This window comes from Columba livia, chromosome 5, assembly GCF_036013475.1.
Source record: "Columba livia isolate bColLiv1 breed racing homer chromosome 5, bColLiv1.pat.W.v2, whole genome shotgun sequence".
Lineage (NCBI taxonomy): Eukaryota > Metazoa > Chordata > Aves > Columbiformes > Columbidae > Columba > Columba livia.
In genome coordinates, this window is record NC_088606.1 from 65,602,633 (window position 1) to 65,746,811 (window position 144,179).

Consider the following 144,179-nt stretch of genomic DNA (forward strand, 5'->3'; position numbering starts at 1 on the left):
GGATTTAATTTTCAGTCATTCTGAAGAGCCTCTTTAGTATCCAGTTTCTCTTCCCTTTAAATGTATTTATACTCAATAAGCAAAGCATCTCTGATATTTTTTCTGTGACAGTACTATGCAGATTGAAGTCCTTAACCCCACTTTCACCAAAGGACTTTTTTCTAAAGCTTCCTGGAGTTTTGGGGACTTCCCACTGGTATCAGTGGTTTTTGAACAAGGCCTAGAAAATGGCACAAATGAGGCTATATGTGAATGAAGTCTGTAGAGTCAGGTCCCTGATAAAAGCAGCTGGCATCCTAAACGTTTGGTATGAGATCTAAGGGAGCTGTTTCATCAATATATGCTGAAGAGAACTGAAAAGATTCGGTCGTGCCTTTGAACATACTGAGGATTTTGAGGAGGCGAAGTGAGGGAAAAGTAGGGACAGCTGGAATTTGTTTTGTTGTGTTTTTTTTTTTTTAACACAATTTAAGGGTTTTGTTTATTTTTTTAATAGTGTGAATGTAACGCTCGTGAAAACGCTCGCTATACACTGAAATCTTCTATGAATCAACAAAACATGTACCAGCAGTACAAACTTCACCTTGCCTAAACAATGTACGTCTCAATTCCGACTTGAAAAGACCACCTGTAGGGGAAAAATGTTAGTTCGGTATCCAGGGGCCATTCATTCCTTTGCCACTTTGCTGAGACTGCCAATTAGTGCCAACTTGTGGTGGCAGATTTTGTGATGTAGACACATGTTCTCTGGAAAGTGGGCTGAGATATTCGACTCATTTCACATGGGGCACAAAGAATTATTTGCTCTGTGCTATACAAATGAGGATTGTCCAAAGCTTTCCTCTGTGTTAGCCTCTGTACGCTTACTGAGTGTAAATACAGAGGAAATTGGTGTTATTGCAAGGACAAATTAGCACCAGAGCTGAGCTGTATTTTTTTAAATGTGCTGCTAATTGTGCCCAATTTGTGCTGGAGTACTCACTCAAATGCAAAAGCACAAAACCAACTGAACACATTTCAGGGTGCCAAAGAGCTTGCACTTTTCTCTTAGCAAATTATCCTTCTAGCTTCACACTGCAGCAAGTGCCAATTGGTGCCACTAAGACCTTTATCTGCAGTAATCAAATTAGCACTGCATGTTAGCAAATTAGGTTTCATATACAGCGGTTTATATTTGCTGCTGGTTTGAGCATGTAAAGAAAGCATTTTCTAAGTTTTATTTTAAAATTTCTCATGTAAGTGACATTGATTCATTCTGTCTGTGACGTTTAAAAAGAGTCAGCGGCTGAAATGGAAGAAATGAGGTAAAATTGCTGTTTGTATTTCACTTCCAGGGAAATGCGGATTAGGAATTGCAGAAGTTTCTAAACTTCAATGTAGAACTGAGCAAGCTGGAAGAGGTTTATTCTTGTTTTCCCAGTAGGTTCATTCTTCCCTTTGGTTCATAATGAGCCAAATATGAGCCAGTGGCTATGCCCAGGAAACCACTGGGGCTACACAGCTCTTCTGGAGGGCAGGATTTGGCCCAATACAGCCATCAGACACACCGTGACATTTGCTTCTGCCAAACGGTATGGCACTGACGGAGTGGGAAATACAAACTGCTCCAAGCAGGATTGGAAAAAGGAGAGGTGGGGAACAAACCTCATAAGCTAAATTTCTCTCTGGCAAATATCCACAAAAGTCATCAGAGTTTTATCAGGCCTGAATTTCACCCGTTGAGATTAATTAATATTTGTACCATCTGAAGATTAATAATGTAAATGTTACGTGTTATTGAGATTTCTGCTTTCAAGATTGTCTGTTGTTTGAAGTTGGTGCAACCAGCCCAAAGCTGGATGATTCTTTGTTTTATGAGACTGAAGGTAAGAAGGCAGAGAAGTGTGAAACACAGATGTGTCTGACAGGAGGGGCACTATCACCTCCCTGCTTTTAGCTGGTGATGCTGCAGAAGCACAAGAGCAGATCAGAGGGGAGACTTTAGAAAATCCTGTTGTAAACGAAGGCAACCCCAACCAGTTACAAATGGAGCTGCGTCCAGCAGCACTGGCTGCACTTGGAGTACAAAAAGTAGATGGTGGCCCCACTCAATGACTTCAGGACAGCAGCCCGAGTCATTACATATAATAGCCATCAGGTACAAGAATTCATTGGGGCACAAAATTCTGTAGAATCTCTAAAGTGCAGGTGTAGAGATTGAAGAGCCTGGGTTTTGTTCCTAATCTTGAGGTCTTGGCCAAGACCTCTGTTTCCTGACTCAGTGCCTTAAGAAGTGTGTGCATATGTAATTTCTAGCCAGTGCTATAAAAGAATAAATCACTTGTAATGGGTTTCTGCAAATAACTTCATAATATTTGTGCTGTTGATCTGCTCTTCGAAGATCGGTATCTGAAGTATGCTCTTTTTTTTGTTGCATCAGATGCCAATACATGATTCAAGAAATGAGCTAGAGAGGTGGTGAGGAGGGCAGGACCAAAGAGGCTGCACAGAACAAGTAAGCAGCAATCATAGACTTGCTTATCAGCCACAAAGTGATGTAAAAGAGCTATTGAGCACAGTCATCTAGAGTAGCATCTGATTCTGGAAATCCCTGCATCATTAATCTCCAGAAACTGAGAGAGGACACAAGGAAAAAAAATAATCACTTTCCACATGCCTTGATTTTAATACTCTTTGGCTGAGCATCCTTCAGTGACAACTCTTGGGGAGGGGATATGGGGCTACTTATAGCTTTGGTCTGACCCACGGTGGTCATTATGTACTTAGAAGATACTATCGCTATCCTCCTCCGATTACATCCACAGGAACCAAATCATGCATATAAAAACATATTGTAAAATTAAATAAGACCACAAGCTTTGCGGAACAGAATAAACACTTTAAGTTTGCTGAGCTGGATTTGGAATGGAAAAAAACCCATTTTTTCAGAACAGTCTCTGAATTGAAGCCCCGTCCCTGAAGTTTATAGCATGAGCCAAGAGAGGGAGAGCCCATTCTTTCTAACAATGCCCTTTCAGCTACTTTGATGCTAAAAATAAAATATACTTGATAGCTATCCAAGCAAAGAAGGTGAAAACAGTGATTTCCAGCTTTTCTGAAGCTCTTTGGCTATATACGTTTGACAAAAACCCTGTCACCAGCAGATGAAGTCAGATTGTTTTCTCCTGCTTTGTGTGCCTATAAACTCCCTGTCACTTCTGAGCTTGGATAGTCAGAAATAGCAAGTCTACTGAAAAATTAACTGAAAATGTCCGCTCCTCAATAAACCTGCAGAGCAACACTGTGTTTTTTGTAGAGATAATGCCTGTTGCTTATAGTTACTGAAATTTATGGTTTCGCTAACTTTATTTTCTAGCTGTCGGAAGAGTTCCTGGCCTGAGGACAATAACAAGAATTCTTAGCGTTGCCACTCACACATTACCCTTTTAAGATAAGGCTGGGGTAAAAAAAAAAAGTCCCATGAAAGCATTCAGTCATTGATTTATAAAAGTATTTCTCCTTGCGATCAGATTTTGCAGCACCACTGACAAGGCTGAAATGGAAGCGACAGGGAGAGTTGCTGGTGCTTTTCAGTTCCGTGAGATGATGTGGGAAGTGTTAATTAAACCAAATAGAGTTTTTTTTTGGTTGTTGTTGGAAGTGTTTCTTTTGTCAGGCTTTGGAAAAAGGAATTCTTTCACATGGAAATGCATTTATAATTTTGTTGAAAAACACAATTCTAAAAATGGAAGTATTGGATGCCCTGCATTCAACCACTGTAGTGCTGCAAGAGTTAAAAGTTCTGCTGTGTCTTGTCTCATTACTCCCTTATGGGTGAGACTCCCCAGGAGGTGTCATTTCTAAAGACACACAGCCATCCTTGGATCCCTGCAGCATCTCCCCTGGTCAAGCATGGAGATGGTTGTGTGTGTGAAGGAGGATCAAGTCCTGTCCCAGAGCCCTGTCCAAAGGATTCTGCCAGCATAATGCACAGCAGGAGTAGCTCCACAGTGTCTGAAACTACAGCTTTTCCTTCTGAGGAAAAAGTGGTATAATCTTCTGTAGTGGGGCGAAAAAAAACACCCAATCAAACAACAACCCCCCCCAAAACAACCAACACACACACCAAAACAAACCCACCCACCACAACCTCTTATTTTCTAGGCAGCTCTATTTTGATAATTTCAAGTTTCAGCTGTTTCTTTCGTATACTTAGTTTTGCTAATATAATCAATGATATTGTTGCTTTGAAAAATAAACCACGCTAGTCTAAGAGACAGGCAGCGCTTTTGCTTCTTGTGCTGACAGGCAAGTCTCCAGTTACTCCAGACTTAGGCTTTTCCTGCCAGATGAGTGCTGGCTGCTGCACTAAATTTTTGATGGGTCGGTGATGATAAATAACTTGCGCTGAATAGGATGGAGGATATCACATTTATTTTTCCTTGTTATTGAGTAAGAATTTAAACCCGAGTCCCTGTGAGTAAAGTGCTGTGTATTTACTCAGCTACTAAGATTCCTTTTTCCAAATCTGGTGTCAGTGGCGGGAAGTGTCACCAATGTAGGGATTTGTAAACACGTCTGTCATCTCAAAAAGATTACATAGGGTCTCATCCTCTCTATAGAAAATATACAGTGCCTCAGAATGAGCATTGACAAGGAAAAGTATGACTGCATTCCAGAAATAACTAATTGCTGCTGATAAATGGTGTTTGCCTCTTGTATGCATTTTTATGACAGATTCCTCCTTAAATCTGAGCAAAGTCAAACTCTTTACACAGGCCAAGTGCAAAGCCTCAGTTGTTTTATTTCACACATTTGTTACTGGATGTTAAAGCTTTAAAGAGGAGGCTTGAGCATTAAAGAGGATAAGCAAAATGTAAATAAAAAGGGGTATTTTGTTCATGCATGAGGAAGGTTGGGATGATTCAGTGAGCATTTTTGAGAGGTTTAGGTTTTAAAATAAAGTAGTGCTTTTCAAAAATAAGGATGGGAAGTGGTCTTTCAGCTGCCTCATGATCTTGGGAAAAGGCTGCCTCTCTCCATTGACTGTAAAGGAAATATGGGAAGACCAGCATCAACATGAGGTAACATTAGGTACATGGTGTGCTCCCCTCTGCTGGCAACAGCAATTTGTTTCTCAGACTGAAAAGTTCCTTTTTCAGGCTGTTCACTTCAGTCACAGTCATTTGAAAATGAAATTTTAGTACCCAAGTTGCTTGCATGTCTAAGTTATTATTTCTTCTCTTTATTTTGACCCAGCCTCTTTTGTTCTGGGCATTCTTTGAAAGCTGGAGAACTAGCGGGATTAAAACAAGTCATTGCATTGGGAAATGAAATCTCATTAAGAAGGCAGTTGTGATTCTGTAATCCCTCCCTCTGAGCCAGAGCTTGGGCTGACTGGAGCAAAGAGAAGGCCAGATGTTGGACAGACACCCACAACCATGACTCTGTGGGTCTGGACACACCGTTGACTTGCTGCTGAGAAGCTGATGGGTCAATAAATTCACATCTCTTCTGGTTAGGAAAGTTACCCCCTGTTCATGGATGGACAGAACACAGCAGTGCCAAGAGAGTTTCATCTGAGGGGATGCTGTAATTCCCAAATTCAGATCAGGAATTTGAACCTCCCAAAGGTATTGTGGTTTACTCTGTCCTAAACATGTGAAAGCAGCTCACGCAAGTCAGGGTGTTCGGGTGGGAACGGTGGGTTCAAACCCTCACACAGAGGAGGGAGCTGAATCTGTGTCTCCCACCTGCTGAGCGAATAACAGCTCATCTGAGAATCTTCTTGATTGTGTCTCATCTCCAGAAGATCACCACTTCTTTTATTATCCACCGACACTTGAGGGAAGAGTAAAGAAGTGTTATTTTTGTTTTCAAAGAGTTTTAAGTTTGTATGTGGCTAGGGTGGGTAGATCCCTTTTCATTTCAATAGCAGGAACAGGAAGAAAATGTGATTTGGATCAAGCCAATTTTGGACTTTTTTTTTCTTCACATTTCACTGCCAAATCAAAAAAAATCTTATATAGAAAGGTTTTTATAGTCTTACATAGGAAAAGCTGGTAGAGTTCCCTTCGCTGCAGCAGGCTCAGGAGAGTCTCCTGCTATAGTGTTATCTCTGTGAGGTTAGTTTTAAAAATTGTACAGGAAAAAAAAAGAGCTATTCCGAGCCTGGTTTAAAGGCACATATTAAACTGTCCCTTGTAATGGGGAAATCATATAGATGAAAAAATGCTCCAGAGTTTGTGTGTGAACTCAAATGTGCCTGGGAGGCTTGTTCCTCATCAGCAGTCAGTGCGTGTTCTTGACTGGTGTTAATGAACAAGCTAAAAAGATCTGCACCACTATCTGATGATAAATGCAAAACCTTGTAGTTTTGGGGGTGTTCAGGCGTAGTGAGGTTTTTGAGAAAGTTCAGGAAAAATGTATCATACCATCATCCAGTTTACATCACATTGAAACAAAAAGCAAGAATTTGGCTGTTTCCGTGATCAGCTCCAAGTGCTGTCGCAGGTCATGACAAGACTGACCAGTTGATCTACATGACTATCATGACAGCATCCCCAGTTCTTATTAAATAACAGATTTCATCAATCTGTCTGTATTTTTCAATTGCTTTCTGAAATTCTGATAGCAAATCTGTTTTAAGTCTTTGCTTCTGTCCCCCTGACCTAGTTTACTCCCCTTATTCAGGAAACGATTTCTAAAGCTTGAATGCTATTTACATTATCAAGATTTACTTATCTTTTCTATTTTTCCATTGAAACGCTAAGCAGCTCTTACATCAATGTAGGTGTGTTTGAGAATTATGAGAGCCTTCACTTCTCATACCAAACAACACCCACACAAGTCAATTCCAGTTCCAATGACTAAAGGTCATGTGAATGGCAAAAAGTAACAGGTTAGAACCTAATTTTGCTATTAAGAGTAACTGAATTTGCAGTTATGGTTTATTAGTGAAAGAATTAATGCCACGAGCAGTAAATCCTTACATCTGTTGATGTTTTTTTTTTTCCCCACTATTCCTGTTATTAAAGACAATTCTAATGGAAAAATTAAAGCATGCTGTCTGAGAACAAACATTTGGTGGAAGAGTTTGCCCCAGTGATAATAAGAGACCATGGTGGATTTGCTCCTCACCACAGACAGACAGTGTTCACTATCCAACCACTTCCATAGGCTTTGCTAATAGGATATGTTTGAGTGGTGGGAATTGTCAGGTTCCCTAAGGGTGTTGGACTCCTGTTCACCCACTATATCTTTCCCAGAATGACATATTCATGGTTCTTAGACTTAACTGAATTCTCACATTAATTTAGTGGTTCCGGTTTTAGCACTACTCTTTGCCTTTTCCAACCCAGGATAGCCATCTCTTTATTCATTCCTCTCCCATAACATACCTGTTTTTATCAGCCTTTAAGTTGTGCTGCCCACCTGGGTGATTTGTTAATCTATAGACTCTGGAGACCAAGGTAATGAAGACTCTACAGAGAGTATGTGCTGCAAGGGTGGTCTCACGAAGACGTTAGAGATTTTCACTGAAGATACCACCTCTGAAACGATACGTGATTTCACTCCGGTGTGGGCTGTTACCCTTCAGTATTCCCCTCAATGTTACCTTTTGCCAGCACGCGAGAGGTTGCACTAGGTGGGAAGTCTGGTTATATTTGCTGGGGGCAACATGGAAAGATCTTCCAGGAATTTGGGAGCAAAGTCAGTGGTTGTGGGAGATAACTTTATTTTTCATTTGGGAAAATACTATGCATGGAGGGACTTGGCTGGTCTTGCAAATTACTTTTGGCAGAGTTGAGCTTGAAGAACAGGGAGAAAATTCTACGTGTGGGCATCCTTCTATAATAAAACACTCTCTTCTCCTTGGAATCACCTCTTGACAAGACAGGACATTAGATTCAGATAATGAAAATACTTATAAACACTTGAGAAATAATCTTCAGGATATTAACAGCCTTGTTATATATATATATATATTTATATATATATAAAATATACATATTGACAGCCTTTCTTTAGTCTCTCTTTCTTCTGTTTTTAGCTGTATACTGAAGGGAAGAGTCAGTGGTGTTCAGGATGGTGAGATTGATACAGTTTCCCTGTTTCTACCAAAGCGATGTCTGACTCTCCTAGTGAGCAGCGATCAGGTTTCCTTTGAATTACAGCTGCCGGACTTAAATTTTGCTTTCTAGAATAAGGTAGGACTTCTTGTGAAGAGGCTCCTATCTAATTATCTGGACAAAAAAAAGTCATTCTGTACCTCATCCTTATTTGTAACTTCTACGAAGCTCAAAGGTCAGGCTTTTGAGCTTTTATGTTTTTTAATTCCCTGACAGTTTAAGCTGTGTATTTAGGGTAATTGTGAGCAGGCTGGTGTCATTCTACCAGATAGTCTGAACTTGTTTGACAAGGCATGTGGCTTTCTTACTTGGTTGCGTGAGCTATCTGTCCGTCCTTTTCGACTTGTGCTGTTGAGGCTTGGAGTATATTTAATGTTGTTAAAAAAAATCAGTGGGAGTTTTGTTTAAATCCATTTTTGATTCTATTAAATACAAGAGGTTATCGTAATGCTCTATCCATAACAGGGGGGCTAATCATTCAGACTGGAAACATCAAGAAGAAACACAAAGGACATCAGGGTAAACACAGGGATGGCAGAGAGAAACTTGGAAAGAAGGATGGGAAATGGGAAAGAACGTGGCTAGAGCACGTTTTATAGTGTATGTTGAAAACAATGACCGTTTTAACAAAAGAGCTGAAAGTGAGATCTGAAGTTAGCATTATGGCTAAATTTGTACCAGGGTTTATTTGTTACGATCTATGGGATATCTCTTTGCATTTAATGAATTTTGGTATCTTCCAGTAGAAGGAAGCATTCAGATCCCGTCTGCAACCATTGCAATGCATTCAGATCCTATCTGCAACCATTTTAATGTCTATTTTCTGCGTATAATTCTGTCTTGTTATTCCTAAACAACATTTTATTTGGAATAGTTAGATGCAAAGCCCAGCCCTAGTTTCCAGCACAGTTCTCAGCCTCCAGCCATGTTTATCTCCATTTCCCTGGTGGTCTTGTCCATGCTGGGGGCAGGGAAACTGCCCAACGGCTCCCCAGTGGCTGCCAGTTCCACTGCCCTGATCTCAGTTGCTGTGATGTTACCAGTAATTACATATCTGTCCTAGGTCCCAGTACTCCAGTGACTGGAAGGTTAAGTTGTTGTTTTGAAAGAAAATTAAATTTACTGAATTTTTGGTTGGAGCAGACATACAAATCTGCCTTCAATTAGACAATCAGCAGCATTAATACATAATAATATTATTATTGTTATTATTAATATAAGGCCTGATAATATTTTTCCCAAATAGCAGGGAAAAACAATTCATTCCACGGCAAAAATTAGGGGGTTAAGCTCTATCACTTTCCTTACACAGGACATGAGGATGAAGGATCACAGTGGTCCCTTCTGATCTGTGAGCATCTTTCCGTACTTTACTCTAACTAGTCAGGCAGCTTACGTTTTCAGAATACAGGTGAGTCAGAATTTGCCTAGCAAAAGGAGCATAATAATGCCATAGTTTACACTTCTTTTTTTATTCCCAACACTCTGGCAAAACATTGGATGTGGTAGACATTTTCCTTCAATGTCTATTAAGTTTCAATTTTGAGATGCAAGCTGCTCTGGCAAAATTACCTGATGCTTTCCACTCTCACTCCAGAAAGTTCAGAAATGAGAAGGGAGCCTTTCTTGAGATTCTTCTGATATCTCAATGAATGCAGAAAATCTACTTAACAATTTATGGCTTACTTTTTTCTAATAGTCTTTCAGCAATAGGAAAAACCACAGCAGTATAATTAGGCTAGAAGGTGTGGTTTCCTTTTCAGGTGAAAGTAGCGTTCGCTTTGAGATACTTGGTGATGTTTTTGTTTGTCTTAGATGGACCTTTATCTGCTAGAAGCTGCTACCTTTGCAAATGTAGAGAGAAATTGCTGTGCAGAGCTGGAATCCACCATGGGAGAAAGAAGAGGGACCAAAGGAAAGTGATAAATCTAAAATAAAGCCACTGATGTAGACAGACTTCCATGTTGTCTAAGAAGATTTAAATGCTATTTGCTGGCATCAATTTTCCAGAGCCATTTTTGCTTGAATCTTCAGTTGAATGCAAAACAAATGACAGATATGTTAGAATTTTACTGTGTGGGCCATCCTGTTGTTTTCAATGAGAAGTGGTAAGAACCCCACTGTGGTTTAAATACGGTTTAAAATCCTGGTTTTGCTACTCGCAGTGATGAAAAAAAACAGCATATTTGATATACTTTTGAATTATGTGAATGCTTCTGTTTTAAATAAGGAAGGAGAAAACTGCTAACAATAGGTTAATTTTTTGTTTGTTGCTCAGATGTCATGTTTTAGTCCCTAAAACTGAATGTTAGTGTAAATCATTGGTTCCACAGCATTGATAAGTCTGCTTTCAGATGCATTTATGTTCAGGTTTGGTTTTCTCTTCCTTTAGCCTTATATTGATTTATAACAGAGTCCACACCAGTGTCTCCTAGCGAACAAAGCAAGGGTAGCTGTCTTCTAGCCCATGGTTCAGCAGCTGCAATGTGCTAGAAGACAGCAGAGGAGCTTTGTGTCTTAGGGTTTTGGATTTAATTCAATTGGTCTCACTTTGCATATTTATTCGTAGTAAAGCACCATTAGTTCAAGACCAATAAATTGAATGGTAAGAAGAAAACTATATAAAAAAATGCAGTCCACTGGGCTCTCCTTAGGCTTCTCTTGATGAAAATTTGGCCCATTCTTTGCTTCAGGAGCTCTGTGAAACCTCTCAATACTATAGATTATGGTTTGTGAATCCTCCCAGTTAACATAATGGATTAAAAAATATTCCAGTGAGATCAGTAGAGTGACTTTCGAATTATGGTCATGTAGCTGAACATCTAGCCCAAAAACTAGATAGGAACCTTGTTACCCTTAAAAAAAGAAATAGAAGAAACTCATATTTATAAATGCCAGTCAAGAGGAAATAGAATGTCTTTGTCAGTGTTCCAAAATCTAAACTGATAGTTTTATACCTGCAGTGTTTTTATTTGCAAATGGCAGTTGAATACACAGAAATCATGGCATGAATATCAGTTTCTGTTTGCAAATATCTCCACTCAACAACATTGGTGTTCATATGAACACTCATCTTAAGAAGTTCGATCCTAATTACCCACACGTAGGTGACTAATACTGAGCCTAATCTTAATGTGCCCCACAACGTTCTGCAGCGATGCTGGTTTGTGCTACTAGGAGTCTTCTTCACAGATGAATCTCTGCAAGAGCTGATCCTTCAGAATTCCTTATTGAAACCATCTTCTCTGTCTATCTCTCTGCCTGGCTCTTTGAGCTCTTTGGATGGAGACCACACTGCAACAGGAATCTTAGAGAGAAAGGAAAATATTATAATTCAGTTTTTGTTAGCGTTTCTAGCACCTTGCAAGTACTGAATTACCAGAACCTGATGAAATCTTTGGGTTAAGGGAGTCATGACTTAAATGTCTCAGCAAAGGCTAACACCATAATAATCTAAGCTAATTACCCTAGTCCTGGAGGAAGACTAAAATATAGATCCCTTTTTACCAATATTTGTGTCTAGTTATGCAACAAATATTTAGAACTTGCCTCATTGACGCTCTCCCTGAATGAACTATAGCAAAGAAGCCATCATAGGAGCCAACTTTATTCCAGGTGGCTTCAGTAAGGGTTACAAAGTAAGAATTTCTCTCTTACTGCTCTGCCTGTTGAAACTCCAAAGCCTGGTGGTTTTATTGTATGCTGTGGGCGCAGAGTCCCAGCTGTGGAACAACATTAAAGCCGCTGCAGGTCAGAAGATGAAGGAAATGTTATGAGAGTTACTGACCGATTAAGCAGCCTGTCATCAAAAATTGATCTTGAGGATATGGGACAGTAAATACGTGTGGGAGAAGGAAAAATTAAATCAAAACTGAACCTATACCTCAGACTGAGATACAGTTGTAAAGAAATACTGTGCTGGACTTCTGGTGTTTTAATTTCTGCATGTAGATAGGAAGAAGTTGCTTCTATTTCCCATTGGAAAATGGACACTGGGCTTGTAGTGCACTTTGAGTTGAAGTTAAACAAGTGTAGAGGGCCAAGGCAGTAATAGTATAAGCAAATAGACCTCTATTACGTCAATCAAGTTGTGGCTATTTATTTTAGAGCTGATTTTGGCTGGTGTATTGTCCTCAATATATATATTGCATTATGGAACAGTCTGACTGTGTTTCAGGTTACTCCTCTGAGTATGTGGTGAAAGTATTCATGCAAAATATAAACTCAAGTGTGGTTCAGCTGGATCAGGGGAAGGTTCTACACCAAAGTGTCCACAGAATGTGAAATGAGTGGAGCACAGCCAAAATTTGCCATCACATACTAAGCTCTTACAAAGAAAGTGCAGTTTATACTATCGAAAACCACTTTTAAATGGTACGATTTACATCAGGTCTGGCAGTGTAATCAGCTACTTCAGAAAAAAATTGTTCTGCATGAGAATAACTGCATTTAGGACCTTTGTCTGTATGGAAAAACTATTTTTTAAAAAAATGTCACCACTAAATAATTAGAACTATACCAGCAAAGGCTTCCACAGTTAACCTGGTCTCAAGCAATTCAACAGTGAGTTTACAGCCGTAGGGGAAGGAACCTGTGGGTACCTTCCAGCAGTTTGTTGGGTTGGGAGATGAGTGAAGCAGAGGTTTTCCCACCCAGCCTCTTTTAAAGCATGCGGGATATCAGTATCCATATGGGATGCTTCATGATTAATCATTGTGGAGATTTGTCTCTGTGGAAGATGTTTCATTTAGCCCAGGACTGAAAAACAAAGGAGACGTTGCTGCCACACTAATCAAAACCACAGACAATCTGCTGCTCATATGTGCCAATTGTTGCTGCACTGTAATGTAAATGCACTTAAAGATGAGAAAAATAATTATAGGCAACCATTCTGCAGAAAGCTTATAGGAATATGGGCTCTTTGGGGGGACACTTTCAAGTGCATTAAAAGCTTTTCACTAATTTAATTCTGATTACTTAGTTCTTTGTGCTTCGTGTTGGTAAGTTCATCAGACCATAACACCTGAACTGAAGAACTACCAAGTGCCAAGCAAAATTTTAGTCAAGGGGTGAGGACCGTCAGTGGACATTTCAAACTTTAGATGCTTTTTTCTGTTGTGATGGTAAGACTAGGCACAAACACAAAAACTGACTTGAATCCCAGACAACCGCATTCATTTATAAGGATGAGCATGATAGCTACATCTGTTTGTGCACATGTTGCCACTCTTTTTGGTTTCTGGAAGTTTCTAAGTAACAGAAGAGTGTGAGCACTCCCACTGCAAAATATTTGTAGAGAAATGGCCACTTCTGTAGGCTGAGTAATGTGTCAGCTGTGAGTATGTTATACCTTTGAATAGGTCAGCAATGACCAAGTTTTGACTGGCTTTGCTTACCAGAGTTTCAAAATGTATTTTGTAACATTATTGGTTAATATTCAGGCTGTTGTTCAACTAAGATTCAAATCATTAGAGTATGAATAGTTACTTCTATAACCGCTATTAGTTGTAGCCTTCCTTTTCTCCTAAACTTTTAATAGGTTCTTCTCACTTATTGTCCGGAATAGCATGGGCTGTTTTCCTGGAGTGTTGAATAGTTGTCCCTACGTTGTCCTGTAAACCCCAGTTTCACCCAGAGCTTGAATCCCATGTACAATGCAGGTCCCTCTACTGCAAAAGTAAGAAACAAAACCAAGACCCACAAAAGACACAGAAAAGGGCAACAAAAATGGTGGAAAGTCTGAGGAAGGAGCAACCAAACTGCTTGGGATTCTTCAGTTCAGGAAATAAGTGAGCAAGATGGGATCTGATAGAAGTCTACAAATCAAGAGTGGCATGGATGGGTGGATACTGCTGCCATCTCTTACAGTACCAGAGCGAGGGGCTGTCAAAGTTAACAGGAATTAAGTTCAAAACAAAGAAAAAGAACCTTCTGTGAGTAGGCTTCCTGCCAGCAGATGCTTTGGATGCAAAAACCATCTGAATGACTTTAAGTGGGGACAGGGCAAATACCTGGAAGGGACAGCTCTGTTGAAGGTTACTTAATGGCCACACCAAGCTCAGGAAACATTTGAGCTTAAAATAATGACAGACTGTGAAAGTACTCAAAGTAAGTATTGTATATGTTTGCTCATGTTCTTAACTTACACATGAGTGCTGCTTATGGCCATTGTTGAAGACAGGATGCTGAGCCAGATGGCCGTTCTGCAGATCTTCTATACCTATCTGCTATAGTTCAAGTTCTGCCAAGATATTTTAACCCTCATTATCTGAGACCTTGATGTTTTTGTCTTACATGTGTGATCTTCTTGGTCCCAAATTTAGTGCTGATATTTCCAGACCTCTTCTAGGTCACCTTGCTGGTGGTATCTGGTGCAGGGTTTGATGTGATAGGAACAGGACATTTGAAACAAAAATTCAGAGGCCATTGGTCTTTTTTTCCACTCCTCGAAGTATTATTGTGAAAATGTCTACTTCTTTGTTTCCATCTGTTCTTTCTATGTCTGTAAGTTCCCAAACATGCTGAAAAGAACCACAGACTTTCTGGTTGTTATTCATACATCGCTTTGCTATGTATCCCTAAACATCTCTCTTAAACTCCTTTTCTCTAGATGTATAAGCCTCAGTTTCCAAGCTAAATTAATTTAGTTAATTGTATCACCAATACTAACTGTTAGTTTTGGTTGTTTGTTCTTCTGGGTTTTTTTAGCCTTTCATAAAGTCCATAGAACAGCACGATTTGGGAATCACACCAGCAAATGTTTGATCCATGATATGTGTGATACAAGAACAGTGCAAGTCTCACATCTCTGTCTTTGGTAGAATGAAAGGCAAGTACATAAAATACTTCCTTATTATAATGCTTAGTAGTAAGTGTTACTATTAAGTCATCAGCTAATTTCTGATTCTGTGAAAGAAGCATGTTTTGGGCAGAAATTTTCCAGTCCTAGTTTTGTTACAAAGTAAATTGTTTGCTGAATAAAAAGCATTTAAGCAGATAGACAGCTGAAAGGCCTGAAATTCAACAGTTGCGGTTTGCATGGAAATTGTCTTTATTGTGAGGTTGTCTATAGGTTTTTTGTCTTGGCCTTCAGTTTCCGTTGTCTCGTTTGCACTGCCACAACCATCTTGTTTAGTCTTTGCCATTAGAAAACAACCAGAAAACCAGTGTTGCCAAGTACAAATGCATCTCATTTTTAAAGTTCAGCTGTTTTTTTTTTTCTCTTATATGATGAATTTTATAGAGAAGCTGCAGCATGATACCTTTCAAATATGGCCAGCTCTGCCAAACCTAATGAAAGGAACGTTTTGGCCAGACATTATTGCTGCCATTACAATTTCCACCATTGCCAGACCTTCTGGGCTAAAGAGGCACAATTTTCTGCCTTCATATTTAAGGCGTTAACTGGCATATAAAAAGAAACTTTGCATTTGTCTAGGTGCACAGCAGAAAGAAGCAGGTGCATATACAACAATGCAGAGACTCAACAGGAGACAGCCAGTATATCTAGGATTTCCAATATTGTCTAAAAAAAACTCCAAGTAGAGCTGCGAAATAAGGGCAAACTTGATTGCGTCAAAGGATAGAAGAAATTTAGCGTATTATGAGAGACCAAGAAACAGAAGCCAAGTCTATGAAAAACTGAGCACAGCGAGAAACTAAAGGAAGGCAGAGGTGGGTACGGAGGTGTCCAGACCTGACCAAGAAGGTATCACCGTAAGGTTGAAGGTGGAAATGAGTAACATTTTTAGGTCTTTTAACTCCCGATCAAGCCGTGATGCTGGGGCTTAGTTGAACATGCGTAGTTGAAATAAAACCTGTCCTAAGCCATCCTATAAAACAGGCTTCTGGAAGGGCTTCTGAAGTTGTTTAACTTTGTTCCCCCACCTAGTTTGCTTTTCATGCGTGTTCTGTTTTCACTCAGGGCTGGAAATGAGAGTTGTCAGGAAGGTTAGTTTTGTGGTGCACGAGCAAATGCAAGAGCATGGCAATGGAAACCTTTGTCTGGCTAGATTTTGTTAAAAGTGTACTCATATAAATTCAAGTTATGAGCCAAATTAATAAAATTCCTCATTCATTTGTGACGCACTGATGAAGCTTCACATGACATGACAGCCTGGGGATGACACAAAGTAAGGTTGCAGTCAAACTCAGTTGTCACAAGCTGGATGTAAGATGGGCATCACTTCCAGCATTTGTGTCCCTTGTCTCAGATAATATATTGTAGCTTTGAATTGGCAAGATAGACCAAAAGATGGCAGAGAATGTTTTTAACTGTGTGTGTTTATTTTGGGGAGCTTCGTTCTCTTTCTCTACCCTCTCTCTGCAGTTGGTTTCAGGGAGCCACTATTTTATGAGCTGGCAAGACATGCTTTTTCTTTGTTGCCAAAATGGTGAATTGGCTTCCAAGGGGAAAGAGATGGAGGGTTATTCTGGTTTTCAAAGCTTTCACTACTATTTATTTTCTTTTTCCTCTCTACACATCCTTTGCACTCAACAAACAAAATGATTGGATTCAAAAGAAAATGTGCTCAGAAGTCAGAATCTTTTTTGCAGCCTTTGTAAGTGAGAGTGCAATCCAGCTGTTGGCAAATCATAACCTCATTGTTTTGGCAACGCTGTTTAATTTACTTTTTTTTTCTTTTAAACTAACTTGTTTGCTCAGGTATTGGAATTCGGAGTTTTTCCTTCTTTTTAGAAATTCACACCCTTTCTGGCAAGGCTTGAACTGTTTTTATTGCTTACGATTATACCTACAGGTAAAATAAATACTTTCCCACGGATGCGCTGGAATCCGGTATGGTTATAAGCTGATGTAGCTGTAAGAGACGAGTTGTACAACTAGTATTTCTGCTGTTCTGTCTTTTCCTTCTGACACTTCTTAAAGACACAGGGCTTGAATCTGCTCTTGCTCTTCAGTAATCAAAGCAATTATTTTTGAAACTTGCAGGGTCTCCTCGATGCAAAGCTGGTGTGGGTGACAAAAAAACCAAACGATTTGTAGAGAAAAGACCTCTAAGAAAAACTAATGTGACTTTGCAACACAAGCATTGCCATGGCCTTCAGTGCGAAACTGAGCAGATCCCTACATGGCGCACGCAAAACTGACATTGAAAGAACATTTTGATGTCACAAAGAAAGGCATGGAAAAGTTAGGAAATGCCCTAATTAAGGTTGCCTGTGTAATTCATTATGATTCATTTTTTAATTATCTGATCACATACTATTTTTTCCCCAGAGCTCTCTACCTCTGCGTACAGGATGTTCAGAGCACTCTTAATGAGCAGCTATTCAGCAGTTTGCTTTATCTTCATTGTTCCATGTGTGGCCCAAGGCCTTATTTACTGCGTGCTATTAAATCTTGTTTTGAGGGCTAAATCCATAAAAAGACTTTGGCCTGGTGACCTTGTGTGCTGAAGTATCTAAGTTTTTGCCCCCCTGCTGTCTAGTGTTGAGAGGTAGAGTTTATGACCCAGGTGTGCTGTTGCAGCTGCATCGCCATCCGAGCTGGGGTTCCTTCTCTGCTCTGTTGTGTGGATGTGCCAGTCCCAACCACCCCCAGCTCAGGTAACTTTAATAAGTACATGCCATTCTGTGACATCAACCTGTTGTCATACAAAATTCAAATAAACATTTCCTTTTGTTACACAGTTAAACAGGAGCGCGGCTCACGCATCATGTTTTCAGCAATGCCACCTACATGTTGAAAAGCCTCGGAAAAGTATTTCACCAGTTGCGACCCAATTTTCCTCTGTGTAGAATGGGAATAATGACATGGGCCAAACCACGTCACAGAAGTGTTGTCTGGGTCCAGTGTTCAAAAGTCCTTTGGAATCTTGGATAGAAAATGTTAGGGAAAGACAAAGTATTGTTTCTGTATACAGAAGTGAAAGTTGAAGTTCTGGAAATATCCCCTTGTCTCACTGCCTGAACTAAAGTTACATTAGAACTCTTGGAGGTTCATTTTTTCCTCAAGAAAATGGGCTATTTCCAGTGCTCTTTAAACTGGGATCTGTCAAAGTCATCTCAGAAGTCCCACCAAGATATTAGAAGGAAGACATTTGCGAGTCAAGGAGACATAGCAAAGCATGCGATTTTCTTCTCGGTTCAGACTGTAGCCTAACACAATGAGCCATGGAGGATTCTTTAGCCTGGAGATCAAAGAACATGAGATGACTCATCCATATCTTTAAACTCACGCTTCTCCCCTCCCAAAAAGCTGAGAAAATTTGGCTGCTGTGCCTGGGGGAAACAATTGGTGACCTTGGCTATCTCTCAGATCAGGCTTAAGCAAATCCGGGAGAATAGTAGTTGGCAAGAGCCAAAACCGTGTTTGTGAGTAGGATAACAATGGTGTGGACAACCACAGACCAGGCTTAGGCCTGTGCTCTGGTCCTATTTAACTTATCAGTATAGACGTAGGCTGGGAGGTGTGTAGGGTGCTCAGCTTTCTGAAATGCATTTTTCACATTCTTCATGGTCTGAGATGTTTCATTGTTTTACCTCTGGGTAGTTTAAAAGGGTCTAGATTATATACATTGAAATTCCTTCTGATTAGAGCTGACTAGGAATCCTGTGATGTGATGATGCTAAGGCCTGTGCTCTTTGGTAGAGTCATAGGAATGTACCAATTCTGATGTTTTGTTCAGGAGATATTTTGAAACGTAAGAATATATACCTTCTAATTGGTGAATATATAACACAAGGTTTTCCTCTTTCCAGAATACCACTGAGTTTTGTATTTCAGAAGGGGAAGGGAAGGTCAAGAAGAAAATGGTAGAGTAGCTACTTGAGCCTTAATCTCTTACAGTTTATGATGACATCCAACCATGGAATCATTTGCTATATGTTTATTTTTCTCTTGTTCTGTTGTTTGGAAATAGAGGTGGCTGGGATGATAATTTTCTGGTTTTTAGTGTGTGTGTGGGGGGCATGTGAAGGAAAATAAAATGTTGAGATATTACTGGAGTTTTTCCTTAATGGGGTTTTGATTATGTTTTCAAGGGCATAAAAACAATTTGCTGCTTATTTCTACCCTGAGGCCCAGCCAGTGTGACCTCATGTTCATTTCCAGCCGAAAGCTGCATTGATTTTCTGCATTGATTTTCTTTCACTTATATTTAATCTGAATTCAAAAGCGTGTAAATGATACTTGAATTATTCCTCACGTGTCAACGTATTACAAATTTTTGTTCTGTTGACTGACAATGTGCTTCCAAGCACATGCATCCACACAACAAGCCAAATAGACCACAGTTAATATGTGTAATAAGAACAGATCCATGAGAAGCAGACTTGATTGTTCAAAGTGAGCGTACACTTCTGGAAACAAGACTTTCTGCCACCACTAAGGGCCTGATTGTTCTTTAATGTAATCCTTGTTGGGCCAACACCTGGGAAGAAAACTACATATTGGGAACAATCTATACAGCTCTCTAAGGCTCAGACCTTGGATTAATACAGATTGGCAGTCTTTCCCATTGTACAAATGATCTCTAGAGAAGGATGTATATGTTTTTTAATATCCAAAAACCTGTCCTAAATATATTTTCCAGAAAAAGGGACTCAGACCCGAATTAAGTTGTACTCCTGTGATTTCTCTGACTTTCCTGGTGCTTTGCCTCTGACCCAGTGTCACTGGTACTGACTTCATTCCTGCTTTGCATACAGCTTGGTGAATCTGATTTGGGGACTTCTGATCAGTGCACAGATACTTTCCTGATCCTTATTCAAACCATTCTGAAGCTCTTTGGTTTCTATAAATGCGATGATTCAGCCTGACGAGATCCTTGCTGCAGGCTATGACACAACTTGGGTTAACTTCAGAATCAGCCCTGCTGGCAGAACAGACCTTCTTGAGAGATTTATAGTGCTTCCTGCTTCTAGCTGGGCTGCAAATAGAACAAGAACAGCCTTTCTCATTGTATCTTGGCACTGCTCCTTCTAGAGGGAACCCAGAACAAACAGGATACAATGAGAAATACCAAACTTGCATGAACTTTTTTTTTTTTAAAAAGAAGCCTTTGCTTGTGGTTGGATTTGGTGGACTTTGCTTGGGTTGTTATACACTTCATTCATGCCAGTTCACTCACCATTAACTTTATGTGTTCGCTACATATACTTTCATAAAAGTTATAACTTTATGGACTAGAAATAATGCAAGCTGCCTTGAAAAAGTGATGTTTTGACACATCACACTCATTAATGTTAGCAATTCCTTTGCTTTTCTTAGTGTTTCATTTATACTGTCTTTTTTTTTTGTACTTAAATCCATCAATGTGTACCTTTTTACCAGTGACTAAAACTTTTAAAGCAGGCAGTCCCTGTCCATCTATCTGAGGCAGATTAATGGCACTGACCATTGAACTGACCTGCTGAAGACTGTGAAAGGAGCAGAAAAGCCAGAACTCCCAAAATCTTCCATCAGGTTTAAAAAACAGGAGGCACAATTCACTGAAAGAATAGAATTTTTTAACTTCATTAGCCCTCACATAAAACTCTGAATACGATACGTGACTTTTCTCCTGTGAAACGTAACTTTATGCTTTTGAAATAAGGATTTAAAATTCAGGCACAAAACTGGGATGATGTACATGATAAATAGTTGCAAAATAATAAGCATAAGACAACACAAATACAATTACCTTCGCTAGTCTGAATTAGTTTAAAAATTCTGTGTGCCACCCTCATTTGTGCATTAGCAAAAAGCAGTAACTAAACAGGTTAATCAAAACCCTCTAAGTCCCAAAGTATTCAAGTTTAAAACCGGGTAACACTAATAATACACTCTTCAGTTCTTTACCTGATACAGAAGCCCATGTAAACAAGCAGACTTTGTCTAAAAATAAATGCAGATGTTCAAAACTAGTGTTTATATTCAGAGTCATGAGCCCTGCATTTCTATTCACAAGCCAGGTGGTTTCTTTCCTGACACTTTGCTAAATATATAGATAATTTTTAAAAAGTCTTTCTAAGGCTTCTGTGACTCACGCTGATCACCAGCTCATTTTAATACAACCTCAGTCATATCCTGGTAAGATTATTAGAGCCATAGGTCCATAATTAACGAACTATAAGGCTCCTTCCTTTGATCCTGATAGACACTTATATGTTGGTATGTTTTTACTTAACATCAAGAAAAATGGTGATGAATGACTAGGTCTTTTTTGTCTGATGGATGAGAGTTCTTTTCCTCTCCTTTTCTTCTCACCTTTGCTTGTGATTCTTTAACATCAGTAAATAAAAGAAGTCAGAGGGTGATCAGGTAGGTGAAGCTGAAGACAGTGCTGGAAAGGCAGAATGAGGGATCCAAAGTTTGATTCCTTCATGCCTGGAGCTGCTTAGCAGGGACAGGGCATGTGAGCAAGATCTGAAAGATCAGGTCGACTGAGTGAAAATGCTCATCCATTTCCTAGATAGCAAAGCAAATATTGGTCAGGTTTTTTTGTAACAAACCCATCCTGCAAGTGTAAGTTTGTTTTTTATTATAAAACTTTGCATGCCTTTAGAAGCCTCAATGCCCTCCTTTGATCCATCCATTTTTTAACCCTCCTCTAACGTAAGTAGAAAGAGATGTGCAATAAACCCCATTAAAATCATATAATACGGGCAAATAAATTCTGTATCCCAAATGAGAGGAAATATTCTATAAAAATTGAATGGAAGAGTAAAGACTTGTTTTTATTATATTTTTCCTTCAAAATACCCGCTTGCAAATAAATATTTGTCAGATGGACCACTCAGGCCAAGTACTATGAAATCCATGATGACAGGTTCTGGGAGACTGAGGACACTTCTCCTTGAGCCCAGTGTCACACGATGGTGACAACAGCACGTCCGTACCCTGTTGTGCCCCACGGTTCACCTGACATACAGTTCCTGTGCAAATAAAATGTTTTGCGTAGCTCTGCCTTTCAGTTTAAATCCTGGCCCACGAGCACCTCTTACCCACCCTGGTTACTAGAAAGGTAATATCAAAAGATATTAACTTGCTATAAATTATAGGCTCAGCACTTGCTTTATGTAACATTTTTAAGTGGGCCACAAATGAACACGCTACGGAGAAACTGATATAACTGGACTGCTTTGTGATTGTCATGAAAAAAATGCATTTGTTTTATTAGTTTTACATTTTATGCAGTATAATTGTGGTAAGAAGGTAACAATTAAGGGACTCCCTAGTTGCAGGCTCATAAAAACCCCGGGTTCTTGTCTTGAAGTAATAGGAGTAGAATTAAAGGCTGTTATAGCTGTTTGGATGTAACAATAACATTCAGCTCTCCTTTGTAACTGCTGATGGATTTCTTCCCCAGGATGCCTCGGAGGAAATTATTTTCCTTGCTTTAGTGAGATGAGAAGAGACTCAGAAAGGCTGGGAATCTGTTTGTCTTTTCTCTTACTCAGATATAAATCAGCTAGATCAGCCTTCAAGCCAGTAGGGTTTAAGGCAGGTTTAAATGGTTATTCATGAGATATGAGGTTTTGCAGACGGTCGTACAGCTGCTCTGAAGGGTCTTCATCATCTCGTGGTACAAAGCCGGGTGAGGAGCCTTCCCAGCAGCTGTATGGCAGCCGGAGAAACCCTTCGTAAGACCCTTGGTATAAAGCAGGGGTTCCCAAACTGTGATATGCATACCACTGGTGGTACGCAAACCAGTTCCAGATGGGAGATGAAGGCGGCTTCTCCGTTCCGATGTGAAGTTGCTTATAAAGCTGGGGGGTAAGTATTTCCACACAGTTCCTGGAAGTCATTCCGTGCCTTTGTGCAGACACCCCGTGGCACAAATTGGTTCCTGCCTGTAGCATTTAACTCCAGACACTGGCAGCGTGACCCGAGCTGTGAGGAGCTGTCTCGGCATGAGCTGTGACCACCTGGTAGCTGGTGGGGATCGGCCAGGTGGGGTGGGCTGGAGACAAGGGTTCCTCACCCACATCCTTTTGTCATGTGGGAATGAAATGGAGTTGGGATGTCATTAGCTCTGGTGATACCCCTGACTACTCAAGCCAGTGGAAATCATTCAGAGTTAGAAAATCCTCAGGATTAATGCAACTAGAAAATAATGCACTAGAGCACTTGTGCATTAGGTTTGTAGGACACTGAGTATAGAATCTGACCTGAGTGTGCTCTCAAGTGGAGGTAAAGTGCATTTCTGAAGCTGCTATTAAACTGTTTCGGTCTCTCATAATGTTTTTGCTTGATGCTGCAGAACAAAGCAACAGAGACAGACAGTAAAAGAGACCTGTAATTGTGACCTAGACGCCTGCCTGTGCATTTCTGTGTCAGTAAGGACACCGGGGTGATTGGCCTGGAGTGCTGCTCAGTGATGCTGAGCTAGGACGGACAGACAGACACAGTGTGACCATGCCAGCACAGGGCAGACACTGAGCTGATGGACCTGCCAGAGCAGCCTTTGCCTGGGAGACCTTCACTTTGTAGTCTACAGGGTTAGGATGGGTTTTTTCACTTGTCATCAGTGCAACCTGCAGCTGGTTATCACTGCCAACCAGCTCAATCCCTTTCTGGGATTGGTGGCTGATACCTGCGCCTCCCCTCTGTTAATCCACATGGTTCTCCTCTTCTTCATCTGAGGAAAGCTTTCTTTTAGTTGTCAGCTCATTTATACTTTTCAATAGCAGCACAATGTACCTCATTTGAGAAAAATACTAAAGATAGCTTTCTAGATGTACCTTTGTAAATTTTTAAGTAGCGTTGCACAGACTATTTACTTTTCCCCCATTGTTTTCACTGTATCAGTTTTCTGATCTTGTACTAATTTAATGATAATAGATTATTGCAGCTGTGCTAACATAGTTTTAATCTTTGGGCAATGGAGATGTTCAGATATTTCAGATGTAAGATATTTCAGCACTAATCTGCCAAGTGTAGTGAAGTACTACTGAAGTGCATTGGTTGACGTGTGGTGTTTAAGGTATGCACAACAAAATCCAGCATGTAATTAGGTGAATTATATTTTGCTCTTCACAACTATTTCTTTACCAAAAATATCTCTGGACCTTTAGCGATCAGCAGGATCTTTGTTTTGTATCTGATTGGTACATTGCTCTTGAGTGACACAGACCCCCCCCACTCTGCTGGTTTTTGACCTGTGGAAAGCTGATTGCTGCTGACTATAATAAATAGTCTTTCTTCCTTTGAAAAACTCCCAATGTAATTTTTAGATTGAGCCAGCTTGCATATTTTCACATTGATTTGTTCTTCAGCTGGGAAATAATCAGCATCTCATTTTTTACAGAAGCCCGTCACTTTTTATTTATTCTTCTTCTTTTTTAGTCTACTCTCCCTTTAGTCTCCCATCAAAGCTTTGGGCCTAAATCGAGAACCTTTTTATTGTACTTCTTCCTAGTCCAGCTCACTTCTCATCCCCTCATTTCTGCTGTAGTATCCAAGCACTTCCCAGTAGTGAGTGAAGCAACATGACTAACATCTGTCACGTGTGGTTTGTTCTCTCTCTCATCCTCCCTCCAGGGAGTCTTTCCATTGACTTCAATGGGCTTTAGATCAGGCTCTAAATTAGCCTGAAGAATTTTGGATGAGTGTGGTTTTGGTTTTTGTTGTGTTGGGTTCTTTTTTTTTTGTTCATTTTTCTAAACGTCTACTAACTTTGCCAAAAAACCAGCAAGTGGTAAAGACAACTCAAAAAGGAGGAAAAAAAGGAAATTGTTGCTAGGATTGAGACTATTAGATGGAGAGATTATTTTATAAGTTCTTGCAGCCGCAGCAGTTATTGCTGATGCTCTAGTACTGCCCTTTCCCTGCTTTTCTGTCTGTCTCAGATGGTGGGGAAAGTAGACTTGTACTTTTGACTGCTGGAACCCCACAGGAATAACAGTGAACATATATTTTTCATAATGGTATAGAGCTTGTGATTATAAGTTTCTATTTGTTCATCTATGTCTTTCCATTAGCATGCTGGTTGGGCTCCTCTTCCTTAAATTACTACTTTACATATCCAATCTCTTTCTTTTACATACGTTTTTAGCTTCGTTTTATGGACATAACCTCTACACATGTTTTTTCGACACGTATGGTTTATAGGTCATCCTTCAAAATGTTCATCCGGGTAAATGCGGGGACATACTAATGTTTGTCTCTAACTTGTATATGTTGTAGCAGAACAACTTGACCTTTTTCAAACTGAAGAGCTACCTAAACTTTTTGGGTGGAGGGAGGAGAATTTATCTCCATATACAGCACTACCATAGTAGTTTTTTTCTTGCAACCAGATTTTTTAAAAGTGCAACATCTAGATAGCTTTTGGTACCTGAGCTGACTGCATTGAGAATTCCACTGTTTCATGCCAGCATGTTATTAGCAGAGTTCCTGGTGGGACACTTTGGTGTCTGGAAGCAATCTTTCCACCCTAGATCTCCCAAAGTTGTTTTGTGTATTCATTTAGAATAATTCTCTCTTGCTTTACCTTAGCACATTCACTGAATAAATAATATTGATAAATAAAATACGCATCACCATAACTTGTAGGCAAGGTCTAATTTCTGGAAGTAGTCTGGGTCAAAGGCTTGAGATTTTGGATAAGTGCCTTTGTAAAGAGTTGATACATCAAATTTATTCCAGTTTTAACTCTCAAGGAGACTTTCCTGGAGTCTTCTGGAAGGGTGTTTTTTTGTGCAGTTACTTGGTTTTGCATTAGTTTCTTTTTGGAGGGGTAGCCTAGTCCAGTGGTCAGAGCAAAGCCAGGAGACTCAGGCTTCTCCCTAATGCTGCTGAGTTGCTCTGCAACCGCAGAGTCTCATTGTCTCCTGTCTCTGTCTCTCTGCATTGCTATTTTTGAAGTGGATAGTCCTTATATTTAAGAATGACCATTCAGGTTGGTGTCAGTATTCAGCAGTTAATGTTTGTTGAGCCTTTGGCAGATACGAAATCCCATATTCTCAGATGCAGAGATTATAAAGCCAAGAGGGACCATTGTTCATCAAGGCTGACCTATTTATTGGAGGTGGGCCCAAATCTAGACATTGGATCAAACACATCCAAACTCTGGGGAAGCTCAAGTCTGAACTGAGATCTGGATGTGAGCCTCATGGCTCAGTCCCATCTCTGTAAACACCAGACAGAATACAAACAAACAATTTTGAATATAGGGAAAGCTTGGATCCAGAACTGAGCCTTGTTCCAAACTGTCCCAACCACTATAAATAGGTTTCCCATATCTTCAGTTATCAAACTCCAGAAGTTAAATTGCTTTAATGAAGCTTACACGTCTGCACAGAATATTGTCCTCAGCAAGGCTGTAGTAGGAAGTCAATGAGAATTTGATCCTCAGGATGCTGCTGAAAACTGGAAAAGCTCCATTACCTTTTGTGCTAGAGATTAGGATCTGGTTCGCTGTTTCTCTCTCCTGCTGCCTTTTTGTATCTCCTGATTTTAGTAAACAAGAAGGGAAGGAGAGAAAAGGAAGGAACTCATCATAGGCTTTGAATGATGCAAACAGTTTAATTAGGAAATAATGCTAGATACTGCTCCCCTTCCTTTGCTGTGTTTAAAGCAGGATGCGTCCTTAGGAAACAATAATAGAACCGAGGATTACAAAGCCTTTGTGTGCATTGCAGCCAAGCGGCCACACAGGAAAGTGATATTCGGACAGGCGCTTGTGTAACGTGAGCGGAAGTTATTCAACATTCCTTGAGGAAGCATAGGACTAACTCTTAGTATCAAGACAAATATTCCTGTCAAGCTGAAAGGGAAGATAATGCCGGACACCGTTCTACATTGTCTCTCTTTGTGGAGTCTGCTGATTTTGTTCGCTTGTGCCTGGCTTCAAAATAATAGCATGAGCTAAAAATAACGCCACATTTGGGCCTTAAAATGTCTCCGTGACACAAGGTCAAACAATAATGGGCATTTCCTACTCTTTAACCTTTGTAGCGGGCAGAAGGAAAAGTGTTCAAAAGGAGCACTGCTATAGAGGTCAACCTGAAATCTTTGACCCTGAATTGTTTTGGTTCTTAAATTCTATATCCAGGAGAAGGTCTGTAGAAGCCTGTGAGACACGTGTTTTCAACTTTTGTATCTTGAATTTCTCTCTGTCATGATGTTTCACTACTTAATAGCAGCATTTGCAAATGCTTCTGCAATTAAACTTTCCCTTGCTGGGCTCTGTGAGCCAGATCTTACAAACCAGAGCCCGTGGAGCAGAAAACCCCCATCAGTCTGAAGAGGTTTGCTCTAAAATTGCTGATAACTGGTGATCTCAGTGGGGAATCAGGACACCTGTGGACTGGTCCATCTCCCTGCAGTTTCCTGGGTGAAGGTCAAAAAGGTTCCCCGTGCTGCCCAACCTCATTTTACCTCTGTTACTACTAAGCTACTGAAATTGGGGGAAATTTCTTTTAAAATGCACAGTTAAAAGTCCTGATAGTTTTACCCTGTGTTTCTATAGAAATGAAGAGCCTTCAGGTATCATTCTGTTGTTCTGCTTTGGGGATACATACCACAATGTATTTTTTTTCATACATTGGTCTCTCGTCAGAAATTAATTGCAAAAGAATGTTCTGATGATGCTCTTATCAGTACATTCAATGTTCAATATCTCTTGCGTGATTCCTGTTCTTCCTTGATAAAATACCTCTGTTTTCCTGCTTTTGATTGTGCAAAAAGTGAATTTAAGGATGGTATTTAACAATACGCCTCAGATACTGCCTTCTTTTCTCTCTGTACAGAGCTCTCTTGAAAGGAAAGCTTTTATCTGTTTGTGTTCTGACTACTGCACCCTCTCTTTTTAGTCTTTGAGTACTGAATTCCTCAGTTCCCTCAATAGTATGCATAATTCTTCCTGTAATATCATATGTTTAACTCACCAGTCTGCCCACAGCTACTGACTTTGAGCCCTTCAGAGGCTCTACCTTCAACCTAGTCTTTTACTTTTGAGACCCTGCATGACTTAGAGGTACTCTTCCCTCTTGGCTTATCATAAAAGTGATTCTTCCCACTCATTATCTTCTGTATTTTCATACTGCTTCATCTGGAATGCAAATATCCACCAGGAGCCCAAGTCTTCCTTTGAATTTCCGAGTATCACACAAAGGGTGGTCAGAATTGATTTTGAACTGAGAATAGGGGTTTTGGCTGACATTTTTCATAGAAAATACTGCGAAATCTATACAGCTTCACCTTTCACTTGAAAACTTAGAGACCAAGGAATTTTTCTAGGCTAAAATGAAAAACAAACAGACCAACTAACAAACAAATCCTTGAGGCTGGGAGGGGGTTTGTTTCTTGTCCAGACGGGTATTTCTTCTCTTTACTTTCACACACATTTTTTTTCTTCTTAAATTTTTACCTCTTTGGGACATCTTTTGCAAATGCTTCCACATGTAGACAGTTGACATCAGAAGAAAATCCTCGACCACAGCCACATTTCTGCTGACCATTCTACTTACCTTCACTGCACATGCCAGGATATGAATCAACACGCGCTAAAGCACTTCGGCGTTCCTTAAGCATAAAAGGATCCATAGAAAACCAACCTCTTCTGTTGCCTGTGATCAACATTGAAAAATGCTTTTGCAACCGTCTGGTGGGATTTAAGAGATTAATTAAATAACCAAACGATGTATATGGAACAGATTCTCACAGTCTTGGGAGCATGAAGGGAGAATACGACTCTAGAGCTGTCAGCAATACAAGGCGACAGCAACCGAGTCGTTCCTCGCTTTACCTCCCAAAGAGAGATTTGACACCCCAGGGCCAGTGTTGTGGGGAGAAAACACAGAAACAAGCAGCCCCATCAAACAACAATGTGAAGAAGGGACTCTTGCAGGTGCAAGCTCTTCTGTTTCTAACTCTGTGCGGGGCAGTATGACCTTGTTTTCCTTGAGACTCCAAAGACTCAAAAGTTATCTTTGTACAGGGCTCCCAGAGATTAAATAAATTCAAAATGACATGCCCTGCATCCTTAGGGGTCATACCATTATGCATACCATTTTGTGCAGAACATTCGTTTATGATGAGATCTTTCATTGATGGCATCATTAGTATCTAAAGAGAGAGGGAAGATTGATTTGCTTTGACAGAGCATCCAATATTTTTGTTAAGGTGTAAACACAAGTTTTCACCCATGCAGAGAACTGTAGAAAAATTAAAAATTAAATTTTGTAAAAGCTATAAAATAAATTTTGTAAAAAATATAAAACAAATTTTTAAAAAATGAAAAAAAAAAAAATGCTCCAAACCAGGTCTACTCAAGTTTGAAGTAAGTTTGTAGTTTGAAACACAAATAATGAATGAAATCACTGTCTTGGTTTCTCACTCAACTGGAAATAAATAGTCCTGATACATTTCTAAAAATGAAATCTGAGTTTATTTCAAACTGCTGCCGTTTGCTCCTTGGGGTGGCTACTCATGGCACTTAAAGTACTTCTAAATTTGTCTCTGTATGGATGATGGGATGAGTTTTGTAATATTTACATTGTGATGGCAGTTTTTTTATCCTCCTGTCAGTACTTTGAATCATTTGGTTCTCATCCCAAGCTGTACATCAGAGAGTTTGTTTTCCTATTCCTGAATCTTGTTCTATCATTTCCAAGCAGTATAGGGGTTAGATGAGGTGGAGAGAGATGATAGTACTGGGCAAAAATGATGTACATTTCCTTTCCAAACCCAGAGTTTGTCAACAATGGTATTAGTTGTAAAAACTGGAGGAAAAGCGAGTCCACAACTCTGTTAAATACGAAATCTGAATTTCTGCATTTGAAACCAGGTTTCATCCAAAGATATAAAGCTTCAACCAGGCCTGTTAATTTTATTTCACAGATTAGCATTAGGCAATATGACTCAAAAAGCTGGACATAACTCAGGAGATCTTGGGCCTAAGACTTTTTCTGTTCTGACCTACCAGTCTGTAAATGCAGCACAAATTTCATGAGTCAAATTTTTCTTACTGGAGCAGAGCAACTCTACAGATCACTGTGATGAGTTTTCTGCCCGTGTTTTACAGGAATTAGCTGGGCTACTTCTGGTAATTCTCTGTCGCTCTGTAGGGTGCAAGATAGTTTACTTTTCAGTCAAACTTTATAGAGGTACCTGAGACATATTCAAGCCCCAGTGTTTCTCCTGTCTGTGAAATAAGAAGAGGTCCCACTCTTTTGTAGTTCTGGATTTTGGGGATTTATATGTGATAAATTCCATGTAAATAATAAGTGTGAATGAATGATTTAACTTACTGTGGAATATTATATTTTTCTTTGTTTAGAAAAAATGAAAGCACTACTGATTTAGACATGTTGAGGCAGTTGTTTGGGTTGTGAAAGAAAGCACTGTCTTCAAAGCTGGATTAATGACCCTTGAGGCTACGGAGAGAAGATGGTGGAGAGGTGACAGTGGGTATATGCCAAGACAGAGAAAAATACACATTAAAACCATGCTGAAAATGCCTGAATTGGTGTTTTCCTTTATTCTGCCAAGATTCTTTCCTGATTTAATGAGCCTATCTGACTCGTACTGACTTGAATTGTCCATGGGCAGAAGCCATCACATTATTTTCACCACATCTAAGTCACATATCTTTTGTACAAAGAGAACAAACGTTGCTTATTGTTTTGGGATGATGCTCCTTGGGAAAGTGAGCACATTGAGCAGGTTGTGCTCATGATGTTTTTTTGCGGTGGTTACTTTTCCTTCAGGAACAAGGGCAGGTCTTCTAGTCATGGGCAGATATTCCAACCAAGTCCACCTGTTGACTTCACTCTAGAATTACCTTTTTTGCCTGTAGATCAAATCCTATGAATTACTGATTTGCTCTACAATGGCCTTGACACCTTGTGGACTAGTGAGAGGTGAGGATCCACAGTACCAGTCAAAAGATGCTCAGCACGTTGCAGTATCAATGCCTCTGGGCATATTGGATCATAGATTTAATTTCTTTGTGAGCTGCCAGTTAAACCTCATCATGGCGATTTTTCCTCAAATTTTGTATTAAATGACATGTATCTTATCTCCCTGTGAAATGGTAACAGGGAAAAGTGCCCAGGACCAATCCTGTACTTAATGAAAATGATCTGGCAATATTCATTCTCATATATTTCAAAACAAAAGCAAACAAAAACTCCCACTGGTGAAACACATAGACTGTGTTTATCCCTGGGGAGATGATGAGAAACAAACAACATGTCACAGTTCTTAATCACATTGTGTAATTACTGGAAGGCTCTCAGACACTGCAGTGAAGGGCATAGTGTTCAGAATAGAAGAGAGTGACTTTGATCTATGGTTCATTTTGGGTTACACTGCAGAAGAAAACATCGACAACCCCCAAACAAACCTTGTTTTGTTATATAAAGATTAGAATGACTGAAACCTTCACAGTGAACTTTATGAACAGGTGCCTCAGTAGATGCCAGGAACATAAGTAGTGGAGGTTATAAGTACATCAGTAGTATGATTATGTATAAGAGTTAAGAGCAAACTAATAATTTGCAAATATTTATTATACTTTCATTCATTATTATTTATTGTTTAAAATAACCAGATTTATTATTAATTCATTAATTTTTCTTCACCATTTGCAATTAGAACAAAACTTCGTGTTCAGTCAGTCTACCAGTACCCAATGTAAGCCTTCAGCAACAGAATCTGAGAATGGCAGGGAGACGTCAGCAGGAAGGCACAGACCACTGATCTTTTACTGAATTTCATTTGGAGCCAAATCACCTGTTAATTAGTCCTTTCATTTAAGAGACACTGACTTTTCCGGTTTCTGCCCATATAACACAACTTTCTGCATTCTCTTATTTATACTACTTATTTTCTACTACAAAGCACTTTTGGTGAGGGAATTATGAAGCCTATAGAAAAAGTAGTCTTGAGAAATGAATGCTATATACTGTCTTCTAAAGCTATCTGCATGATATGCTGGAGCACATTGATTAGGATTCTACTCCTAAATCACTTTTATTTTAATTGTTCTACTATAAGTATAATTGTCATGTGAATGATACACCCCAATTATGTGAGGGATGCTTCATGAAGCAATGTTATTCTAACAAACTACTGATAGGGCTAACATTTTCCAAAAGAAGTATTGGTTTATGTGTTACATATCCTTAACATACCAGGCATTTTCTTTGGGAATTTTGTATGGATTGATTGTGACTATTAGTCTCCCCCCCGCCTCCATGATTGTAGCTACCAAAGCCCTCTTGAATTTGAAAAAATCTGATCACAAATGAATCTCAAAGATTAAGTCCAGCAATGCCTTTTGAAAATGCACTGCACGCTGAGGGAGGTAGGGCACAATCATGCCCTTGGCGGGGGGTATTCGCAAAATTGCATATGAACTTTCATCTTTCATTTCTTCAGTTTGTGGATGCTTAAAGGTGGGAAAATGTGCGGAGATATGAGTTGGTGGCAGACGAGCATCAGTTATAAGCCAGGAAGCCCTCGCCTCGCTCTTTGCTGGTGCTGCGGTGGGAGATAGATGGCAGTGCAAAGAGAACTGAAGAAACACCATTTCTCAGCTCTTTCATTTGATCTGCTTCCTTTCTCACATCTCTGTGTGTGGGTCGAGGGGGAGGGGAAGGAGGCTGAGGAGGGGAGGATGAGGGTGGGAGTTTCCTTCATGCTTCAGCAGTGGTGCTGAATGTGAAGGAAACAATAGCTGGTCTGATTCCAGGCATTCACTTGGGCCAGGGCTGTTTGAGGAGCGAGTACAGGACCGTGATTCTCACAGGTACCACTGCCAGTGGCTGAGTTACCTGTGTGATACACGGGACGTGATAGAAGAGTGCTATTCAGTTAGAGCTCTGCCCTAAATTCATCCTCTGAGATTTTAGGAAATGGATTTTTTTACCTCTAGACCAAGCACTTATTTTCAAAGTAAGGCTCAACACTCAGCTGTCAATATGACACTTTCTCTTCTTAAGGGATAGTCTTCATTTGATCTGGAGGTACTGAAAGTGCACGTTGCTTTTGTGTGCTCAATATGGAAAAAAACCCTAAACCTGAGCATTGTTACAGGAAGAGATACGCACCACTGAGAAGGAAACAAATGTGATCAGCTTGCTGGTAGTTGCACCACAAACCGACTAAGCACCATGCTGTTTTCTCTTTTGCTGGCTATGATTAAGAGGCCTGAATTAAAGAGAACTGCTTCAGAAAAATGTTAGGGCAAATATCCACTGAGCACTGTAGCCAAAAGCCAACCAGTGGTTCTTCACAAAACTAATTACAGCCTACCTCTGCCTGACAGAAGGCACATTTCTGATCAGCTGTTCTCTTCTGCTTTCCCATGATTTTTTTTTTTTTCTCAGAAAGATGGGCTTGATTCCTAAGCATGGGTTGAGATTTACGTGGGGCAAAATCATGGGAAACCATGTTATGTCTTACAACACCTCAAAATAGTTGGAAGTTATTGTAATTTACATTATGTCTTATCTACTGAGGGGAAACTTTTATGGTGAAAGGGGTTTTAAAAAGTGCTGTGTCTAGACTAAGTGATTTATTATGGCTTAGACATGAACACAACAGTCTAGATATCGTCACATCTTATTTGGGCTACTCAGGCAGCCTCTCAGTTGCAGAATGGGCTCAGGTAGCCAATAATGAGCTTCTTGTTGAGATTCCAAGAGTATCTTCCTTTTGATAATGGCAATATAAAACTAGTCTTCTCCTCCTGTATTTTGCTACCTTTGGCTCTAGCTGGCTTTGTGATTTACTGAAAATCAGAGCAAAATTCTACCTGAACTTTATTTGAACTCTAACAGGTTTCATTTGGGTCAAGTTCAAAGGCAAGGCAGACAAATGTTATTTAACACTTGATTGTTTGTTCTAGACACACACCAGAAATAAGGGATGGAAAAGAGCTGCACCATGTTAGCAGGTGGTCAGTGAGGAGAAACACTGGTGCTTGGAGACCCTGTATTTGCAGCGACTGCTTTTCACTGCTTCAATCCCATCACAGTCTCCTCATGTCTTGGTTCAACTCTGCTTGGCCCTTCTGAAGAAGCAGAATTTGGGAGGTTTGGTGGAACGGTTCCCTCATCATCTGAGCTGTAAAGACTTAAATTTTGTGCTAGTCTAATGCAGGAAACCCAAAGATGTCAGGGTAAAAGAGACTTCTCTTCTTCCCTCCCAGCTTCTTTTACCCATAGTGTGACTTTGAATGAAGATGAGTAATCTTGCCCTTCATTTTTAGTGTTTTTCTTAAAAGAAGATATTTCTCTTTCTTTCCCCCCTTCTCCCTACTTTTCATTACTAATAGAGTATGTGTATTTGAGGAGGAAAAGTAGGTGGGAGAAAGGATGTGGGCAGGAGTGTGTGTGATGCAAAGAGTCCATTCTATCTACCTCTTTGAGAGGCGCTTGTGAAGAAAAGAAAAAAAGAAAAGAACACACAAAATGATACCTTTGCTTTTTCTTGGGGATTTTTGTCTTACTCGAGATGAATGTTTTGGCTCTGTTTGGGCAAGATAGCTTGTGTCTGTACATAGGCAAAGATCAGGAGAGCACATTGCGTAGCAGCGCAGGGACCGTGCAGGAGGCAGCGGATTCTTCAGCTCCTGCATCCCTCCCACCATAGTCAGACATACCCTGCAGACAGCAATGCGTGTTGCTGCTGTTTTGATTTGAGGCTTTGGGACCTCGTTGTCAGCTGATTTTTACTACAACGAGGCAAGCACCAATCACAGCTAACTCACGGAGAATGCAGGAAATATATATACATATATATTTAAGGATGCAGATGATGGAGGAGGAATTGCTGATATGACTGTGAACTCTTGTGATATATTTAGAACCTTGGAGTAAAAATGCAGTTCCACTGATGTCGATTGAATTCCCTGGAAACATTTTTTTCTGTCCTCTGCCAGAGGAAAGTGAGAGTTGAAAATATATTTTGACAACACTTTCACATCTGTGTCTCCAGGGAAGAAATGACACTGTACTTCCACAATGCCTACACACAGGCATACATCTTTCTAAAGATGCTGTCGTGAACCCTGAAAACCCTGGTTTTTTTCTTATTTTCTCAGCTTCCAGGTCAAGTCTTGGATCAGGTCATAGGTGTTCCCACTAGGGAGAAGGAAGGAAATGTGTCCTACTCACTCCAATCCAAGCAAAGTTGTTTTTCGTTGTTGTAGGGTTTTGTGTTGGGGTTTTTTTCCTTTTGTTTGGTTTTGGTATGAGTTATGCTCTCCCTTCTATTTTAAAAATGAAACAAAGCACATGTAAGTCACATACACAGCCACCTTCAGGTTTACTTGTGCGAGTCTCCCCAGACATCTCTACAGCACAGGAAGCAGCATCACAAGTGAGCAGGAAGCATTTTTGTCCTTTCTAAAGTACCTGAGTTCTTTGGATCTGTCCAAAACAGGCACTAGGGACTGGTGTGTTTCATACCAATATCAAACTATTTTTACTATCAGTCACTGGGAGGATGTGGCACTCTACTCCAGCTTTGTCTCCTGTGGTGTCTTCTTGGGAAATAGTAACTGAACTGACTCTGTCATTTTTCCATGGCTGCTCTCTCTGCAGGATATGCCCTGTGCCAGATGGTTGACTTGAATGAATTCTCTTTACATAGTTAAGAATCACTTTCTTTTATTATTCATGACTTGTTTCTTCCATCTCTCATGTTTCTCAATTTTCTCTCTGCTTCACAGACGAATGGTCATGCCAGACTGAGATGAGACTGTTATTTCATCTTATATTAGCAAGCCATGTTGGGGCAAAAACTGTGTCAGGACATTGGACATTTTCTGAGATGCCAGATATTTTAACTTCCAATGCCTGTGTTGCAAGAAGGGCTGCTGTTCATAAAGTAACCGCATTGCCATTTTTGGGCTGTCTTTAAGTTTTATATCTGCAATAAGTGAATAAATAAATAGGAAATTGAAAATAAACTAGTTGGGAAGTTAAAGTACCTGCTGTTTTTCGGTTAAATAGCTGAGTTGCGTAGAGGTACTCTCATTGTATACGAAAATTATAATGACTCAGTATCCTTCAAGATACTGCACCTACATGGTTTAGAAAGATCAATAACTGCATGTAAAGCTGGCCTGATGAAACGATTATGTGCTCATTTGCACATGCAATGCAAATAGGTACTAAAAATCAGGCTCTCAAGTATTTGTTAAAAACAGATCTAACTCTGTTGATGTAAAGTGTGCTGATTTTCTTTGGATAGAGATCTATTGCTTTAAGTTTATAGTCAATATAAACATCATATGCAACAATAAATCTTAGAAGCACATGCTCAGACTGTTTATTTGATTTATTATTTCATTTAGTGTAATGCTATTCCATTTCATTCCATTCTTGGATTTCTAGTTCCTCTGTAACAACCTTGTAAAAGTGACAGGGAGGCTCAGATCTTTGCCCAGCAAACAATATATATTATTTGCTACATGAAAGTGGTGCACAACTCTCTTAAATGTTCCCTAGCAGACTCCTATTGCATTCCACAATGTGCCTGCACTTGAACCACCTCCATTCATATCAGAGTCTTTTTATCCCAGCACACATTGAGCAAGCTGCTCTGAAGCTTAATTCTCCTGACCCTTCAGTGCAGTCGGATATTGTCACCTAATCCCCTTTTTTTCCTTCTGTCCCATGTGTGGTTTTGACTTCTTTCTCTTCTCAATTCCTTTTTCCTCTTCCCTTTTTCTTTCTTTCTTATTCTATAAGCCTCTCTCCAGGCTCCACATTCCAGAATTCATCCTTGCATTAGGGCTGCAATACAATGCTCTCCCAGTGTTAAAGGATTAGACATTAAGGAGACTGTGGCAACTCCAGCCTTACTATATGCACAGGGGGAACATAAGGGGATGGAGGAGTGAGTGCTTGCTAAAGAGTAAGGAGACTGGGAAACAAGGGGGAGAAATGGCATCTTAGCAAAACCAGAGTGGACAACAAAGAGATTTATGTGACGAATAGTAGTTGTTTCTGCTCAGTTTAATACTCTGAGTTGTCTCCAGAAGACAGTAAACCAGTTGGAAAGCAAAGGCAGGGTTACGTATTGCACAGGGGTGGGCACATTAAATGTAATTTTTGTTTTAACACCTATGTCTGAGAAATGGCCGGATTGAAGCACTCATGTGGTGACGTGTCATTGCAATACATGCAATGCAAGCGTTATCTGAAATGCTGATGCTAATCAATATTACACAGATTATTTTCATAGATAATTGTAACTCTGTCTCCCAGATTCCCAAAGTCCATAGTACTCACAGAGAAGAAGTCTGGTGTCTTAGCTTCTAAATATTTCCTGCAGGTTGGTTTTCATTTGTTTTCATGTTCCTGAAGGGAGTGGTCTTTGTTAAATGTCTCCTTCACTTTCATTATTGGATTGGAAACAAGTATATTACTTTTCAGTATACACAGGTTCATAACAATGTAGAAAAATGAATTTTGAAGAAATCAAGGTTAATTCCTTTCTTCTTCACCACTTCAACCCTGCAAAAGTAATTCTGTAAAAGTAAATTTAGAGCTATAACCATGATCTATTTAAATTAATTTAAAATCTCCAGAGGTTATTTGAGAATTATATCCTTAAAACATGGGAGTTTTGAAGCATGATAAACAGATCCCGTAGTGGAGCAGTTGATTTTCTGTTAGAATCTGTGGCATGAGTCACAAAACCCTATAGAAGGGTTCTTGTTTTCCATCAAGGTTGTTTTGCTTACTTGTCGATAGGGTGGGAAAACTAAATGGAAGAAACAAGTTTTGCATTTTGCATTGGAGGCGGTGAAGTTCGTGGTCATCCTAATCTATTACGGAAGTGAGTTCTACAGTCATGGGCCAGCTGCCGAAAAAGTTTTGTCACCCAGACTCATGAGTCTCACCCTTGTGGCTGACAGTTTCATTGTTCCTGAGGAACGTAAGTGTCATGGAAGGTCATGGTTGCATTATTATTATTCAGCTACATTTGAATAAATGTACTTGGCTCTATAAAGAATGCTACAGGCCTACTTACCCTGCTGTACCCCACAGGCATGTGGTGAGGCTTAAAGATTGCAAAGTGCTTTGAGTTCCTTGGAAAAAAGGCACTATATGAATGCAACAGATTCCCATTTGTTCATATAGCATCTGGTCCCACATCACTGATGTTATGATATACAAGGATCAGACCCAGAGTGCTGTGCATGTGTTTGATTATTCGCAAACAAACGGAGATATGGCCCCAACGCCAAGGTCTTTACAGTGTAAAGAGCTGACCTGGCAGCCGACCAAACACACCTTCTGTAAGGCACTGAGCGGGGTTTTTTTACTCATCAGCTTGCAAGTTTTGAGTTAGAAATACACCAAGCTATTAAGGGTTAGCCCTGAGATTTGGACCAGACAGAACAAAGAGAAAAGACTGAGCACTGGGAAGATGAGCAAAATCAGTGCCACAGGAAGAAAGATTTGAATCTTGAAATTAAGGTTGTTCTGAGTGCAGAAGTGATGTTTTACACTTGGGTGCATTTACGTGCTTGCATGCTTTGTGTTTTCTTATGGAAATACATAATGAGATTTTGGTGCAAACAGAATGAACAAAAACTGGAGTAGTCACAGGAAGACAGGGCGCATCATTTTAATAACGAACAAGTAGCAGATCAAGTGAATGATTCTGTTGGCTTGATTCTCACCTGGTATCATTGACCTGTATCAAGGAAGATTAGTGGTTTCTCGTGTTTTATTCTAGCTGTAGATTTTTTATTATTTTTTTAAATTTATTTTTTATACAAAAAGGAAGACACGGATGTAATTTGAATGTGGAGATTCTGCTGCCAGCAGGGTGCAGTTTGCTGCCTACATGTATTAAGACCAGGCCATGACAGTTCATAGACTCTGTGGTGGCTTTCAGGCCTTCGTCTCCCAAGTTCCTCAGGACCAACAAAAATGGAAACTGGATAAAATGTGGAGTTAATACTAAAATAAAACCCTTCTCCATGCAATGAAACTCAAGGCTTCTGTTTTGCACATAAAGCTGACATTCTTCATGGTTAATAAAAGAAAGTATCTGTTGATAGTGTTCACAAAAGCTGTAAGAGCATAGCTGCTATGTAATAATTAGCCCAAAACAAAACCCTCAGAATGACACTGTAATTTTCCCCACCTGTTCCCCAAACTGTCAAAAGGAAACACGTGTCTTATTTCACTCTGAATAAGATATAGTATGTTTGTGGTTTGGGAGATGACGGCTTGATTCTCTGTCAGTTGAAACAGCTGGCTGCTGTGATGCAAACTGAAGCTGGGACTGAGAGATCCGTGTACCTGCCTTGTTTTCATGTGTTTGTTCTTGGAGGGAGAAATCTTTGCTTGCTGCAGTTGAATATTCAACAGTTGAACAGGCCAGGACATTAGTTTGAATCTGTTTTAACATAACTTTGAAATGGCAAATGGGAAAGAGAGGATGCAGCTAATGAAAACTTCAAAGAGATAAGGAACAGAGGAATGAACAGGTTGAAGGTTTTTAGGAAAACCTTATTGTGGTTATTCAGATATTCCTCACACTTGTTGTTGCAAACTATTACTGAAGAATGTAATAAACTTGTGGTGTATAGGGGGTTGTTGTTTTCTGGAGATTTTTGGTACAAAAATCCATTGTTCAGTCTCTTCTCCTATTTTTTTCTCATGGCTGGGAAACCTGTAACCTGGTATCAGCCACATAAAATTCTTCCACATCCTCCTGTCTGCCTTCCCTACCTCTCTCATCTCTTCATTCTCCTTTACCTATTTTCTGTCCTGATTCTGCTCCTGTTGAAACAATCCCCAGCTTCACAGACTGGCAACGTTGGGTTAAACTCTTGGTGCAGATTTTCTCAGGAAGAAATAACCAAAACTGTAGGGTCTTGTGCAAATAAAAGTGGAAGGTGGATGACTGGGCAATAAAGGGTAACTTCTGATTCAGTTTAAATCTTCTACATACAACTTTTGTATTTTCCCAGTTTTTTAAGATAGTGTCACTAGTCTTTGCTTTGAGTAAATCCTAACTATTCTCAAAAGATCTATTCCTACATCAATAAAATTCAACAATCACTAAGTCCCTATTCCAGATCATTCCTTATTCTTCTTAAGCTATCACCCCTCCTAAAAATATTAAAATAAAACAATGAGGGGGGAAAAAAAGAAGAGAAGAAGGAGAACCAGGCTAAGAAAGACTGAGAACTACCCCCAGATGACAATGAACTGACTCAAAAAAGTTGAGAACAAGCTGGATCAGCCCTCTAACAGATGGGAGTCTTTACTGCTTTATTCTTAAGAGGCACTGGTAAATAATTTGGCATTATTAAATATACCAACCACAAAAAGGATCTGTAAAAATATATATTTCCAACTTTTCATCATCTGGCATTCTGTAGTTGTTAGTGGTCCATGAGTCACTGCTAATATTTAAATGTAATATATTCATTTGGATAGGTACATAACAGAGTAACCTTCAAGAATCAAATAATTGCCACCCATAAGAAAAAAAAAAATAGTGGTTTCATATGCTGACATTTGTAATAAAAGCTTCTCTTTTACTTGAAGCAGATCTTTAAAGCTGTAATCATAGATACAAAGTACGATAGATATGTCAGGTCTGTCTCACCTCTATATTAGTCTGGCTTTACTCAAGTGCAACTCAGTTGAAAAAGCTGGAGTTACACCAGCATAAAATTGAGCATTTTGCCCACCAATACAATTTTATTGCCTCACTTCTTGCTTAGGCATTTGCACCACACAAGGAAGATGCACAGATTTATGTATCTCATTTTAATTGGGGGGGTTCAGTAGAGGTTTTTGACACATTAAAAGACTGCACAGTGTGGTAGGCAGCAGAGAAGCTGTCCAACCATCTTTGTAAAACGCTTTAGCTGATGGACTGTAATTCGTTTCCTAAGAACCGTATTTACCAATGGTGACGGACCAGGATTTCTTAGTGCAGTCAAGAGACTTTCCAGCATGTCACCCTTCTCAGTCAACATCTGGAATTCAGGACTGAGACAGGTTTATGACAGCTGTGGAAAAAAAAAACTTTACCAAGACATTAGAAAACACAATATTATCTCATTGTGATTTGCGATTTTTGGAAGTAGAAGTTAATAGGCAGGAGACATCATTTTATATAATAATTCCGGACCAAGGTCTGATGAGTAACATTTTACGTGCTTTCAGCAAGCAGAGGAATAGGTTCCCCTAAAACTTCGTATCTCCTAGTTTCTTTACATTTGCATTCCGTCTGTACCTTCCATCAACAGTGCTCCCAAGTGAATGGGCAGAATGGCATTTCAGTGTCTTTCTTCCTGCAAACGTTCAAAGCTACTAAGTAAATTATCAAACCTAAAAAAAAAGCAGCTGAAAAACAAATGAAATGTGTAGAAAGTCAGAAGTTGATTCAACATTTCCTATTTATGCACACAAAAATGACAGCTTAATACACTTTTTCCCAAAAGAGGAAAGAGTTCAGTGCACAGTATCCCCTTAACCACTCAGCACTCCCCAAGCATAAACTCAGTAAATCTTATATAAACTAACTGCAGAACCTCACAGCTGCTACAAAATTTTGTGGGCCAGACTCATTTGGTTGAAGTGGAACAAAAAACATGAAGGTCAAAATCGGGGCTCAGCGTGACCCCTTTTTTTTCAGATAATGTACGGGGCCTTTCTATTTGTCTGATGTACTTCAAGTCTACATAATGAAAGTGCGGCCCACATCCCTGCAAAGTTGAGTAGTATATAGACGGAGGAGCACACCGTTTTATCACTGAAGTGAAAATGTATGGGCAAATAACTGTTTTGAGTTACTTCTAAGCTGTGAGATTCCTGACTGTTTCTTTTAGTCTGAGCTGGAGTTGTCAGCAGGTTGTCTTATTGTTCCTTTTACTATTTAACTTAAGAGACTTCATCTAAAATGCAGTGCTGGTGTGTGTGCATAAGCTAGACAAATAAATATCAATCATCTCCCAGATGGTGATAATACGCCCCATGGGAATGGAGCGTAGATTCCCTTTGACACTTCTGCCTGCGCGTACGCACATACACGCATCACATTTTTGAGCTCTCCAACAATCCGGCATCCTTTGCTCATCCCAAATTGTGCGCTCGATTATGCTTGTGCTGGTGCTACTTCTCATGGATCTCTTGTGGACAATGTGCCCCTGAATATCACCCATTTTTTGGTCCTTTTGTGTCTGGGTGTCTTCCTCCTTCTAGCCAGGTCTTTCAGATTTTGACGCTTGCTGGTTTACTTTATTCTACTGCAGTTTTTATGCGTCTGGTTTCGAACGTGTAACCCTGAACCCTGAATTAGGTATCCCTGCTCCTCATAAAATGAACGAGGAAAGTGAACATCCTCAGACTGGGCCTCATGGTAGTGAGTGCTCTGAGCAGAGAGACTCCTTTGCTGGTCGGTAGGAAATGACTTCAATTCTACAGCCCCTTCTCCTGGGTTTAAGCGCCTGTGAGTTGCAGCGAGGTATTTCCCTGAAACCTTTCCTGGAATAAGGTACTTACGTCGTTTTCTTGGAAACTATCATGGAGATCATTCCTTTCTTTTAAAGTATAGCCAAGAAAGTCCTGCCAAACCCTTTAATGCAGTATTCACAACCCCAGAATATGAATAGCCCGTTCCCCGTTCTCTTGGCTGGGTTTCAGCCCCATATGGCCCAAGTGCCCTGAGGTTCCCCTAACCACTAAACCATGCTTGGAGCAGGGAGCATTTTTTATCCCTCTTCTTGAAACCCTTCTACTCTGTAGAAAAGCCTTATGAATTTGCTGGGCTAGAGAGGCTGAGAGAAGGTGAACTAATGATGAATTAGAGTCCTTGGTTGGCAACAGTGGAGAAGACCTGGGTTCTAGTTCTGCATTCTTGTACTGGTGACTTTTCCCACAGTTTATAACGAACAATTTTTGGATGAGAAGTCACTGAACACAGGCAGGTGATAAGTCTCTTTTCTCTTAGATAATGTCTTATTCCCAGACAGGAGACTCTGTCTCCGTTTTTTGGCCTCACAAAATAGTCTCAATAGGAAAGTCAAGAGTTTATCCCCTTCTTCCTGACACACTAAGGTTGGTAGGTAGCCCTCATGGTAAGAAAGGTTGTGAAAGAGCTCATCTTTTACCTGCTTTTGTGAGTTTTTGCCCTTGTGCTTGGTAAGTTTGAGCCTTGAGATCTGTCTCTATAGAAAGAGGCAACCTTGGATGAGGGGCAGAGAACATTCTCCTTTTGCATTCTGTATCACTATTCAGTGGGTTGCAAGGACAAAGCATACTTCTGGCAGCATTTCTGTAAAAGGATTATTTGTTTATAGTTCATAAATATGAACCAAAGATCAAACACAAAAGGTTGTGAAACCAGTGAGCACAGGTAAGCCATGATAATTTTTAATTTAATTTTATTTTCTGAGAATATAAGGCAGGGAGAAATATATGCCTCAGCAGGCAGGGCAGGGTATGTGTTGGTTGTTGTTTGTATGTGATACTCGAGTATCTAGGCAGGAACACACCTAGATAATTCACTGATGTATCCATTGCATGGATGTGTCTATTACTTAAAGACTAGTGTCTAAGATACCCCTTTGCCATAAGGAGGAAGGTAACGTACTTATTTTTCTCTGTTTTCAGTAGAATTCAGCCTTTCGCATTACGTAAAAAGAAATTTATTTTTCCTAGTTATTATGAATCATTGCGAAATGTATTTCCCATTATCTAGATCATTCAACCATCCTGCACTTATGTGGGAAAATAAAAGGGGAAGATTAGCAAGTGAGTGTAGAGATCAACAGAACTTGAGTTTATATATATGTTAGTAGGTCTGCAACTAGCTACCAAATTCCTTTTTCTACAGTACTTTCTCGATTAGAGGAAACAAAACAGTATATTTTGGTTTTAGTTTTAAGATTGTTTTAAGAGAAAAACAAAGCTAGTTGATTATTAACACTAAAACAAGCATCACTGCCTTTTAATTTCCGCTGATGGGTTCATTCTTCAATGCATATTATTGTCACAGCTCAATAGTGGAGCTGCCCCAATTTCCATCAGCTGAGGACCTGGTTTATCATATGTTATCATATAATATGTGACTTGCATTATAATTACAACTTAAAAAAAATAGAGGCAGCAGCAGTTTTTTCAGTTTGCCATGCAACTTGAGTACAAAATATGAACCAAGCGCTGCTACAGAGCACATGGTACTTGCAAAGAAAATAAAAGTGGTGGTGGGAAACCGTGCTCAGAAAGAGAGTGCAAGTTAGAAAACTGGTGTGGTAAAGGCCAAGTGCAAAATGAATTTGTTTTGAAGTTTCTACTCAGACTTCTTCTGGGGTAAGGAAAATCATATCTAGCTAACATAGAAAAGAACAGAAAATAAAAGTGCAAAATGAATTTGTTTTGAAGTTTCTACTCAGACTTCTTCTGGGGTAAGGAAAATCATATCTAGCTAACATAGAAAAGAACAGAAAATAAAAGAAAAAGTTGTTGGGATTTTTAATTGTTATTTTTGGGAGCATTGATGGTTTTTAGTTACTTTGGCTTTGCATTTCTTTTGCTCCAGTAGGTGAAAGGTAGAATAGATCCCTTAGGGTAGATTGGATTTACTCTGCTATTTTAGAGCAACCAAGTTATTCTGAACCTAGTGGAAACTGGCAAAACGAACATGGGAGGAAACTCCCGAAAGCATAAACCACTGGTAGATGAAGCTGGTAATTGAGTTTCATGTAAAACGATTGATGTTTTTGCTGGCACAATGTACTTCGATCCATCGTGCAAGGGCTGCTGAGTGAAGTAGCATGCAAGACCCGTCTAGATGTTCTATGAATGGCTCTGATTCTTAAGGAAGGTGGCTGGGAGAGGGACATGAATAGAAGTCCAGGTCCTCAACCACTTATTCTCTTTCCCTTCCTGGGGTTCTTAACCTGCTTTGGGAGGCAGTGGTTGAATAACAACAGGTAGCACCCCACTGTACGCTGAGGATACTCATTGCAGATGTAACTAATAAGGATTAGGGACCCTCTACGGACAGCTGAGGTGTTCCTTCATCAAGTTCATGATGCTTGGCAGTGTTTCTCATCAACTACCAAGGAGTACAGTCATTCAGCTTTTCCCCTTTAGCTTCTCCTGTCTATACAAGAGCACATTAATCCTTTTTATCTCAGCATTTTGGTCTTGTGTGTGGCATTACCTGCACCTTGGAGTTCTAACTCCTCAGCAGCACTGCTTTCCACATTATAGGTCACCATTTTTTACCTCAGTTATTTTTTCATATAGGTGTAACATTTTACTTGGTCAAGCAGGCCACACTTACCCTGCTCCACATTTTTCCATCCAAATGTTCTTTTCTTACCTTCACTTATTCTGCCAGGCTTTGTTGGAGATACAAGGTGACTGGGTTTGCTTTGTTTTTAACAAATGTTAAAAAATATTTCAAAACATTGATAAAAACACTGCAAAGGTTTGGCCATGGGAGAATCCCCCAAAATGCCATCAGGCCAGTTGTGATTCCCCATTGATGGATTAAAAAAAAGAGAACTACTCAGTCTATTCTTAATGCTTTTAACGTGTTCTTTATTGTCACTGTGTGTCACTGCTTTTAACCACGGTATTGTACTGTATGTTACATCTACAGAATTACTAGTAACCTGCATTGAGAATGAAATCAGGTTTGTCTGGTATTATCTGTTTCCTGTTGAGTACATTGAATGACATAAATTCTTTTTCCTCTCTTTATTTCCTTCTTAGTTGACTCGCGCATCAACTGACCTGGTGCTGTCTGTGTCATCCTGGCTGCCCTTTTTGAATGTAACACTCTTGTATTTCATGGGAATCTTCCTGGTCTTCCAAGTTACGTTAAAAATGTGCCAGAGATTTTCTTCAGGCAGATCTTTAGGACCATTTGGGGCCAAATCTATGGGCTGCCAGGTTTAGTTCTTTTCAGTAACTGATGCTCTTTACCATCCTGTACAGTTACTAACAGACTGGGGAGTACTTCGTCCTCAAGTGAAAAAAGTACTTTGTCCTTTTTTCTTCTAATATGGGACAGGGGTATTTACTGAATGTTTATCTCATCTGTGTCACTAACAGTGTTATCTCCTTCAAAAAACTTTAACCACTGGAAGCTTTCTAATATGCTTAAATACTTCAGAAATTATCTTCATAGTAGTTATGTAACTCTCAGGTATAGAAATGTCTCTGATGCTTTTACCTTCCCTTCTTCTCTGCTCTTCATTGCTTAATATATGTATTTGTGTGGATTCCTATCTAGTCTTTTTTTCTTTGTTTCATTCCCTCGGAAGCAACATGTACAGAAAGAAGCTGTATGTGTATACTTGAGTAAGGTAGCCTTGATCCATTCTAATGTTGCCTTGAAACATCCAAAGTCTTGACGTTTTGCTTGAAGCAATGCAAAAATGTGAAAGCTGCTGAATCTACAGCAGTTACTGCAGATCACTGAGGAGTGAAGAATAAGTCTGGTGCGCTGAATGTGAGTGGAAGGTGTGAAGGATGTGAGAAAGGATGATAACACTGGAGCTTGCCTGTGAGAGAACCAGGATTGCTCCAGCTTGGTGGTTTTGGAGTAAGTTGCTTAGATTTTGCTTGGAGAGTGAGACAGCTACTGTTTCATTGATCTGCTTCATTAAGTTTCAACTATATTTGCCTCTGTTTGCTTTTCTATTTGTGCTTGGAGTGTGTCTATCTGTGCTCTGTTTCACAGAGCCTGGAGTTTATTTGCCTGAGTTTGCTTTCCACTGCCTTTGGACTATGTTTGCACTAAGCTGTGTTTCATTCAGTCTGGACTTTATGGGACCAAACTTTGTTCCATAGCATTTGAACTATGTTTGTTTTGCTTTCCAGAGCAAGTATATGACTTGCCACTGCCCAGCAAGTGTCTCCATCTACATTGTGGTTAACCTCCTGTTAACCTTCTGTTACGGAATCCCCCGTGTACTTTTCCACTGCCATCACAAGCAGTTATCTGAAATCAAACTGGGAAGAGGTTAGAGCAGATCTGGATGGATCTGATATCTCTTCTTGCCAGCGCTAGTGACTGACACTTATCCAGGTGAAGAATGGGCAGGGAATCCCCTGTATGTAGCACGTTGGGAGGAAAATAGAGAGGACTAACCTCTTCTTCGGGCTTTGGACCTACTTCTTCTGTCCAAGACTCAGGACACAGGATGTAATTTAAGAATATTTTCTTGTGAACAGTCCAAGTGATTTTGTTGCTCCACTTACATGTGCAAATACCAGCATGTGCTTAGTTATCTTCAAGCTTCAATAAAAAGAGTCAGCCCTGCTCAAGAGAATGGTCAGAAACATCTAGTTTGGGAAACACTGATGCTGGTGCTTAGCAATGATTAGCAATGCTGTACCTCAAGTCTGGCTTTAACCACTATCAAACTGTGCTGCCACTATATTCAGAACCTTTCTGTATCATCATCTATCAAATCAGTTTTCAAATTTGTCCCAAAACCCGGCTTTATGTACAGTTTTATCATCATTTCTTACAAGGTGATAACATTTCTTCCGCTAATTTGGATTCTCAATCCTGATAGCACTGATTTTATTCAGCCAAGAGTAAGATTTGAAGTACTTATTGACGAGGTAAGCCCAGTTCTACCTTCATTGCTGAGGTAACTCTCACTGACATCAATTCGGCACATTTAAATTAGTGAAGGGCCACTGGAGTAGATTCAGTGGGCAGAAAACTCTTAGTTTATTGTTTGTAATATTTTATCAATAGCCAAACAACCTAGGAAAAGTGGTGATTACTATGGCTAAGCTCAGAGAAATAATCTATGATGTTTGAATCCAAAGGGGAATAGAAAACAGCCAGAAGTTGGCATTTCATGTATCCATCTCCTAAATAAAGCTACTGTGCAGCTGTGGTCATAAAATAAAGATACAGGCAATTTAGATGGGTTCTTAATAACACGTTAGGTGGAATACAGCCTATTGGTAGCGTCCCTGGGGTCAACATTATAGCTGGGTATTTATTTATTTATTTATTTCTGCAGCATCTTTTCTGTGGCTGAACTGGTGGCACATATACAGGTCTATGTCGTGCAACCCGTGTGGAGCTACTGCAGAAGGTTCCTTATTCAGTGGACACCACCAGTATAAATGCAATTGCTCACAGCAACCACCAGAGAGTTTAGCCCATCATCTGGTAGTTGGCAAAATATCATCAAACTATTAAAAATAAGGAACTGAGTGAGGTTGAAAGGGAGGCAAAGGGATGTTTGTGCGAATATGCAACACTTACGCTTTGCATTTTAGCAGTTTCTGAAAGTCTTTTTGTGCAAAGTGCTTTAAAAACACATATGAAGACATTCTCCCTCAGTGAATGATTAAAAGGGAGAGACAAGAACATTATTATATCCATTCTGCACAGAGGAACCATGGGGATTATCAGAGAGATTAAATGAACTACCCAAGAGCATGAAGAGGGTCTGAAAACATGGGCAGAACCTCCCATCCAATGCCTCAGCCACGATATTTCTTCCTTCGTAGCTATGCTTTCTAATCAGACTTGGGAGTCTTTCCCTAGCCTCAAAACCCCAGTAAACATTTCACTGTCGGTATTTGCTATTTGACTGAAAAATCATCTTATTTCTGGTTTTCAAACAAAGAGTGAGTTCTGTCTAATGGTTTATGTGTTAGGAGGGTGTTCTCATTTTCCACATGCTGTGTGGCTCTGGTTGCTGTTATGAGATGTTTAGGGAATGCTGCTTGGAATTAAAAACAAAAAAGCGGGTGGGGGGGTTGGAAAAAAAGGTAGAGGGGGCCAAACCTGATGATAAGTTAGACCCTATTGCTTTTGTGCAATGTTTTCAATGGCAAGGAGACAGCAAGTTATGTGAGACTCTGCCTTATGGTCCCTTGGCCAAAAGTCTGAGAGCTACAATTTGTTCTGTGGAAAGCTGAAGCTGGGAGATGTGTACAAGAGCAGCCCCTGTAGACCAACCAGAGGATCCATGTGTGACTTCCACTCTCTCCCAACAGCCTTGGTATTTGCAGTTTAATAATTATTAGTTGGGAATTGTGGCTTTGGTATGAAAAATCCCTTGGCCTAAGCAGAAAATGGTGGATGAACATCAAACAAATGAGCAGCTGGGTTAAGAGTGTACACACAGCACATACTTTAATGTCAGTAACACACCATAGGCTTGTAGCTGGGTACCAATTCGGTACCCATGGCAGTTTAATCTTACTTTGTCTTGGCAAGATCGAGTGGGTATCTTGGCTGAAGAGATAGAATGGGATAGCCTATACACTTTTTGGATTTCACAGGAGGAGTAAAACCTTCAACTTCTTTTTTCTATTCCTTTTGTTTAATAATTTATTTTTATTACCACCTTTCTTTGTACTCTTAGACTTGAATAGCTATTGGGTGGGTTAGGTGAACTAATGGTCTAACAGGTCAGAAGATCAGAGACCTTCTGAGGGCTAAGACCACCCACCCTTCTCCTTTCAGATCTCACAAACTTAAAAAAGATATATTTCTTCAGGTTTTGGAAGGCTGTTTTCACAACTCACAAAGCCAGGAAGATTCTCCTTCAATTGGCATAGATTATGCTGAAAATCCATTGAAAATCCTGAAACATTCAAATATTTTTACTGTTGTTAAATCTGATGTGTGCTGAATATATTACTTTGAGTGTGTTAGTGTAAATAGATAAGAGGAAGAGTGAAAGCTCCACTTGCTACACACACACACTGGTAGGGATTTTCAGTGCCATGCAAGCTAAACTCAAATCCTAGGCAGTGAAACTCCTCCTGCTTGGAGTGGAACAGATTCAGTCTAACACTGTAGTCCAGGCTAATCTCAAATAATATTAGGTACCTACCTGTGGAACCTAATATGAGTTTATTCCCTGGAGAAAGGCTAATCTAGAGAGCGAATTTGTCCTGTCACATGGTAGTATGTATTTGGCGCTACGCTGACTTCCCAAAAAATTCTTTAAGTGTCCATCATAAGATATGAATAATGCGTTTTTTAAAATTCCAGCCTTAGAGATTCAGACATGATACTTCACATTCAAAAGAAAACTTAAATATCCCAAATACAATTCTATGCTTTAGAAATGTCCTAGCTGCTGCAAGGATGCATCTTTCTGATGGAGGAGAAATTATTTGCTCAGCCATGAAGAAGAGAGTAAGAGAAGCAGTGGCATTGAGATAGCATGTGGGATACCTATGATAGAGTTTTCACATTTTTGTTCTAGAGGGTCAGATATGCCACATAAGAACCTCTGCTTGATTCCCTTGCTCTTAACGAATTAAATGTTAAGTCCCAGATTTTCAGCATTGAGAGGTTACAGGAGTCACAGCCACACGAGACATGTGGTTTATTTCACAGAGCGGTAGTGTAGCTGTATTTAGCCTTACCCATGTCCACTCATTTGATTTATAAAACCAAAAATGTTTCAATGTTCTTGAGACTTTACCTTTAATCTTTGCAATTGTTACTCATCAGTAAGCTAGGAGATATAGAACAAGTACAGATTTTCTGCTAGAACTAGGCATTTACAGGAGCAATTTTAGATGCATGAGAAACACATGCAAGTGTTAAGGTCACACATGGGGATAAGCTTTACTTCATCATATATTTAGGAATTTTTAATGGAAATGGACAAAGGTAACACTGAATTTTTCCTCTAAAGTCTCTCCTGAGGTACGAGGCTATCCATAACAACTTTGTTCCTGCTACATTCACAGCTCCTTTCCTGACTCCCACTGGAGAAGAGCAGATTTCTTCTTTGTCTTCAGTGGAGCATCAGATTCACCACTTGCTCCCCCAGTTATGCACCCAAAACAGCACCTAAATTAGATGGAAACCTGGGGAGACCTCCCACTGCTCTCCCTTCTCTATCCACTTTCAGCAAGTAGCTGCTACTCTCTTCCTACACCTTGTGTAGAGCTGAGCATAGCGGTAATGGAGGTCTTACTTTCCTTTCAGCAGAGGTACCAAGTTAGCTCTGAATGCAAAACCAAAATAGGTTGTTACCAAACTTAGAAATTATTGGAAATTCAGACTTGGGGAATTGATAGCTGAAAAAGCAAGAAGGGGAGGTTTCTTGTACTTTCACACTGGATGATAATCACCACTTGAAATAAATCACTTGATTATAGTATCATGTTGTATTTTCTACCCTTTTTAGTCAGACATTATTACTCATAAACTAAATAATATGATCATTTTTTAAGAGCTGAGATCATGCCTAGAAATAAGTCCAAACATGACTAGACATTGTAATTCATTTTTTTTTTCATGGTTTTTGCTAGCCAGGAGCCAACATCTGTGCTGAAGGGGAAAGGATTTTAGAGAAGATATGTTGTTTCTAAATAAACCAGTGTGTCATTTTCAGAATGCTGCTGAATTCAAGTATGAGGGTAGCGACAGCCTCATTTCTTCCAAAAGAGCCCATCAGTCCATGCTAGGCCTTTCCAGCATGAAATATTAGTAGGAGATTATGGGGGTTTTTAGCTATATTTTATAAAATAAAAAGAACGGAACTATCTGGTGATGTTAAAGTGAGGTGAATTCCTCACAGTTAACTTTTTGGACCTGGAGACCTTTTGCCACATGGGATTCACACTGCAGACAGGACCCCTCAGGCTTACTATCCCTAAGCAGAGTTGAGTTTTGGGTCATTTGTATGCCACTGAAATGCTTTTGTGGTGCACTATAGTGGTTTCCTTTAAAAAACAACACGTAGATGTGTGTTTTCCTATGACCAGTACCGCTGCGTTTGGACCCAAAGTGGACTTGTGTGCTCCTACCGAGGGCACTGGAGGAGATTCAGCACCAGGTCTAGGGTGATTCTAACTCAGGCTTGGCTTTTCCAATATGTTTTTATAATCACAATTATGTGCATGAGATATAACTAATTATCAAAGTGCATAGCTTTCCTCCCCCAAGAAAATGTACCATAATTATTTTGCTAATTAGATTTTTTAACTGCTGCAACTAGTGTTAACAGAAAAGGTACTACACATAGAAAATATTATTTCCTTCTACTGAGTGTTCAGTATAACAATATCAGCACTGACCGTTGTGTACTTTGGTATTATTTTCCTTTCCTGCTTATAGTTCCTTCTCATGTTTCTCCATCATTTTAGGCCCCTAATAGGGATAGGATGAACCCATTGATGTCGGCACATGGAGGCCTGCTAGGAGCATGCCTTTGGTTTTAGTCTCCTAGCAGCAGCCATTCATGTTATGTGGGCTTTCTTTTTTGGGCATTGCCCACCCCTAAAACTGACTTCAGGCATTTTTCACTGCCTGTTCTGCATGAATAGCCACAGGCCTCTTGCCAATTGTCCCCCGTTCTTGAAAGCCAGCCTCAGCCAAAGGCCTTTTCAAGTGTGATCCCAGAGTGCCACACAGGCTTTCAGGGCATTGTTGTCGAGATGAGGGCCCTGCACTGGAAAGTGGGGTCAGAAGAGAAAGCACAATAAGGGGTGATGGAGGCTTCATGCAGTCCTCAGATGCTGGCCTGTTTATTAATTTACACAACTAATGTCACTGTCTTTAGAGAAGAGATTGAGTGAAAAAGATGCCCTTTGAAGAGAAGAACTGCTTTTGATGCATTACCAAAACATTGCTCCCCTTATTAAATTGATTTTATGGACGCAAGTACAGCTAGTAAAAGTTCAGAAACACCAATAAAATATTGAAGGTCTGGATTCAGTGTTTTCTTTTTCTCCTCATCAGCTCAGGCACGATTCATGTTAATGGGTTTTTCAAGTTGTCCTTGGGAAAAAAAAAATCGTTAAATCTAATGGGTGTAAATATCTGGTCCTCCCTATGCATGTGACACAAACTATTAGTCAAAACCGTACAATAGTGCAAGTCCTTTAGCAGAGCTTTTCCTTATACATAACAAAATGACATATTCAGGCAGAATTTTTTATCTGTTGGTGATGAGGAGGAACTGAAAGGGTAGGGGTCCATAAATCTTGAATATAATATACACAAGTGGCTTGACTTGTGAGAGGATTCAAAGCTGGGCTTGGATGTTGCTCCTGCAGTCACTGTTGGTGCAGATTAGTGGATCCGGGCAAGCATTTCTCTGATTTGCTAGTTCCTGTGACATTACATGGAGTCCTGTTTAGTAGTATATAAGGTTTGTGTTGCTAAGAGCAACCTTGGGAATAAATGTGGGTCCTTGACTTCCTCCTCCTTCTTCTTCTTTCCCATACCTGGTCAAAAGAGAGGTCTAATGTATCTCTTCTAGTCCCATGCATGGTGGTTTTGCTGACCACCTGCCACTTCAAACTGCAAACTCCTTTCCCTCGCCCTCCTACCTTCTAACAAAAAGATAGAGATGCTGCTCTCTTCATTTCAGATCAGCTCAGGAAGCAGAATCATGGAGTCATTTGGAAGAGACCCTTAAGATCATTGATTCCAACCATAACCTAACTCTACCACTAAACCATGTTCCTAAGAACCTCATTTATACAGCTTTTAAACACCTCCAGGGTTGGTGACTCAACCACTTCCCTGGGCAGTCTGTTCCAGTGCTTCACAACCCTTTCGGTGAAGAAATTTTTCCTAATATCCAATCTGAACCCTCCCTGGTGCAACTTGAGGCCATTTCCTCTTGTCCACAGTGTCATAGCGAGTTGAATCATGTTCTCTTACTGCCCTAAGAAACCGAATCAGGACAAGTATCTTATGGCTTATCGTTTCCACAGGTGGTTTTTGTCATGAGCTGCCATAGATACGTGATGACTGTCATTGTGGATACTACTTAGGATTGAATTTAGGGACTTCTGACACCACAACTATGAAATTCTACAGCTGGAAGTAAAGATGACTGCCATTAGACTTGTATCCTTTGTGAGCTGGATGCAGAAGGAAGACATTCCAGCCTGACCAGTGGGTTACAGATGCAAGATTACGAGTCGATTTTAAACATGTGGCTGTAAATGTGTGATTGAATTTTAAGTGCTTTCAATTAATGTAGATCAAAAGAGACTTCTGTAGTTGGACAAACTTTCAAAAGTACCAGACTTCAAGCATAAATCTCTCCAGTCTTCCTTTGTTTTTCATAACTTGTCTTGCCATGTTTGTTAATTATGGAAGGCATTTAGGACTTGCTGTGTCTCATCCAGTTTCTTCTCTTCTTTAGTGCTCCAGCAGTGAAGTCAGCACTTTTACAATCCACTGCCCTGAACCTTGAAAGTCATTTATGGCCAGCGAGTGGGTGTAAATTGCTAATGGTAACATTTTAAGTCTACTCTGTACGCAAAGCAATGCAGGTTGACCTGTGGAACAAAAATAGTTATAACCTACTCACCTTCCGAATACCAGAAAAAATTTCGAAGGATTGTTATCCCTCCTTTAAACAATAATACAGGAGAAATTAGTTTAGGATGAGGAAAGCTCTTACCTGAAAGCAAATGCCAGAACGTCACTTGGTATGATAAACAACGGTAATTTTTAATTATATGTTTGTTTCAGTTTTCAACTATGCTGCAGACAGTACAACTCAGATTCATGCAGGTTCAATGTTGCTCTCCATGCTTCTCTCAGATACTTGTTCTCAGACTGATATGTTTGGTTATTCGTATATACATTTGAATCATAAAAGTGTGTTGTTATTTTTTCCTAAGTTGAACACTGTACTACCAATTTTAATATATATATATATATATATCCTGACAGCTGTTTCTCTATAATAAGAAAGACTTAGTATATTTTCAAACACAGAATTCAATGAAGAATAAGGAGACCAGTTAGTGAATTATTCTGTGTGGTTTTTTAAAATAATTTAATACAATTTTGTATTTGCAAATATCTGGTGTGAAGATACTGCACACCTCACTAAAAAGATGTGAAGGGCTTTGGATATGTCATCCTCTGATTAAAATTGGCTAATTTGATACAGATTTATTGAATTATGTTTAAGAAACCAGATTATCCAGCCTTTTACAGTCTCAAAGTCAAGGCAGGTAATCAGGCAAAACATCCTCCTATAACTTTTAGTCATGTCTTTCTCCTCCTGTTAATAAAGAATGCAAAAGTAAAATGTTGCTAAGCTGACACTGCTTCCATCAAAGATGAAAGCTACAGATTGTGTCCGAAGATTTTATACGAAACACAGCAGCTTTGTGAAAAACCCCCACGCTTCCAGTGCAGTAATAGGCAGAGAACGGCTCTGCAGCATGTGGTGAAATATCCATCACTCAATCAATTTGGGACTTGCTTGTACAAGAAAGACCTGTTAATTTTGGCTCAGGGTGGAGGAGAGGATTTGTCCTCCATACATAAACAACCACAGATAATAGGATGTCAATAGGCGTATTTCAGTATTTACCTCTTAAGAATTAATCAAATTAACCACAGTAAAAATACTGTGATAGAAAAATGGCAAGTCATAGTAGGCTTCTCATGCACTGTTTTCCTTATGAACAGCAATAAGTGGTTAGAATACCCAGGAAAACTATTCTGGCAAACTTGGCACTCTCGTGGCAGGAATAAGCACAGTTATGACTAGGTCAAGAAAATCTCCAGTGTGGGAAAAGGTTTTCTGATGGCCCAGAGGCAGGAATGGATAAAAACAGGTGTCTGGTAGAGATTGGGGTATGAATCATTCTGAAAAGAGGTTCAGCATTTTTGGTTCAGATAACAAGCTAAATAGGTTATATGAAGTTCTCTGAATCTCACTGAGGAGAAACTCAAGCAGCAACCTCAGGAGAACAAGGCTTCACATGATATTTCATACTTCTGCTTCTGGTCTATTTAAAAAATAAAACAGAAGTGCAAGAATGAAATACTGCCTTTAAAAAGGAAGTTAATGCAACACATTTTATAGTTAATTGAGTTTTAAACTGTTTAACTTTGGGTTTAGGTGTGATTTTGGGCTATCTTTTGCTTGTTTTAAACCATTATTTGTTCTCTAAATAGTGGGGTTTTTTGGGCTACCTGGGCAATATCTAGATCAGATTCCAAAGCAATTCAGAATGGGGTTCTCAATGAATGACATTAGCAATGCATATTTCCACATCCTTTTATTCTTATTTTGTTCTGTTTGGAGCTCTCTTACTTCCTTCACAGTTATTTATTATCTGATGGAAAAAGGAAAGGAGAGAGTGGGCAAGTCAAAATAAATTTTTAGGGAAAAAAAAAATAAACAAATCTATCTTCTCTAATCAGAAACTGTTTTCTTTAGCTCCACAAAATAGATAAACTGCCTGAATAAACTAGGTTAAATGAGGAGTAGCAACATTGTGCTAACTGTGAACAGAGACACAGAACTAAATATTCAAGGTATGAGGAAGAGACACCAATGGTATTTTGCAATGGGAAGAATATAGTCTGGCCAAGTCAGGTTTTGGAGACCTCATGAAATCCTTCTGCAACATTCTTCAAGGATACTGCTTTTGTTAATTTAAAGCTGTGCTGTTTTATCTTTGATGTAATGCATGTGAAATCTCTTGTGGACAGGGAATGCCCAGATGATTTCACAATACACACCTTTTTTGTAGATAGGAAGTAGTTGCTTCTCCCCTTGTAGATAATCTGGCAGAGCATTGTGATGTCTGAAACTTCTTGCAGCATTTTCCAGTTCTTTGGTCTTTTTGCAGCATTTTTAGAAGGGTTTTTCATTTTGGCACATGACTCTTGGAAAAGCTCAGCTTTCCATTAAAGCTAAAGAGGTAAATGGATTTTCAGAGGGAAATCTTGGTCTATATCTTGCAATGCGAATCCATGGATATAGACTGGTCTGAAAATCTGGCGCTCATTTAGTTGCCCAAATGATAGCTGTGCTCTTTTGAAATCTTCACCTCAACAGTGATGGCTGGGAGCTTGAAAATAAATAATTCTGCTTTTGAGTCCCTTTAATGTGCATCCCTGCTTGTACTTATGGGAGTCATCTACCAAGTCCTGCCTGCTCCTTCCACCTGTCTTCTCCACACTGCAGGAGTTCCTGAGGCATGGATCTGCTGATGGGCTTGGGCAGAGTTTTGTTGCCTCAGAATCCCTTATGCGTGAATTGATTTCTCCTTCCTTTGCTTGAAATTACGACAGCAAGATTCTTCATCTCAGAGAGACTTTGTTTTCTGCTGTTTCTTTTTCAGAGTAGCCTGAAATGACCAGAAGATCTGTGGGATGGAAGTGTTTTGAAGGAAGAAGGTATGGTTTCAATTAATATTTAGCTTTAGCGGAGTCAAAATGTCTTGCAAAAATACACTAATTCTGACAGGATTTGGACTTTAAAATTCAGGTTTGGTTCTGATCAAGATAAAACAGTCTCCTGACATGAAAACCTATGGTGTGGGGGTTTTGTTGTTGTTCTTGTTTGTTTTTTTTTTGTTGCTGTTTCTGTTTGTTTGTTTCAAGAGAATACAAATCAATTTTGAAAATGCTTGGAAGAAGTTCCTTTTATTTTATTGCAAAGCAAAAACAAATTCAGGGATTCAGAACTAGTGCAGAAGCAAATTTGTCGTTCACTGCCTATTTCTTTGAAAATTATAAACATGGAAAGCAAAGAATCTGCCTGATTACTTTGGTGTTATTGTTGTCTTCCTAGTTCTTCCACTTTGGAAGTGCGACCGATCTGTAAAGCTTTAAATGGTAATAAAGTGTTAGGAACAGGATTTCTGTGTGGTCCCTGTGCCAACATCAGAGAAAAGATCCAATACAGCTAATCTGTTCAAATTTAATGAATGTCCTGCTGACTTTTAAGGGAGCTGGCTGCCTGACTACCCTCCGAGACTTTAAAAATCTCCTCCTATTTTTGTAGAATTTTGTCAGGAAACCAGATTGAGTGAGCCCATATAGAAAATGCCATCGCCGTTCCTACAGGTTTCCACAAGACATTTGACCCCTCCCCTCCTTTTCTTTCTTCTTTTTATACCTCTCTGGAATGCAGATATTTTGGTTAATTTTCTCCAGCTGTCACAGAGTCTCACAGGAAAATGACCTCGCGGAGTGACCACTTCCCCTACTCCTTGACTTAAGTAGATTTGTTTTCCTTTCGGAGCTTTCACCACATCATCCCCATCACTGCCCGGTGTCTTTCATGAGCCAGGAAAAAACAGCAGAAAAAAGGAAACAAATCAGATGAGTTTGGCTTGGTTTTATCAATTTACGTTGCTATTTCATATCAGCATAACAGAAAGTTAACATTCCTCATTCCCACTACAGAGCAGGGAAACATCAGCATTTGGATACCTTCCTTATAAGAAGGTTTTTCAGCATGCACTTAGTTGATTCATTTAGTAATGACAGCAGTCTCAGCATATTTAGAAACAGACATCTTTATTCTTTTGTTCTTTTAAATATACTATCCAGAGGGGGGAATTCGATTGCAGAAAATGCATTTCAAGTTTAGTTTTCTGAAATAGCACTATTAAAAAATCAACACCACCATATGATAAATACACATGGCTTATGAAACATGGAAATAAGAGGCATATGCCTCAAAAGCTAGTGTTTTATTAAATAACATGATAAAAATAACGACATACTCAAGAAGAAAATCGCAATGCATTTTTTTTTTGTTGACTTCACTCACTCTTGAGATAAATTATGTATTATCCTATTTTATTCCTGCAAGGAGTTTGAAATCAATGGGCTATTGAAGGGTGTAGTGTTAAGCATGTGCATCTGTCTTTGCAGAAGCGGGGCCTCCCGGTTCTTCATGAAGGTACTTAGGGCAGCCCCTGCATTTCTGTTCTCAAAGTCAAGTTCTGCGGTTCTCAGAAACACCATCAAATTTTTAGTTTGGGAAGTTTCCTCCAGGGAATTTTGAGTGTGTTTGTGTTATGTGAGTGCTCTATGTAGACTTTTCAAGGTGAGCACGTTGTCGCTGTGGTTCATTTCTCTAGTCTTCCAAAGCCAGTATCACCAAAGGTTTTTGCAACACAGACTTTTGAATGGTTTCATTTTAGAATTTGGGGTTTGATTACTTGCTACAATCCCCAGCAATTTAGGTATTTTAGAAAGAAATTCAAGAAAGACTAATGGTTAGTGGTGTCAGGGTATCTGGTACAAATATATACCTAATAAAGTCAAGATCTAAAAGCAGATTACTCTTGTGCAGTGACAAAATTTTAGGTTTCTCTGTCCTGCATGCAGCACATAAACCTGGCAGAGTCATGAGGTCACATATTAATATTTGGAAGAGTGGGTCTGAGGTGCAAAGGGTTACATGTGGGTTCTGGAGGTCATCATAGCATGAGCCTCGTGGAGATGGGGCAAGTGGGGCTGGGACTGGAAAAGAGTGAGATTTGATCGTGTTTCAAAGGCTGTCACAAAGGGACTGAATTAAGGCTCACAGGTGAGTAAAATTGTGGTGTAACTGCTGAATACTTGGGTTTATAACCCTATTGATGGTACTATAGTTTGCATAGAAACTATAAATCATGACTCTATGGATGTGTGAGTAGACGTTGCAGGGATGACTCAACCTTAAATGGAATCAAGACTGTATATTCTACCTCCTCAGAGACCACATTAATGGATGGGAAAAGTGGCTTTTTTTGCTAATGCCCTCAGCTGGATCGCAGCCAGCTGGTTATCCAGGCTCACCAGCTGATGTGCGACATCTGAGGAACTGGAAGGGAAGAAGGATGGTGTCACAATCGCTGCAGGAAGGCAAAAGGGTCACAAATTCTTGGCTGGAATTAGCCATGGCCTGAGCAGTGTGTCCAGCTCCACTCCCAGAGGTGCTCAATCAGATGCTGATCGCACTTGCTAGAAATCCCATCCCAGCTGGAGTTCTAAAGGCATTTGCTTTTGGAGCAGCACTGCAAGTTATGTTCCTGCCACCGCTCAAAGTGGCCATATTGACTATATTGTAATTTGGGAATAAGTGAGTAGAAAAATGCTTCAGAATTGCGTGCAACATTCTTTCACTCGCATGTATACTGAGTAGACTTGACTTAATGAACAATCCCACTTAGTTCAGTGGAAATTCTTTCAGAATAAGCTTTGGCTGAGTTGAATAAAAATGATGGCGTCTTTTCCTAAATAGTTTCTTTTTGCATGAGCTAAATTTCTTACAGCTAAAACCTTTGGAATTCAAGAAATCTGATAAACAGGTTTCCTGATTCCTTTTTGTCTTAGTAACAGAAGGAGAATGGTCCTAATGGTATAATGGTCTCATACCCATGCTCTGGTCCAAATGCTCGCTTTACACACAATGGAAAACACTGCTATTGATATTAGTATTAATATCAATAGTAGATGTAATAATTATTTTCTGGGAATTAGTGTCTGTGAGATATTACGTTTCAATTAATTTGCTTCATCTCTCAGAGAGAGGCACACAATTTCCAACTTGCATTTTTTTTAAAGATCAGTCAATATAAAATCAAGTGATCTTAGTAAATAATTTAACTTAGGTGAATATTGCACCTCTTGTGCTTATGAAATGAAAATGGGTTCTTTGTAGCTGCCTTATACATATAATTACATAAACATCTCCCTATTAACTTAGATGGATTCTTTGCATTTCAAACTCTAGAAATTCTGGGGGCAAAAGAGGGGATGAACCAGAGAATGAATACCATATTCCAACTGATAAACGTTTCCTCACATGTATCTGTTTCAGGAAAAGACTTCAGCATATGTTTAACTTTAAGCATGTGCTCAGGTCTCACTGGATTTAAACATGCACTGGTCGAGGATGCTTTCTTAAATAGAAGCAATATGTTGTCCCAGTGAAGTCAACTTGATTTGCCAACTACTCCCCTCCTGTAGATATACTTGATTTCAACAAGCATCTGTAAAGAAAGGGGAAGCCGAGGTCTTTAGAGCAGCTCCCACCTCCAAAATGGATTTTGTTCTCTGTGGTACAAAGTGCGGTCTTTCCAGTGCCAAAGCTTTTTCCTATCAAAATAAACACAATGTAGCATAATGGGGCTGCAGTCCTCTTTTGTACTCTATGGGAAAATAATATATCTCTTTCTATGGTATTTTTTGTACTATCCCTTTCTTGTCATTACCATCTCACCACTCTCTCTAAAGACCAAGTTCTTCTGTCTGCACAAACACAAGAGGAATTGCTTTATCATGAAGGGGGAGAATAAAAGGTGTTGGGAGTGCCTAGGTCATATTCTTGTCAGTCTCCTGTATTTAGACTCCTTTCAGCTTAGTTTTCAGTGACAAACTGCACAGCTGTAATGCCTTACATTTACCAGCCTGCATATATGAAAGATGTGTAATGTTAACTAAGCCCTTTCCCGTCCCTCATGGAAGACCACCCTGCCTGCAAAACCTCCAGAGGAAAACATGGCCTGTCCTGATCAGAAACTGCCTTTGTTGGCAGAAATACAGTATGTTGCATTAACCAAAACAGCATTTTTTAAAACATTTTTGATGGTGGCTGCTTTTTATTTAAATATTCGTTTTGCTTGTGTAAACGGATCTCATTTGGTCTTTACATCCCGACATCACAGGACTATCTGAAAGCCTTGTTTACATTTAGCAGTGGAAATTGTTTCAAGCCTTGCACAAAACCTTCAAAACCTGATACGCCCAGGGCAGAAAAAGGGCTGGATTCTCCTTAGCAGACCCCTAGACACCAATTTTCTCTGGGATGACCTTTCTGGTGGTGAGTTACCTAATCTTTCCTCCCCACTGACAGTGCAGTTTTTCTACCGGGTAGGAGCTGTTATTAAGCAAAAGTCCCTTTCAAAACTTGTTCCGCTTATCTAATTAACTTCTCTGTGCCTTCACTGTTTGCTGATATTCCCCAGGTCCTCAACTGTGAGTTTATCAACAGACATTACCCGTTTTCTGAGTGATAAGTAATACAGTCCCCAAAAACTGCAATTACCATAGAAACAGCAATGATCATTTTGTGCTGAACACAGCCATCTACCTACTGGTTGTGAAAAGAACTGTGGCAATATAATTTTGGTGCTAATTATACAGGTAGAGGGAAAGTGGGGGATAATTGACACCAGGGGAATCACTTTAAATTCACAAGAGCACAACTATGCTTAGAACCTGACCCCGGGAAACCCATCTTGGTACCACCAGTCTGAGGATGTAGCAAACATATCTAAACACTGTCCTTCTTGTTCCTTCTTGAATCATGGCTATGAAGCGTTTTGCTTCAACTGTTACTCTATATACATCAGCACAGCATAAAATGCACTGTCCAGACCGTCTACTTGAGCTTGCAAGGTGCAAGATTCGTAGAACTAAACCCTTCTCTCTTTAACACCTTTCCAGCAGTATAATTTCACTCAAATAAGACAATTCCTGCTTTACCTAAGAGTAATCTCAGGGACACGTGGCTAATATCAGAGCACTAGACTGAAGTATACGTTAGGAAACTACAGCCTGAGTCGGTGTTTCCTGACGAGTGATTTAACAATCAGAAAGGTCTGAACTGTAGGGCCAGTGGTGACAATGAGCCACTTCTTTGCTGTGTCCCAGTTTTCCCAAGTATGAGATGGTTGTAATTATGTTAATTTACCTGTCTTGGGTACTTTGACGAGTAAATTGCAGGAGGGCTTGTAAAGGGGTATCAAATATGCGGTTCTAGATGTGAAATCTCTAGGTTTAGACAGGTACTTTTTGCAGGTCCCAGGAGAAGCGTCTGTCTTTTCCTGGCCACCAGTCAGTCCTTCATTCCAGAGTGCATGAAGCAGTGACCACCCTACATCAAAACCTTGACCTTGTTTTGTGCATCTGTCTGGTATTTTCCTCCTCACACCACGGTGAGAGGCAGCACTCTCATCTCTCTAATCCCCAAACTTTTTTTGCAAGAAAGGTAAATATTACTCTCTGCATTTTGCAGATGGAAAAACTGAGCAAAGAGGTTAAATGACATCGTCTAATAATAGATAGAGATAACAAGCATGAGAACAATATGTATGGGCAGAAATTTCAGGCCTTCGGAAGTGTTTGGGATCACCATGTTAATTCAACTAAAGGCTAGCACTGCATTCATGTGCAGCTACAAGCGTCCTCTTTCTTGTGCATCTCCTTATAATGTGATCTATGTGCTCACAGAGTCAGGTGCGGATATCATTGTGGTAATAATGTTATGGAGCTTTATTAAAGCATATGTTCCACTCTGGTATTAATCTACTCAAATGTCCATGGAATAATACCCTTTCTTAGTGTATGTTATCTCCCACCCTTCCTGTGAGATTTAGGAGTAGTTTCTGGACATATAGACGAGGCAGTTTGCCTCTCCACCTTACTCTTCCATCAACTTGTGTCTTCAGGGGAATGGAAGGACCAAATTATGTCCAGTTTGTTAATAAGTTTCTGGACTGTGAAGGTTTGGGTCTTTTTTTATAGTGGTGGTGGTGATTTTCAGAAAGGCTTATGGGTCATTTTCATGCCTTTCTGTGTGCAACATACAAGGGATTTTTTCCATTTTGAAAACAATCATATGGATGTATTTACTTCTTGTGGTAGTGTCATGTATCAATGAAGCTAAAGAGAGAAAGTCAGTGCTGGGACAACTTTCATTCATTCGCTCTATGTGGAAAATAAGAGGAATAAAACTTCATTAGCATAACACAGTCTGTTAAGTCACATACTTTTACCCCCCAAAGGTTTTCCTGTTTCCTTGTGTTTTGATAGAATGGCTGATACATGGCTAAATTGCTGGGAAAGTTAGGAATAACATTAATTTAACGAGAGAGTTAGATTAAAAATATGTTGTAGAGCTGGACGGCTGCTTTTGCTTCTTTTTTAACTGCTTGGCATTCCTGATGCTGGGTCTTGGTTTCTGTAGCCATGCAGCATATGAATCAGAGAGAACCCACCCTGTGCTTTGGCATAACTCTTAAAGCACTGACAGTTCCTCTTTCTTCAGTAGTAATTAAACAAGTAACAACTGGTTACTTTGGTTAGCAGATATAAATGTGGAAAATATTCACAAATACATATCACTGGGCGTGTGTGTCTAAGGAATCTGGATGAGCTGTGGTTGGACTCTCCTTTCCCACATATTTACAACAAAGGTGCTTTATCCAACAAAGCAATCTGGCCAAGGTCTTTTATTTCAGCTAATTCATGTTCTCTTTTTCTTTGTAAGGCTTGAAGGTTTGCTGATAGTGCAGTTCCGCGCCACCCTTAACAACAGGAGGCACTGTTGGGGATAGGAAAATCAGTTTAAACCAGGACGAGACAGTCTCATGGTACTGAGACCCAGCCTGCTCTTGATTTTTTGCATTGATTTGACTCTCACAATTAGCTCTGCAATTACACAGCGGGCTAGCATGGCAATTGTAACACTGAAAAGGTGTCTCTTATTAAAATAAGTTTGCCTGTAAATAACTGGTATACTGGTGTAAATGTGTTCATCATGGCACTGGCAGGGTTGTGTGCTCTGATTGCAGAGGTGGACATATTTAAAAACAGAGCTAAAATTAGTTCAGACAAACCCTAACTGACTGTTCAAATAACCACATCTTTTAGGAAGAAGTATGAGCTGATGATAAAGCATTAGCACTATTTCAAGAGCATTGTGCTTAATTATTACTTTCTTGAAGGCTGCATTTATGGCCACAGATGGAAGAAAATCCATCCCTTTGCCTCAGTGACCCCTTGGTAAAAAGGGAATAACCAAATCAGAGTTTATAAATCCAGAAATCCTCCATGTGATGATATTTCATGATCTCCTTTGTTACCCACTGTATAGTGTGGGCTACAGAACTTCCTTGGATTGACTCCTGTCAGAGATAATGCAGATATTTAGGAAAAATGTATTACTCTGATTTTAACATTTCTGCTAAAACACATGGTAAGTTGAACCTTATCTAAAACAGTAATAAGAGCATGACTGTGATCCAAAGCAGGCAGGCTGAGACCCCTTATAATACAATATTGCAGTAGTCAATGCTGAGGTGAGGAGGAGACAGAGCCTAATACTTAATAACTGAAGTGCAGGCTCAGCTCTTTAGTCTAGAGTTGTTTCACTTCAAATTCTAGATATCGCAATGACTGCTATAATACATTGAAGATCTGTCTGCTATATTTTGTGTTTCCCATACTCACTTTCTCCTAACCTTCCTTTTGTTAAGTTGATAATGCTGTTTCCTTACTTTGTATTTTTTTCAGTTCACCTGGTGGCTCTTTTCCTACCATCTCATTTTCAAAACTGTTGGTGCAACTGGCACCTTATCCACACACAGGTTGTGGGGATCCTGCCCACCGTGGGGCGGGGAAAGGCAATGGCAGAGGAGGATGAAGTTGTTCAGCACATTAGTGGGAAAAGCTCTTCAGGCTTCTTACCCCATGATGCAAAGTTCGTGGAAAGCAGTAGGAGTTTCTTTGGTGAATTCAGCAGACCTGATAGTCCTAGACCAAGTAAGGACAGTTTGGGTCTTATTTATTTTTAACAAAATACCGTCAGTTTATTCCTGTAGGCTATTTCATTTTTCTCAAATTGCCCAATTCATATTCATTTCCCGCAGGGTTCTCTTCTCTCACTGCTGTTTATCACACGCAGAAGAGTTGCCTCTCCTCTAATTTACCTCCTTGGTACAATTCCACTGACTAGAGAGGAGAAATTTCTGCTTTATACCAAAATAAGCGAAAGAAGAGGTGGTGCCAGATTTTAACTTTGGTGAGCAGCTTGCTTCTCCTTGCCTGGAATCATCCAGTGATACCACAACTGGAAGCTGTAGTCAGGCATCCAAATATAACAAATATTTCTGGGTTTGCATATTACACTTTCCTTCTCCTCAGATTCAGGCTGGGAGGAAGAAGAAGATTATGAAAGAAAGTGTCTGCATGAATATTTTCACAATCTGCTCTGTTAGGAAGGAAAAAAATGTAAAGAGCAGATGACTGATTCATGGTGTTTTGGTTGAAAATATTGCAGCTTTTAAACATTGCCTCAGTGTGGCCGAGGTGCTTACAGTAAATATATTTCACACCAGATGTGGTCTCAAATGTACATGACTTAGAATTTTCCTGTACACAGTAACTGTGAGTTCTGGGAGCCCGAGGATCCCCTGGTTTCAAAAAGACTGCTGCTGTTGTCGCTGTCCTGCCCAAGGGGTGCCAGCAAAATGAACACAAGGGCTGGGGAGGTTGCTGACCCCTAAAAATCTCGAGCTTCAAATAGTCTATAAAACATAGATGCCAGTGTTCTGCTTCCAGGCGCTGAATAATGCCTTTTGTTCCTAAACCGTGTGTCTTTGCATTAGGAGGAGCGGGCACGATTAGGAGAGATGATCTTCCATTGACCTCATAACATGCAAGCTCAGCAGATGCAGAAGGGCCCACAGGACGTTTTCTTAAATAGATAATACATACATTGGCTATGTTGTTACAGGGTGCAGAAATAGAATGAGGCTTCAGATTCCAGCTGAAATGCTACAATATTATAGCAACAGCCTACCACGGTTGCCTCTCAAATCCCTGCAAGTGGTTTGGGCCAGAGAGACACACACGTTACGATTTCTGTCATTCACCTGGTGCCATATATATGCATGATTTCTAGAAAGAATTAAAATAAGTAAAAAAAAAAAAAAAAAAGAAAAAAAGGTTGCAATTGATGAGTTAGATGTGGATATTAATTTATAGAAAGGCTCTGAGTATACAGAAAGGTTTTGAGTACATTAGTATCAACAGAGTGTTTAGCCAAGAGTATATTACTTTTGGAAATGAAGCTGGAATTGAACTTGAATGGGGAAGACATGAAGTCAAGCTCATGCACATGAATGGGAAGCTCCAAGGAGAGTTGTTAAGGAGCCTGTGTGGAGCTACCACTGCAAATATAGCACTCATTCTGTGCATCTATGCAGACCTTATTTAAATGTTTGTAATGCAGGAATTTGAGGAGTAAAGCAGCATTATTTCATAATGCTTAGAATATAAATACCACTTTTTCTCTCAGCAGGACTGAGGCAGTTCATGGCAATGCCTGAATTAGCACCTCCTTTCCTAGGCTGTACCTAAACTGCAGTCAGATGTGTCAGTAAGATGTGTGCTGCTCTAACTAACATGGCTTTTGGTAGCAGGAAAGCTGCAACGCCTTGGGCTTTGGGTATGCTACAAATGGTATTACGTCCCTGAAACCACGAGCAAATATTTACCTGTTTGACAGCTGAAGCCCGTGGTACACTGACCTCATCGCTTTCAGCACTCAAACCTGGTTTACAGCTCATCTGAGATACCTACACGTGGTAACAGTTGTGCTTTGCTGTCGCCAGGTGAGTAGAAAGTCCAAAGACTTTGCATTATTTTGTGACAAGAATCAAGTCCGAATCTAGATGTGAGTCTTCACTGCTGAGGTCTCAAAAAGGCAAATTTGTGTTGCTGGGTCTCTACAAGGTTATACAAATGGCAGGATTTCATCATGTCTGAATGTAATTTTGGGTAACAAAGTAATTGACGTAATACTGGTCACAATATGTTGGCTGGTGAAGACCACAATAAACTGTGCATGTCAGCTAATCATGATTAAACACTGATGAGGCCAGGCTAAAACTGCACTTAGCTGACATGTGCTGAATGCTATTTGTTCTTGTCTACACCGATTCACATTGCATTCAACGCGGCACAATATAGATAAGCCCTTTGGGGAGAGCACAGCTCTGGTCAGGCCTCAGTGTTCCCTGGCTGGCCAACAGCTGCTCAGAGCAGTTTTATAAAGGGACCACTTACCCATCCTTTGATGGAGAGATAAGCCACTGCAATGTAATTACAACCAAGGAGATGCGAGAGGGGAAAGAAAAAAATATGCCAATCATGATGGGGGTACACGGAGAGCCTCAGATTCCTTCTAACCTAAACATTGTGGCAAGGAAAGAAGTCTTAATTAGGAAACGTGTAGGCAGAGAACAGGATCCCATCCTAAATGAATTGGGGTGTGATGAGCATAAAGAAAATGCTTTTTAAAAAGATCTTTGACTCCCACTGAGTGCTTGTTTCTTAGACTTCCTTGCCTAATAATGTCAGCATTTAAATGGCCCCAACTCCCAAATAACAAGGCTTTGAAGTTAACACCTCATTGAGGTATAGAGTTCATACGTTTGCTATTCCTATTATTTGGCTAGAAACCGTTTTCTGCATGGCTAGCTTAATAGGGCAACAGAATATTAAGTTGTATAGGGATTGAGAAAGCTATTCACACAAAGGAAAGAGCTACAGACTTCATGTGTTTGAAAAAACCTGACAATTAAGAGAAAAGAGCAAAAGTCTGGGAAGTGCCCTGAATCGCATAATTGCATGAAATTTTTTCATACCTGTGATATTTCCAGTGGCCAGGCACAAACACAAGGGGTTTTAGACTTGAACAGCATTAGGGAGCTGTAGGTGTAATTAAGAGATGAGAGAAGGTGTTTTTTTTTCCACCCCACCAAAGTTTTAAAGCTTCAAAAAGTATTTTGTTCTTCAGCAGGACAAAATCGAGATGGTTTGGATTTTTTTCGTTGAAAAAGACAACAAAATGCTGAAAAATGAGCTGGTGCTGGTTGGACCAGTTACTTAGGGGGTGGCTGACCGAGGCTCAGGATTTCAGTGGTTTTCCAGCATTACAGATTAACGCCTCAGCCACCAGAATATCTGCTATTTCAGAGTCTCTTTCCTTTGGTTTTGGCCCCAGCACCCATCAGAGCTCTAAGAAAGACTTCTTCAAAAAATAACTTGTTGAATATAAACACCAAGAAAATAGCTTTTTGTTCATCCGCAATTTTTGACAGAGTAATTACCAGTTGTCTCTATTTCTCATAATATGCTGCGGCAGAATAAGTAGCACTGTCCCAAAACAATTACTCTAAGTCATAGTTTTCTGTATCATGAAACAGCCTAGAGCCTGCAGTTATAGACAGGGCTCTTTGGTGCTTTCTGCCATGTGGTGGATGTTTTCTTACCCTGAAAAATACATCAATAATCTAAACGGTGCCACAGAGTGAGTAAACAATGTTGTTAGTCTCATTTTCACAGGTAGGGGACTGAGTGATAACATGACTTGACCAAGGCCATACAGGAAACTTCGCAGAGCTGGGATTAAACAAACTTGGCAGGGTGTCCCAGACTTTGACCACAAGTAAAGCCACCTGTCTCCTCTAAGTATGTCTTACAGAGTATAAACTAGACATTAGAATCATTAGAGAAGCTGAAATGGTTTAGAAAAGATCTGCTTGTTTCAGGGCCCATCTGAATACCAGCTTATATTCTTCTATTTTTTATTATTATTTTCCTATGGTATCTGCAGTTTAGAAATTGCTGGCTGTAAAATTGTCTGTTGTTCAGAATTCAAGGGATTTCTTGTCGTTTATGTCACTCTTTCACTAACTTAGTTTGAGCTTATGCTCCAGTTTATTTCTCTGAATATAGGTATAAAAATACTTATCTCCTCCAGGCTTCAGTTAATGAAGGATTCCATTTTCATTCCTGCCCAGTGTATAATAATTACTTCACATCTGTACCACTCTAAATATCATCATGGCTCAGTCCAATGTTTATATCCCATAGCAAAAGGCACATTAGGTGTTCAGTTACAAGCAACTGGCATCCATGTTTAAATTAGACACTTATTATGGGTATGCGACCAGAAGAATCTTCTGCAAAAATAGCTTTTTTTTTCACTCTGTGAGCCCTCTTGGATCTTGGAAAACAGATTGAAGGCAATTTCATGTGTTTATATTAACTTGCTGCTAAGAATGAATCACAGTTGCTGCACAAATCCACTGAAGTGTTAATAGCATCTGTTCATTTTATAGTAAGTGATGGATTTGAAAATGGATGAATGGAGAAGAAAAACAGCCCCATCACCCTGGTGGTCCTGAGTCCAAATGACATGTTGTGCTGAACTGCAATAAATTTTTATGCAGCTTCTTTAAAGAAAAAAACACCTTTTGCATGCGTAAACCATCATTCTTTAAGCACCGTGGCCTTTTACATTGCAAAATCACAATGACAATAATTGCTTTGAGAGACAAAAGGAGTCAGATTTCTCTTAGGTTGTACAACAAAGTAGTAATTTGACAGGGCAGCCCAGGTGTCTAAATGCTCTGTTCCCTCTGTAAATTGAAAATGTGGATTCTCAAAATCCCTGTTCATCTGCAGCCTGACTTAAACTCCCTGTTTCTGTGCATAAACCCCTTCCTTCAACCCACAGCCCATTGAGCTGATTTTTACCCTGGGAAGTGGGAGATTTATTTCAAATTACTGTTGTATGTAGCCTTGTGGTGATGGCATTTATTTAGAGAAGACTGGAGTTTCAGTCCCTACATCAAGGACTGGAAAAGAAAGAGTTTTCGGATAAAATGCAGAAGTTATTTCTCTTTTCCAGAACATATGGAGAGAGATTCAAGGTGTGATTCTGAACATTAGCTTGGACATATCTGTGATGGGAATGATGAGCTGCTCAGCCTTTCCATCAGGTCCCATGGGAAATATATAGAATCACATTGTGTCATGAGACAGGAATGGGCTCAGATCTCACAACATCTCAACGATTGCTACCCCTGCCCCTGGTCCTCATTTTTTACTATCTACTCCAGCTATAATCACGAGTCTTCCCATGTGCAATGTGGCAACTTCTCCCTTGGGACAGAGGAGCTGGAGGGTGACAGGGATACGTCAGCACTAGAGACAGAGCAAAACGCAATAAAAACAGAAGCTTAGGGCCCTCGCACCAGTGTATCTATGCCTGGGTTTGAACAGAATTGAGTTAAAGGTGGGAATCAAATCTGCGTTGCAGGTCCTGTATCAGAGGCACAGGTTGGCTTCTCCAACAGCCAAGTGCTCGACCCCGATCTGAGCCCCTGTCTTGTGCAGGCTTTGCTTTCATCTGACCACACGCGGAGGCAATTTAACTCACTAATCTTGTGGAAAACTGTATTTTGATGGGTCATGTTTTCATGGGGTTAGTAATTGAGTCTGTCACTGTCCAGTCAGATGAGCTCTAGAGCTGACACAAGCAGCAGAGGGGAGGGAATGGAGCAAGAAGGAAGGAGAAAAGAGAGAAGAATTGTCCTGTTTGGCAGCAGGGATGCTTTAGATTAGCTCAGCCATATCATCTAACTGAACTGTGAGGGTAAACTCTGCTCTGTTTTCTGTTATTGCTTGCTTTATGCTTTGTTTGTTTTGATTTTTGATAGGAAGAAATGTAGCTGTATATATCTGAGAGAGGGTTTTGGGCAAACATCCTGATCTGACATCTGTTCAATGCAGCTTGGATTGGGGATTTCTAGACGCCTCCCTACCAAAAAGTCGGGTTTAAAATGTTTCCTTCTCCATCACATCATGTTAGCCTGTGGCCTCCCGGCTGTTTGAAGAACACTGAGATGCTTAATTCAGCTCAGGTGTTGTGCAGGTCACCCTGCTTGTGGCTTCTTCCCACGGTGCCAGCTACTGCTCCCGGTCCCTTTGAGGAGCAGCTCCAGGTCACACCGAAAACCAGGATAAAACTGGGAATTACATTCTCCTTTCCAATGTTGCAATCTGGTATCTTAATTATTATTTCAGTTCTTCCTGCTCAGTGTGAAGGACCCTCCGCCATCTCCCAGATTTGTGTGTATCTTTAAAGAGTCAACAAAATGTCTTGTTAGCATTCATTCATGTTTAAGAATGAATTTTCTTCAGCTGTGCTGTGACCTCAGTTGTATTGAACTGCTAGATGAATTTAAAATGACGCTACGGTGGCCTTCTTAAGTTCTCTTGCAAAGTCTTGGGGTGTTGTTTGGAAGATTACTTTGTTCAGGAAATAAAAATGGAAATGGGCTCAAATAGTTCAGCATCAGAGAACTTGTGGGCTTCTGGAAAAAGATATTCCAGGTAGTACTGTCTGTGTCAATATAGAATTTTTCTCATTTTAGCCCATTTTCCTAATTACTGCCTTGTTTTGGGGCACCTCATCTGAATTTTAAATAGACACATTCTGTATTATTTGTGCCAGAGGATCAGGCTCTGGAATACTTTGCTTCTGAACTGTTACGGTACAAACGTGGAAAGATACCACCTAAATGGGCAACCCAAATATACGCTTTTAGCAGAGGAGTCCTGGCAGTCTTCTTATCCGGGAACTTTGTTCTTTTGCCTTGAGTCGTAATATTTAGAAATAAAAGTCTAATCTGTTCTTGTTTCTTAAAAGCTTCTCTAATAGCAGTATGTGGCTTGCTCTCTACCTTACAAGCATCAGAAGAAGCAAACCGATCATCATATTTAATGTGCTTCAAGAATTTCTTGATCAGTGCTTCATCTGCTATAAGATAACAGCAACTACCACCACCAAATAATGAGAACCAAATAAGCCCAAGCACTGCAGGGACCTTACACGCTGTGGGTTTTGTGAAGAGAATTAACATGAAAGAGGGTTCAGTCTGGGGGTAGAGGTCAGGGCAGATAAACTCCTGTGTTCTGATACATTTCCTTAAAGCGGGAAGCGCTTTACAGAGCCAGGCTGTGGGAAGAGGCTGTCAGCAACGGGGTGGTCAGCGGTGTCAAGGGTGGTGGCCTATGTTTTTCTTCTGTTGCAGCCTTTCATCCTCCATCTGTCAAGCTCCATAATTTTCAAGGCAGACAGTACTTTTTTAATACAAACCTTTAACTTCCCAGGTCTGAAGTGGTCCCTTTTATCTCAGAACAATGCAAAAAGTGGCAATAACTGTTTGGGAGATTGTTTAAAGCTGGTGTCCCCACTCAGGTGTCCTTGGGCTGCCACCAGATCATCATCTGGGCAGAGGGATGTGCTGTAGCTCCTACAGACCCCACATGTCACTGTGACTTAGCGCTAGAAGAAAAGGTAGTTATTTGGTCAGAGAAGGGCTTATAGACATTCTGGTGCAGCTTCTTATTCAAGCACCTGCACACACCGCGATCAGCACAACCATACACGTCCCAACAACCCACAGCCCCATCGCTGACTCGTTTTCCCAAGCGCTGACCACAGGACACTGCCACGAGGACTGATGTCCCCAAGTGGGCGTGCGACTGAGCTTGGACTAAGGACTAGTACAAGTCTGGGCTTTCTTCACGCTACGTCGCATTCTGGTGCCAAGCTGGAGCTGACATCTTAGCGCAGCTTGTGTCAAATAATTTCGGCATGTACTAGACTTGGCCCACTCTCAAAATACACAGTGTTTAAGTGTTTAAATTAAGGCTTAACTGACTCAGACACTGAATCTGGTTTCAGCCACTGGGTTGGTGTCTTATTAAATACTACAAACTGAAGTTCTTCCATTCGTCTGCAAGGATTATCGCAGCAGAACTGGCACTGACTGAAGCATCCGGATGAGTGAACAAGGTGAAATCCCAGTTAAATCAGTGGGAATTTTTCAAGAGGCTGTTTTGAGGTCTAGATTTCATCCATCCTTCTCAGATGAAGTTCTCCCTAAGTGAAAGCTGTATATATTCCTTCATTCATTCCCCAACACAAATAGCTCCCTTAAACATCCAAGTACTGAAATACTTGCATAAATGGATTTATGTTAAGCGAACATGGTTTCTTAGCCTGGAAATCTCATCTGGGAAAAAACCCTCTCATATACAAGTAACTCTGAGTATAATGGGGATCATCTTATTTATTTATTCTCTTGACATTGCTGCTGGTTGGACTTGCAAGTTCTGCTTTTCTGTGGCTTAGCAGAAAAAATGACCTGTTATATTCTATACCCACTTGTGAATGAAGTAGTGAATAACAACTGAAAATCCGGGTTCCTTTTGTGCATGTGTTTGGATAATTCAGAGCAAGAAATGCCAAAGACTGAAATCAGGATTGGGCACGGTTATCAGGCTCAGGTCCAGATCTGAATGCAAGCGTGGAGCAGAGAGGGGGTTCTGATCCAGACATTCATCTTAGCTTACTCTTGAAATTATTCTGATCAGTTTCAACCTTTGGAGGTGGATCAGAATTCCCTTGATAGCAGGAAATATTTGGGTGTGTGGGTATTATTTCAGGCCATCGGTCTAGAAGGACATGGATGAGTAGACAGGCATTAACTTGCCCACACACAGCCGTGCTCACGCCTTCCTCCACCAGAGCAGGACCTGGAAGCTCCCTGCAAATAAATGACATTGCACTACTAATGGCTTTGGTTGTAAACATTATCACATGCAACCCACTGCTGTCTTCTGCATTGATGTTGGGGAGCAGAATCTTATTATAGAAACGTGGAAAAAAAAATCCTAACAGCGTACTTCAGTGCTGTATGCAAACTTTTAAGGTACTAAGCTTCCTAATCATTACCGCATGGCTCATAAAAGAAGCAACCTGATACCAAGTACCAAGAGAGGTTGTTATTCCTCAGCTCTATCCCATACCACTCCGAATGTTAGAACAATAAATACATTTACCTCTTGTTTAAGATCACTTAAAATAAGTTGTTTTAATTAAACCTCCCAGCAATCTATCTGCACTAAGTGATTAAGTGCCTCTTCTTTCAGTGAAAGGAGAAGGGATTATCACAAGACTGATTGAATTATGGGCAGAACTAGGACTGGGTAAAACTGCTGAATGTTTTCCGTCTAAATTCATGTGAAAATACTGAAGTTTGAGTCTGTGTGATGTTATTCCTCTCAAATATTCCCCCTCCTTTCAGTGCTTCCTTCCCTCCCCACTGCCCCAGAGTCAATGAAATAGTTATTTCCCTCAGGTTAAAGTTCAGCTTTGAATATCAACTTTAAAAGCTGCCCAGGAAGAGAGCTTGCTTTGCTCAATGGGCATCATTTTCAGAAAATAAACTTAAAAAATGGAAGTGTAGCAACTGTGTTGATGAGCTACAGCTATTTAAATTGTATCAAATTTGTAAAAAAATGTAATTATTTAGCAATTAGCTTTTTTGCAGTTATATCATAAAAAGTGTTTGTGGGGTTGTTATGCTGTTTTTACATTATAACTTGGAATATGTCGTGTGAATTAAAATTCAGTAATTATCCTTTCAAACCAAGCCTCTTAAATTGCTCTCAGCTTAGGAATCACACTGGTGGGTGTGTTATTTTATTGCCAGCTGTATCACTTTCAGGATGGAGAACAGTCACAATAAAAGGCTCTTTTTATGTCTTGTAGTACATCTTGTGATGGTAATGGCAGTATCTTCTAGCTCTTTTACACCCAGTTTCCTTTTCAAGTCCCCGTCTTTCCCCCCTTTATCCCTACCCTGGTTCCTGATCTGATTGATTAGATGGAAAACTAACCCAAAATCTAGATCCTGGTCCAGCACAGGTGAGCAAGAACTCTAGACACACTGATTTATTTGGATTCTTTACCCACAGCGCCTCTGCTGTTTCAGCACTGGGGCCTCTCAAGGGCAGAAACATGCAGGAGTGGTGGTTTTATTGTGATGTGGACAAATGTTCACGAGGAATATACTGGAATATACTGGCTCGCAGTGGTGGTATTTGAAGGGAAATGCATTATCAGGGCGCTGCCACCTCCTTTTATTAACGTCACCCAGCAGCATGCTGCGGGCAAGCCGGGCAGGATGGCACCTCAGGAACATCGCTGATGTTTGCATTTCATAACCAATATCCAAATAGGGGTGAAAGGAAAAATGCAGACAGAATGTGGGAGCTGAGGGAAAGGTGCAGTTGTGTCTCATTTTTAACTTCTCCTATTAGCTGGTCAGGGGCTGTGTTGTGGTTAGGCTTAGGATTGACTGGCTTAGGCTCCAGCTTTCACTCAAGGGCAAATGAAAACAACATGTTAAAATGTCGTTCTTACTGTCCTTACTTCCATCAGGCGTGAATTGGGTAGTTTTGGCTCCTAATTTGAAAGATTTTAAGTCAGAAAGACACAGCACTAATCCCAATTTTTTTTTCATTTGTCATAATACATAGTATTGTTAGTTACCAATATCTCTTTCAATGTCTTTCCAAGACTACAAATAAAAAGAAAGAATAATAAATGAACCTGGGGGACTTCTTACTGTGAACATACAGTGACTTACTCAGAATATACATGAATATGAGAGAAGGAATGAGGTGCCACTGCTCTACTATAGCGTGTTTCAGCAGAGACTTCAGCAACCAAGAGAATCTGCTCTCTGGCCTCCCGACCAGCTAAACCAGATCTTGGTTTCAGCAGAGGATCGTGGCCATTCTACCCCTTAAATACACACAAGGAAGTTTGTTTCCCACATAATTACAGCAAAAATTCAGTCTCTTTGGGTTAGGTACGGAGCTATGTGTTACTGGAATCTGCTGCAGGATAAGAAAAGCACTCATGAGAGTCTGTCTTGCAAATAACATTTACATTTTTGCTAATTGGAAAGAATCAAGCTTTTGTTTAGCTGTGCAGATATCGTTTGATGTTTTTAGAGGAAAGGAATTCCAGAAGGGCTGTTTCATCAGCAGGGTGAATTAACAAAGGAAAAGAAAAAAAGAAAAGGAAGAAAATTGAATGTTCCCTCACACATAGTTTCCAGTTCAGATGTCTAAAATACATGTGATCTCCCAGCTACATGCTCCTCTTGCAAATCCTAGTGGTTTTTATTAGGACAAGTTTCATTTTATTGCCTTGTTTTCCTGTAAAGGCAATGAGTTAAAATGACAGGATTGGATTTTGGATTGGCAGGCCAGCTAAGAGATAATCCATCGTGTGCCCCCCTTTTATCTGTTTTCCTTTCCTTCCTCCTCCCGCTTCTCGGTCTCCTTGGGCTGCTCCGCTCTGCGCCGCTGCTGCTCAACTTACCGGCCTGAAAATCTTTTCAGGTGATTTATAGAACCCTATGGTTATTGTATGGCTAATGATTCATGGAACTTCATTAAATACCAAGTATGTGCCTGCTTACTGTCTGTGCACACTGCATATTAGAACCTTTGCACTCCCCCTTGCAAATTGCCCCCATTAAAGTCGCAGACAAAAGGTCCTCTCAGTAGCTTACATATTTTCCCACATGTGAGAGAGCAATTGGAAACTTCCTCTTGATAACTAAAAACTTTTGAATTAGAATTTATGAGAAGGGTCTTTTGGTCTCATTGCCTAAGGGCTGAAACAGATCCCAGTGTGTACAAGTGTTCCTTTGATGCGTGGAGCTGCACAGGGTAACATTTTTTAACAGGATCAAAAAGCGTAATGCAGGGACAATGTGCGGAGGCCCTCACTCTGACACAAGGAGTCAGAGCCCGTGTTTTTCCAAGGCTAAAAATGTAAAAGTATGTGGCCAGGGTAGCAACAACATTTTATATTCTTTTTAATTGCAGTAAAGTCCAAGATAAAATAATGGCAGTCACTGTTACAACTTCCTTTTCTTTAATGTTCCTTTAAAAATGCTTTGAAGCTGCTTTTACCTTTGGGAAAGTATTGTATATGTGTTAGGGGAAAATATATCAAAAAGAAAATAAAGGGCCAGGTCTTTAATTGGTAGAAATCAGCATGGCTCTGTTACAGGGATTGGAATTTCTCAGGCTGTGGATATAGTTAAAACTTTCTGTCGGTTCTCACTGCGTGCTAATATATTCCTGCCCTCTTCCTCAGCAGGACTATCCTGTTCTGAGTTTACTATTGACAAAAATTTTTTCAATACCACTTCTTTGTAAGTTTAGCAAAATTCTTTAACGTGCATCTAACTGCTAAATCATAAATATATCCTTTGGTTTCAGCTGCACTATTCAAGAGGTACAGGCATATGTACTGGCTGATCTGAAGTCTATACTAAAAGGGCTTGATAAACAGAATTATTCTCACCTAATAGTAAAAGGAAATGACTCAATATTCATTTAGGTGCCCTTAGGTCTTTCATTATATCTCACTTCACACTATGTATGTCTGTATGCAAACAAGAGTGAAAGAAAGAAACAGCTTCATGTTATGGGGCCAAAACATCACAGGCTTTATTATAAAACGTTTCCATTGCATCAAACTTGTTGATTGCATTATTGCAACAGAGATGCTTTTGAGACATTTTCCCTGTGTTCTCAGTGGCAATATTGGTAAAATTTGTCATGATAATCAATTGATATGTATTAGCTACAAGGGATGTTTTCACCAAGCAGAAGAATCAGGTCTTTAATGCAACGTGCTAGCATACTACTGCTTCTACAGCTGAGTTAAGTTTCTCTCCCTTTACACCATTTGTAGGTCTCCTAAGACAGAAGATTAAGCCCTTGACTAATTTTGTGGTCAGTTAAGAGCCAAGAAAACATTCAAGATAAGCTTGGCTTGGTCTCACTGTTGCAAATTTTCTTCTTCTCCAATAACATACTGCCAGAGTGTTTGAACCTCAGTGGTGATCTTTAGAGAGCACAGTATATGGAATATAAAGAGCCTGGGGAAAATGCTATTAGAAAGACCAGAATAACTTTGCACATAAGTCATAAAATGTAAATGGAGTTGGTGTGGGACAGTGCGAAACTTGCTGGAGATAGAGGGTTTTCTAATCTTTGTTTGTATGGTGCCAGTGTGATAGTTCTTTATCTAATTTAGATTTGATTTTTGTCTTATATTTGTTCATTATTAACATTTTTGACTAGATATTAATAGTTATATCATGGATAAACACAGACGCAATATCTGCATAGCACCATCAGATATCAGCTTACTGAGAGGGCCATATTTCATTAATTTGGCCCTAACTTTGTCTCATTTTGTATGTATGAAAGTGCAATAGATTTAGGCTGCTAAGCTGAGAAAATAGATCCTTGAATTCCTCTCTTTTTCCGTGGCAGAATGGAGACTAATAAACAGAATAAGGTGGCTAACAGTAAGGAAGTGAGATGACAGATTACGTTGCCCCAAGTTTCACTCAGTAACCTCAATGGGAATTTGGAATATGTCCTTTAACAAAGGCTTGGGCGCACATTTGAAATGTCTTTATTGCAGATTACTCTTTTTGCTGAGCAGTGTATAAAGTATTGGTTTGATTGGGGTCATCACTGTCTAAAACTGGAGTACCCCAGACTAAAAATTCCAGCAAATGGAGAGATCTTCCATTGTGAAATAGTTTGAAAGTTTCACATTCAGAAATCTGATGTTATGAGTCTTATCCATGCTTAGTAACAGTCCTCTGTAAGCACTTCACCAAGAGAGATGTAGAAATGTCTGGTCATTAGATAAATAAAAAGACAAGTCTAGGGCAAAAATAGGCAAAAGAAAAAGGGAATAAGAGGTTTCTCTGGTTCACAGAAGCATTAGCAGGTGGGAGTTGGCCGTGTGCAGAGATTTCTTTTGCTGCCGCTCTATTTCAGCTGCAAGGTTTTGTAATTCTCACAGGGAAACCTGGGAAAAGCAACATTGGGAAATGCTGGTGATTTTGAAAGTTCAGTCAATTTGGGTGACATTTGGCATCATCATTTTTTTTCCTTCTGGTGAGATTCCCTTTGCTTACTTTGTTGGCAATAACTAAGAACACTCTATAGTTTTTAATTGCAATATGGGAACCTCTGCGAGGATGACTTAAGGGCAAAACAGCTGCACCCAGTCTGTTCTTGCTCCTCTTCCTGAGTATAAATAAAATCTAGTCCTATCTGAATATACACCCAAAAGACTGGATGGTTATTTAAGCCCCGGTTAGGGAACATATTTAAGAATATGCCTAATTTTAAGCATGTGCTTAAATCAATGCGACTTAAGCAAATGCTTGAAGTCAGGCATGTGGCTGAGGTGTTATCCTGAATGTGGGTCCTAATCCTTAAACAATAGCAAAGCCCAGAGGAAAGGGCAAGCTATCTGGGTTTCATTCTTGGCTCTTTTGTTGGTCGTGTTATAGTCTATAAAATAAGGATCATTATTCTTATCCCCCTTTGTGAGGCACATTGAAAATTATCGGGGAAAAGCACTCTGAATACTGTTATTATTGGCTATACTTCTTGAGACTGAAAAAATTTAGAGACAGACATTCTCAGTGGATTTCTGGTTCTTCCTCCTTTCACTCAGGCAGGAAATACCATGAGAATGGAAAGAAGGATGCGTACCCATGATCACAAATAATCTTAATCTCCTTCTTTGCGCTGCCGCTGTAAATAATTAGATATTGCTACACTATTGTTTCTGGAAGTTCCCGCAGCGTAGGAGACGTGGTGTGCGCAGATGTACCTGCTGCAGATATCACAAGCAAGCTGAAAACTCTGCTGGGAGATAATTGTACAACAGAGAGTGTGTGAGTGTGTCTGGGGGAGGAGGGGAGGCTGCGTATGCCCCAGCCCACGTTATTACAATAGTAGAGCTGCGCTGAAGAGAATAAAGAGACGCATGTCTGTATAAGTTTAAAAGCTTGCCTGAAAACTGATCACAGTTTCTAAAGGGTCAGCACATTAAGGCAAACAGTCCTTAGTCCCACATAACTTTATTGAACATTCCTGTCAGTGCGCTGTGGCAGGACCAGGCTCACAGTGCTGGGCTCCCATGCACAGGTTGTGTTGGTGTTTGGCTGGAAAAGCTTGAGGCAGCAAAGAATCTGTTATCCATGATAATTCAGAGTTCCTCACATTCTCACTACCTTAAGTCAGAGCTCATTCTCCAGCTTCCATGTGAAGGGCCTGGAGCCAAGGCCATGAGCCTGTGTATATGCGTTCAGGACAGTTAATATTTATGATGCATCTTACTGGGAAAATTAGTATAAAGCTGTGTTCCAACAGTACATTTATCCCATGACCTAGTTTTATGAATAACGTGCTGAAACAAGGCCTGCTTGATTTAAACCTTTGTCACCCATTCTGATGGATGCAGTGCCCAGCTTAGCCTTATGCAATACAAGCTCGGATTTGTGCAAAAATGTGATGTGTATTAGTGCAAGGTAAACAGATGGTAATGCTTTTGTTAATACCAAGCACATACAAGGATATTTATTAAAGGACCACATGCAAGGTCCATAGTTCTTGGCAGAGATCCCTACACTGTTACATCAACTAATAAGAATAACTATTTTATTGCATCACATACAGTTTTTGTAGGGTTGCTTTAGACTGTGTAGGCAGCTGCAAATCTTTCTGCAATTCATAGGCCAAGTATCTGCTTCTGAATAGTGTTGAGCATCTATAATACCCTGTCGGGTTTTGTTGTTATTTTTATTTTATTACTACAGTTCTCGGTGTTTCTCTGGATCAACCCCCTCCTAGGGAATTCCACTGCTGCCTACCAGCTCTGAATTACGTATCAGAAAGCCAGGTGATGAATACACTGAAATGTTGGAGTGCAGGAACAAGAAATGGTCAGTGAGAGATTTCAAAGGGAAAGAGAATAAACTGTAAAGATTGGAGGGAACTTTGACACTACACCAGCCACAGAGAAATGGAGCAACTCTGGAGAACGCGGCAGTTGTTGTAAAGAAGAGAAGTGTGGCTAGACACAATTCATGCCAAAGAATGTTGCATCTGAAAACTACAAAGCTGGTTTAGGTTGGCAGAGTTTCTTCATCTGATTTATACTCTCTTCTTCCATCAGCATCATCGATGGAGGTTACTTACATCACGTACTGGGGAACCTCGGTCCTTGGAACGTAGGCACTGCCCTGGGGTATAGCTTGTAACTCTGCAGAAGGACCAACAATAAGAATTTGGATTTTCACCTCATCAAAAATATGCTGTTTCCCTGCAGATAGCTGGTACCATTTTGAAAGCTGTTTCACAAGACTGATTCTCGCCTGTGGAGCCATCTAAAGAAGCCTCTAGCCCTGATTCCAAAGCCCTCTCACCTCCCCTGAGCTGTGTTAGTACAACCATTTGTAGCAACACATTGTAGGCTGGTGTCAATGCTGGGCCATGTTGACCTGAAGTGTTTCTTGATAAGACAATATGATTTAATCAACAGTAAAAATAACCTGGAAGAAAAGAGGAAGGGAACGTGCCTATCTTGGACCATTTCAGTGATGCTGTTTACAGTGGCCCATGGTCATATATCATATAACAATACTTCTGTCACATGGATATTTTCAAGCCAGACTGCCAACTCCTTTTTCCTTGGAGAGTGGCTATGAGCAGCTGTAGTTGCACTGACTTTACAGATCTGGTTATGAATTTTCATCAGAAAGGTAAGATCTTAATGATCTGGACCTTGTTTATTGTTATTTATACACCGCTTTCCTGTCATTGTAAAGATGATTTAGTTTCTCCTTTCACAGACCTATTTGTATCATTGCTCTAATTCTGTGTATGATTAGATAATAAGTGGGGCTGAAGGAAGAGGTTTTACTGCAAAAGTCTTACTTAAATCAGTGCAATTTAAGTTCCCTAGTTCAAGACACCGTTCATGCACATGCTGCATTCTAAGACCTAAAATGTCTTTGATTTTGGAACCGTGGTATGACTCAGAAACAAATAGTGTTAAATTAGCTCTGTTACTTTTAACTGCATCACAACCATCTTCCTGTGAATTTTATGGTGCAGATTCTCTGGAGCTCAAATCCCAAAATCCAGCCCATGATTCCTAGGACAGCTCCCAGTAATTGCAAGCAGGAGAAACACAGCAGCAGAGCCTGCTGTACACTCTTCTACTCATTTGCCTGTGTATCTGCAGCGAAGCTCTTAAACCAGTCATCTTCTTGGTCTGAGGTTTCTTTCACACGTTTTCTCTATTGTAAACATTCCACTCCGTTTTCTTCTGTATTGTGGCAAATGTCAGAATTCAAAGAGCTGTCATCAGCTGCCATGATGTCCACTGCCCCTTCCCAGAAACAAACCATGCCACAGGATCTTTCCGAAGACTGTCGCTATACCGTGTTCATGTTGGCAATTATCCACCAGTTTCAGCAGCTTAATATTCTTCCTTCTGCTGGATTTTATCCCCCAAGTTTTTCTCAGTTTAAAGCCAGCTTGAAGAATTTTGTCTTGGGCTTCTAATAGATGGCAATGAAGTGGACAGGCAGCTGGTAAACAGAAAGCTCCAGGCTTAGTCGTGACCGTTCCTCTAGTGTAATGATGAGTTTGGGGTCAAATGGGAGCAAGGAGGTTGGATCCCGAGCTGGTCACAACCCATACCAGCAGAGCTGTTACGGTTTCCATAAGCTGAGGTTCTGCTTCAGGCAGTTTTTATTTCTAACATTTCTGTTGTTATTTTACAAGTATTTCAACTACTTGGCAGTAGGTGTGTCACTTGCCTTGTCTAATCTTCTATTTTGCTGATTTTTGTTTTCCTAGGCACCTCAATAAATTACCAGAACTAGGAAAGGATCCAAACCAGTAATAGTCTGTGATCATGACATTTGGGAAAGTTTGGATTTAAAATTAGAAATTCAGGTTTCTGCTAAAATTGCACCCAAATCAGAACTTCTGATCCATTTTTTTTTCCCTCTGAAGTCTGTGAATGGATTCTCTGAAGCCTGCGTTCCACCACACATTAATGAAATGTAGGTTTGTGTCCATCCTAACCAATTCCCTCTTGAGTACCTCATCTCTCCTTTGCAATTGAGTAGGGTGGACCTTCAGAGACCAGGATGAAACTTGAGGGTTTAGGTGCTAGGTAAGACTTAACAAGACTTACCATAAGACTTACCAGGACTTGTGCTAGAGTTAGGTTATGGTTGGACTCGATGATCCTGAGTGTTTCTTCCAACCAAAATGATTCTATGACTTCTGTCAGACCTGGACGCTTTTGAAATTGTTACATCTTTGTGCTTAAGTCCGAGATCTTTTACAAGAGTGAATCCAGATTTTCATATTTGAAGGCAAAACTCTTCTTTGTCATCTTCAGACTGTTTAAATGGCTTTGATTATTTTGTGTAGCTGCTCAGCTTCATGTTTTACAAATATATCTATGGGTGGCTACAGTGTGGCTACACTGACGTGAGCAGTAGCCTAAGCCAGTGGAATGACAGTCTCTCCATCTCTGTCATGTTTTGCCTCCTGTCATGTCTTCTACCAACAAGAGGAAATTTTCAAAACACCTAAATAATTTGGAAACTAAAGTTTAACGGCAAATCAGTGAGCCTAAATCACACAGGCACTTTAAAAAGCACTGGAGTATTGTGTCCAATTCTGGGCCCCTCAGTTCCAGAAGGACAGGGAACTGCTGGAGAGAGTCCAGCGCAGGGCAACAAGGATGATTAAGGGAGTGGAGCATCTCCCCTATGAAGAAAGGCTGAGGGAGCTGGGTCTCTTTAGTTTGGAGAAGAGGAGGCTAAGGGGGGACCTTATTAATATCTATAAGTCTATAAAAGGTGAGTGCCATGAGGATGGAGCCAGGCTCTTCTCGGTGGCAAACAATGACAGTACAAGGGGTAATGGGATCAAGCTGGAACACAAGAGGTTCCACTTAAATTTGAGAAAAAACTTCTTCTCAGTGAGGGTGACAGACACTGGCCCAGGCTGCCCAGAGGGGTTGTGGAGTCTCCTTCCCTGGAGACATTCAAAACCCACCTGGACATGTTCCTGTGTGACCTTATCTAGGCGTTCCTGCTCTGGCAGGGGAATTGGACTAGATGATCTTCTGAGGTCCCTTCCAATCCCAAACATACTGTGATACTGATATTGATCTGTATTTGACATATCAAGTAGTACACACAATTGGTAACTGGCTGGTGTAATGGACTTTGTGATCTGTGTGATCATTGCGTAAGGAAAACATCATGGAACTTACTTCCACATCTAAGGGCAGAGTTATCACACCTCTCTATAGTTTAGCAGTCTAAGTGCTACAACAGTAAATTAAAATAAATCTATCTGAAATAATTGTTTATACAACTGACATTGCCAGGAGCAGGAGTGGACATGAAATAACAACACTTATTTCAGGACTACACACAGTATCTGATTGATTGTAGATCTGATAGTACACTCAGGATGCCCAAGATATTGTTGTGGTTTTTCCAGCTTGTTAGACAGGTTGAAATATGAGTTATGATGGTAAATGAAGGTCTTGATTACGCAACCCATTTTCAGATGAATGATCCCATTTGGTCAAAATGGACCATTTGTGTTTGTAGGAGTTGCAGGACTGGCCTTTCATTTTTACGTTAATAGATAAAACTCTGCTTGTGCAGATGAATTGATATTTTTTTAAGGCACTTGATAATTATTTCAACTTCATAGGATGGCATGAAATTTTATCTGGATTTATTTCCTTTAGGGTGCCATGTGCTCGCAGCAGTAGGGGATGGAAGGAATAGGATGCTCTTTCTTTGACCTATTCATTTTAGAAACATTTCTTTTGTTGAAAATTAGTCCAGCGGCCTTGGGACAAGGCAAGGGCAGGGAGGGGATTTTATTTTGCCAGGGGCAGAATGTCAAGGCTTATGGGCTCTTCTGCTTGAATGAAGTTGAGAAAATGGATTGTATCCATGGGGCTGCTCCATTCACAGTCGGTTTCGTTGGGCACAGGGACCCTCCACCATGAAAACAAACCCCTGGGTTACAAATGGGTGCCCATCTGCTCTCTATGGCAGATAGAGCAAAGAGCTGCACTTGAGGTGCAAGGTGTTCACTTCTCCCAAGTGGATGCTTAGGTAGTGTCACATTCCACACGGCTCTCACGCTAAGCAAAAAATATCCTGTAGTCAGAAAGCCAAAATTAACTTCTCCTTAAAAGCCTGAAAGGCAAAGATGAGATTAAAAACTATGTGGGTCACGGTAACCCTCTCAAAATGAAGTGACTAGTGCTGATTGCTGAGAATGAACTTTCTTTTCCCATTTCCAGACAAAAAAATAAAAAGAGAAAAGGTCCCTCTAGGCTCTGGCTTTAAAAGGGCTCTTTGCAGTGGCTCTGATTGCAGGTCCAAGGCCATCTATTCTGAACTGTCTCCATCATATTATGTTAAAGGGAAAATTTTGATTAGACTTCAGCACAAAATTAAAATGGATGTTGAAAACCAACTGAGCCAGGTAAAACCTGGGGAGGCAAGAAATAGTGTGAGGACAAAAAGAGAGAGGGAGAAAAATAAGCAAAAGAAATTCAGAATATTTTCGGAAAGCACATGGGAGCCTTTAGGTATGGAAAGATACAGTACAATTCACCATCAAAGAGCCCTCTCCATAAGCTGATATGGAGATACAGGATAGTTGGAGGGTGATAACCTGTGTCCCCAAGTAGATAAAACTACCTAGGAACTTAGGAAGAGAAAACATTGGTATTTATTACATGGGGACCTGGTACAATTTCTGCTCCGTTGCTGGTGGTTAAATACCTGTTCTGAATAACCTAAAACTAAAAAGTGGCTCTTAATAGAATTTTTGTGCCAGGGTAATGCTAGTAAAATCTAAATATATATGTTTTATGAGTACAGCTGTGCAAATACATTTTCTGTAACAACAAAAAGTGGGGAAAGAAGGAGAGAAAGGAATTGGGGGGGAGTGAAGCCAGCGTACAAGCAAGAAACAGGAGGGGAAATACATGTCAGACTGAATGAGACATGTTATTTGAGATATTTCATTTGTCTTTTTAAAAATTAAATATAACTGAATATCCAAGTGAAACTTTCATACAAAATGAAAATCTAAAGTGTTTTGTATTGAAAAACTGAGATAATGTAACTTTCAAAATAAAGCCAATATTTGAAAGAATATTCATACAAAAACTTAAACCTTTTGGCTATGAAGGTTCAAATATGACTAAAAAAGAATTTCACTTAAAATATCAGTATTTATTTTTTTACACAGATAGTTTTCTCACACCAGAATTTAGTTGATTGAGCAGCATTCTGGAATGTGGGGGTTTAGGTTAATATATATATTATTATATTTCCTCTTCAATCTGGTCTCCATGTAATTTAATGTGGTGTAATAATTTTGGGTCCCAATAGGATATTTTTTTTCTTTAACCGATGCAATGATATTGATATTTGTGTGATTTCTATTAACTTACAATCTTACAGAAATACATTTTATCCCCTTTCTGTATGGGATAAGCCAACTATATAAATATAGCTAATGGTGCAAATTAGGTGGGTAAAGAGTCCTAAATACTGAAGTCATGTAAAACTTCATGTAGTCTACCGGGTGTACAAGTTACTGCCTTCTCAGCCAGTTCTTTTGCAAAAAACATGTGTGATTACGAGCAGTCCCTTGATATTTTAATTGAATTGTCCACACTTCTTCTTCTGCAGCAGCAATGGTCACCTGAAAATAATCATACCCTGCAAAAATCTGAAGAATGAACACCATAATTGGAATCCAGCAATACCTCACAAAATAACCAGGGTGAAAAATGTTTCTTAAATTCTCCTCAGCAGACACAGGTGAATGTGGTGGGCAAATGTCACGTTTCGGTGAAAACCAAAGGTATTTTTTCATTCGAAAAAAGTTGGCTTGTGTGATTTTTTTTCAAGTTTGGTTTTCCTCCTTCTCTTTTTAAAAAATAGGTTAATTTTCAATGGGAAAAAAAGTGACAGTTTTCCCTAATAAAGAGCCTTTTGAGCTTTGGCTGATGCTTGGGCAGTGGGCCTGGGAGGAACATCAGGAGATGGAGCAGCCGCGTTCTCCTGGCTGCTAAATCAGCAGCACAGGACCAGGGTTGACTTACTACCCTCTGGCATTGCTCAGTCAGATTAGCTGCAAACTCAGGGCTGAATCACAGGACACGACTTTAAAGTCACAGCCAAATCACTTTGATATTTTCATCTTTTGAGTGGTGTGTTCTACACAAGCTCCTCTTACAGTTGCTGTTTGAAATGTCAGCGCTTTCTCAGCCTCAGCTTCTTTCCATGTGTTTCTGTCCTGTTTGTCAGCTCCTGCCGTTTTACCCAAGGTGATTTAATCTAACTGGAAGATACAATTATCCAATCTGAAAGATTCTTTGCACATCGAGAAACGCTATTATTTAAATACAGGTTGCGTATAAACCACCTCTTATAATTCAATCAGTTTACACATGTGGAACATTACATTACAGAGAAATGATCATGTTAAATTTCAAACACAGACTCTCTCATTATAGAACTGTATTCTGCCTTTTTTTTTCTTTTCTTTTCCTCCCCACCCCCCCCAGTTCATTTAAACAGAGGTGCCATTCCATTCTCCATCTGAGTTAAATACCACAGTATCCTTTTCGGCGAGCTTCTAAGCTAAATCTAATCAAGCTGTGTCACAGCTCTGTCAGGCAGGTTGCTCTTTCTTTGGCCTTGAATAATTGGAAGAATGTTGGCACTTGTGCCTGGGCCATGAGAACGTGACCCGAGTTGATATTTAATCTACTTCAGTGCTAGGCTGCACTAGGACTGGGGCCTAAGCCAGGCCTGGGGAGCAGTGTGTTAGCCATCAGCAGCACTCATTTTACCTTGAAATGGATTCCATTTGATGTATCATTACACTGCTCCAGGAGAATGCTTTAATGAGACAGATACATGCACTGGAAAGGATTTAATTGTTGTCCATTAAACTCTTTTTGCTTTGCTAGCCTAATAGCTACAAGGTGCTGGGAAGTACCTGGGGAAGGCAAAAAGGTTACAGAGCCAGCAAAAAAGAGCTAAAACTGAAGTTCTGTCATCTTTGGATCTACAAGCACATTGCAAGAATTGCAAATATCTGGCCCATTCTTCTCTTTCACAAACTGGAACTGTAGTTCTGTTTTCAACTCTTTTCAGGGAAATTTAGTACGACGAGGCAATTTCAGAATTGCTTCATGTATTTGTTACTTGGAAGCAGCCCTCTTAGTGCACAAATAAAACATCCATCGTCACTTGGGATGTGGGAGAGGAAGGTTTTCATTCCTCTTCTCTCAGGCGTATATAAGCTCCAGAAGCCCTCGGGAAAGAGGAAATTCCTTTCAGATCCATGGGTTGTTCCCGCTGAGCAACCTGAAGTCCCAATGTATTTCAATAGTTTTGTTAACACTTCCATGCGGATTCAGTGAGAACTTGGGAGGTAGGGGGTGGCCAAGAAAAAACTGTTTGTGCCGGGAAATAACAATTAGAACTCTTTCCAGAGAGAGGTGTAAATTGCTGTTTTCTTGACTCACAAGAAAGTCTTCTGTCTTGAATGACTTTCTGGGGTGACTGAAAATGCCCGACCTCAGGTCGAAGACACGAGGAACTATTTGAACTTTGCCAAACCCGGGTTGGTGGGGGGAACACACTCACCATTTCAAAGGAGCCCGAGGCAACATTTAATTTGCATAAAAAGGTGATTTCAATGACGCTTAATCTCTGATAATGAGATGTATCCATATGTACACCGCAATCAGCCACTTCCATATTAAATCTCAGTCCCAGAACTTCAGTTTTCACCCCAATTGTCCCTGCGCTGTAGGGGAAGACTTGGGGCCACCAGGCAGCACGTTTCCATCTCACCGCGGTGTCTCGGGGATGCGAGCGGTGGGAGAAGGGAGCTTTGTTGTGGAATGGGGTTGTGAGACACTAATCAGGTGTGTTACTGATTAACTCGGCCTCCTCTGGAATGTCAATGACTTCTTTTCTTCCAGGCTACAGTAGGAAAGGATGGAGCGTTTGTCCTCCCCCAGTCTCATTTCCACCCACATTGTTAGCAGAGGACAGCACCTGCTCTTAAGTCATGGTAGCCCCTGAGATGCCAGGTGCCTTTTACATTTTACAGTATGTGAGTCTTGATAAAAGTAAAGCACTGCTTTAAAATATGATGCTAACTAAAATCTTTTCCCTCTTACTGTGATAAATCATTCGGTGGTCTTGAGAACAATTTCCACAAACCTTTTGCGGTCAGGCTGAGGATAATGCTGTCCTTTGAAGACAGCTAATAAAACAGCTTTCTACATTTGTGTTTGTATTCCATAAAAGACCCTGGATACATTAGCAAAGGTAACGCCAAGAGTTTTTTTATGCATCTTTTTGTGTACAAAATGATTGGATAAAAATGAAAAACTTTCTCTAGAGCAGACAGGAGTACTCACGGTTTCTTCTCTCTGTTTATTTTGACTATGAACCCTCAAACAACTAGAAAGTCCATTCCTTGCTGAGAATGTTTTCTCACAAGTAGGACAACAATGTCAGACTGACCTAAAGGAGGTTGTTCTCTCTTACATTTCCTTTGTTTTCTTTTTCCTTGAATGTGACTTGTTTCAAATGAAGTGAGGCCATCAGAGATGAGCTTCTGTCACTGTCGAGCAACAGCTACCGCATTGTTGTGTTAGTGGACATTCTGATTTTGTTTATCTTCAAGCAGACTCTTTACTTCATATGCTCACTATCAGGAAAGAGTTTAATGAGCTTATTTGCAGCATAGATTTTTTCCTGGAGTACTTTGATAACCCAGATTTTTGAACAGGTGACCAACCCACCTCTGCCACCCCTTCGCCATTATTGCCCCCTCGCTTGAAATAAATGTGATTCATTTTTTCTAAATCTTGGATTACGAAACTCCTGCAAAAACTGCCATTACTTACTGAAATCAAATGCTTTGGGCCAAATTTCCAAGGACATAAACAAGCCAGAAACCAGTCTGTTTGCAAGAGAGGACATTCCTGAGGCCAGTTATGGCTACAAAAACAAACAAACAACCAAACTCTCCCCCAGATGTTAGACAAATGATCACCTTTCTGCCCTTTGTCAGGTTGCTGTGTCTTTCAGATGGGTTTCAGGGAGAACAACAGACAGACAAGGAGTTCAGGACCAGAGGTTGCTGCCGCCTCTTTCTTTTCTTAGGCAAGACACCTCTGTTGCAAAAATACTTTCAGACAAATAGCTAGGAAAAAGCCTATTCTCTAATGTGGTACCCATGACCAAATAAAAATCACATATGTTTAATATTTAAATTTATAGCATCACTGGTTACAAACAGAAAACTAGGATTCATCCTGTTAGCTGTCAATATGAGGCATTATTTAATAATTTTCTTACTAACTGCTGTTTTATGTAGAAATGTTGTGGTATCTTATTAGAATATGACGACACAGTTTACACGGTGGCTGCCTAAGCTAACGAACATGGTGGTTTAACAATTTCCACTTAAGAAATATTTGCTGGAGTCCCCTTATTGGCCCTTGATAGAAAACTGAATCAGGGAAAAGTGAGATATGATGCAAAGTGCTAAATCATGCCCTCTGCTTGGCAGCAGCTGAGCAATCTTCAGGTAGATCTAAAGCATCTCTGAATCATCTACACATCTAGAGAAGCATAAAAAGAGCAATAACAAGAAAAAGGAAGCTGAGGGAAGCCAGAAGTGGAAAGCTATGAATGCAGAGGAAGAAAAGGCTGGAATCTGGGTGATTATTCTTCTGCAGCAAACTGAAAAGAAGCAAGGAATATTATAGAAGTATGTGACCACTCAGTGTTCATCCTGACTGACTGTATCTTCACTCAGGACAGTAATAAACTCTGGCACAGGCAATGTTGAGACTTTCCCTCACCGTCCTCTAATTATAGATTTGCAGCTAAAGAAATCCTGAACTCAGGAATTTCTCTTTAAATATATGACAGATGGCTGAAAGAAATCATGCTTTTTCAAAATCTTGTTTTCTCCCAAATCACAAAATGCTAATATTTTCGGCAGAACTGGAATACAAGTCATTCCCTGCTACTGAGTTTGGGTGACTTTGATTTCATTATGCTGTGAAATGGTACTTCAAACTAAATATTCATGGCCCTATACTTGATTCTAAGCAGCTGCTTAAGCTGCTTGAGTTCACAGACCTGGTCTTCACATGCCAAAGAAATGACCAGATAAAGACAGAGTAAAACCAGAGTTTTCAGACAGATTCAGAAAGAAAATTTAAAAATTAACCAAAAAAATCCAACCAACCCAAAAAACAAACAAGTTTCTGTGGTATTTTAAAAACTCAAAAGCATATCTCCACAGCTTTTGAAATCAGATGCTAAATGCAACAATTAAATTTAGGGGAAACAGAAAGGTCTCCTTTGGTTTACACAGTACTGTCTCTTGAACTGCATTTGATTTTGCAGTTACAATTGCACAGTGAATAGTAATGAACTGAAGAACTCCTGAAGCCATACGAAGAAAATCTGCATGGGGACTTACTCTGTAACACTTGCTAGATGTGGAAATGCAAATTACTGGGCTAAATAGGGATTACAGTATTAATCTGTGTATCTGCAGGGCTGGGAGCTTGTTGTCCAAGCTGCTTAACATGTGTATTCCTGACACTTAGATTCATAATGTTTTATTTTATGTAAATAAAATAAAACTTTTTTAATGGAAAAAACATAATTGTTTTCACTATGCAGTTCAGAGCTGCTCATTAATATTGACGCTGATGTTGGCCTTTTAAAATGACAACTTGGGCTTGTGTTCTAAACAGTTCTAGTAAATGGAGCCTATCAGAGATTCACTGAGCTAAAAGCCACTGGATTTAAAAGGCAATTAAAATAATTTCAAGCATTTTCTCTCATTCTGATGACTAGGCATGAATTTCAGTACCCAGTTTGCAAAACAGTTCATGAATGCCTGGTGATGTTAATAGACATGATGACTCTATTCCTGTCTTTTCAGACTAATAAGCTCAGACACAGTGGAAAACTTTGTCTTTGAAACCTCACTTACACTTCTCTTCCCCTCTCTTTTTCCTTTTTATCTTCTTTTCTCTTTCTTACTGTGGTACGGTTTTAAATATTTACTGTGGTTGGATAACCAAGCTGTTTCTTAATGTGGAAATACTCTTTCTAGTTGCAAATGCTCCTTTTATCATGCACAACATTGTTGTCTTTTTTATTGTTACAGAGTCATTGCAATTAAAGAGCCAAAAGGCTTCTGAGGTCATCCAGGCATATTCATGCCGGTGCAGGATTATTCTCTGCAGAACGCTTGATCACTATCAACTTGTGAAAGGTCCAAGCGATGGAGTGTCTTTGGGTGGCTATTATTCCCGAATTCTTCCCAATTATAGATCTAGATTCTTAGAAAATTCTTTCCACCTTCATCTGTCTTAAAAAGCCTTCTCTGCTTTTTCTTTCCTCTTATCACTGCCTTTGTCATGGCCTTGTAGCAGCTGCAGACTCTGTCTCTGAACAAACGCATCTGATCCCACAAGAAGTTTTTGCTGAAATCACTGAAATGAGTCTGGAAGAGTCATACATGGAATATGGAGCTTTTTCTGCGAAAGGCAGAGCTCACATCCCCTGAAGTCTTCTAGGCTCAGCCTATCCCTGGCCAGACAGGCTTCTGCTGGGCACTTCAAGGTCAGTCTAGGTCACTCTGTAAAACTGAGATTTATATTTAAGCTTGATAGACGGGAAAGTGGGCGAGACCCAAGAAAGGATTTGGGAGACCCAAAGTAAAATTTGAGCACCTACATGTAAAATGTGACCATCAGGATCCCAGGTTAACCCCTGCTAACCTCAAAAGTGCCTATGTTCTAGAGACACTGTGTCTAGAGACACAGTTTTTATTTAAAATTCCCCACTGACCTAAAATCCTCCTTTTTCACAGTAACAACTACATCATTGCTAGCAGCGCTGAGCAGCTCAAAGCCTGTTTCAAGCTCAGGTGCCACAAAAACTCAGAAAAGAGTTCACCTACCTTTGCTCCCCAACACTAGTGATCCCATGTGCATTACAAGGCCATCAATGTCCTTAAAGAAGGAGTGGTAGCCACTGCTACCTTTAAAAATTCAGGCACAGAGGAGCCCCAATGCTACACCACAGGCAGAGGCTGAGAGGATTTCGGGGGGAGTTGCAGTGGGAGCCCCAAACTCCACTCATAACCAACAGAGAGATTAAACTATGGACTGGGAAACCACTTGAAGTTAATGATGGACCATGACCCAGGCACTCATTAAATTAAACAGTGAGCAATATTATCAGTGTAGGATGCCAGGTTCTGCTGGTTTTCCATTTCAGTGTACGACTGCTCGTGCAAGAAACATTCAATGCTAGTGATGCTCTCTTTGATGTGAAAATGACATTTCCAATAGCAAAGATGACCAAAATGGGAAGGAGGTGATTTGGTTTGTGAAAGACAAAGAGGTCTGCTCTTAAAACAAGGTGATTTTAAGGGGGATGCCTTTTTCTTGCCGGTAGGAGTGCACAAGCAGGACACCAGGGAGGCTTGGGACTGTGTTTTATTCTCTAGCCTGCAGGAACTCGGAAGAGACACAGGAATGTCAGCTCTCAGTGGCCAGAAGGGAGCTGGGAATGTGAGACTGAGCGCCAAGGCAAGGGGGCCGTTTGGGAGGACTGGGGTAGCAGGAGGCTTGACAACCAAAGCCACCACAGCCCTGGGAAATCCATGACACGGGACACGCGGGGGGCCCGTGACCATTGATCTCTGTATAGAGGAGGTCAGGGTTCAGTTTCTTCCTCTGCCTCAGGGGACTCAAGACTCATGTCCTACCTCCCAGGAGAGCTCTCCGGCCAATGAGCAATACCCGGTTTTGGGTGAGGATGCTCTGTGTCCATCCTGTCCAAGCTGTGCCACTAAGCAGAAAGGAATTCATGAAACCAGAGGAAGAATACAAGTGTGTTGGGGTATGGGAGAAACACGCTGGAGTTAGAGTAGGGTGACGGGAGGGCTTGTCAGTGTTGCTGTGGTATTTATGTGAAATAAAATCCCACATGCCCTCTGTGGAGTCATTCTTCTTCTCCCCAGTCATCTGAAGCTCTATCAGTTCAGCACAGACAAGGTGTGACTATTAATCACTGTCCCATCTCCAGAGATGTTACCACCAGGAGCTTTCATTCTCTAACAAAGTGGAAATCTTCAAAGCTACGTTTAAGGAAAACATTTAAGCATACCAAAAAAAAGGGGGGAGTTAACTGCATGAATGTGGTGTGTCTCTGGGCAGCTTAGTAGCAATTAGTACAGATTAGTGTATCTCTGCTTTTCTGTAATAATTTCAGAATGAAAAAGGTTTTCACCTTCAATCAATAAATGTTAAGAACTCTAAGTTATTTCTACAAGGAGACAGTAGGTGCTATATTGGGGATTGTCTTACGATTAGCTTCTTTGTATAGAAATAGCATGTGCAGTTTAACATAATCTCAAAAACACCTATTTCCCTAAAATAAAGAATTTAGATCACAAGACTTAAATTTCACTCCTTAATTTGGCAAAACTCTCACTGGCTTCCCTGGAAATTGCCTAGTTGGATGTTGACATCAGTGGGCTACCCATAGAGTAATGTTAGTAAATAATATTCCATGGAATCTAAATGTTCGTAGTCTAAGACATTACTGGAGCTTTAAATTGGTTGCAGTTGATTGAGCGAACATTTAGTTGTGAATTCAGGTAGACATTATAGGAAGTAATGTAAGCCATACCTCTGCAATCTATATCCTCGCTGACCTACCTAACACTGCATTTCACATATCTATAAGAGCCAGCATTCCTGGCGCAGGCAAGCCCTTGTGTAACTGGAAAATTGCAGCAAGTTATTGCACTTGTATTAAAATTCATCTTGAAATGTGCAAAGAACGATCCCAGCACTAATGGATTTTCAAATAGAAATTTCATCTTTATGTGTATGCGTATGTATACGTCCACATGACTGTATGAAAATGCATGTAAGCTTGCACTGTCATTTTAGCTAAACTACGCTGGCTATAGCAGAAACGTCTATGAGAATATAGTGAAAGCAAAAACACCATGGAAGAACTTGTCTGTTGCAGACTGATGCACAGACACCACAAAATCTCAGAATCAAGGAAATATTGTGAGCTCAGTTCAGCCCATTATATCTATTGCATCACTTAAGCACAGTGTTTCTCCAACCATCTGTGTGTCTCCAGGTCTTTATAATGTAAACATCACACCTTGCGGTACAAATTTCATATAGTGGTCTTGTCATCCCGCAGGTGGAAATTAGTACACTTGCCTCATCATGAGACTTAATTACATCCAAGATTGCCCGCTAACTGTGCATGCCTTGCTTGAGAGATTCTGCTCTTCCCAACTGCTTGACGTTGTCATACAGCTCTACATGTAGAATCATCCAGAATCGTTCTGCGCATTGAGGACCGAGCTCTGAGGGCTTTGCTGAGGAGAGCTCACCTGTCCTCCTGGAGCAAACGTTGTTCCTCTGGTTCTGTTCCCAGTGCCCAACCCCACAGCAGCCCCAGCTGTCATGAGCAACAACAGCATGGAAGCTCCTGAGCAATCCCTGGATCAGACCAAAGGCTTTTTGGTCCCTATAGCTGGGTCAGGTTGGAGGCTCTTGAGCCCCTACAACCCATGTCAGGACAATGCATGTGACACTGTCAGTACCTGCTGAACATCTGAAGCCTTCACCCATGTGTTTCTTGTTGCATTGTCAGAGCACAGGGCAAACTCAAACCTCTCAACAGGTTGTAGGTTACCCAATTCTGGGCAAACTCTCCATACTAAGGCAAAATGCAGCCCTTGAGCTGTTATAGTTGAAATCCTTTCTCTCAAGTGTGGGTTTCTTTAAAGTGCTTCACTTCGAAGCATCAAAATGGTTTTGTTGGTGGTTTTTGCTTTTTTTTTTCCTCTTATCTTGTTTTAGAAAATGGGAAAGTTTCAACAAAAATCCATAAAACAACCTGAGGTGAAGACATGAAAAATATTGGGCCAAACAATTACAGTTTAATGAAGTAAAAAGTCCAAAAGTCTTGGAGAGAAATTTTTAGGTAAACATGATTGCAATTACTAGTTCCACCTTTGAAGTATTTTCTGACAGGTTTGGGTTTTGGTGGGTTTTTTTGGTCTTGGTTTGTTTGCTTGTTTGTTTTGGGTTTTTGTGGTTTTTGTTTTTCCTCACACACATTGAAATAATGGAATTAAGCGAAAGATTTAAATGAACTAAAACTGAGGCTTTTATTCCAAACTCAGTCTTAGATTTAGTTGTGTGAAATATTTGTCACCAAACATTAGGATTTCACAGTATCTTCTTGCTTTAGGGCATTATGCAGAAGGCTTTTAGGTTTTATCTTTCTTATTGACAGTAAAGTTTACTACACTGTGGGGTGGCAAACAGATTAGGAAAAGCCGGAGCTCTTCCACCAAAGCTGGATGAGGAAGCAGGGCCTGTGCACGTTGTTCTCAAGACTTCAAACAACACCAGATTCTCCCCCCATCATTTTTGCATAATCCAGTGGAATCTGACAAACAAAAGACCCTCAGAAGTCAGATGGCATTTAATTTGAGTAGTAGGTAATCAGTGAAAGAGAGTATCCTGGAGAGAAGGTAATTTGTCTTGAGCTGACAATTTGAGATGGATGTGCTGGGGTTATCTGCAGTGTCAGTTCAGTCAGAGATGAACTGAACTCCATTTCTCTTGCTAGAGGTCTAAATCAACAGAGACCTCGGAGATAATGAGCTATTTAACGTGTTCTCTCTTCTCCTTGCTAGGAGACCTCACATCTTTTCTCACAGAGAGCTTGAAAGGAAAAGGAAAGGAAAAAAAAGGAAATGACAAAAGGGAAAAGAAAGCAGGCATAAAGGGAAATTTGCTTAGTAAATGGACTATAAGAGCCACATTAATCTAATCTAACTAATGGTAGATTTCCCCCCTCAATTGGAGTCGATCGAGGGAGTCAGATAAACCACGCCACCCTCCTGGCTCCGCATTCCAAGCTGTGGTCCATGGGCAGCTGGAAGATGACAGAGTGTTTGCTGGAGTCCTTGGATGGATGCTGAGCCTCTTCATAAACCACTGCATTTGGGCATTGCCTAAAATAATGTTCTACAACTGGCCAAATTTGAGTTTCTCTTTTGCGGGAGAAGCCGTGTTATTTTAACACTGCATGGAGTCCAGATGAATTCCGGTCACTCTAAATGGGATCCAATGCCATCCAATTTGAGTTTAAATATCTTTTTATATGTTTATGGGGAGAAATTAAATAAAAACCTAATTTTAAGAAACTGAATGCCCAGAGAAACAGAAAAGCTACGAAACAAATCGTTAACGGTGTTACTTTAGAAAAAAATGTGAAATTCATTTAGAAAAAATGACTGGGTTTTTTTCCATTTACTTGTACTAAGGAATGGCAAGTACTGGAGGGGACAATATTTGAATAATATGAAGCTATTCATTGCTTTATAGAGTATAGGTCTATATCAAGATTGGAACTATCATAACATAAAGTCTCAAAAAGCTTCTAGCTAAAGGTCATGGCTCAAGAAAAAAAATCCTGTTCAGGAAACCACTAAAATATGCTCTTAACTTTAGAACTTTAAACTTTAAAGCCAATGGCACTGAAACATTTGCTTAGTATTATGCGCACGCTTAAATATCTGTCCTGAATACGAACACTGAATAACAAAAGAACTAAAAGAACACAGGGTGGCAGAAAGAAAGAATATTATTAAACAATGTTCTTTAAACAGCATGGCTTTAATTTCTTCTGTAAAACATGTGAGTCTTTCCAAGGATCTGGCATTCATTTTTGCCTGCCTCTTTGCCCCAGCAACTAGATATGTATGAATATTCCTATCGATAATTTGAGACTATCCTGCAGCAGTCTGTTTTGCTTCAGAAAAGCAGTATTCAGGTTTCAAAGTGGATGAAATATCTGCTACTAACAACCCAAACATTTGTTTAGCTCCTTGTTCATACACAGATCTTTGCATTTATACTCTAAAATAAAAAGAAGTGACTCATGTTTTGCTAATGAGCCACAAATCATTCAATTTCCCTATGAGTCTCAGGAAGTTTTTCTACATTGTAGGCAAACAATTCAAAACAAGACATGTCATTTTCAGAGGTGTTTTAAATAGGGCTGGCCAACACTTTTAAAATTGAAAATTCTTTTAAGAAAGGATTTGTTATCAGTGCAATATTTTGCCATTATAATGTGTTTGAAAATAAATTTTTGCTACAAATCTTTTAAAGAAAATATTTTTGAACTCTTGTTGTCAACATGTGTTGTGGGGGAAGATGATTTTCTAACCAGAGCGCTATTCGACGTCTTACATTTTTCCCCATCAGAATTGTCAGGATTTCTCACCGCTCTGGCATGCTCCCCAGCAGATAGCTTTGGTGTGCCAACACTTTGGGAAATTTCTGGTTCCTTGGAAAACTGGTCCCAGTGCATTTGGATCGAATGAGCAGCCCAGGGCAGAGTTTCCCTGGCTGCGGACTACAATCCCCACCCCCAAACCATGAAAGAGTTCAAAGGGGGCTCTGAAGTGTTAGAAACAACAGTGCCGGTCAGCAGCTGCTGACTTTTTCCTGGCTGGAAGCGCGAGGCTGTGGTTTCACGAGATTAAGTCTTCAGCACCAATTCTGGCTTCTGGTGTTCCTTTCCCAGCCTTTTCCTGCTGCTTGTTTCGTGGTCCCTCCCGTGGTGCCCGGGCCCCTCGGTTCTACTGGTGTTGTTGGTTTGTGGCTCCGCTGTGAAACGGATCAGGAATTTGATCCAATTTGGAGGAAGACACATGAAAAACTAAGCGTTTCTTTGACAGGCTGTTTTTAAGCTGGACTTATTCCCTGCTCCAGTTCATTGCACAGATGCATCCATAGCTGTACTGGTGTGGTGGGAGGGATCTGTTGTAACATCGGAGTAAGAGATGAGGAGCAGGAACGTGCTGCTTTGGCAGGGCTGTGCTGGCAAAACCACAGCCACAAGAGGAGCTTTAATTCATGGTGGCAAGAGGTTATGCTCTCTAGGGAATGGCAAATTGTTTTCCAGTGCTTTTCAGCTCAGTTCCTCCAGAGAAGGGGAGTGAACATTTATCCCTAAAGCCAAAATTGCAGCCGAGTCTCGCTCTTCTCCTGCTCCATGGGGCACAAATGGCTGCTGACTAAGGGGGCTGCATGAAAACAGAAGGTGCAAAAAGGGGTCACCTTTTCCAAATGTTTGCAAACACTGACCTTGGAATCCCCATGGGATTTGTGTCTCTAGGTGCTTACGATCAATCCAGCCCAGTCTGACATGAACAGTATTTGAAGCTCAAGTTTACTGATCTCAGGAAGGAATTGCCCTGTGGAGGATGGTCATGTTCTTGTGTCGCTACTAACTTTAATAACTTTATGTTGGTGTACATAAAGTGAAACTTTGGTTCATGGAGATCACTTCATAATCAGAACCAGCTGATGCCGGCCTTAACAGTTTCAGCAAAAAAGAGTTGGTCTGAATCGCCAAGAAGTGGTATAAATAACTTCAAGACATTGTTACAACACTGGCTGAACTTCATGGAGGGACTCAATGGAAACAACATCGAGCTGGAGAGCCTAGAGCTTGGTCTTCTCTTGCAGAGCTTGACATGTCAGTGTCAGACAAGAAGGGACACACAAAAGCAAATGTTACAGGGTCCCAGTTCAGCTTGCACCGTACCTACCCCGTAGAAAGCTTTAGCAGACAAATTTGGTCTCTAGGTGAACTTGGCTTCTTTTGTACTTATGGAAAAGAATAGAGAAATATCATTTTGGTGGGGGGAAAAAGCAAGTTAGACGTCAGCTGTGACTGTCACTGTTCTGTTTTTGCTGATTGAATTCTAGCACATGTTTTAGATCATGTTGGACAGTCAAGATTCATTTCATTGTAATAGTGAGGGAAATGAGAAAAAGCTCAGCCCATAAGACAAAGGGCTGTATTTTCAAAATATCAAAGCTACCTAGGAACTTTCCTGAAATCAATTGGATTTATTGCCTATGTGTGCTAAGTTCATACATTCCTAATATATGTATAAATCCCTTTGGAAAACAGAATTTAGGTTCCTACATCATTTATATGCCTTTGAACGTTTACCAGGAGCCTGTTTACAGACCGAGTTGAGAAGTCTGTGACTCTGAGCATCACACCGGTTTAAATTCAGAAGATGTTACATGAAATGTAAACATCAACTTTATCATCCACATGTAGCCAGAATAAAGATAGACAGCTGTCTCCAAGGAATGGTAACTTTGATCTGCCGCCTTGTTCAGAAACTGCCTAAGTCTCAATTTCCATTTCACATAGAACCTTTTGTCTATTGAAGAACACTATTTCTGCCATGTACATAGGTCAGAAACTCCTCGCACTGGTTTTTTGCCTTATGCTACAAGTTCGACTTTTCCTCTGTAATCTCTGCAAGTTTAGAGGTTCAAGATCCAGATTTTAATGTTGTCAATTAAAAAAAAAAATGTATATATACATATATATATAGGAAATTTGCAAAGCTTGAATCCTGATCTGGATTCCAGTTTCCAAAAAAAATGACTCACAAACTTACTACGTTTAAACCCAAGGCTCAAGTTTAAAATCTACGTTCACAAAAGACACTATTATGTGTGATGCTTCCAAACCCATCAATGTGGACACACACGCAATTCAGTGGACAGCGTTTAGCCACCACCATTAATCTCTCCAACTTTACAAAAACTGTTGCTGTTAATAAAACATGTCAACAGTATGAGCCACATCATGTCAGTGATGTTGTTTTCCTCCTCTTTTCACAAATAAAAAATGCTTATTTGCCATAGGAATTGGAACCAAAGTATGAATGGTGTGAACTTTATGAGACCTTGTCCCATAGAGGGGATGTGCTCTATTTTCTTTTGAATTGATACAGTACAGCCAGCCCTAAACATTCAAAACTCATGAATCAGACTGTCTAGAATAAGGCAGTTGACTTGCAAAATTAATATTTTAAAAAATGAATGGATGTTTGTTTTCCTTTAATTTTAGAGCCTTTCAGCATGGTGTGTTTTTACAGCAGTGTTGAGGGTCAATAGTTCCCCTTAAACTGTGATTGAAAGCTGAGATTCTTAGAAAATCTTGTATTTTTATATATTTACTGGGGTTTTTTTATATTGATGTCTTTCCATCTAGACACGGAATCGGAATTATCTGTTTTAGCAGTTGCACATATAGAAGGTCCCTGTCCCAAAGAGGTTACAAACTGAGCTCAAGCAGAGAAGTGTTTATATATAAACAAAAAAAGCTGTCTCAAGCAAAAGTTACAGTTTCTTCTTCAGGTGGTTATTTGTGAGCGTTATTTCTGAGGAAGGGTGGAAGATGAATGAGTGGCTTTACAGATACTTACGGTGAAAACATAAAGACAAAAGTCCTTGTATGCAAGTTTGCCTTGTTGGTGAGGGATGCTGGAATCCCTGAGTAATTAGTGGAAGAAGCTAAGAACTTCACAGGGATGGAGGGCAAAGGGAAAAGGTATCGTAAGGTTTGAGAGGTGGGTGAAGATGCTGCTGAATTTGCAGAGCTGTGTGTTGGATGGCGTACTGGTGAGAAAAAGGAATGGGATTGCAAGACAAAGCACACAGCGCTGCTGAAGCTTGTTGGGCTTACATTTACAGCCAGCTTATGAGTTTACATTTATAGCTAGATGATGAGTTTACATTTTTAGCTGGATTATTCACAAGGTAAGCCCCAGAAGTGTGCTATAATTTTTGTCTGGGAGACAAAATCTCTATATTCGGGTACAAGCCCTTAAGATAAGCAATTTTAAGGAGAGAAAAGAGAGCGCGGAAACCAGAAGGGACGTGGGGGTGTGAATTCCAGTGCTGGGAGAGAAAATGTCACCAGGTTAAAAAATCAGATAGCGGTGAGCTGAACCAAAAGGCCAAACAGGCGGCTAGGACCAGAGTGATAAAAGATGAAAGTAGGATCCTTTTGCAGGCCAGTGACACAGCTCCTGGATGGGCCATGGGAAAGATGCAAAAATGTCATCGGCTACAAGCAGCCCAGGCAGAAACAGGATTTGAATTGGTGTTTCTTGTATAGTGCTGCTCTTGCATAGCTCTGCTCTTGCCCATCCAGTCCAGCTGCTGCTTTGAAAAGAAAATAATAGTCAAAAAGCAAAGCAACAGAGATATACTACAAGAAAAAGAAGCCCAAACTGTGTGACAGCCAGTGCCTTGCTGACAGGTATTAGGGCAGCGTGGGATGCGTTGTTTTCCAAAATTCTTCGCCTCACCTCAGAGAATTGTATTTATTTTATGGGTCACAAACGAGGAATTTCTTTTGACTGTCAACCTTGGGCACATTCTTCATTGCCTCCTTCACACGGCGAGCTGTTAATGATCTGAGCTATTCCAATTTACACATACCAGTGACTTAAAATCCCTGTGTGCACAACTCTTACTGTACTGTATTTCAGCACAGTGCAGGCAAACAATCCCATTGTCTCCCATATGTTTCGAACAACAAACATAAACCAGGTGATTAAACTCCATAAACAAACAGGGTTTTCCCAGCAACAAATCAACACCTCTCCATGTCTGGTATTTGTGGAATTTGATAAGCCACCCACTTTGCTCCCTCCCCATTCTTGTTATGTCTGTCCTCAGCCTTCTTCATCTTTTATCCCCACCCTGCTTCACCCAGTCTCCAAAGGCAGGCATTCATCGTTAATTAACTGCTGAAACAGCACAAGCAGCTTGGTTCATGGGATTGAGATGGGAACCGAGCTTTAGTTCGGAGTTTAAACTGTTTTGAAAGGCCTAAAAGGCATATTTTCTCACTCACAAGGAGTGAGGGAGGCAGAAAGGAGTAACATGGAGAAAGAGGGAATGTAACTGGAAAACCTCAAACCAGTAAATTAAGACACATGTCTTAATCAGTTTGAATGATAGTTAAAAAAAAAAAAATCAAAGGTTCTGGTTTTCTGGTACTTATGTGCTCCCAGATGTAAATACTTGCCTTGTATAATGTTTCTGGGCCAGATACCGGTCTCAATCAGAGTGGTGTAAATCTGGAATTATTCAGGGTTAGTAAACACTGGCCTCACACAGGAGTTACGGTGGCGTAACAGATTAGCTGCCTCTTATTGTGCTGATTTATCAAGAGTGCTTAAAATTGCAAGAATAGCCAAAATAATCAGACTAATTGTTAAAAGTTACTCCCCATTCACTTTCAGTCAGTGTTTGCTAAATATCTTGCACTGGTACATTTAGCAGTAGATGAATAAATTACTGTATTCTTCCACATATAGAAGTTTCCATCTTACTGTGCTGTCTTACCTTACAGACTATGTTTTTTGTTATTGACAAAATGAAGCCATTAATACGTGTTCAGATCCTATCTCTACCACTAATAAGCTGAGTTTTAGTTGCAGACTCAGGTAAGAATCATCCTTGAGACTTGAGGGGTTGGTATTTCTATTCTGATTGTTGAGGTTATAGCTGCATCCAAAGTACCAATGGTTGTTCAATATTCCCATTGTATTGTGCCAAATTAGAACAAGATCTGTTGTTATCCCCTGAAATCCACATTGTATTCAGCTTATTTAGAACTAATATAATATTAATACCTCTTCTGTGGAGTACCCTGAAGTGTTGCAAATACATTTAGCGTGTGTTGATCAGAAGTGAAAGCGTTTCATTCTGTAAAGAAATTGGGAGCTCTAGTGCTGTCAAATTCAGCGGTTAAATGAAGCAGAAACGTAGTTCAAAGGCCAACTCCTGGAGGTATTTTCCTTTGCAACATTTCAAGAAGCAACACTTCCCTTCTGGGATTGTCCAGGAGAACGTGCTTACAAACAGAATGCCATGCCTTCTTAACAATGGCGAATATTTCATGCCTAGTAAAAAACTAAAAACCAGAGTGTGTGGATTGAGCAAACCAAAAGGGAGAATTTATTCCATAGATTTTTGCTGCACTGTATGTCCTGGGAGAACGCTGGGACTTGGGAAATCCAATTCTCCCCTATAAGCACCATCCACATGATGAGATGCAAGGATTATCTTGCAGCCTGGCCTCAGGCCAGGTATGTTGGACCTACAAACCCCTGGATACACCTAGAAGTGAGGCAGGGAGCCAGAGCATCTTGCAGTGAGGCCTCGTGTCCCTGCAGATCCCTGTTGTGGGGCAGGATCAGCTCCCAGAGCAGCCCGGCTTCCCCCAAACTGCCCTCCGTGCTTTTCCTTTTCCTCTTCAGATCCCTTCTTCTCTGATGTAGGTGTAGAGTCTAATACCTGCGAGGACCTGGGCACTGTCGTAATTGTACATAATAATCACCAGCAGAGTAATGAAAGAGGCAAAGGATCGGGATTTCTGGCTTCTGTTCCCTTGGAGTCTTGGGTGTTCCGCAAGTCTTCTTTAGATGTGCTAATAAGGAGCGAGATGCTGAACTTGAAGAACCCGCATTTAAATATTTTGACCCAGAAGGGCAGATGGAGCAGATAGTTTTTGGGGATTTATCTGGGAGGCTGTTCTCAGGTGAGGAGCTGCGGAGCCGTACCCCGAGGTGTCCTGCGGTTCATCTGCCCACGGCCGCCTCTCACATCCCGGCTGCTCCAGCTGCGGTGCTTTGCCTGGCTTATCGGCAACATCTGCAGTGTCGTCTGCTTCGCCCAGATCTTTTCACCAATCACGGGGGTGTTTTTAATCACTCTGAACAGGAAATAGCATGCTGCATTTAAATACTGGATATAATTATCATGGGAAATATAATTAGCCAGCGTAATTAAATGGGCTTGACTGCATATCAGACTGTTTCTCCATTTTTCACTCGATCCAGCTGTTTCTCACAAGCACTTCGCTTTGAATAGTGGTGGTCTGTGACAGAACCTCTGCACAGAATGAAGAAAGAATTACTTCTTTAAAAGCTATTCATTTAATCTAACTAGGCTAATTTATTTAAATGCAATCATGACATTTTCCAACACAACCTCCTTGACTTATTACTTTAGATGCTTCATTTTGGGATGTCTAGATTCATCAAAAATATTCCAGCTTGAAGGTTTTATAAAACCCTAAGTATATAAAATCAATGATGGCAGGGACTGGCTGTATATTATGTGCTTGTTTAATGTGTTGCACAATGGAGGCCTGATTCTTGATTGGACTCTCTTTAGTGCTACCAGTATATACAAATAAATAATGATGATAAAACAATTGCGGAGTCCAGTGCTGGTTTATGATGATACTTTTTCTTCCTGCTCAGAAAGGAAGAAAGGAAGCATTCTAAGTTACTGCAGAAAAAATTCTGAAGAAAATATAGGTTACATAATACTGCAATAGTGATACAAATATTGGGAAGGAAACATTGAGAAAATGAGCATAATATAATTTTATGTTTTAAATGGCCTTTTTGATTTTGTCCCGGTGCCTGATCTTTGGATTGAATCACATAAAACAGCTGAAGCAATTGAACACTCTGCTGCCAGTGAAGGAGGCAAATCCACAGCCCGTCCTTCCCGTGAGCAGGACCTGCTGCCCTTACCGAGCTGATTCAGCTCGCTATGCCAGCAAAACCTTCTATATTTATTTATTTATACGTTGCCTGAGTGATCTGCATTAGCTCACAGAGGAATCAGATGAGCCCCACAGCCTCATCTGACTCTGCTTATCACCAGAGTCATGTGGCGAAGGGAAAGGGTATCTGAAGATCGCAGGACGGCATCTCCACCGTCAGGGATGTTTGAGATGTTCCCACACCCCAGCGCACTTCCCTGAACAACACTAATTCTTAAAGTGGAAGAAAACCTATGACAATTTGCTCCATTTTTTCATGGGCCGTGCTCATGGCCCTTTTTTGACATACACGTAAATGATTTCATTACATGGCCATGAGCAGCATGCGTTCTAAAGTTCTCCATTCAAACAGCCACACTGAAGTGTTAACCTGCTGATTCACATCTCTTTCAATGTGTTGGGAATTCTGGTCCACAAATCAAAAAGTAATAGTTATATATTTTGTTCTATAATTGTGTCCAATGAGTAAATTCAAGGAAGATCCTATATTTTCAAGAACATTCAGTGACAAGGTAGAGAAAATATGTAAAAAATTATTAGTTCAGTGTAATTAATTATCAGTTCAGGATGTATAACTACAGATAAAATGTTGTACTGACTATAATTGTAAGATATTATCACATTATCATAAATAGTGGATGAGGGAGCTATCAAATCACCCAGCTGTATAAACCTGATTTTTATCAAGCCTGAGCACTAAATCACATTTCTATTAACTTTGCTAGACACCACAATCTGCAGTTTATGCTGTTATAACATTTGCCAGTTGAGAAAGGAGGGGAATACTTGAGCGAGGACTAAGTTAAATGGTGTGGACTGACAGCATCTGATCCAGTGAGAATTCACCTACTGAAAAATCAACCTCTCAACAGACTGTTGAACAACTTAGACCGTGACCTGCATTTTGTGTGACATTTTTGATCTGATAGTAGCACCTGTGACTCCAGATTTACCGTGTAGCAGGAGTGGACTGAGTCCTTTTTACAGGGAAAGAGCGGTTAAAGTATTAATAATAGGAAACAGCTTCCTTATGCTCTCTGGAGGAGCCAGGACTCCATACTTGTAAACCATCTTCATCAAACCAACAGGCTATGCTTTATTCTTTGAACTTTAACAAATATTAATATTAAATATTTTATGTCTTACTGAATATAATATAAAGAAACTGGAGAACGTATGGCTGATGTAATGACTTAATCCCCCAATGCTTAAAGAAGCTCATTTCCAAGGTGATGGGAAAGCAGCAGATTTATAGGCATAATGAAAGGACTTAGTTATCTTATTTCATCACGACAAAAGCTACGAACCTCTTCTCATGGCAAGTGCGGGGGAAAGACTTCGTTTAAACAGAGGCAGTACATTCAACAGAAAGATTCTTCTAGATCACAGATGCCAGATAGCTCTTCCAACGAGTGACTTCAGCCAGTATGTCCTGCAGCCAAGGGAGAAGAGCTGGCCACAGCAATTTACGGATAATTAGCTGAAGGGGACATGGCTGATGCTGAGAATCGTTTGCCACTTCCAGACGAAGATGCCTGACTGCCCCGATAACCACAGAGTGGCAAATGGCAGTCGATACAATTAGGGACTCTCTAATTTGCCTGGTGTCAAAAATGCCAAACCCCAAATTCCATGGTTTCTTCTCTAAGCATACAGTAGGACTAGTCAAAACAGCTATAAATACATTTCCCCTGTATCTGCACATTCCATAAATAGTACAAATATAATTTTATAGCAATAACTGAGACTGGAATAGTGGGATTATCTGCTCAGATTCAGACAGTTTTGTAGTTTAATTTCTACCATTAGAGTCTGAATTTGAAAAATATTATGGAGCATAAATTAATTCTTGCCTTCACAACAAAAGCATGTGCAATTTTATTCCTGAAAAGGCTGACACAGATTAGCAGCAAAAAGACTTTTTAAGAGCAGAGATGATCCTGCTTCCAGTGAAATCAGAGAGAATCTGTCAATGCTTTTGAGGAAAGGATGACAGTTCTCTCTTTTATATACTTTTAAAGTGGCTGCTTTTGCTGTATTTTTGCTTGTTTCTTGAGAAATTATTGCATAATATTGTTCACGTTTACTCCTTTGTAAGTAGTTGTACCAGGTTAGGTCCTTACAGGTACTGAGAAACCAGATAAATTGTTTTTACATCAGATTGTGCCATGTGATTGCATAAGATCCTCTGATCAGAAGGGGACAGTAAATCCTGGGCACCCAAAGAACGAGCGGATGGCACTGACCTGCCGGAATGTCCTGAAGGGATAAGGGGGGGACAGTCATGGCAGAGGGAGCAGCAGATCTTCCATTCCCTTCGAGAAATCCTGCAAATCCTGGTGATTTCTGAGGCTGTGGAGCACTGGCACATTTCGGTGACCAAAGGGAATCAGCACAATGGTCTGGCCGTTCCCTGACCAGGCGTTGACTCCAAGTGGCAGCTTGTGGAGAAGGACAATCCTACGTGTGGAGTAGCTTGTCTGTTGTGGCCACACTTTACGTTGGAATGAGGTTTGAGTAGCTTACTTGGCCATCTTCCACACTTAGGACTTGTTGATTATCCTCTGAAGTCATCAATCACTTTTCTGGTCATGTTGGAAGGAGCTGGATAGCATATTTCCTGTCAGTTATAACATTCATTTGATCTGTCTTCTGTTGACGCCTAGTTAGTGCTAAACTGAAGTTAAATCGACAACAATAACACTTTCTGCACAAGAGAAATTCTGTTTTTTCAGTGACTTAGTGATCAGGCCATTGGTCCAGATGCTGGGAGACTGGGGCTGGTTTAGTGTATAAGGGCTGGAATTGGATGTCATCTATTTTGAAGCTCATTCAAGACTCCTCTGTCTATTTTCAGTCTTCCAACTCAATAACTTTGTCTTAGCACCAGTAAAGCCAGCAACGCTTGTCATATCACTTATTATACTAGTGCAGAGAAATTTTCTCCATTGCTTATAGTGGACTCTCAGATTTAAGAGACCCACCAAGACAGCACATAAAGAAATAATGCTAGCGTCAAGTCTAAAATCAATGCCCTCGATTTTCTTTTTCTTATGAAAAAAATACAAAAATACAGAAAATACTTTGTGGCGTAACAAAATTTTGCCCTAATATTATCCATCCAATATGAGCAATGCCATATGCACAGCGAGGAGGTGTGTGTGTAAGTGAGTATACACGTTTTATATTCAAGTTTAACTCTTTTGTGTTTACCTTGTGGGGAATGCTACATCCATTGAAGTAACAGGCAGAGGAATAATAATTGTATTCTATAAACAGCCTTGTTTAGGTTGCAGAAACCAGATAAATATTGATTCTGTTCAGGTTGAGTTTCAAAATCTGAGAATTTCAGTAGAACCTGGGGGAAGGTTTATGAACTGATGCAGAAAACAAAAATGTATTTCAGTCATTTCAAATTATAGTACTTATCACTTTAAATAATTAACTTCATTTTCATTTAATTGTGAGTTTCAGGGAAGGAACAATGTATGTGTGTGAGAAAAACACATGATAAGGGAACAGGTGTTTCCCTGGAATCCCTTCAAGTGCTGTTCTCTGGTTTTCATGTGGTTGTCCTTCATTTCTATTCATTAAAGTGGTCATCTGAGGAGAAAGATCAAAAAAGATTCTGGATTCCAAGTCCTTGCAGTCCAGATCCTGTAGTGGTGAAGTCACTGGGGTTTGGGCTTAACCCATTAATTTGTTTGTTTGGGTTTTTTTTGTTTGTTTGCTTGTTTTCTTTCCTTCTTTTGCCGTTAATGTGTCCATGTGGTTTGAATAGTGACTCCACAGCTCCCACGTAGGCAGGACAACTCTCTGTCAAAACTGGGGAAACATTAATAACTGGTGGGGAAGTGCATCAGGGATAATGCAATTTGAGGAAAAAAAAGTCTAAGAAACTTGAATGTTTTTCTTCTGGTTTTAAGGTAGCAGTTGTGTGGGGTTATAAACCCATGTTAAATATCTTACTAAAAATGTGTATTTCTTTGTGGCTTCTATTCTGCCACCTTTTTTTTTTTTTTTATGACCAAGTGGCAATAAGAAACACAATTAATTTGGGGTTTTAAATACTTCTGAAATTACAGATTCAGATAAAACAGGAAATCAACAACCACAGTAATAAAGTTATTCCTTATGCAGGATCTTCTATTCTTTGCTGTGTTTTAAGAACTACTTTCTCCAAAGGTGTAATGCAGAAGTGGATGAGTTTGCTGCATATCAGCACTTTGCAAATCACATGGCAATGAAAGGCAATTGAAAATCAGGACAGCCAGTTGCAAATGCAGGGGAGTTTGGGCAAGTAAATAAGATTAACTGAGTTTGGGTTTGTCTGGAATAACAGAAACTACATCCCACTTAATAGCAAAATATCCGTAAAGTCTCTGAGCACCGTGGTCGAGGTTTTGGGTTATTTTCCACGCAAAGGACAGACACGAATGAACCGGGAGGGTTTGACCCGGCGTTTGCAATCCTGCAACGCGCGTTTCAGCATCATGGCCATGCTGGAAGGAGGGAACGAGGGACAGTTACGGGGTGCGGCTTCTTCCCCCGAACTCCGCGGGTTTAGCGACAGCCACGGTCTTTATTGCCCCGACAACCGCACTTTCCCTCCCGTCATGTGCCGCCCCGTCCCCGCCGTCCCTCCCCCGGCAGCCGCCCCGTCATCCAGCCAGCACCGCAGAGCCGCACTCGCACCGCTGGGGCGCGGCAGGACGAGGGGGACAGTGCGGGGACACCCCGGGACACCCCGTGTCACCCCGCACCGCGTCCGCACGGCAGCACCGCCCCGGGAGCGCCCGCGCCGCTGATTGGCTAGTCCTGCCGACGGCGCAGCCAATGGGGTGGCACGGCAGCGCGGCCATTCATGAAAACCCGGCCGGGTCGGGCTCTGGTTCCCGCTCCCGCCGCTCGTCGGTACCGGGAGCGTCGCTCCGTGCAGCGCTGGGAACCGGTGCTACAGGGTAATAATGCTGCGGGGCCGCTCGTTTGTGTGCTGGAATTCAAGCTCTGCCCTCCATGACGGCGCTTTTGGCGCTGATTGAAATCATCTGCTTTCGGTTCTCTGACAAATTAATTGAGCTTTCCTCTGACTCAGGGGCCTTCTGACTTTTGAGGCTGATTTTGCTTACGTGCCGTCTCACAGACGAACACAATTTAATTTTCTAGGCTTTAAGTGAAGTTTACATTTCCAGAAAGCCAATGAAAGAAGCATTTGTTCTGGTGATAGTATTTCAGCTTTTACTAATAGAGCTTATTAAGTATTGATTTTACTGCAGCTGATAACCAACTCCAAAATGTGTTAGATCCTGAGGTGCAGTTCTGATAACGTTGCAAGCTATGAGTTGCTTTCTTTCAAGTATATTGAAAGAACGCTCCTTAAATGACCACAAAGTATCTTGCAGACCAGAGCTGGGACAGTGTCAAGCCTATGCCTGTTTGTTGTGCTGATAAAATAACTTCTGATTAAGGACATGTCCCAGTTCAATTTCACTTCATGTGGCTAACCAGGAGTTGCAAGTTCAGCTACAGTCCAAATCCCCCAAGTCCTGCATTCAGGGGTAGGATTCGGGCTCCCTAATGATATGTGGCTTGTTCCACCGTTCTTTTGATCTGCCCTTGATGACTTTTAAAACTCACCTTCCAAACCTAAGGAGAAAAACTGCTTTCAGGTACCTGAATGCTGCTGCCTGTGATCACCCTCTGTGTATATCCAGTATTTGAAAAGTGTCTCAAAGCTGTAAAGACAAGGCTATGCCAGACTTGGGGGCTGATGAAGAAGCACTGAAGATGCAGGTAGTTTGCCATGCTCAGCTGAGTCTGTATGTATACTCTGCATTTTTCTGTTACACCTGTTAATTTTCTGTATTTAGAAAGGCACTAAAGCACATAATTAACTCTGTGGGGCTTCAGTTCTCATTTATTTGGAATAGTTTTAAGCACATTTGCAAAGTTAAGCATGTGCTGGCATTGTTTGTTGAACTGGGAATGAAGAGAATCTGCTGTTTTTCTTGGCCCATGTGAACGTTTCTTCCATTTTCTCACCTCCTTCCATCTGGTCTAAAATCCAAATTATTTGTAAACATTCATTAATTTATCCTTGAAACTCTTCTGGGAAATAAGGGTGTTATTTTTGACCCTTCATTTACATAAAATGCAATTGATGCCGAAAGAATTTTATGAGGCCATCAGGAATCAAGCCCAAATTCTGTCCCCTGCTTTATATGTGGTGCCCACAGCTCAGAGTGGTAGGACCTCAACCAGCTCTGATTGACTGCAGAATTTTTATTATAGGCTGACCCTCACACCATTTATAGTTCTTTATCCTCTAAATTACAGTTGCCACTTTGAAAAGCCAAGCAGAGAGCACTGAGTTAATTGAAAGCCTGTGTTCCACTGAAGTGTTAGAAAAGAACTAAAACAAAGGTACTAAAATCATAATAATAAGAGCTGAAATTTCAACACAAAACCTCAGACCCAAACATTCCCAAATGCCAGGGGAAATATACAAGTGAATCCACACTCACACATTATGATTTACCTCTTTGCATGAACTGGCCAAGCCAACTCCCCCAGTTCTGGCTGCATCTGAACCTTTTAGTCAGTGTCTTCAATTTCATCAAAGTTTTCAATCTGTTGGCAAATATGAGCTTTGCGACTTGCACCTATTTTTGCTACAGTTATGTTACTATTTCTAGGGCTGTGACTTAGAAGAAATTACCTTTTGATTTCTACAGATAGCAAAACCAGCAAAATACTCTCAGCAAAGCTTTGTATAGGTACCGGTAGTGGGTGAATTTAATGCTGTTCTGTGTCACTTTTGCCCAATCTGAGACCTGAGTACAACCACAGTTTTCAGGGCTGTACATACCCTTAGGATTGCTGGTACTCTTGAGAGAACAGAAAAAAAATGGCAGGAAAATTTCTTAGTTGAATGGCGCTGTTTAGGATGCTGAGTGGTTTGCAATCAGCTCGTGTAATAACGTTGATAATGATATTCAGTGTCTTTGCTTAAGCTTTTCTGTATTTATTATGCAAGTCTAAGAGGTCTGTCAAAAATGTAGCTAAAGATTGGACATGGAATCTGCAGCTGTTCAAGCTTTTTACTATCCGGCCACACAATAGTTACTAAGGCACATTGAAAACTTTCTGTTGTGAGTGTGCTATTAACACTTCAGGGCTGTGAAGCAACATGAAAAACAGTCGCTGTTGCAGGCTTTTTCAGGAATATCATGGAAAGGGATGGCTATATTCATCTGGCCCACCCATTACAAGCCAGTATTTTAATTGTAGGCAATGTTGTGAAATAAAACTGCACCGTATGCAGGTATACCAGCTATGAATTTTCAGACTTTTGCTCTACAGCATGTTTCAAAAAGATGGATGCAATCTGAAATAGCAATTGCTTTGAAATTGGGTCCATCTTTTTGAAACACCCTGCCAAAAGCCAGGTAAAGGGGATTTTGTGTCTTTTTCAATCAAAACTCCCATTGACTTCAAAATTCTCCTTGCAGACTCTTACTTGAATAAAAAAGAAGCACAAAATGTAAAGGCAGGGCCATCAAGATGCTTTGCAGTTCTGGGATGATGATGGTCAGGCATTCTTGTGCCCTAGCTCAAGGTTGCTGTTGATGTTGAAGGTTTAAACGTGCATCTTTATAACATTTTAGGTCAATACCAAGTTATAACGTTTGTGAAAGCACATTGAAAAAGAGAAAACTTGTTCACGTTGGTCTATAATAATCTTTCAGTCCTTTGTAAGATTTCATTTGCTGATGTTTTAAAATGTCTTTCAGTTTACTTGTCAAATTTTTATTCTATGTTCATACAAATTATGTTTATATTATGCAACTCCACAACAACAGAGCATACCATGCAATTCTCTTTTTACCACAGAGTTACCGGTTAGTGTACCAGCTTTTAATACAACAAAAAGTACAGATATGCAATAGACGCACAGGTAGCTGCTAGATGTGAGCCCAATATCACCCAATAGTGTGAACTCAAAACAGTACAGAATGTGAAACAAAGGGATTTGACTTCTCCTGTTTATAAGAGTGATGAATTATGCTTTTTTATGTTCTTTTCCCCTGTTCTTTCTTGTAAGAAGACTAAGAACATAAAGCTTTTGTCAGAAGTTTTGCTCCTGACTGCCTTCTGACAGTTCCTTTTGCTCATTTTTCTCCAACGCTAGGATCTACCTGAATTTTCTTCTCTATTTCCCCCCTTTCTCTGTAGAAGGAGGTCATTGTGTTTGATGTGTCTCCCTGGCTGAGACTGAGAGCAAACCCATGAAATACTGTGCAAGGACCAGTTTGCAGGTGGGAAGAAGCAAGAGAGGAGAAGGCTGGTGACCTGACTGTGCGACACCACACGGCCTGGGGGGCAGGAAGGAAAACGTGTGAAACTGGCTTCAAACTTCCTTGGCACAAAGCAGGGAGAGAAATCTGTGCTGGATGACCCTGATGGAAACACAAGAGCAGACATCTGGGAGTGGAGCTGCGCCATCTGAAGAGTGCAACCGCAAAGTCCTTGATGATAACCAAGGTATTTTACAACAATAATTACTTTGAACTCTGAACCACGCTTCAGAGTATCTGTGTGTTTGTGAGGGAGTGAGGAATGAAAGAGATTTTGTAGCTGTAAAAGAAAACTTTTTCTATCATGCTTGTACAGGTTGTCGGTGCAGAGTTTGGTCCTGTTTTATTACAGAGCATACAGAACGAGCTTGCAGTCTTTGTCTTCTATCAGTATGTGCCTTTTGGTCTCCAAAACAGCAGCAGAACAGCCTTCTTGGGCCAAATCTCTCTTTGTCATTATGGAATAGTCCCCTCAGTTTCAATATAATTATTATGAATGAGACAAGTCTCCTATGTCCCTTGCAAAAAAAGGACTTGAAAGTACCCTTGACTATTCTTTATGACACTGGCATATCTGCAGGAAAGCTTCACATCTCTAATCTAAACTGAGTAAAGTGCCCTTAGGATGACAGATAATAAGGGAAACGAACTTGGGGAAGCTTGTCCTGGCTTTTAAGGTGAATTTCTCCTTGTTTGTGTTGATTTCCCTTCTAATTCAGTTTGTTTGCAAGTGGAACTTGTTCAGGAAGGCAGAGTGTTGATTAGCAGCCAACACTCATTTAATAATGGAACAAAATTAGTTTTGCAGTGAAGGAGAATTCACTTCAGGAAGAAACAGGAGTAACTTGTAAAGATTTCATCAACCAAACAGGAAATGGAATCAGTCCCATGTGGTTTAGGTAGTTTTGATTGCGATGCCAAGGGTGTAAATTGCCAAACAGCTTTTTCTGGCTTGAGCTGTTGTTGTTTTCCCCTTCCTCCCAAGTGCTCCTAGGTGTCCACTCCTGCCTGAAACATTCCCCTTCCATCTGGATCAAGTCTCTGAGCTGCTGTACTCTGCCTTCAGGGCAAACGTGGTTGCGGGAGAATTGCTAACAGCTGCTTGTGCTGCTTAGTCATTATTGCCACCAAGAACCACTGTCTGAGGTGGATGAAGAGGTGTTTGCAATGCGTATTTACAAACAATAGCTAGACAGAATTTGTCTGCACAAAACATTTGTCAAACAACTTTGAGAAGGAAATACATTCAGATGCTCTTTTGACCAGGGAAGGTATATGTGCAGATTCCAGTATTGTCTAATATAGCTATGCTGCTGTAATACTAAATAAAGGCAGTGCAACTGTGAGAGATAGCAAGGATGGCTTGTTTTTTTTTTTTGCTTGGACTTATTCTGATGGTGGATTGTGTCAGTTAAACATTTTAGGAAACAGAAGTCACTTCTCTATAGGAACTTAGCAGCAGTACTCACAGCTAAACCACAGACACTCCCTGGTTGAACGTGTACTGATGTCAGCCCCGAGTGAATGACTTCTAAAAGCAGCATCATGTAAACGTGCTTGAATTAAATCAGAGCAGATTGGAAGCAAGTCCTGAGACTTAAGTGAATGACCTTTCTTGCTGTTGTTGTTTCCAAATGTTTGGCAGGCTCTCCTCTGACCACTATATTTCATTTCCATGCACCCCTGTACTTCCCAGTTCCGGCCAGGAGCAGAAGCAGAAGTAATAAAATACCACAAGAAAAGCTATTCTTGTGATATTTCCAGTGCTACTGGATGCAGCACCAACAGGAAATCTCATGAGAAGGGCTGTTCCTTCTCAGTTTCCAGGCCCACTTTGGAAACCCAAGTGACTTAGTAGAAATAAATAGCAAATAAGTATCAGCCAGCTTTGCTGAATAAAACTCCTTTTCCCAGGATTTCTGGTCCAGTCCTCCCTCCTCACAAGGTGTGCAAGCCTTGTGACAGATGGTGGTGACAGAGAAGACAGACCTTCATGGTCAGCTCAAAATAGTCTGAACCTGAATTTCCATCCAGTTATCTAATGTGAAATCATTGAATCACAGTTTGGGTTGGAAGGGACCTCCAAAGCTCATCCAGGGACATCTTCACCAGCTCAGGTTGCTCAGAGCCCCGTCCAGCCTGGCCTGGGATGTCTCCAGGGATGGTTCATCCACCACCTCTCTGGCCAACCTGGGCCAGGCTCTCACCACCCTCAGTGTAAAATATTTCTTCCTCATGGCCAGCCTGGACCACCCCTCTTTTAGTTTAAAACCATCACCCCTTCCCTTGTCATAACACACCCTGCAACAAAGCCTGCTCCCACCTTATAAGCTCCTTTTAAGTACTGAAAGTCCACAATAAGGTCTCTCTGGAGCCTTCTCTGGGAAATGAAGAGACCTGCAGACGTACAGCCCTCTCTGTTTTAAAATGCATCAGTCTTACTTGAGAGCCCACCATGCTTCAGGGCTGTAGCCTCACCACCTCCACCTGTGGAGGTGCTGCTGATGGTTTGCAGCAAGGAGGTTGTCCCCTTCCCACTTCATCCTCAATGCAGGTGCTCCAGGAGGAGTCAATCTCAGAGCCAGGAGCAGCCCACAGAAACCATCACAACATACACAATAAAAAACCATCAGTCTTAGGAGCATTCATGTGATTCTCATCTTTCCTGCTATTCCCCCCATCCCTTGTTGCTTTTGTGTATTACAGAAGGAGCTGTGCCTATTCACCCAGTTTGCCTAAAATGTTATGTTTGGGGTGATAATTCAGTCAGTTTGGCCACATGCTTGGAATTTTCAATACAATTTCTAAGTCCAAGAATTACCATCTAGAGATCAGTCCTCAGCCCACAAAAAGGGGACTGTTCCTTTGACTTCCCAGGGTAGCGAATCAGGTCCTCAGTGATCTGCGGATCTTAAAACTTCCCTGAAATGTCTTGCAGAAGCTCTGCCGTTCAGCCGGCTGATGGACACACACGCTGTCAAAGATGATGACTCAGATGTAAACCCTTCCTGAAGTGTCTCTCTCAAGAACAAATGCTTTCCCTCTCGGTAACTGGTACAATATTTCTGGCTCTCCAGCTACAATACTAGATTGCATTTGCAGTGTCACTTTGGCAATTAAAAAACCTTGTCATAGTCATCTGCTTCAACACCAAGCGTCTCATCCAACTGACTCTGGCCCTCTTTGTTTTCCTCACGTGCAGCCAGGATGCAGGTTTCCCATTATGTTTGATACTCGAGACATTTGGGGATGGAATGTAACCACTTAAAACTGTTTGGTTTGTCACTTTGGGATTTGCTACATAAGGCTCTGTTAATACAAACTGGCCTGTTTATAATATTCATCAGACAGTGGAAGAAATTCCTCTGATGTCTGTATAATGCAGTGAGCAGACTCCTTGATTATTAACATACTGATTGTGTACTCCTATTTCAGATGTTAGCTCAGCACTGGGGAAAGAGAGCTGGGGGAATAAAAAATGTGAGACGCCTGACATGCTTGGGATTTGGTCTGTGAAACTGGAAAAAATATTTACAGGGTTAGATCGTGTTTTTCTGTCATTCTTTCCTTTTATGTAATATTTGGAGAAGCCGCTGAGTTTTCGATTCTTACCCAAATCAAGCCACACCTCTGAGCACTGGAATAATCATTGTAGGAGAGGGAATGGAAGCAACATGTCTCTGTCCTTTCTTAATCCTTTCATTGATGTATTCATTAGCGCTGGCACAGTGATCATCTGATGCATCTCATCCCTCCCCCAGCACTTCCTTAAGCTCAGTATCTACTTATATGCTGGGCTTAACTTCCAGCACAGGAAGACTCAGCCTTACGCTGATGTGCTTCTCTGGACCCTGGTTCTCTCTGTGGTTGCTCGATAGCGCAACCTCTCCCACCGTGTGTAGCGAACCAGAGCGTCCTTGCCAGCCCTCCGTAAAAGCTGTAAAGAATCCTGCATTGCATGATTGTGCGTGAAAATAGTCCCTCAAATATAAGTCACAGCAATCGACCTGCTAAATATTCTCTGGCCAGTAACAACTTTGGTGGGTACCAGTTGCCGCATCCCATCACCAGTCGCTTATCCGTTTACAATGCTTTTGTTTATTAATAAGGACTTTTTGATGCCTTAGTCATAGAAAATACAGCAGATACATTTTTGCATTGCTCATTGTTTTCATCCCTTGGGTATTATATCTTTTAATTTACTGTTTGTTGTTTTCGTGAAGGAACTTTCACTTTTGGTTGGTTTCAGAGCCCACCCTGGATATCCCCTGGATGGGCTGAAGTACATCAGCTATGACATTAACTAACATTAATGTGGAAATTTAGAATCCAAATAGAATTTGTCCTGTTGCCCAACAATGAGTCATTGTCCTTTTTCTCTTTTTAGCCAACAGCAGATTCAGAAGCTGTGAGACAGTTTCCTGCAGATAAGAGATAAATCGAAGGGAAACCTGGCAAAAAGATGATGGTCAAGCTGCAAGATATCATTTCCTCCAAAGCCCCTACATACTAATTAACCATTCCAAGCATATTTTCAACAGCATTTAGGGATTTCCTCATCAAAATAAACTTCCTCCCATGTTATCTTCATTTTTTACATCCGGTGATATAGTCTGATATAAGAATCAGGGTTAAAAATTCCTAACATAGGGTTGAGTGTGTGTGTGTATACATATACGCACAAGCACGTGTGCACACACACTCACACGACTGAAGCTTTGCCAGTATTACTTTGGAATTTTAATGCCTGATCCAAAGTCTTCTGTAGTCAGCAAGAGATTTTCTGTTAACTTCAATAGTAGCAGGATCGAGCCTCCATCCTTCCGCATCCAGATTTTTTCATTTATGCCTTATGACTTGTTTATAACAAACTACAGATGGGCCTGAGTCATAAAGTTCGGAGTATTTGGTTTAGAGGTTTTGCTGTGGGCCCATCGCTTTAATGTACTGCTTATTCCAGACCTGCCTTTTAAACGGAAAATGTTGTCAGAATGAAAGTGTATGCGCCATAAACAAACTTCTCATTTCCTTCCCCTTAAGTTTTTTCCTCTTTTGAAGCAGATTTCTTTAACTGGACAATTAGTTTTAGGACTCCCATTGAATGCAAAGTTGTCATACCTGATTTGCAGTCTTTTCTGTTTCAAGTGCTATCAATTATTGTCTAACTAGATGCTCCTGTGGGATCAGCTGTCACTAAGAGCAAATTTGAACACAATGAGTTGCTTCCTATTTCCAAAAGAATCTGAAGATTGTCAGAGCTTGACAGGCAGCTCCAGTTTTAAGATGAAACAGATAAGTTAGGTTTCCCTGTTAGGCACTTTTGAACACAAGTAGATAAAGGAAGTATTGTTTCTGAAGAGGGGATGCCATTTATAGTGCAAATTCACTCTTATTAAGAACAAACTGCAGTTGCTTTAGACACAAAGACATTTGCACTGCAAAAGGTAATAAAATACTTATGAGTCTTTGCAAATATTTCTGCAGATCCTGCACTTACAAATGTGGCTTTCATATTTTTTTTTAAATGAGACTGAGTAAACTATTAAATCAGTAGGTTGTATAATGTAGCTGCTGTGTAGATCAAATACATAAGGTGTTGATTTTCTAACCAAATTCACTGACAGTCAGCTAGAAGTTGAATTTATCTAGCCCTGTTTTCAAAGATGCTTCATATATTGTGTGCTTTGGTAATTACTTACCTATGCTGCCCATGAAGGTCAAGTGCTTGTTATTTCAGGCATATCTTAAGTGAGAGGTGTTACAACTTGTAGTTTTGGGGTAGCAGTGACTTTATTTTATGCTGTGCCACTTTTGTTTTGGGGTGGAAATGTGCTACTGAATTATTCCTTTGTGCAAAGAAATCTGAGACTATCATTGAATGTGCACTTAAAAAAACCCAATATTCTTAGAGGTGGCACCAGGTTATTGTTCCCAAGGTCTGAGGTGTTCCAGTTGTCTGCAGAAGAGACTCACTGGGTGTACTGGAAACACTCATTACCTATTTCAGGAAAGAGAGTTGTCCTTCCAATCCTTTTCTGTTTGCAGAGTCAGTCTTACCCATTTGGTGGCTGTTGGGTGTATCAACAATGATACTGTCTAGTGACAGTTTTGGCCTGGGTCTTCTTGATCCCACTAAAATCCAAAACAATTGTAACAGGAAATATGAAAGGAGAACGTGACTGCTTGAGTTTGCCATCTGTAGTCAGTGTGATATTTTAAACTTTAATATTTTGAACATTTTCAATTAAGACTGACATCAAGGAATAGAAACTTTTGTTTGGAATCATTATAGTTGGGAAAACACCAGGGAATGGTGAATATCCTTAGACAGAGAAGTATTGTACAACCTTAGTAGCTGCCACCGTGTTGATGAATTGTCCGCAGAACAGATCAAATGGAGGAATTTTGGCCATGAGGGCAATTCACGTGATCTACCAATGGAGAGAAGCAATGTTATTTCCACTTGCAAAATCATGGGGCTCCATTGCCACACTTTCACAATCACCAAATTAGAATCAGGTGTTAATTAGCACTTGTGTTTGGCAAGCTCAGTTTATTGAGAACATTTGCCTTGGTCAGACTTTTGATTATTTTGGCTCTGAAACCTGGTTTACATTGATTTAATCATTAGAATACCCTCTTCTAAGGCTTTCAAATGATGCAATTAAGTGCAAATACCACATCTCCTGCACAGCAACAGGGATCTGAACAATTATGACAAATCCAATAGGCAGCAATAAGTACAATTTTTTACCATTTATCACGGTTTAATTCTGTAGGAGAGCATATGTCAAATAATATATCTTTAGCTCACCCATTACCATACTTGTACATTGTAATCATGGCATATCTTTAGATCATACTAGGCATCCTTACTGGGTTTCCAAATGAGAAATGCAGTGTTTATTGTATGAGGACATGACAGTGCATATCAATTTATAACTCCAACCACTTACAAAAAATCTCAGTCTGATGATTGCATCCCAAGAGCAAATAGCATAAATGTGGCATAAATGTAATACAAACATGTCAGCATCTATAAGAATTACTCGCCCATTCTTAAGACATATATTAATAAATGAGATATTTAGGCTATTTCCTTTTAGAAGCTGTTCATCTACTTACCCATGAATATTACTCTACTTTGCAACAGCTTTGAGGCAGCTCTAGTGTTTCAGAGAACTCAGCCATTTTTGTCACGTGCATTATTTTGCCATTTGGAGCAATTTCCTAACAATTTAAAATAATGTGTTAATTACTTTTTTTTCTATTTCTAATTATCAGTATGAGGTTACAAAAGTAAATTAACGATGATGTTTTATCTTCAATTAAAAGTGCTTTCTCCCGCTGGATGTGGTAGTAGGTAATAATTTAGCATAGTCAATTTTTTGCTATGGGTCAAACAGCAAATATGGTAGTAAAATTATTAACGTTTTTACTTCCAAAACTAGGCTGGATCGTGTATTGTTCATTTTTACTGAATCACTGATGCTTTTGACTTGGACAGGAAGGGCTTTTGTAACTTTCCTTGCCTTGAGTAGTACCTTGCTCAATCTACAATCATCACCAGAGCTTCTAATAGACCTGCTGGCAGTTGAGGTGTCAGGATCCAGTGCTCTGTTTATAATTTAATTCCCATATGACTGAAGAAAAACACCCTGACAAAAGGAAGTAATCTCTCTAAGGAAGTCTAAATCCTTTCCCCCCCCCCCACTCTACTCCTTGAATGGCTTTACAATAGTGATCCGCCGGATTTTAGGAATCGGTGCTCATGTTGTGGATCCATTAGGGGTTTGTACTTCTCTCCATGACAATGAAGTTGGAGGGAATAAGGAGGAGGCAGCTGCTCACATCAAGTGGCGGTGTCTGTCCACTCCTAAGCCTGTAGCCAAAATCAACAGTGTGTCTTTACAGTTGATCTAGGGAATGATGTTACAAAAATGGGATGTTTGCACTAATGACTTAGTCAAATACATCTGGAGCCCTTTTCCCTGAAGAAATGAAACTGATGTAATAACACAACATAGTCTCCTTATTATGTAAATCACGAGGCAGAAAGCTGAGGATGTTATTTAAAGAAAACTGAGGAAAGCTGAAGATTTGCTCAAGTAATTTCCCGTTTTTACCCCATATGAGTTCTTGCAGATGGCAGGAAGAAATAGGAAAAACAGCAAGGCTCCTGGCTTCCAAATGCAAGACAATTCTCTTCTCACAGTAAGATTACACCACCAAAAACCTGGAGTTTTCTACAAGAGAAGCATTTGGACATGTTGTAAGAAAATCAAGCCGGACTTTATCTATGCATTCTGTATATTGAAAATAAAGGAATAATGTCAGTTGCCACTTGTGATGGGATTTTGGAGGCATGAATTTGATAAAGTGCTTAAAGACACACTCTGGTTTGGAGCCCAGGAAATCCATGTAGCTTGCAAATAGAAATTTCCTTCTTTTTACCTAACTGAAACTTGGATGCAGTGGAAAAGTGAGAAAAAATGACCTAGAATGTTTTTTGTAATTTTTGATTAATAGTGCAGGATTCATCTTTACTTCATATAAAGTTTATGGTCAAAGTTTTGATTAATTTTATTCAAGTCACTTGGGATTGTGATGTATTTTGGAAGATTTTTCTTCCACAATTTGATTTTTCTACACCATTTGAATTGTATCATCTACATATGAGTGTAAAGCTTTATGGGCTGCTGCCTGTGGATGAAGAAAAATGAACCTTGGTGCCTTTCCCTCAACACTTAGCAAAGCCAGGCCAGTGCCCTGTCACAATAAACCTCAGTAGCTTTGCTCTTCTGGCACAACAGGGTTTTCCTAAATAGATCAAGCAGATCTATGCAAGAGACATTTTTGGGAGTGTGACCCAGACATGAAGTTCTCTGGGGAGTCCTGACTATCAAGGCTCATCCTTTTACATTCCTCATTCTGCAGAGGAAGAGATGTATTAGGTTGGTGCAAAAGTAAGTGCGGTTTTGGACCGTGAATTTTACATCCTTATAAATAGGCTCAAACACAGCTTTATTAATCAAAATAGGAACCATTACATCTTTGCCAATGAGAAATAAGTTTGTTTTGAGATGCTCTCTTGGATGAACTCTTTGGGATGAACTCTTGGAAAGCATTTTCTGCATCCTGTTGGTTTTGGAAGCATTTTCCCTGAAAAAAGTTGTCGAGGTGCTTGGAGAAGTGACAATCAGTTGGTGAGAGGTCAGGTGAATGTGGTGGATGAGGCGAAACTTCGTAGCCCAATTTGTTCAGCTTTTGAAGTGTTGTTTGTGCGATGTGTGGTAGGGAGTTGTAATGGAGAATTGTGCCCTTTCTGTTGACCGATGCCAGCTGTAGACATTGCAGTTTTTGGTGCATCTTATCGATTTGCTGAGCATCCCTCTCAGATGTAGCTCTTAGTGCATTACTGCTTGGTGTGCTACTGGAAAGGGCTCAAATACTTCAGAGATGAGTGCATACAAGAATTTACATAAATGAGAACAGGGAAGACTTACTTTATAACTTTAAGGCTTACTGTGTGCTCGTGTGGTGCTCCGCTCTATACCACTCTACACCACTCATAGTCCCACTGAATTTGCAGAGGATGTTCTGTGGCTCATTGTTTGTGGCTTAGGAATTGGTCAAGACATTGACAGCTTTCACCAACTTCAAACTGACGTGACTTTTCTCATGGAAGGACATAATTTTGCATCTTAAAAATTTGCATTTTTTTCTTATTTCTGACTTATTTTCATTCTTACTTTGAATTTCTCCTAATTACCTTTGTGAATCTCTTCTTTGGGGACCAGGAACTTCCAATGCATGTGAGAAGAGTGTTAATATGAAAGAAAGCTATGGGCAGAAATCAATAATGTAGGGATGTTTTACACCTTCTGATCCTACAACCTTCACTTAATAGCAAGGCATTAATTCTAAGACTACACAAACATTTTCTTCCTGGCTATGTGAAGATTTACTTGCATGAACAAGACTTTAATGTACTGAAAGGCACCATCACCTGCAGATATATGGTACTTCCTTCATAAACCTTATTGCTTGGCTTTCCTTTTAGGGTATTTTGATTTTGTTTATCACCAATAGGGTTGGTGATTCTGCTTGTGTATCTTCATTCTCGAATGTTTGTATGGTTTGCAATTAGAGTGTAAGGCAAGGAGGGCATTAGGGCTTTCTGGTATAGAGAAGGGGCTTTCCATACGTCACTTGGTTGGCTATAACATAGACCAGGTTAGCAATATTAATGACAATTTTTTGCTGCTGGAGACAGCAACGTCCTATTTCCCATGGATGTACAATCCTTTCTCTGGATTGATGGGATCTGGGTTCAAGCAAGAACTTATTATTTCTAAAATATGGAATACATTTGCTCTTGGAACACATGTCCTTTTTATGCCCCTTCATTCATGAGCTGGTTGCAAAGCTACAAATTTGCTATAAAATTCCTTTTAAGGTGCAGTGCTGCTAGAAATTTGTAGAATAATAGAGGTCCTTTCATCCTTTGTATTTAAACATGCAATTTGCTTTAACAGGATCTGATCAACCATTAAAACCCACTCCGTGTTTTATGTGTTTAACAAAAAACATACTTGCACAAGTAAAATAGACTGCACGCAAGGCTACAATATACCTATTTATGTTTAACATCTAACAAGGTCTTGCAGAACTCATTTTGTCCTGAGGGGTTTAACAGCTCTGTCCCAATACAGGAGGGGAAGGTCAAGCCCTCTGGAAGGAAAGCTGCCGAACAGCACATGGTAACGTCTTTCTTTGTTAGGGCATTGGGTTGGTAGTCGAAAGTGGGGGTTCACCTCTCACAAGAGGGTGTTCCATCACAGTGCTTAAGTCAAAATACATCTGTGATCCATCCCAGTCATCACCTATCCAAGAATTTTGCAACAGGAGCTGCTTTGTCAGATAATGGGTGGTCAAGCGGTCACTTCAAGGGGTTTCACCCTTGGCTGAAGTGAAGATGAGAGTATAAGTTTTAAAGTTTAAAGAGGACGCTAGCTTTTCAGAAACATTCGATTGGAGTCTCTAATGTGGAATGTCTCTAATGTTGCCAGTGTGACACTGAGAAGAAGTTCTCAGTGTTCAAGGTTTGTCTGAAAGATATGCAATAAGATTGAAGATTGACCATTTGCTTTTTAAAATTGATTGATTAGACACAGAATTACAGGTTTTGCAATTTTTTTCAATTAAGAGGAAAAAGCAATTTTTCATGTAGATATGCAAAGTTTTGTTTTCTTGAAGACATCAAGCTGGCATTAAAGAATAAGGGAGAACATTCTGGCTTGTAGTTCAAAGGCCTTTCCACAGATAGCTCTTAGCTCAAAAGCTCATACATTTAGCTTTCCTCAAGATGATTTTTTCCAGTATTTCTTTGTGTTCAGCTTTTTTTGTCCTTAATTCTCAATTGTTTTCTCTTGCAATTTTTTTTTTTCCTTTTTTTCCCAAACCCACAAAAAAACTCTTAAGAACTAAATGTACTCGAGTCACCAGTGTACATGTATGGATTAGGGACCCCATGGTTTCAACTGTCAGGACCTGTGAAGTTACTTACAGAGTACCGGGAAGACATCACAAGCATAACCATCAGTAGGAAATAGAGAAATTAATTACAAGAGATATTTCAAAGGCATTTTCAGACTTTGAACTAATAATGTAACTTATTTGATATCTTGTCCTCTGCATTTCTCTAGTAATTTTGTTTTCCCTTGCTGTCATTAACGTTTGAGAATGAACACCTTAAAATGGATTTTTATTTTGGAAATACAAAAAACCAAACCCCAATTTCTATAAAGATTCTTCTATGCAATGCATTTTCATGTCAGAGATGAAGGTGTGAATTAAGAAAAGTTATCAAAACTAAGACCTACATTTTGATAACATTTCCATCCTTTTAAGTAATGGATGTTGTTAACTAAAGGTTTTGTGCATTTTTTTCAAGGAAAAGCAGAGTTTCATTATTTTTCATCTTTGAAATATTACGTGACAATAAACACCCCAAAATTTCCTACCAGTTCAGTAGATATAGCCAGGACTTCAACTCATTGAGTCACTGCACTTTTTAAGGTAAAAGTAAAAACACCTCAAACTCTTGCTTTTTACACACATATATATTTAAGGGTAAGGATTACATCTGTGTAACTGGTTTTAAGAGAACATTTTATCGTGGTTGCCATGAAAAATAGCACATACCAAATTTGTCGTCTTGTTCTTTTTCAAAGCTCAAATCTTTTGTCTGACCAAATGATCCCAAGACCTCTAAAATATTCTGTGATCTTTCTAATTGGATACACTGATATCTGCTGGAAAACAGATGTGATCAACTGCAGTCATCTGTGAGGCTGAAACAAAATGCAGCATGTTTTTTCAAGAAAACTTTATCAGTAACTCTACCTCCATCCAAGGCATTGATGCAAACCATAAATAAAAGAGTTGCCATTTGATGAGAAGGAGGAAATTCTATCTTAGTCAATGACAGGGAAAGTGAAATGTGGTCACCCAGAGTTCCTGCGATTCAAAGCCAACTCATGCCCGCTTTAATTATTATGATGTATGTTCCCATTCAACTTTAATAGGACTGCTTGTATGAGTAAAGGATCTCAATTGCAAGGGTCACATTTGCTTTGCTTTTTCCATCTCTAGAGTTAGGAAACCTGCAGAAAGGACAATGATCCTTTGAGAGAACCATCTGTTCCTCTGCCTCTGCCTCCCCCAGGAAAGATTAGCGCCAACCCAGGGTGGTCAGTTTGGACAGATTCCTGGATAGTGACTGAGTGGAAGGGGGAATAGTCTGGCCTTATATTGTCTTAAGAAGCTGTGGGACTCAAAGTCAAAGCATGAGAAGTTTTTGGAGAGGACTTGAATAGTGTAAGAAACGCCCACGCACATACCCACCCAGGGACCCCAGAGATAGCAGTTGAGGAGACGACTGCAACAATTTTTACGCTTTCATGTGTTCCATTACTTGTAATTTTCATTTTAATCTCACCACAGGTTTTTCAGTTCCAGTGGAATATTAGAAAGCAAGAATTTCACATGTCAAGGGAAGGTGGAGACAGGAACACAGATCTACAAAGGCCAGGGAAGTAGGTTCATGGTTGAGTAACATGTTTGTGGGAGCTGAAGTCTGGTAAGGATGGAGATTGCAGATGCTAATTATTTTGATTAGTGGTGGATCTGGTACTTTCAAGAAGTTAAAAGAGTTTTTTTTTCATTCCAAGCTCTTTAGAGATTCTAGATGGGTTGAGATAGTCTGAGGCTTTGGCAATCAGTGATGGAGTTGCAGTGGTACTTGGGCCTCACCTCTGCTTTACCTGTGAACGGTGAAGTTATCCACAGGTAAACTCTCTTCTGTGTTACAATGCCTTCTCTTTGGAAAACATTGCGTTTCAATCAACTGCTCTTTATCTTTGGGCAGAGTCTGTCTCCGAGAGCTCCCCTTGGTTTCTGAGGGGACTTCTGGGGGGACACTGACGTTGGGAACCACCGTGCTGCCTTTGTTCCCAGGCAGGATTTCAGCCCATCAATAGGACTGGCCCAGCTCCCACCTCTCTTTTTTTAATCTGCTTGAAGACTCCATAAAAACATAAAGGTAGGTGACATCTTCAGGCATTATTTACCCGTGAGGGATAAGGCATGTCTTGCTTCTACGTGAAAATCAGAATCCTGATGCCAGCATGTGACTTTGGGAGATGTGATTCTAGCCAGGGACTTATAAGCGTGTGCCATCATCTTGTTACTTTTTAGTACAAAGTCTTGCAGTTATCTAGGATATATAGATACAGAATTTCAGTACAAATTTGTAATCAATTTTATTCACAGTAATAATGTCAATAATCAAGCCGAAATCAAAGACCAGTAAAAATTTGACTTCAGACTGTTAATCTTAGGCATCTCCAAGCTCATTCAGAATAAATTAAAAACTATAACAATAAATTAATGAAATAATATCGTAGCTTTTCAGAGGACACAGGCTCCCATTTTCCATGAAAACTGCTCTGCAGCCAGCTGCTTCTGCAGCTGACATTTGCTTATTGAGCCAAATCCATATCTCAGGGCAGACCAGAGGGAATGTGTCTATTCTGGTTCCTGAGAAACAAAGCAGACAAGGGCTATTTCTAGTGGCCTTTCAGGTCCAGTGTGGGTGGCTGAGAACTTTGAATCAAAGTCCTCCCTTTCAAAACCGAACCCAGTGATATGAATTTTGAACAGGGCTCACAAAATAAAAGCCAGTAAAGGAGGAGATTGAGACAGTTTGTGATGAAACAAGCAGCTTCTCCACCTCTTGGAATGAGAATATTCTCTTCAAGAAATGGGAAAAGCAATAAATAAGAAACAAACACAGAAGAATGAATTTAAATATTAGAGGACGCTAAAATCTAGGAAAAATGTCCTGGCTGTTTTTTTTCAAAACATTTTGGTAGACTTCTGATAATCTAGGAGGAAACACAAAAAAGCTGTCAGCTTGGGCCAACAAACAAAATAAAATGTGGCAGATGTGTGGAACACTCACCACTCTCTTTTTTCTTTACAAAGTTATACAGTAAAATCAGGCCGGTGTATGTGACTATGTTACGGGGGAGGAGGGAAGGCAAGGAAGGAGGTTAAAGACTTTCAAAGCTGGACGTTTAATTCTAGCTCTCTGAGTCTGTATTTCTGACACAAATTATTTTGAAAGGTGCTTACAAATCTCAGGACTTCCTCCCAAATAATTTATTGAATTTGTCTTGAAATTATGTGATCCAATGTTCTTTATTCACTGAAGGGACACATCTAAAAACCATTTATTTTTTGAATGGCTTTATTTCTGAATCATTTACCCTAAATCATTTACCCCTGAATCATTTACCCCTGAATCATTACCCTAAATAAGGTCTGAAAACGGTTTCTCCTGAACATTAGAGGATGAAGGAGTAGAGGGTATGTTGTGTTTCTAAAAGGCAGTCTAATGATAAACAGTGATATCCATTTTCAATGCCAGAAGTGATATTGTGTTCCAGTTTTGAAACATTTTAAAAGTATATACAGTCTGCAAAGAGAGAGAGGGAAACTGGTAGGTATTTCAGTTTTAGTCAAAGACTAACCATTCATAAATTGCTGAACAATGGAAACTTCATGCAGGGGTAACGCCTGGACTTAGAGTGAACCATCGCATTTCATAAACTTGTAGAGCTGGGCATAAAGTGCTACTATTGGGAGGCTGCATCACCGAGTATTTGCTCACTTAAACCCCAGGGTAGAGGAGAAATTTTCATGGAGCTTATAGTGATTTATAATGGGAAGCATAGGCTTTTTCATAGACATTGTTCTCCGTGACAGTGTAAAGAAAGAGAGCACTAAATCTCTCCTCATCATAACTAATGATTAAGTCAGCAGCTTTTTTGGCGAATACAGAATGCCCTTCTACAAAAACAAAGTATTCTATTGTGATGTATTACATTTAAAAAACCCATAAGCATCCCATAAGGCTATTGCAATATTTTTAACTAGATCTTCCCTCTTTGTCACCATATTGAAATAAATGGAATGTGTCAGACTGAGTAATGCTCTTTCAATAAGTTTTTAGGAGCTCACTTAGAAGTTGGGCAAAATATAAAGAAACGAGGAAAACTTTCTCAGGATCCTCTATGGCCTGAATGAAAGATCAGTCCATTAAGGAGAAAAGCTTATGCTGATGCTGACACTAATAAATGGGACAGGGAAGGATATTTCTGCTTAGTTTGGGCTACCTTGCTCCAAGTTTGCTGCCTCAAGTTGCCCTGTGAAATAAATCAGCCAGCTGAAGATGATTCATTACATTACAAAGTTCCCATCAATATAATGGGGAAATCGGTTTTGTGTGTGTTCAAATGTGAACCTACCCTCAACCAAGAGGAGTCAAAGGGCCTGCAGTCACTGAAAAATTAACTTCCCTGTGTCCACTGTTCAGACCTGCGTTTGAACTATGGCACTAGGAATGCCTTTGCTTTCTGAGGGTATTTCTGTTATTCAGTCTGGTTACTGAAATTGTTTGAGCATCATACATTATTTGGAAGAAAATATCATTACTTTGTTAGGCTGTTCCTTCTCCAGTGCCTTCATTTCAGATGCTATCCTGGCCCTATTGAGGGCAGTGATAACGCTCCTACAGCCACCACCAGGGCCAGGATTTTACTCTTTATTTTGACTCTTGAGGCAAGTTTTTAGAAGGTGGACCTTCAGAGTCAGATCTAGCCTTGGACTTTAAGTCTCTCTTGTAGGGAACATAAAAACATTCTCTTTTATAAATGCATTCCTTCAGATATTTTAGACATCAAAACAGAAAATACCTCCTCGGTGCTTCTCAGATGGAAAAATTTGCAGTAAAATGGCAATGGGAAAGAATTGTGATTAATTGTCCCTCAGTAATGGTCAGACTTTAGGACTCCATTGATCTCCATGTTGCAAGTGCTGTATTTTAATACCATCTGTCTTTCATGCTTTGGAAAAAAAAAATAGATTAATGAGAATCCATTTCCCAGAGATTCTTCTCTTGTAACACTGATCCTACAATGTGTTCTTGTGTTAGATAGTTTTAACATTTCTGAAATATTTGCAAATCTTGCCTAGTAAGTCCTTTTTTACATTTTTGTAATACAGTCTTTCCTGAATATCACATCTGGAATCCTAGACACAGTTCACAAAAGTTATGCTTGGGTAAAGCTGGCCCTCCTCAGACTTCAGAATCCTTCGTTTTCCCCCTTTTTATCCCTCATTTGCCTCACAAAAGTCCTAGTCAAGAGTGGGATAGAAGGAAATCCCATTAGAGCCTAATAACGCTGCTTCTTTCCAGAGGGAGTCACTAGAAAGTAATTTATTTATTCAGCATGCAACTGGAGGTACTCGTTTGTCAAAGGCTTGTGCATGCTGGTGCTATGGCCGTCATTGTCCCAGGCATGAAGGACTGAGGTTGTGACCCAAAAAGTCTACACCTACTGCCACAAGTCTGATTTTCACGACCCTGGTTGTTCTGTATTTACTCAAGCATCACATACAAGCCCACTGGACTCATAGATGGAATTTGTACAGTGTGTTTAATGTATGAAAAGCTATAATTCTGCTGCTTTCCCATGTTAGCACCAGCAAGACGCTACAGATGAGGGTACCGCTATCAGCTGCGTTCCTTCACCTCCTCAGCCATGGGCAGCTCTAATTTTCAGACATGCTTTGCTTTTTGCTTCCCCCCTGCCCTGCTTTTCTCTATTGTTATGTCTTTCCCATCGAGAGAATTCGCCCTCAAGTTCAGATCACACACACTTAGGAGACGCGGTGGAGAATCGGCTCTTTGTGAGCGTGTGAAGGATGCTTTCCTTGACCTGTCAGAGAACATATTTTACTTGATGAGAAAGAATTCTGGGCCAAATTCCTCCCTACTGTAAGCAGACTGATAGAAGTGGACTTATATTAGGGCTGAGCATGGCCTACTTTGGTCAGTGAAAGGTCTCCTCAGCAAATAACACTTACTGTTTACAATGTATTGGCTGCATTTACTGCTCTTTTAAGTGATGGTGGATGTTTATACCAAACAATGCAAATAGGAAGTCATTTGTTTGTTAGGGCCTAATCCTGAGGTCCTTATTTGGTATTTACTGAAGTTAAATTCAGCCTTTACTCAGGCAAACTCCAGTTGAATTCACAAGGATTTTGCCACAGTGAGGACACGAAGGAAAGTGTGGGAGTTTGCTGCTTGGTTTCGGCCAAAGCACAAAGATACTTTACATTAAAAACACATACTGAAGAAAACAGCGGCGCACACAATTACTGCCTATATGCATGCGGCACTGTACGTGTGCACACGAACACAATTGCACACTAATCTAATCAATACATTCATTTCTTATTAGAACATAATTACACATCCCAGGAGGCTGGAACAGAAAAGTCCCATTAACCCCTCATGCCCTTTTCAGCTTTCCTCTGCCTTTCCATCTAACAGACCTCTGTGTCACTCCACTCATTAGCAGTTACTGTCTATGACATTGTTACATAAATAAGGATGTCGACCTGTCAGAATGGGTCACCCAATTCAAGGGTGATGATAAATATCTGTCCCTCTGAATTAGGCCAAAGACACCAGAGTACAGGACAGCTACTGTTGATTATTGGATAGTTAATGTATAGAGGACAAAAGGTGCTGAGGCCTGGTCACTTTTTGGATCATTAATATGGATTTAGGGCTATTGTAAAAAAAAAAAAAGCACACGCACACAAAAATCTAGGTTAGCAAGAACATGCATAACTTTCAATTTGGGATAGAACGTATAGATGGCGGGTAAATTTGCGATGTTAAAGATGTGGCTTTTACGTGAAATTGATGGTGCTTTTAGATATGCAAACAAAATCCTTTGGTGTGAGGCTGAAAATGGTTTGTGCTCCTCCATGCTTACAAATGCAATGTAAGTAAAAGGCACAGTGAAAGCCTTTAAATAAGCAGAAACCACTCCAGGAAAGAGAATGTGCAGTAAAGGAGTATTCAGTTCAGAAGCAGCTAGAGAGCTGCTGCTGAGGCATATCACATGGTTTGCACCAAAAACCAACTGTTATTGCCAAGACTCTTTTCTGAAACTCTGCTTTATTTTCAAAACACCTTTTTCTACTTTGATGAACAGACTGGAGAGTATATGTAACCTCCATTCATTCATTTAGTGATTACTATCTTCTTGCGTTAGTGACAGATTATTTCTTGCATGTAGCACTTAAGTGTGACGCAACAGACTGATTTGATTTTAATGGCAGATAATGTAAAATTATCAAGGCAGTTTTGTAGACAGAGGCTCTTGCCATTCCAAATAAGAATGAATTAAGACCTTTTTCCAAAATCTCAATGCTGTAACTCACTGAAAATGTTAAGTGCTGGGCAGGAACATCCCTTAGGATTTATTTATCTCAAAGTCTAATTGCAGCACCCACAACTTTCCCTGAAGTCAATGTCCCATAGGATCAGACTGTCGTATCACTGTCTAGAATGTATTACAGCAGTTTGCTTTGCGTGGAAGATCCAATGTGAAAGGGAGCTAAGTGCCCTGTAAAGAAATCAGTGTAAATACAGCAGATCTTTGCAAAGCCAGGTCTCTCAGTTAGTTTTGCTCCACTCATCCCTGTGCATTGTTGCATCTTTTACAGTCCTGCTGCTGAGTTACAAGAGATGTGGCTACAGCATTCTTCTAGAGCAAGGCTCTGCCAGACGATGATACCAATTCATTAGTGCAAGATAGCTGGAATTTGCTCTGTGTTTCACTCTTCCTAATTTCCTCCACCCTCAGGGAGCAGCAGTTGCAAGGAGTATCCCTGTTTTCCTGGCACACTGACGTATGGAAAAGTTCTGCTAGTTATTGTAGTCGGGAATCTCAGTCTCACTGGTGGTGCCAGACAGCAATCTTTTGAGCACAGGAGGATCAACAAGTCAACTCGAGTTTGCTTAGACACCACGCCAGTCTTTAGTTGCTGATTTGACTAGAGACTGTGAGCTCTGGCTTGCTGGAGAGCTTTCACGTCTTTATCCAGGTTCAGCTACGCAGATCTGGACAAAGAAAATTCAGGCTGATCAGAAACAGGGATACCTACAGCTCCTGAATTTCCCTTGCTGGGGTAAGACTCTCCGCCAGCCCTTTAGAAAAGTGTTTTTGTGTTGATTCAGTGTTGGCAGCCAAGAAATCTGAGCAGATGTAGTTGTCTTTTGAGCTCAATGGGGTCTTCCTTTTTTGGGGGGCAGATAAATGTCTCATTGAAAAGGTATGAAGGAGGGAAGGCTCAGGAAGAAACAAGCCAAAAATACTGTCTCATAACAGAAACAAACAAAAAACCTGGACAAAATGTACACTCTGCTCTCTGGGTAGAACACTTACCTGCATCTTCAGGTTCAAACTCTGGGGTGCGGAGCTGTGGTGTCCCCATCCCAGAGACCTTTGGATTTCAGTGGCAGAGGGAATTTAAGTTTTCAGGCCTTCTGTATAATGGTCTAATGTACCCCACGGTGTCTTCTTCAAATATGGCAAGAGCTTTGTAAGCAACATAATGATGCTTTCATGCCAGGAGTATTTTTGAGGGTTGCCATGTTGGCTGACTGTTTCTAGCAAATCCTACATCTTAGCTTAAGGGACAAACTCTGAGCGTGTCTATGGTGGCAGATGATACCTGCACAAGAATGTCTAATGTATCCTGTACACAAATTGTATACCAGCAAAAGATATAGAAAATATTTAGAAACATACTTCCCAAATCTGGTTGGTTTTTTTCCCATTCAAACTGCAGTCACACATACCACTTTATTTAACTGCACTGTATTCTACTGTCTTGTGATTATTATTGGTAAGATTCATCCTCCTCCATGAAATCAATTTTTAGAATTAATTTTCCAGAACGGATTTCTGTGGGCATGAATCTGCAGATGTGTTTCTGCTGGAATAGACAACATTTTCTCTGCAGACTGAAGCCTTTGGGGTCTGAAAGTCATACACACACCAAAAAAAAACCAAAAACCAACTCAACCTTTTTGTATCATTATAGCAACTAAAATTTGGAAATGTTTTGAGCTGGGATTTCCTCAATGTATGTTCTCTAATATACATGGAAGATGATACTATAAGAAAGACAAGGTTATTGCACAGCTTGAAAGTGCACAGAGTAGTAAGGTTGCTCAAAGGCATAGACCTGCCAGTGTTCTGACCGATATCATCAGACATGCTCAGATATCATCACCTGTTTCACTATAATGACAGATTTTATAGTCTGTGGGCAATACATAAAAATCATCATTCAGAAAAAAACACGCTAAATTAATTACATTCTTTCTTTGTATTTGGTTATTTCCTAAATATTTCACAGGACCAGCATGGCTGTATTAACTTGATGCCTATCAGAAACCAGGGGGAACCACATCAAAATGTAAGTTAAAAAATGAAAATATATTTCTTTCCTTTTTAAGGTTGATTGTAAAAAAACCTTGTGCATACACACATGCTACATTTATAAAAATAATTCCTAACACCCTCTAAAAAAGTCTAATCATAATATCTCAAATATGTGGCCAATATATATAGGATTACTTAGCAGCAGTGAGTTAAGCATATTGCTGGCAAAGAACTCCGGGACACGATGATATAAATTCACAGAAACAGCGCTTGCTAATGCAGTAAATGACGGCAGCTGCTCTAACTGCTGGACTAAAAGGGAGCTCTATCCAAGAATAATGAATATTTCCCATTGCGTTTCAGAAGCGCATGCTTTGCACATGTGCACTTGGGTCATAACTCAGTCAACCTTATGTATCCCTCTGTTTACTGCGTGGTAACACTTAGATGAACTAGTTAAAGGTCCAAAGTTAATTGTGCACGTACCCGGTGTGAGAATTCCAGCAAGCCCTCCATGCGGTCGTGGGCCATGTACCTCCCGTCAATGCAGAGCCCCTGGCGATGCAGGCATCACCACAACCCATGGCAGGCAATGGCAATCTGGAAACTGCCAGTCCGAGAAAGCCATTCGGCTTCTTATTGCAGCCCGTTAACAATCTGCCCGTTTGTGCCGGTGGTTTTTGTGCTGTGACTACCTTTCCAACAGGAACTGGGCTGAGATCACTGGCTTATTCCAGTCTAGCCACTGAAAGGCTGCCTGTTTATTAAAACCATGCTCCCTGTGAAATGCATCTTTGTCTATGAAATGGCACGGCCATTACATAATAAGTTTGTGATTTATGGTAGTCAGATAGTGTGTTTGCAGTAGGCAAAGCAGTAGGCCTTGAGGGATCAGGATTTGTTAGCCCAAGGCTGTTCATCTCCTGGTGCTTTCATGCTTGCTCTCACTTCGTTGAAACATAATAATTGATGGGACTTAGCTCCTTGAAGAGCCAACAGCACTATTTCTACCATTGGATGAGGCAAACCCAAACTAGCAGCTATAGCATAAAACTTATAAGAAGCATCTGAAGCACCTGGACACCTCTCAGGGTGACGTGGAGAGCTACCTGGGTTATCTCTATAGCTCGGCTGTTGGTAGTGGTCTAGTTGTGGTAGGATGGAGCACCATGAATGTTAATTTACCCAACCGAGGAGTGCTTGAGGCTGTGGTTTCACAAACATTCTTCTCTGTGGCAGTTTTGGCTCGGGCAGGTCATGCTGCCACCACCCAGGGCTGTTCGTGGCGGTCCCTACACTGGGGTCTTTGTTCTGTGCGGAGGGGTGGCAGGAGCACGGGAGCGGGCAGCAGCGAGCACGGGCGGGCATGGCCTGTGACGCTGGCTCTGCGTCCTGGAGAAATGTCTATGTAACCACAACCCGAGGGGTGGGATGAATAAGCTTAAGTGGAACTCTGTGACTAAATCATTCTAGAAAATAGGCCATAGGCTCTTTTGCAAATGTTATCCATTGCTAGGAGGGACTAGATGTCTTAAAGAAAAAGCAAAAGGCTACCTAGTCTACTCCTTTAAGTGCGTAGTGTTTCGTATAAAAGAAATCACCAGCACAGCTGCTGTGAACTTTCTCAGCAAGTAATTGATGGCCATAAAGATTACACTGCCCTCTCTAAAGTGGTCCCTGGTGTTAATCTAATCAGTGCCAGTACAGTACAGTAGCTGGAGATATGTCCATCCATCCCTCTTCTTTTGCCTGGGTTAAGCCTATTGCCTGGATGCAAAAGTAAAGTTTCATAAGTATAGAAGCTGAAGCAAAACATGAAAAAGTGGTTATTTGCTACAGAGAGTTTGGAAAGAACTCTGTTGTGTCTGTTGTATCAGTTTATCTGAAAATGCTGGCAGTGAAGTGTTCCTAAGTGTGTTTGATTGTGTGTTGTCAAAGGGTGTGTGCGATGTCTGAGAGCAGCAAATGAAGCTAAATTCCTGTGAGTAAATTATCCACCATGAATTACTCAACAGCTCCATACCAGTCAAGTTACAGATATCAGTATACATTGGCATGCACGGTACCGGTGTGGTATCAGCTGATGTTGTTAAGGTAGTGATGCAATAAATTGCCTAAATGACTCCGTGTACCATTACACAGTAAATGTGCAAAACCCCCTCTGTGTCCCACAGATGCACAAACAGCCCCATGCATTATGCCTGAAAAATATTTGTTTGCAAGTTTACCCCTAAGTGATGTGACACAAAAACTTTGACTCTTCTACTAAATCCTGGAAATTAGGTATGGATAAAAACAAAGACCTCCTGCTTCCTACAATGTATTTGGCAAAGGCAGGTGACAAGCAGCTGATACTTATTTGCCTTTTTGCAACACTAAATCTGCTGTTCATCACAGTCCCTTAGACAAAAAGGTTGTTTGTCCGCCTGGCTGACCTAACCCCAGGAACGCACCAGAAAGTGTGTCTTGGACAGGTATGGCCATGGTGGTTATCCTGGCTGGCCTTGAACAGGATCAGCAATGTCAGGAATTACTTCACAAGCTCCTTTTTACCAAAAAAAACCCAAGCCAAACTGTTGACAGAGAGATTCCGAAGCCTTTGTAATGCCTGCAGCCAAGCGTGCCCCACGCTGTGATCTCATCAGATGTCATGTGCTAACTCGGTACTTCATGGAGGGCTTTTGTAGTCTGTATGGGAGGCAATGCATAAGTGGCATACTTGCCTCTGAATCTGGCTTAAACTCAGTATTAGTGGATGCTCTAAGCGCCAACTCCAGTAGCAGTCTTGCTATCAACCTCTTCTGTTGCTGAGGCTGTTTTTTCCATCATTTTTGCAAAAGCGCGTGTGATAATGTAATTAATGACTACGCTACTTGTGGTAGTGGAACCAGAAAAGTGCTGTGAGGTGGATCTCACATCAGACCATACAGGACAGGTGTGCAGTCAGGAAACAGAGGGACATGGTGTTCCCTGGTTTTGGCTGGGGGTATGGGAAGTGTGAGTTGAAAGGGGCAAAGAGCATGAGAGAAGAAAGCAGGAGCAACAGGCACGTCCTGAAGCTGCGGTGAAGACAGAATGACTGATCCTCACTGCACAAAATGTGTGTGATAGAAGCAAAGCGCATCAGCGATTAGAAAATAAGCAAAAACAGAATCTGAGAAATTACCCTTTTCCAGGCTACAGAGCCAAGTTCAGATTCTTTCAGGAACTGATTCCATTGACATCGATGAGAGGAGAAAATACCTGCTCACAGTGAAATGTGTGATTTCCATTGCTGAATTACAGCTTTATGCACTCAAACATATGGCCCATGTCCCCCTGACCCCACCAGGAACACGGTTGCACAGGTTCTGTCATAGCTGGCTTGTCTTGTGGGGTTGGCAGGACTTCCAGATTTGGGATAGAAAATTTCTGCTCCCTGACCTCACCTTTTTGCAGACTTTGTGGTACGTACAGAAGGGTGTCCTTTCCCAGTGCTCACAGCACACCAGTGAAATTATCTTTAATATAGCAAAGAGCAGATTGGCCCTTTAGGCTTTGGTTTGCCTGCGTTAGTTTTCATGGATAAGGCATCACCTTTTGCAAGCAGGTAGGATGCACAGACCTGCAGAGCTTGTGCATTCATTGCTTACATGGGTTTGCATCCTATTGTATGAACGTGGCTAAACAGCAGCGTTTTAGATTTAGCTTAACTGTCAGTAACATCTTTAACTCAAATCTTTTACAACAGAGTGAGGTGCAGCTCCACCCACTAGCACCATAGGAATTGTTGAAACAGAAGACATAAATAAGTGAACAAGCTAAATAAGTGAAGCATTGTACTCAGTTGTTAAAAAAATAGCATCGTTAATTCAAACTTGATTAATAGTTTGCTCTACTTTAATTTTCATAGACCTTGATCTGTACAGATTCATATATGCACGCATATGCATAAATTTATGTATATATGTGTGTGTAAGTATACATGTACACAGATGTGCCTTCCATATCTATATACATATGTATGTTTACCTGGAACATGCATGAAACCTCAGTGTGTTTTTAGAATGTTCTCTAAGATGTTTTGGAGTTCATATGTCATTATTGATGATTTATTGATATTACAGAAGTACCTACGCAACCTAACCAAAACAGGGGTCAGGTTTTGTTAAGCAATCTTCAGATGGTTCCTGCTTTGATGCAAATGTTTTAGAAAGGAGGAGAAAAAAAATGTAAGAACCACAAAGCAGACTAGTGGTTTAACTGGAAATAAATTCTGGTGTCCTGACTAATACCTTTCGATTCTCCCTGGCTTCATATGTTGCAGTGTGATGAATTATGGATCATCAGTGGAGTTTGAATGAATGAATGTTATCCCAGATTGCTTCGTCCTGCAGGGCTCCAAGCACTTGATGGCAGCCTCCAAAAACTCCTCCTGCTCTGCTGGATTTCAGAGCCCTGATGCTGAATTTACTCTGCTCGTGCCGCGATCACATCTGGCTCGGACCGTGCTTTGCCCTCAGAGCTCAGTCCAAGGTCCCTCTGAAGTTCCAAAGATGTGAGTTGTGTTTTATTCCCATTATTCCTCATTTTCACATGCTTGTTCACATTCAGGTTCCGGAAGAGGTTTCAAGAGGAAGCGCCAGAATCTTATTAGGGAAAGATTGTTGTGCTTTTGCTCCCCGAGGAGGCCTGGCAAGGTTATAAAGACAGCAGCATGTTCCTGCAGAAGGCTGAGAGGTGGAGGAAGCAGACAAGATGGAAAAGTTCATAGGAAGAAGGAAAAGTGTAAAAGAGGTACAGTGCATGGGAACGTAAAGAGAAAGGAAATGACTGGTGAGGGAGAATGGGAGTCTTCTCTGGTTCGCAGTGTTACGATATCACTGTCTGCATTTGTCACATCATTTAGCAGCGACCTGCAAATGATTATTTTTATTGCACTTATGCTTTTCATCACTTCTTGATGATTTACGATGAAAACTTGAAAGAGTTCGCAGCTTCATTTTTTTTTTTTAATATACTTGTTGTTGTTCTGTATCTCGAGCGTTTTGTATACACAAAACTCTTGCCAGCACAGCTAAATCAGTTTAGATTGATTTTGATATGTTAATGTACAGTCCTTCACCTACAGACACCCAAGTCCTCATCACCACCTGGGGGACACACTTGGGTTGGTGCAGTCGTTTTCAATAGCTCTAGTTTCTGTCCATAAGAAATGCTTGAACTGGTGAAGCTTTTGCTGGCAAACAGGTTTTCACAATGTGAGAAACATAAAGATGAGGGAAGGGGGAGAAAGTAGAATTTCACAGGCAATACTTGCATGTGCTAAATAAAAAATGCGGGGAGGATTTATTTCCCCACCTCAGTTCCCTTTGCAGTTCACCTTTAAAGGAAAATATATTTTTATTGCACATCTATTAAATGTGCTCATGTTCAGTTATGATTGTTGCTTAATGAACAGGATATTCATTTTAAGCATGTTGAGCTCACAGAAACAGCTGGAAAAATATTATAAACATTCATTATACACAAGAAAGAAGCATGTATGTGTATGTGTTTATGTGTATGTGCACATGTGTATTCAACACCACTCAGCACATTGTCTGGGAGGACAAGGACATGGATGACAAACGTGCATGATGGATTTGAAAGAACAGAGTAAGAGGTGAAAATAAATCCAAAGGTGAAAGAGAAACAGAATAGAAAATATAGAACAAACTCAGAGCAAGTTAAGCTAAAACATGGCTGCATTCCATATTAGTTAATTCAGATTTCCAGATTAAGACAAACTAATCTTGTTATTTCTTTTTTTTTTGTTCTTTCATTGAAAACAGATACAGCCCAGTTCAAGGAGATGTTTAAACATGTGCTTAACTTTAAGCGTATAAGTAATCCCAGTGAAGCTGTTTTACTGAGTATTCAGAAAAACCACAGTTAATGAAGACATTCACTGTAGTTAAAAAGATCAACAAGTTCTAGGTTAGTGGAAAGAGGAAAATAACTATTACATTTGTATATATTTAAGTGTATCTGTGAAGAAGAGGAAGCTTGTAGAAATACATATGAGTGAGAAGCTTAAAACTGCCAAAGAATAATAAGGGAAACATAAGGAGAACAAGCAGATCTGTATCCACCAAATGACATAAATCATGTTTTAGTATATTAAAAAGAAAACTGGAACAACACTAGTCTTTCTCACCAGCTTAAGATAGTAGAACACCAAGATAAAAGGGATAGGACTGGCTTTATTTCAGAAAACAATCCAGATCATATATAATGAGTATAGTGATCATTAAATGTTTTCCTTTGCAATGGTAAATTTAATAAGTTTCCTTTCCAACAGGAGCTTATTAAACACAAACTAGTGAAAAAAGAGTGCAATGCATACAATAGATATCAACTGGGTATCAGCTTCCAGAAACATGAAGTGGCAAATGCCATCTGTGATTATATGAAAAGGAAACTGTCAAATAGAGATGTACAAGGTGTATTTTTCTGCATTTCCCTAGAACAATATAGTGAAGATTAAGGTGGATTCTGTATTGCTGCAAATTTTGAAATCAGAGAATAGATGTTCTGAAATACGTGCTGTAGTATGAGTAAGAATCTGTTGAGGAAACCCTATAGAATACTTTATATAGGGAGGAGAAGTAAGAAATAATTGTACACACAATTATGTCTAACTTTCTGTTCTCAAAACCTGACTATGCGAAGTGGCTTCGTACTTGAATATGCTGAGCTTCGTATGTCCTAACATGTATTTTTAACCAAGTATGTTAAACATGTATTTCTTTATGCCTCAGTTTCCAAAGCTGAGATCCAAACTGGGGCTTTTTGCTGCACCATCAGCAGCTCAGCTGTAAATTTTATCTTGGATGAGCCAAATGCCATCTCCTGTATGAATCTATAAAATTAAACATTAAATAGTTAAACAGATCACCTTAGACCTGAACCAATGCAAGCTCAGTAATGAGAAACCACGTGGCAATGTGTATCAGGGTGGAATAGATGCTGGGGTCTCATTTCTTTTGTTCCCTCTTTAGATGCAGCACTAATTGAATCTATGATTTCATTAAAAATCATGTACTAGAAAAACTAGTTGTCTATGAAGCACTTGCTGATGGCCCATGGAGATTAACAAACAGTATTTTTTACATATATATACACCATATTACTTTATTGCCTCAATAGCTTCTTATTTTAAAGGAACTGTCCTTATTTTGACAACAGGACAGTGAAAGGAGGTTTTGTTACAGTTCTTTTAGATCCTGATTAGCAGGATTCTTCCTGGAAATAAAAAACTCATTGAGCCCCAGAGATCACCATTTGTAATGAATAAACCTGCCATGCTTGAGCTTATGTGGAATGTTAAACCTGAGAACAATACTGGACTGGTCTTTTTGTATTAGAGCAGGCAGCTACCAAGAGAAAATAATTTAATTGCTCTTTTTTTTTCTCAACTACACCATCACTTATTCGTGCTACTGATCATTATATGGAGATCTTTGATATCCCTTCACTTGCAAGCTTCAGTGAAGCTGAAGGTATTAACACTTGGTCAGACCTTTGGAAGATATTTTTCTCCTTTGCGTTAAAAGGGAGATGAGTGAGCCAAAAGCTGACGGTATCTTTATTATTTGGTCCTTCTCAAAATCTGATAATCTAAAGAGGGAATAATTAGTGTTTCTCAACTCCTTGCTCACTCCCTTGAATGAAACAGTATTGGTTTATATGCTGTTGAAATGTAAAAGTATTATATCAAGACATCAGAAAAATCGGCATCAGACTGTGTACGAAGAGCTATATAAAATGAATGTTATTGGTTTAATTGCCTGAATTAAGGTTTCCAAATAGGCTTCTGTTATCTTCCGGAGAAAGGAAAAAGAAAAGCAAAGATACTATTACAAGAAGATAAATTCAAAGGTGCAACAGGAGAGAAAATAAATATTATCATTTATTTAGCGGCATCTTCATCGATTATATGAATTTAGGTTCAGAAGAGAATGTCTATAAAGTTAGAGCTGTTTCTTTGTATCTGCATGGTCGGACTGGCTCTAAATTGTGAGATAAATTAAATGGCTCCCAAAAAAGCTCACAGCAAGTCGATCCTTAATTTTTGTTCAGAACCTACTGTCTGTCAAAAACTCACAGGAGTTAAAAAACCACAAGTAACCCAAAAATTCAGTGTAGGAGTTACAGTTGGCTGTTTGAGCCTCTAATTGCCCAGTGTCCTTGGCAGGAACAAACACAGAGCCATATCATTTGATATCTTGAACCGTAACCTGCAATAACCCATACTCTTTAATCCTTCATATAGCTGTCGCTATGTCATCACAATCTATTTTAAAATGGTATTCTTTAGTACTAATCTCATTCCTAATCATTCATATTAATGTTAGCATTAGAGTGAATTAGGGCATTATTTGCCTAATATGTGCCATATGTGACACTTAAGTACTTGTAAGTAATTGCGTATCAGAGAAGATAGAATTAAATGTGAATGGCACATACAGTATGAAAAATGGAAGAGACCAATATTAAACTTTTAATAGAAATACCTTCAGCAAAACTTTCCCACAGGCAACAGAACTCTGATATTTTTAGCTGGTTGAGGCCAATGTATGTTAAGAATAGCATTTGCTGCAGTGGGAAAATACACAATTTCTATTATGGGGCAGTCAGAATAACAACATACTGATGATACAGTGGTATAAAATATGTAATTATCTAGCATGCAAAAGAATAAATCACATAAACTGTTTACAGTAGGAATTGTGAAAGGACAATGACACATTGTTGTCTTCTTTCTGTAGGAAGGATAAAGTTTGGCTTATAAAATTGTAAAATCTAATTCATGGTGTTTATGTGATGCTTCCTGCAAGAAGACTGATAAGATTTTTTTATTTCTAATAAATTAGGTTAGATACTGGCTTGGTTAAAATGGCAGATAGAACTGGATAAAATTAGAAAGATGTTAGCTTGGATAACAACTTGTGTTTCTTCACATTGTGCCATTAATCTAAAATTATGCAGAATAGTCCTTCTTTCCCATGCAGCTGCAGATAACCGCAATTTTGCTTCTAGAACTGCTACTGAATTGTAATTTATAGGGTGCAAAATTCATAACCACACCAGAAAAGAAGTCAGACTCTTTG